The 144,179-nt window shown below is 43.5% G+C and overlaps 5 protein-coding genes across 7 annotated transcripts; 3 read left to right on the forward strand and 2 right to left on the reverse strand.

Annotated features, from left to right (window-relative positions):
* Positions 1-6,337: 6,337 nt before the first annotated feature.
* Positions 6,338-18,396, reverse strand: RBX1 (ring-box 1; the record flags this gene model as incomplete). Its single annotated transcript, XM_084255690.1, has 4 exons — positions 6,338-6,427; positions 9,366-9,436; positions 16,351-16,429; positions 18,319-18,396. 4 exons carry the CDS (start codon positions 18,394-18,396, stop codon positions 6,338-6,340), a joined length of 318 nt encoding a protein of 105 aa, XP_084111816.1.
* Positions 18,397-30,970: 12,574 nt separating this feature from the next.
* Positions 30,971-72,752, reverse strand: XPNPEP3 (X-prolyl aminopeptidase 3; the record flags this gene model as incomplete). The annotated part of the gene is made up of 10 exons (XM_084255075.1): positions 30,971-31,137; positions 32,542-32,662; positions 33,600-33,777; positions 36,289-36,374; positions 37,862-37,975; positions 39,063-39,125; positions 47,853-48,055; positions 50,444-50,851; positions 58,552-58,668; positions 72,689-72,752. The coding sequence occupies 10 exons, from the start codon at positions 72,750-72,752 to the stop codon at positions 30,971-30,973; spliced, it is 1,521 nt and encodes a 506-aa protein (XP_084111201.1).
* DNAJB7 (DnaJ heat shock protein family (Hsp40) member B7) lies at positions 66,796-67,725 on the forward strand (the record flags this gene model as incomplete). The annotated part of the gene is made up of 1 exon (XM_084255076.1): positions 66,796-67,725. The coding sequence occupies one exon, from the start codon at positions 66,796-66,798 to the stop codon at positions 67,723-67,725; it is 930 nt and encodes a 309-aa protein (XP_084111202.1).
* Positions 72,753-73,423: 671 nt separating the features above from the next.
* Positions 73,424-96,810, forward strand: ST13 (ST13 Hsp70 interacting protein; the record flags this gene model as incomplete). Of its 2 annotated transcripts, none has more annotated exons than XM_084255077.1 (12): positions 73,424-73,533; positions 78,771-78,828; positions 80,531-80,606; positions 82,217-82,287; positions 84,944-85,010; positions 86,224-86,308; positions 86,440-86,550; positions 89,175-89,277; positions 91,362-91,478; positions 92,641-92,689; positions 96,038-96,147; positions 96,682-96,810. In XM_084255077.1, the coding sequence occupies 12 exons, from the start codon at positions 73,424-73,426 to the stop codon at positions 96,808-96,810; spliced, it is 1,086 nt and encodes a 361-aa protein (XP_084111203.1). The 2 variants fall into 2 exon arrangements, with proteins under 2 accessions (XP_084111203.1, XP_084111204.1); XM_084255078.1 differs by having other exon boundaries at positions 80,561-80,606.
* Positions 96,811-102,583: 5,773 nt separating this feature from the next.
* SLC25A17 (solute carrier family 25 member 17) lies at positions 102,584-139,433 on the forward strand (the record flags this gene model as incomplete). 2 transcript variants are annotated; one of them, XM_084256405.1, is made up of 9 exons in its annotated part: positions 102,584-102,765; positions 121,126-121,186; positions 123,924-123,990; positions 125,988-126,139; positions 133,137-133,253; positions 134,937-135,082; positions 135,171-135,266; positions 137,028-137,110; positions 139,286-139,433. In XM_084256405.1, the coding sequence occupies exons 1-9, from the start codon at positions 102,712-102,714 to the stop codon at positions 139,431-139,433; spliced, it is 924 nt and encodes a 307-aa protein (XP_084112531.1). In that variant the 5' UTR covers positions 102,584-102,711. The 2 variants fall into 2 exon arrangements, with proteins under 2 accessions (XP_084112531.1, XP_084112532.1); XM_084256406.1 differs by lacking the exons at positions 123,924-123,990; positions 125,988-126,139.
* Between the last annotated feature and the right edge of the window lie 4,746 nt (positions 139,434-144,179).

A 144,179-nucleotide genomic window follows, 5' to 3' on the forward strand; every position in this document is an offset into this window, starting at 1 on the left:
TCCAGTGTCTTCTCTTGGAGCTGTACCTGACGTTGTTACCAGTTTTCAGTCGAATCCACTGGGACGAGTCTGCTTTTGTTGCTTGGCCAGGAATTGTTGATCCTTTAATGTCTTGTGAGAAGACCCAGGGCGGAGCGGAGTCAGTGCACACAGCTCCATAGCGGAGAAAAGGAGAGAAATTTACACAATTGTATTTTTAAGAAGTTATAAAATTCAGGGGCCTCCCTGGTGGCGCAACCAGTTAAGACGCAACCTGTTAGGATGTGGCCAGTGGGGCTATCCGCAGCGTCTGCAGCACGAGTTCCATCCCTGGCCGGCCAGGGAGTGACCCACATTGAGCAGCAGACCTCTCCTGATTGGCCCCTAGGAGAGGTCTGCCGCACCATGTGGGACTTTCGCCGGCCAGTTGGGATCGAACCGCGCTGCAGAGGCTGTGGACAGCTTTACAGCACTGCGCTCAACCGCCTGAGCCACCAGGTGAGGCCCTGGATAGATGGATCTTTAAAAAAAAAAAAAGAAGTTGTAAAATTTAGTGAGATTTTAATATCGTAGAATAACAAAAGTAATAGTGGTGGATGTAACCTCCTTCCATTGGTTCCCCAACAGCTTTGGGTGAATGGAGATGCCTCTGCAGACGCCTGAGACTACGGTTTAGAAAACTCTGGACAAATGAGTTTGTTCAAGCAGCAGAATCTTTAGACCTTAGAATTGGGCCTTCTGGATTGTTCTTTTATATTTTCTATTGTTAGGTCTCCTAAGTCTTTTTTTTTTTATATTTTTTTAAATATTTATTTTTATTTATTTATACAAGCACTGGGTACAGTCAGAAGCGCAGGAGGGCGAGAGAATTCACCAGAGCCAGAGCGGGGAGCAGAGCAGGCAGAAGGACCGAAGTACACTGCTGAGGGGAGCAGCGGGCGGCAGGAGAGGTCTGCGCGCCATGCGGGACCCTCCTCCGGTGGCCGGGGAGCAGCCAGGAATCGAACCGGTGCTGCAGAGGCCGCAGGCAGCTTCGCAACCCAGCGCTCAACTGCTGCGCCACCAGGGAGGCCCAGGGCTCCTAAGTCTTGTAGGTGAAGGTGGGTGAGTATTAAACCCATTCCAACCATCCAGGTGATGAGGAAGGCCTAGAACAGTAGAGGGTAGAAGGGTGGAGATTGTGGATTTAAGTAAAACTGAAGCAGAACAGGCTGGACATGATGACCCCATGGGTATCGGGGATGAGAGTGAAGGCAGAATTGAAGTTTCTAGCTTGGATGGCAATGTCCTTACGCAAGATAGAGGCTGTGAGTTATAGGCGGAGGAGCTAGCTTGGCAGAAAAAGAGAACGGTTTAAGTATCGAGGAATCTGGAAAAAGTGTAATTCCTCGGAAAGTATAGGATGATGGGTTCTATTTTTGTGTAAGGGGTAGTTACATATGTCAGAATGCGAAATAGAGACAGTTTGACTCACTTTAGGTAGCAAGTAGACTCAAGAGGACCTGAGCCCTGTCAGTGGCAAATGGGAATGGAGTGGGCACAGGTTCCGTGGGTCCAAGAGCACACGCAGAGTTTAGTGGCTAATTAGATGCAGAGGCCGGGACTGGAGTTCACCTGCCATCCCAGGCGTGAGCAGCAGTGCCTTAGCCAGGCCAGGCCATCTGGGAGGAGGGGTATGTTTCGGGGAAATCATGCTAGGTCAGCCATTTTTTGACACGCTGATCTGAAGTGTCGAGAGACACACAGCAGGGATAGACACTGGGCACATTTGGGTGCCATTTCCCTGAACAGGCTGGCTCTGCAGCTGCTAAATGACTAACAAAAGGCTCTCCAGCGGGAAGAAGCGCCCGTTGGTAGCATTTCCTGATTTGTGTGCTGCATACACACCCACGATGGCCAATTTCAAGCTACCAATGTGGTTACTAAATGTGGATTTGGGAGGTGTGCAATCAACCTTCAGGAGCCCACCTGAAGGTCCAGCCCATTACTGTGACTACAGATGAGGCTAAGGTCTCCCAGACATGGCAGAACCCTAAGAACCAAATCTTTAGGGGCAGATTGGAGAGGAGCTTGCAGAGCATAGGAAATTTGTCAGAAGGAAATCCAAAAGCAAATGGACACAGTGAGATCAAACCTATGTCTGGGCCCATGCCAAGGTTTCTAGAATTAGCTTCCTTCATTCACTCATTCCTCAGCCACCTCCCTGTCAGGCTACTTGAGGGCAGAGACTGTCTAACTCAGCTTTGTCACCAAGGCATAGAGACCAGTAGACAGTCAGCAGATAACTCCAGGAGTATCTCAGAGACATGTCCGCCAGTTTTGTGAGGCAACATTTTGACTCAATGTAAGAAAAATCTTCCCAGCAAGCAGACACCGCCATTTTACCTGACCTCTGCCAGTTGTTCCCATTGTTCTGAAAACTTGTAGCTACTTCCCAACCATAAGGTTCTCAGTCACTATCTTCTTGCTGCCTCTACCAGTTAGTCTAGATGTGGGCACCTGACCCAGTTGGGATTTTGGGAACCAGAATCAGCCGTGGGAGAGGAACAGCAAAGCAGGTGTCCGCATTCGGAGCTGGCCTGTCCTAAAGCTAGTTTTACCACTTACTTTCTTAGGTGCAGCTGTATTCCCAGCTCTCTTCTGTGACACTCCCCACCCACGCAGCCCTCCAATAAGGCTCCCTTTACCTGTAGCGGGAAGCTGGATTTCCATACTCCGCAGAACCCTCCCGACCTGTCTGTCATCCGTGCCAATCATGTGCTCCTCACCAGGGCGTTCATGCAGCTTAAATGGTCACTTGGAAAGGGTTCAGCGAGGGGGTTTCGACTAACAGAGGGAGCCCTCAAGTGACAGTGACAGTGGCGGTTGCCTCCACTGAACACTCCTGTCAGGATCACGTGGGCGCCAAGGAGGGGCCTGGCTTCGATTCTGGTTTGCTAAGACTCAAAGTTCTTAATTACTAAGACAAGGCTAGAGGTTCGCAAACCCTAGTCCTGTAAAGTCTCAGGACCCCTTTGTGATATTAACTGAGGACCGCAGAGGCTTTGTGTGGGTTACATCTACAGATCTACCATAATGGAAATCAAAATCCTAGAAGACTTAAAAAAGAACAAAACCCATCACGTTAACATAAATATTTTTATTAAAAGTAATGATCCTTCAAAACAAAAAAAATTAGATGAGTGGCATTGTTGCACATTTTGCAGCTCTCTTTTATGTCTGACTTAATGGGAGCCAGCTGGGCTCATGTCTGTGTCTCCGTGCAGCATGGTGCTTGGTTGAAGCCTGTAAAGGAAAGCCGGCCTCGCGCAGACATGCAGTTGAAAGGGAACTTCGGGCGCCTCCTGAAAGGGGCTCAGGTACTCCCAGAGTCCTCGGACCCACCCTGAGAACCACCGAGGCCCTGCTGCTCAGTAATGACTATGGGCCACAGAAGTGGGTTAGAACTGGTCACTCCTTCCAGGGCCAAAACATTTTAAAGAAATTAAAAAAAAAAAAAAAAAAAAGAAATTGCAAAGGCTGGTGGTAGTGAAGGAAGCTTGAATTCTCTTGTGAATTCAATTTTTCAACTCAAGTGCATACTTTATTCTTTTTGACAAAAGATTACATATTGAATGTTTTCAAGTTTACTTTTCTGAACTGAGAAAGCGACATGTCATACACAAAGTTAACATTTGTACAGTAGTTTTACAGTTTACAAAGTCTCTTTTTGTGCCCGCGTGATGCCATTTAGTCCTTGGAGGTCACTTTGTAACAGGGGAGGGCAGCTGGGAGCAGAGGGGCGACCTGCCCAAGACTGGTCCAGTCACCCGGCTGTGGACAGAGGGCAGCTCTGCTCTGGCGCTGGTGGAAAAATGGCTCTCTTTCAAAGGCGGGCTTCCCACCTCGGAAGAGGGGACCCCGCATTTATGTTCACATTTTTCACATACACAAGAGACAGCATCTGTTCTAGAATCCAACTGGACTTTATTTGACACAGAATACATATGGCTGCAGGAATAGCAAACTGAAGAGACAAAGCAGAAAAGACACGATTCTATCTAATTTATAATTAAGTAACAGGAGAGCAAGTCATCAAATGAATAGCAAAACAATTAAGCTTGATGGAAGAATTCTCTTTTCCTAGTGCCCATACCTAAAAGACAAAAGTAAATCATTTTCTTAATTCCGTAGTAATGTCCTGTTTGAGACTCTAAAACCTGCATAAACACATGAGCAACGAGGAGACTGTAGGGGCTGCTCTTGTGCTCCCAGGCACCTTCCCTCTCCCCATGTGTCCTAACACCATGCTGCTGCCCGCCCCCCTCCCACTCCACCTCAGCCCCTCCCCCGACTGGCCTTCAGGTGCCCAGGTAGACGATGGGCAGGATCAGGCGATGGGCAGGATCGGGGGAAGGGAGCAGTGAAAGGAAACTCGGGTCAGTGGCTCAGAATGCCTGAGCTCTCAGCCTCCTGCCCCCGCAGCAGCCTGCATTCACCTCCACGCCAGCCTCAGGCCAGCGTGGGGTAAGGCAAGTGTGGAAAACAGTAACTGAACAGCCCTCAATTTGAAAACCTATCACCCGTTCCAATCTCAGCCCTGACGGCATTCAGGACTACAGAAAGAGAAACGTGGAGGAACTAGGTAGGGTTTCGGATTTCCCCAGAAGTCAAAATGTGGCTCTCACGAGATTGTGAAAACAAACAGGACCAGGACATTCTTTCCACACATAAATGGATTTCTCGAACACAAATCTTTCATCATTCTCTTGCTTGATCCTGTGTCCTGCTCTTTTTGGGCAGTCAGCCTGGGATTAAAGTAATTTCTCGAATGTGCGGAAACCAGCCGCTACGCTGCACCACTGCCTGGGCCACCCTGAATGATGACCAGCTCCCTCAATCGACTCCCACAGGAATCCGCTTAAAAACTTTTGTCGGTAAAAGTAGTTTTACTGAACCCCTCACAGTGCAGAGCCCTGATCTATGTTGGGCTGAGGACAGCCCAGAAGTTCTCTACCAGATCAAAGGACACTGGAGTGTGGTCCTGACGTGTGTTTTCCTGACAAACTGGCAGTGACTGCTGCCTGGCAGAGCACCAGTAGGGTCCGGTCCGGTGGCTGCGTCTAAGCCCAGCGGAAGGGCCTGCCCACCTCCCACTCAGCCGGGGGTGTACGAGGGGCAACACAAGGCAGCTTCGGTCCAAGATGGAACCCTGAGGCTGCTCCAGGGTGGAGCCCACTACAGAGGCTCCTGAGCACCCAGGCTGTGTGTCTGCCTGACGTCTCTCATGCCCAGTGGAACACAGCCTGGTGGCATGAGGCAGACACTGAGAATTTGACAAATTTCTTAAAAAGGTAAATATATATTTGATAAAACTTCCAAAAATCTTTACCAAAATAAATAACCAAGTCTAAAAGCAAAATAACTGCCAATAGAGGATTTCTAAACTAAAGAACCCTAGTTTTTATTTTTCAAAAGCCTAAGAACATGTTAATAGCCAAAACTATTTAACTAGAAATTCCCCTTCCCATAAATTTTTTATTAAAACCATCAATAATTTAACAGTAAAAGGGCATTTCATGGGAAAAAATCATGAAACTATATGAAAAATAGCCCAGTCTCACTAAAAAAAGTAAAAATGCAATTGAATACTAATTTTTAAATATCAGCGTATATAAAATGAAAAAATTTAATAGAGCATTGGCAGGAAGAGAGAAGGGGCTGTCTACACTGCGTGGAAGGAGTGTCGAGTAGTAGAAATTCTTGGGAAGGAAAATCTGACATTATCAAAAATAAAAATGTTCACATTCCTTTATCCAGAAATGCCTCTTTTAGGAATTACTGCTACAGACACACCTGCTGAAGGTAGTTACCTCTGGGAATACAGGAGACGAATAAACCAAAAGCATTTTCTGTGGCAAACTCTTTCGACCACTTGAGTTTTAAAAAACTTACACGTCATGATTTCTTTACACGATAATGGAGCGGAGACATCCATAAACGCTGAATCAGAATTAACCAACACAAGACAGAGCAATGGGACATGAGAGGTGGACCTAACTGTAGCCCAAAGCAAAGGCACCTGACACCTATTAGCCCATGGAACCTTATCATGGACTCGATTCTAGAAATATTTAATAAATGTTTGAAGATTCTCAAATATCCCCTTTCCAAAGACTCCAGATATAGTATTTGGGAAACCGGAGGCTGCAGCTTCTGATGCTGGTCACCCCTCTGCCATGTGGGTGAGCCCCCACTTAAAGCATCAAGACCCAGTTCAGAAAGCAAGGCGCCTCTCCCACCCCTTTCACCCCCAGCGTGGAGTGAGCAAAGGACCGCGCCGGCCCAGCCCAAGTGAAATGCAGCACAGCGGAAACACCTACTTTTGGAATTCCCACTCTCTGTTGTCCAACGGACACACTTGTCGTGTTTTGAGCCAGCGAGAGATGCAGTGGAAGTGAAAAGCATGCTGCAAGAGAAGACACAGTTTATTAACAACAGCCATGTGGACCCGCTCCCCGACGCCAGCCCCGAGGGCTGCGGACTGGCTCAACAGGGGGCTCCTGGCGCGCAGAGGATCAATGGGAGACAAAGGACAATGCAAGGCAAAGTTCAACAACTGGTTACAGTGGGCGAGGGACGCGGGTTATTTCCAGCGACATGTTTGCTAGAAATGTCAATACTACCAGAGGGAGCGCGACCCGGGGAGCTTGGCCCGGTCCGGGCAGCGGCTCTCCCCTTCTGAAGGGAGGTAGAATGTGGTGTCCGGTCCTATGGAGCCTTAAGGGGTGAATTCAGCCTTCCTTGGACCTGGGCAAGGAGGCCCTGATCACGTGGAGATTTCCACTTCCTCCTCCTGGTCCCCAACTGTGCTCCACCCACCCACCGTGGAGACAGCCCCGGAACAGAGACTTCTCCTCAGCCCTGGCCCCTACAGGCCACTGCCCCTGCCCAGAGTTGAGTCAGCACCACCTTCCTCACACGCTCAACTCTGCTCAAAGGCCTTCATTTCCAGATCTGTTCACAAACGTACTGACAGCAAAGGTATGTGGACTCGGTAAGTCTTCAATGGGTGAGGGACTTTGTCTCAAAAAGGAATGAGATGAGGGCCTCCCCGGTGGCGCAGCAATTGAGTGCTGGGTTGCGAAGCTGCCCGCAGCCTCTGCAGCGCCGGTTCAATCCCCGGCTGCTCCCCGGCCACCGGAGGAGGGTCCCACATGGCACGCAGACCTCTCCTGCCCCCCGCTGCTCCCTCAGCAGTGTACTTCGGTCCTTCTGCCTGCTCTGCTCCCCGCTCTGGCTCTGGTGAATTCTCTCACCCTCCTGCGCTTCTGACTGTACCCAGTGCTTGTATAAATAAATAAATAAATCTTTAAGAAAAATAAAAATAAATAAATAAATAAATAAATAAATAAATAAATAAATATAGAGCTTCTTTAAAAAAAAAAAACAAAAAAAAAAAACTGACTCCGTGAGTAGAGTGGAGTCTACTCTGCACTATGGACACTCAACAGGGCAAGTTTTCTCCTAGTCACAGCTTTTGGCAGGGTCACTTCCCTGTTAACTCTCACTCAACTCACAGTCAAAGAGAAAAAGCAGTTTCCAAAGGGCAGGAAGCTGAGGCAATTTCCTCAATTAGCAGGCACCGAGGACACCTCTACCTCCCACTCCCGAGGGTACTCTGCAACAGCACAGGGTCCTTGTGCAGCCCAGCGACCTCTGAGGACAGAGGGAGGGGGCTGTAAGGAGGCTGCAGGACAGGGGACGACAGCCTGACCCGCTGTCCTCCGGGCAGAAACCTAAGGTACACTCACGGGCCCCTCAGCAGCACGACACACCGAGCGGTGCTGGACAGCTTACAGAAGGCACTAGCCGGGTGCCGGGCTGGTGGGAAGGTACTCCTCACCGCGTGACAGGCAGGAAACTGAAACCCCCGACGGGCGACTCACTTAATTCCTGGACCGTGTCTGTTGCAGACCCAGAACTGACCAGGGACCAGCCTGAAGGTCACCACCCGACACTGACTGGCCCTCTTTAACGACAGGCGCTCAAACCTTTAGCCAAACCTAGGGGCATGCTCACTTCCTTCATTTTCCACCACAGAGTAAACTGGTCCTTAGTTCATGTCTGAATGCCAGGGCGCCCGATATACTCCTTCACCACCATACACATGAAAGCTGTCCCTTGGCCGACATAAGTTACTGGGAAACTGCTCCGAGGGCCCTGACAGGACTAAGAAAGCTGCCACAGGCGTGGATGGGGACGAGGGGCACAAGCCTGTGGGGAGCCACCGGGACAGCCACCATCTCTTCAGCAACCATCACCACCCCACAGTTGTAATTCTTCAGTGACTTAACGAGCCTCTGTGCCCACTAAGTGCCGGAGGGAGGCAGCCTCTCTTCGTGCCATTTCACTTGGAGGACCCAGGCTCAGAGAGGTCAAGACCCTTGCCTGACGTCACTGAGAAGTGCAGAGACGGGGTGGTCTGACTGCAGAGCCTCTTAGGCGTGTGCCAGGCTGGAGCTGTGGGTCCTCGGTTCCCTGGCACAGGAGGCCTGAACGTTACAATTTTGTCTCATATGACTGGATGACATAACCATGAGGAGGAATTTTTAACACATGCTAGAAATAACATATTTGATGTTTACCATCCACCACAGCTTTTCACCCCTGGAAAGCTGCACATTCAGTCCAGCAAGGCTGCACAGCGCAGGACTGGCGTGAGCCATGTTAAAAAAAAAAAAAACCCAAATCCCAACTTAGTTCATTTACCACACACAAAACACACACCTGAAAACTAACTTCTTCGGGCCTCCCCAGTGGTGCAGCGGGTTGAGCGCAGTGCTGTGAAGCTGTCCGCAGCCTCTGCAGCGCGGGTTCGATTCCCGGCCAGCCAGGGAGAGTCCCACATGGCGTGGCAGACTCTCCTGTGACACCCACTGCTCCGTCTACCTGTTCTGCTCCCTGCTCTGACTCTGGTGACTCTCTCACCTCCCACTCCTCTGGTCTGTACCCCAGCTCTTGTAAAAATAAATAAATCTTTAAAAAAAAAACCAGCAAAAAACTAACTTCTTCAAGGCACCTAATCTTAAAAAAAAAATCTGTTATGCAGATAAGGCTTTCCACCAACAGAATAGTCAAAGACTGCGCCATCTGCTTGAAGGCAATCCCCATGCTGCTAACAAAAATGGGTCAATTTATAATTAAGACAAGCTAGTGCCCCTGCAATAATAATTTGTACCCCATACCAGGTGAGCAGTACAAAGATTTCAAATCTGTTTTTACTATTAGTATACCTTTTGGGAGAAAGGTGGGTTAGTCACTGTTTCTAGTTATTTTCAAAATTGGCAAAGCAGGAAAAGCGGCAATGTTTACAAGCCAAGCTGATATGAAAGATGTTTCCTTACATTACAGACGCCCCATGCCACGGTGCACTCTTCAGAAGTAGCCGACGCTTGGTTAGCTTGACATTCTATGCCTGTGGGAACAAGAGCAACAAGGTCACTGGGTCTTGTGCAGTAGAGGTGCCCACCCAAATAGATTCTCCCGTGGTTAGTCAGTCATAACTGTATTCTAATGAACGTGGAAAGGGGTGACGAACAGAGAAGGTGAGATGTGGCCTAAAATATGTCCCACCCCGATTTTCCTAGTCAACCAGTGGACGAGGCACTTCAGATTCTAAAGTGACCTGACTGGCCCAAGTGGCATGGATTCCTACTAATTTGATACCTTTAATAAACTCTAAACCCTTCCTCTTAACTGTAATGTCTTGAGAACTGGCATCTTATCCTTACTGCCACTGCATGTTCCTCTTAGACCCTCACAGCACCCAAGCATGCCCACTGGGAGGCCTGGCTGGGTAACCGGCCCCAAGCCCTAAAGGGGTCAGGAGGAAACTGGTCACCTGCGTGATATCCAAATAAACACAACTTCACAGAAGGGGAAGGGACTTAAAGAGAATAAAAATCTGACCGGGATCAAGAACTGATGAGTTAAGAGCTCTATGGGGGGCCTCCCCGGTGGCGCAGCGGTTGAGCACTGGGTTGCGAAGCTGCCCGCGGCCTCTGCAGCGCCGGTTCAATCCCCGGCTGCTCCCCGGCCACCGGAGGAGGGTCCCACATGGCGCGCAGACCTCTCCTGCCGCCCGCTGCTCCCCTCAGCAGTGCACCTCGGTCCTTCTGCCTGCTCTGCTCCCCGCTCTGGCTCTGGTGAAGTCTCTCACCCTCCCGCGCTTCTGACTGTACCCAGTGCTTGTATAAATAAAATAAATAAATCTTTAAAAAAAAAAAAAAAAGAGCTCTATGGGGATAAATATTCCAAGAACAAGAACTACTAATGTGTAATTTGCTTTCTCTGAAGGTGGTAACTAAATGGAGTCTCCTCACTGAAGAATAAAAAGCTTGAGGAGAAAATATTTAAATAAGGCAGGCAATTACTCCAAACTTTCATAGGTGGAATATGGTAAAATTGTAAGAACATAATGCTGAGATGTGAATGGTGTATTTGGTCTTAGGGGAAGAGAGATGCTGTAATTTTTTTTTGTCAAAAATACCAAAGAACAGAGTTTTCTGAAAACCACAGAACTTGCTTTTGTTACCCAGATTCACATTGCCAAGAGAATAACTGGGTGTTTCTTCTGATAAGAGCAGAGAATTGAGGCTCTACAAAATATATTCAAGAACTGACTGGGGGGGGGGCCTCCCCGGTGGTGCAGCAGGTTGAGCGCAGCGCTGTGAAGCTGTCCGCAGCCTCTGCAGTTCGGGCTCTATTTCCGGCCGGCCAAAGGGAAACCCACATGGCGCGGCAGACCTCTCCTGCCTTTCCCGCTGCTCCCTCAGCAGTGTCTTTGGTCTGTCTACCTGTTCTGCTCCCCACTCTGTCCCTGGTGAATTCTCTCACTCTCCCGCGCCTCTGACCTGTACCCCATTTCTCGTATAAATAAATAAATCTTTAAAAAAAAAATAAAAAAAAAAAAGAACTGGGGTTGTGACTATGCTGTCATATTCAAAGAGTTGGCAGAGAACAAAATCTGATGCCTTTCAAGTTAGATCCTCCATCTTAAATGAGGGCCATGGATTATGAAATTAACTAATTAAGAAGCACTAATATTATTTAAATAAATAACAAAATTATTTCAAGGTATATGATCATGTTTAGACTTTTCTAGGCCTACTGTCTTTAAGGGACTCGTCTTTCTATCCCAAACACAGTCGGCTCTCAGTTCTTGAATAATGAAACAAGTCACTTTTATAAATAGATAGGTCCCAAATATATATTTATTTGTCATCAGGAGATTCCTAAAAAGGAACATAGATAGGAGGGACAGGATCACCATCCGGAATGCTAGAAAAGCAGATATGACATGAGAAATCATTAAACATCAGTGAAAAATGACCTTAAATTTCAAATGATCCTGAGCTTTTGGTGCAGAGTGAGTGCCTGGTTTAGTTGTTAGTTTAAACAGGGGAAGGAACTGCCGTTCATTGTCAACCTGGAGCGGGCAAACAAGGCCGTCACATCCCTACAAAGGCATTTCACGTGATTTACAGGGCAGGGGATTTTTGAAACTCCACACCAGAGCACTGCCATCAAAGGGCTGCTAAGGGGCCTCCCTGGTGGTGCAAGGAGTTAAGTCTCAGAATATGAAGCTGCCTGAAGCCACTGCAGCACGAGTTCGATCCCCACATGGCGCAGCCGACCTCTCCTGTCTTACCCACTGCTCCCCTCAGCAGTGTATTTCAGTCAATCCGCCTGTTCTGCTCCCCACTCTGTCTCTGGTGAATCCTCTCACCACCCCCCACCTCTGGCCTGCACCCCAGTTCTTATATGCATAAATGAATAAATCTTTATTTAAAAAAACAACAACAAAGGGCTGTTAAGGAGGCACTGTCCTCATCTCAACACTGGGCAGATCACTCAAATCACTGGCTCAGGTCACTGATGAATCTGTGGCTCTTACGGGCAAAGGATGGGGTCTAAGCACTGCTAGATGCTCTCTCTTCTGTGACAAGATCGCTTGAGATAACAGAAAATAACACCTAGCAGATCGTGTATTTCAGCAAGTCTCTAAAACCACCAAGAAATGGGCAAAGTAAAACAAACACAAAGCCAGCATAGGGCGTGCAGTACCAAAGAGCACTCAGAAGAGGAAGTCTTCAGACCAAGAAACTTCGGTGGGGAGCACGGCTGCAGTACAGCCAGGGCACTCGCTCATTCAGAGCTGTGCATGCGATTATCCATTTAACTTTAAGCCAGGCTTTGTTAGAAAATGGCCACTGCTGGGCCTCCTGGTGGCACAAGGGGTTAAGACGCAACCTATGAACTATCTGCAACCTCTGCAGCGTGAGTTCAATCCCTGGCCAGAGAGATACCCACGTGGCACAGCAGACCTCTCCTGACTCACCCGTGCTCCCCTCAGCAGCGTATTTCAGTCAATCTTCCTGTTCTGTTCCCCACTCTGTCTCTGGTGGATCCTCTGACACATCCCCCCCCCCCCCATCTCTGGCCTGTACCCGTTCTTGTATGCATAAATAAATTAATCTTTAAAAAAAAAAAAAAAAAGCTCACTGCTAAGTCAAGATTTTTATGTTCATCTTTTAACAATAAGTTTCTACAAAAATCAGAATCCGTGTATTTTTGAAAGGAAGAAAACCCAGTTACGGCAATGAGACTTCTCTTTAGAGTCTGTAATAAGCAAAAGGGAAAAGACTTGATCTCAATCATTATTTATTCTGGTGCCTAGCACAATGCCCGGGATAGAAATAGTCACTGGATGAATAGAAGACATGACCTGAAAATACATTCATAATTTTTGTTATAGGAGATCAGTATTTTACTTCTTCATCTGTAATTTTAAAAATGTGATAAAATAAGTCTCTGACAGTGATTGCTCTAGCATCCAGCTCTCAGAGGGGGATCTAAGGCCATTGTCTGTCATGGTCCTTCCAAGAAAAGCATTCCCTGACTTAAATATAGAGGTTAACAATCAGCATTATATAAACACTTATTTACAGGGGCCTCCATGGTGGCCCAGGGGTTAAAGTCTCAGAACTATCAAGCTATCCCCAGCCAGTGGGGCCTAAAGCTGATCCCTGGCCAGGGAATTGACCCACATGGCGCAGCAGACCTCTCCTGTCTCCCCGCCGCTCCCCTCAGCAATGTATTTCAGTCGATCTACCTGTTCTGCTCCACATTCTGTGGTGAATCCTCTTATCCCCTGCACCTCTGGCCTGTACCCCAGTTCTTGTATGCACGAATACATAAAAATAAATCTTAAAAAAAAATTTTTTTACAGAAGGGAGCTCCAAGAAAATAAAATTTTCTCTGGGCACACCACTTTATGAAAATGCACAGCAAAGAAACTGGCAAACGTGTAATCAAAGACCCCACTGCCACACATTGAAAGCCCTGCATGTGTTTTGCTGTGATGGGCTCCTTCTATCTGTATTAATGTCATGGTAGCTGCTGATCTTCTTTGCAGTGTGGAAAGGGAAACACAGTCAAAACTCAAAGAAACCCAGGTCAATACAAACTACCAACACGTGCCATGACTGCTTTCCAGCCAAAATATTTGATAGCTCTCCAAGTTGTGGTGACCGCAGGTTATTACACTATTTTGTGTCTTTATTCACTCAGCAAATATTTAGTGAGAATCTATTATGTACTGGACACTATGCTAGTTGCTGGGACAACCGCAGTAAATAACATAGTGATGACAGAGAACCAATGAATGAAATGACGGCTACAGAGGGAAACTGCACGTGTCGTGGGAATATTTATCACAATTGTCTCAGCCTCTGTGTGTGTGTGTATTTAAGTATAGTCAAGAAAAAAATCTTTGAGCAAATTCAAGGTGAGAGCAGAACACAACTATGAATTTGATCTGCTCTGTACAATAAAGTTGCCACAGGCCACATGTAGATACTGAGCACCTGAATTTGTCTCGTCTGCTATCAGAGGTGCTGTGAGTGTAAAAGATGCTCTTAGAAGATGTACTACAACAAAAGAGACTAAAATATTTCACTTTAAAATAATGATCACGGGCCTCCCCGGTGGTGCAGCAGTTAAGCACTGGGTTGCAAAGCTGCCCGCGGCCTCTGCCGCGCCAGTTTGATCCCCGGCTGCTCCCCGGCCACCGGAGGAGGGTCCCACATGGCGCGCAGACCTCTCCTGCCGCCCGCTGCTCCCCTCAGCAGTGTACTTCAGTCCTTCTGCCTGCTCTGCTCCCCGCTCTGGCTCTGGTGAATTCTCTCACCCTCCCGCGATTCTGACTGTACCCAGTGCATGTATAAACAAATAAACAAACAAATAAAAATACGTGCCTCTTAAAAATAAATAAAAATAAAAAATAAAATAATGATCACATGTTGAAATGAAAATATTTTGGCTATAGCAGGAAAAATAAAATACAAATCATATTTCTTTTTAATTTATTGATGTGGGTACTAGAAAATTTTTAATTATGTATGTGCTTGAATTTGAAGCTCACATTTAGACTGGACAGTGCTGGGTTAGACAAGGGGGTTGGGGGAAGAGGTGAAGAATGTTCCAGGCAGAGTTAAGTGGATATGTAAAGGATCTGAAACGGGGGAAAGCTTGGACACTTCATGAATGGAAAGAAAACCAAAGACATCACTGGAATGACCCAGTGGCAAGGTGAAGCTGGAGTGGCAGGTGAGTAATTTAAAAACTGAGTTCCTATAATTTCAGTTCTAGAAAGCTGAACTTTCTTTACCCGTTTCTGATTTCAGTAACATGCCATTTTCAGTACATGGATGAAAAATCACCTTAATTGTTTTGGTCTGATCATGTTCTTGTCCCTATTACTATGAGGATACTCAGTGAGTCCATCAACAGCTTCAGTGCAATCCACTATGTGATGAAATGTATGGAGGACCTTTCTGGGGCATAGTGGTTAAGTCTCACCACTATCACCTCCACAACCTGAGTTTGATCCCATGGTGCAGCAGACCTCTCCTGTTTCACCCACTGCTCCCCTTAGCAGTGTATTTCAGTAGCTCCGCCTGTCTGCTCCCCACTCTGTTCTGGTGAATCCTCTTACCCCCCGCACCTCTAGCCTACACCCCAGTTCTTCTATGCATACATAAATCTTAAAAAAAAAAATAAGAAAGAAAGAAAGAGGCCTCCCTGGTGGCGCAAGGGGTTAAGCACCGCACTATGAAGTAATCCACAGCCTCTGCAGCATGAGTTCGATCCCCAGCCGGCCAAAGAGTAGCCCACATGGTGCAGCAGACCTCTCCTTACTCACCCACTGCTCCCCTCAGCAGTGTATTTCAGTAGATCTGACTGTTCTGTTCCCCACTCTGTCTCTGGTGAATCCTCTCACTCCCCCACATCTCTGGCCTATACCCCAGCTCTTGTATGCATAAATACATAAAATCTAAGAAAGCCTATACCCCAGCTCTTGTATGCATAAATACATAAAATAAAAGAAAGAAAGGGGAGGAAGGGGAGGAAGGGGAGGAAGGGGAGGAAGGGGAGGAAGGGGAGGAAGGGGAGGAAGGGGAGGAAGGGGAGGAAGGGGAGGAAGGAAGGAAGGAAGGAAGGAAGGAAGGAAGGAAGGAAGGAAGGAAGGAAGGAAGGAAGAAAGAAAGAAAGGGCCTCGCTGGTGGTGCAAGGGGTTAAGACGCAACCTATGAAGCTCACCATAGCCACTGTAGCACAAGTTTGATCTCTGGCCAGGGAGCTACCCACATGGCGCAGCAGACCTCTCCTGACTCGCTTGCTGCTCCCCTCAGCAGTGTACTTTGGTCAATCTGCCTGTTCTGCTCCCCACTATGTCTCTGGTGAATCCTCTCTCCCCCCACAACTCTGGCCCATACCCCAGTTCTCGTATGTATAACTAAAAATAAATCTTAAAAAAAAAAAAAGAGAGAAATGTGTGTGGAGGTTTAAACAAAATTTCTGTAGCGAATTAACTGCCGATTTAGATGATAAGTGATGTCTTCTTAGCTATGCTTATCACTAACATTGAAATTCTTACTTCTTTGGCTTTTCTTTATAAATCCTGCAGAACTAGCTCTGATAGACTATTTCAGCTCAAAGTTCATTTTCTTTCTTTCTGCCTTTGAGTGTGGATATAAGATGGGAAATAAAGCGAAATAATCAACAATGCCTCTGTGTCCACAACTGGTTCTAAATGCGGCTTTGCCATCTTTAGATTGAGTAGGGTTTATTCTGAGACGGGTATGTCTCCAGAACATCATAAAAAATAAATTATTCCACTTCAAACATACCAATGGACTGGATGCAGAGGACCCCACGTGCTCTGACTATACTTTCCATCTCCTCGTAGAGAAAAACTGTCGCATCAGTAAAGTCCCAATCTCTGTAACCATCTCAACTTCCTCCCATCCTCCTCCAATTACTTACAAAGATCCATAATGTGGTTCCTGCAGATGGCACAGTTATCAACCACAATATCCCAGGCCCACAGGGCTACCGCATTCCACTGCAAAGAAAAAAAGGGGGAACAATGCACTCTCCTTGTAACACACACACACTAGCAATTCACGCTGCAGCTGCAGTTATCATGTCTTTTTATCATCACCAAACAAAAGGGGTTTTGGATATTATAGTAATCTTTTTTTTATTATTCTTATTTATTATATCAGAGGGCAACAGTAGGCTATACATATGCTCTTGTGTTCTCCAAACTGTTGAGTACATGTACACAGAAATGAGTAATTTTTTAATCTTAGTTTTTCCCTACACTTTAAAATAATTTAATCAGCCATGTCGATGTAAGCAAATCAGGAATAATTTTTAAGTGCCTGGTTTAAGGTTTAATAAAAACAAACTTGAATTACTGTGTAGACTGCCCTGGCAGTTGCAGAAGAGCTCAAAATCTGCATAAATAAATATGTGCTCTACAAGGCGGTTTGGAAGCATGAGTGGGGAGGTGAAAGCTAGGAACAGAACGAACTATAACTGGATCGTAAAATGGGGTAATAGTGGGATAAGCTGGGTAACTACCTAGTATCGGTACACAGAACAAGGTCATCACTTAAATCTCACAAGATGACTTCTAAGAAACTCTAGAATTCACTAGAATTTTGTTTAGTTTCTACCATCAAGGAAACTGATATTCTCAACTTCTCCAAGTTCAGACTTTTACAGCTAAGATCATTCCAAGAGAAGTTTCTCTAAAAGCGGTAGCTAATTCAACCTTCTGCAATAATAAATATTCTCAAACTCTTTTCTCATTCCCAAATTTGGTGCCACTTCCCAAACCTTCATCTCGTTCAAACCTAATTCTCGGTATTGGGTAACTTCATCACTTTTCTCCCGACAGCTTCAACTTGAAGGAGAAAATTCCTATTTCTATTATTCTTCAATATGGCTGCTGGCTGTAACTGAGCATGCAGCGTTCACAATGAAACGCCAAAAAAGCCCTGGGAGGGGGGAATCTTCTGTCATTGCTTAGCCAGATGTTCCAAGAATAACCTCTTTCCTATTTTCAGAATCATCATTTTGAACGGATTTATTTTACCTTAGGTGAATCTTGACACTTTTCTCCCAAACTGTTGGTAAACCACTATCAGGCATTTCGTGCAAAAATAACACGTTCCACATTTTTGCTTTCCCACTTTTACCAGCTCATTCGCAACTAGAATTCAGTCCTCCCTAAACGACTCAAGATTCGGGTTCGCTTTTCCTTTGCTCAAATTCCACCACGCTCCCCACCCGCCTCGGAGAGGGATTCTCGACACTACAGGCTCGAGGGGGCTCCGTGACACACCAGCAGACCTCTCAGGAGGGCCAAGAGTTACACTCTTTACACACTCGGACTCCCCAGGGGCCAGAGAACCGGCTAATGGAGGCCTCGATTAGTCGAGGACTGGGCCGGGATACCTCAGAGCCAGGGGGACCCCAAGCTTCGGAAAGGGGCGGGGCAAGATCAGCAGCCCGGCTCCTCCGAAGCCTCCAATGCGGATCCTTGGGGTCCGGGCTTTCGCCGCACTGGCCCATCCTCCACCCACCGCATCGTTCCGACCCCCCTTCCTCCCCCCACCCTCCCCTTCCCCCCACTTCCCCCCACCCCTCCAGTGACAGCTCAGGCGCTTGGCTCCCGCAGCCAAGTCGCAGCCTCGCGCATCTCAACAAGCACCCCCTTGATTGGCCCCTCAGCCTCCCAGCGACACCCAAACGGCCACTGCGAGTGGGCCGTGGTCACGCCGATCAGCCCTAAGGCCCGCCCCCCGGCTTCCTTTCGTGGTACCCGGTCTCCGGAACGCCCCGAAATGAAGCCCTTTCCTCTGCGCCTCGGTGTTCCTCGGGCCTGTCAGCCAGATCCGAGCCTCTATAGCTTCCCTGAGGAAGGCGCTGGCGAAACCCAACCTTTTTCACTTCAAAGCGCTTCTTGCCCGCGCCGCTGTTGGTGCCGCTCGGGGTATCCACATCCATCGCTGCCGCCATTTTGGAAACACACGGTCCGTCTTCCGGCCACTGCGCCTGCGCACGAGCGCACGCCCCGCGCCCCGTCTCCCCGTGCCGGCGCCTCCTTCCGCACCCCCCCTCCCAGGCGCGCGAGGGGCGGGCGGGGGCGGAGCTCGCGGCCTCGCCCCTTAAAGGCGCTGGCGCAAGTTTCCCCCGCCGCCCTCCCCGCGTGTACGGGGGAGGAGGCGGCGGCGCGGCGGCTGGGCGGGCCCGGGCGGGGCCGAGCGCCCGACGTGAGCGGGCCGGGCGGGCGTGAGCGGGGGACTCGCCCCGTCGCCCCCCCGGGAAGCCCCCGGCCGCGCTCCCCCGGCTGGGGCGGTGGCTGCTTCCTCCGCCTCGGCCGCGACCTGCCGCCCCGGCCCCGCCCTGCCTTCCTGCGCCGCGCCGCGCCGCGCCCGGGCCCGCGTCTTCCTCCGCGGCCCGCCGGTCGGGGCCGGGCCGGGCCGGGCCGGGCCGAGCCGTCGGCGCCCGGCCCTGCCGTCACCTGCCCACCTGCAGCGGCGGCCTCGGCGCCGGGACGCGCCCGCCTCGCGCCCGCCCGGCTGCAGGCCCCGTTCTCCTCGGCCCCGGCCTCTCCCGCCCCGCGCGGGCCCGGCTGGGCCCCGCGCGTCTCTGGCCTGGCCGAGCCGGGCGTGGCCGGGTCACCCCTGAGTCTCGTGCTGGCTTGTTGGGAATCTCCCGTTTTCTCTCACTGGGGAGTAGCGAGGTGTGCGGACTCCATTGCTAAACCGGAAGAACCGATTTGTGTCCTGGTCTTAGTCACAAACAGGAACAACAAACCCGTGAGACAACAAATCCCTCACCACGGCGCTAGCCAGGCTGGGAAAGAGAAAAAGTGACCGAGGCCGTAGAACGTTCTAGGAACCCGAGCTAGAGCCTCTTCGCCCAAGTTTTGTTAAATGCGTGATGATGCCATGTTAACTTCTGTCACCTCATTTACTGTGTCCTTGAAGGTCGCTATGTTGTTGCTAGAAACCCACTATAAGTGAAGGTACTGAGGGCGAATTTATCTTTCAACAATTTCACAGGACATGAACTTGCTCCTGATGAACAGGAGAGACCCAGTAATGGAGTCAGACGAATCCCTAGCAGGAAGACAATACACAAGTTAGCACATACATCAGAAAACGTCAGGTTTGGAGAAGAGCTATGAAAAAGACAAAACAAGGTCATGAAGTTGAGGGGAGGTGGGAGATGAGGTGAGACTTTTGTGAGGAGTAACGTTTTAGTTACTTAAAGTGCTTAAAATAGGGCCTCCCTGGTGAGGCACGCAGGCAAGGGGTTAAGCCAGTGAGAGCCCCACATGGCACAGCAGACCTCTCCTGTTCCCACCTCCTGCTCTCCTCAGCAGTGTATTTCAGTTGATCTGTCTGTTCTGTTCCCCACTCTGTCTCTGGTGAATCCTCTCACTCCCGGCACCTCAGGCCTGTACCCCAGTTCCTGTATGTATAAATAAATAAATCTTTAAAAAGATAAAAACAAGAAGAGGGGACATAATCTGATTTACGCTTTTAAAGTTTTTAACTTTCTGAAGAAAGAACTGTAGAGATAGAAGATAGGAAGGAGTAACAATTTGCAAATTGTTTGCTTTCTATAAAGAAACGAAGGAAATGGATGGTCTTGGGGACAGTTCCTTTGAGCTGCGGGAACCTCCTGTACTGATCTCTCCTTTGGAGACTTGCTTTGTGGCTACTGGCCTTGACATCCTAGATGTTGGATTCTGCCCCCCGAACCTAAGAAAAACTTTTTGCAGGTTGCATATAGATTCTTAGACTTCCTCAATCTCACTCAGTTTACTGTGCAATAGGTTGTAATTCTGTTATAGGGCAGCCCTGATACAAAACGGAGTGCCTGACTGTGGGTCCTCAGCCGCGCGCTTAAAAGGACTTATCAATGCTCTACTGCAGGCACACGCGAAAGGTTAATAAAAGGTTTATTTACAAGGGAAGGGGAAATGAGGAAATGTACAGCTCAGGGAGAAAAGTGGGAGACAAAGTTTTAAATGCGTCCTACCGGATCCGCCGATCTGGAATCCCAAATGGCGCTCTGAGAGCTGGCTGCGAGCCAGGAGCCGTGAAGCCAGGAGGCGAGTGAGTGACAGAGCGAGCGACCCCAAGGCCCACGTGTTTGGTTTTTATACCCAACCCTGGCTGCTTAACTCCACCCTCAGGTCCCAGCCACCTTCCCTTTGGTGGTGACGGGATTCCTCTTTCCCAATGTCTTAATGACTTTGGTCTAAAGTGGGGGTGGGGTCCACAAAGCCTGTATGAAATTAACTCAAAACATCCTTTCCCCCTAACAATTCCACCTGCTTCTATTCCTTTCATCCATCCATCTGTCCATTCATCTATCGAACAAGTAGTTCAAAGATATCTACAGAACTTAATTTTGTGTCAACTACTGCAGGGTATTTTAAATGTTTTTTTTTTTAATATTTATTTATTTATGCATACAAGAACAGGGGTCTAGGCCAGATGTGTGGGGATTCACCAGAGACAGAGTGGGGAGCAGAGCAGGCGGGTCTCCTGAAATACACTGCTGAGGGCAACAGTAGGGAGACAGGAGAGGTCTGCTGCACCATGTGGGTCACCTTCCTGGCCAGGGATCGAACTCTGCAGTATCTTCAGACAGTTTCATAGTGCTGCAACTTAACCCCTTGTACTACCAGGGAGGCCCTGGTATTTTAAGTTTTTCCAGAAGCCCCCTTTCGTCATTGAATATAAGGTAGCAGAAGAGTCGAGTCAATTAATGATAATTCCAGTGAGCTTCAGGAAAGGGGAAGTACAGGGTGTTTGTTTTGAAGCAGAAAGCAAGCCAGTGGGTGGGGCAAAATCCTCTTAGAGAAAATAGTATGAGATTGAAGGATGGACCAAAGAGAAGTGGATGCAATGGTATGCTAGTAAATGTTTTTGAACAGTTTTTTTTTTTTTTTTTAAATAAAAGCCCTCATTTGTAGCTTTAACAGCCAGATTGCAAAAGTCCCTGAAAGTTTAACAATTGCTCTTGTGAGCTGATGCAAGCTGTCTCCAGCACTCACATAAAACTGAGGGATGTGGAAGAAGGTGGCTTTCCAGGTAGAGCCAACCTCCCGCAGAAGGGGCTAGAGAATGCATTCATTGAGTCTGGAATGACTGGGGTGGGTGTACAGCGAGAGTGATATAAAATAAGTCTGCATAGATGCATAAGAGTCACTTGCTAACATCTCTCCAACGCATATTTTGCAATGTCATCTTGCTGGCTTAAAATTAGTCAAAATAGTAGTATTTACATCATGGAAATGGGTCCACACTACAAATTTTTTTTTTAAAAGATTTATTTATTTATACAAGCACTGGGTATAGTCAGAAGCGCCAGAGGGTGAGAAAATTCACCAGAGTCAGAGCGGATTGCAGAGCAAGCGGACTGACAAAGTACACTGCTGAGGGGAGCAGCGGGCAGCAGGAGAGATCTGAGCACCATGTGGGACCCTCACCTGGTGGCCGGGGATCGAACCCGTGCTGCTGAGGCTGCGGGCAGCTTTGCAACCCAGCGCTCAACCGCTGCGCCACCGGGGAGGCCCCACACTACAAATCTTAAGCCCCCATTGTTAAACAGTTCTCTCTGATAGGGGCCAGGTCATGCAAGGCTGTTTAATGCAGCCACACAAAGGATTTTGGTCTTTATCCTTGGTGATGGAGTGCCATTGAAGGATTTTAAGTGGCGAGTCACATAGTTTAAAAAAATCTTAAATGCTAGACAATGTGAAATAGTCATACTTTTCCCTATTGCTTTCTCCAAATACAACTAAAAATCCCTGGACAGGATATGTTTAAGAAACAACAACAACAATAAAAAACAAAAAAACAAAACACAAGACTTTGAGAGAGAGAGAAAAGGCAGTAAACCAGTTAGGGCTCTCAGGACGTGAGGAAGGACATGCAGTGAATTCACAGATGGTTTTCTTTTTAACCTCCAGAGTGATGAGAGGCCAACCTTGCCTTATTCACAATTTTAGGAGGAAAATATCAGTATTTTATCATTAAGAACAATGTTAGCAAAAAAAAAAAAAAAAGAACAATGTTAGCAGCAGGATTTTTTTTAGATGTTCATTATCAAGTTTAGGAAATTCTCCTCTCTTCCTACTTTTCTGAGCATTTCAGATGGAAATCCTTTAACTATATGTCATATTATCAGGCTCTTATTCCAACCTTCTATTTAATTTTATTTTTTAAAAAGATTTATTTATTTATGCATACAAGAACCAGGCCAGAGGTGTGAGGGGTGAGAGGATTCACCAGAGACAGAGTGGGGAACAGAACAGGCAGACTGACGAAATACTCTGCTGAGGGGAGCAGCGGAGGAGACAGGAGAGGTCTGCTGTGCCATGTGGGTATCTCCCTGGCCAGGGATAGAACTCGTGCTGCAGTGGCTGCGGACAGTTTCATAGGTTGCATCTTAACCCCTTGCGCCATCAGGGAGGCCTCAAACCTTCTATTTTAATTGGCATTTTTGGATATCACTCTGGCAGGAAGGGTGGAAATAGAGGCCCAGGTTCCCCACTTAGTTGCTATGAAGACCAGAGGGTGGGGTAGGAGATTTAGCTTTGCAGATGGCCTCTACTGACATTGCAGTGGGAGACCTCCTTATTTCTAGGCTTCTTCCACATGGCGCAGCAGAACTCTCCTGTCTCGCCCGCTGCTTCCCTCAGCAGTGTGTTTCAGTCAATCCGCCTGTTCTGTTCCCCACTCTGTCTCTGGTGAATCCTCTAACCCTCCTGCACTTCTGGTCTGCACCCCAGCTCTTGTATGCATAAATAAATAAATCTTTTAAAAAAATAAAACATAAGAGAAACTTGGAGGATTTAAGGTCAGAGTTCTTAGACGTGACACCAAAACACCATCCATGGAAGAAATAGTAGATCAAAAAAGTTTTGCTCTGTGAAAGTCTCTTTTTTGATTTAATTTTTTGTGAAGAGCCTATGAAAGAGGGTGAGCAGGCAAGCAACAGAGTGGGAGAAACTATTCAAAAACCACATACACAACAAAGCACTAATATCTAGCATATAGAAAGAACACTTACAACTGAACAGTAAAAAAGTAAACATTCCAACTAGAAAATGGGCACCAGACACAGAGATATTTCATCCAAGGGGATCTACAGCTGGAAAAGCAGCACATGAAGACATGTTCCACATCCACAGCCATTAGGGAACTGCAAATGAAATTCATAATGACGAATCCCTGCCCAGCTATGAGAGTGGCTACAAGCAAAGAACAGGTGACACCACCCGCCCCCATCCCGGCCCATGCTGGTGGGAATGCAGAGAAACCGGATCGCTCAGACAGTGCAGGTGGGCGTGCAAAAAAAAATAAAATAAAATAAAAAGGGATCCAGCCACCCTGGAAAAGAGTTCAGCAGTTTCTTTAATTTCCGACTTTGCTCTTTCAACCTGAACTTTACATATTGAAACATCAGTCAAAACTTCCTAAGTCTCCAGCATTCACACACAATCAGAAAACACCTACAATTGATATTCAACCAGAACTGAATTACCATGAAAACATGGATGTCTTCCACTACTGAATACTGAAAAAAATGAAAATTATCTTTGCGGACGATTCATTCTGGTGATGTTAACATTATAGCAGGCTGATCCTGCTTGGCTCAATTTTCAAATACAGTGAAAAAGCAGGTCCTGGTTGATGGTTAGTATATAAAAGGGTCAAGGTCTCCTTGGATTACATTTCCTAAAATAAGAAAAGCTCATATAGATATTTACAACAATTTTTTTAAAAAGATTTATTTATTTATTATTTATACAAGCACTGGGTACAGTCAGAAGCGTGAGAGGGTGAGAGAATTCACCAGAGCCAGAGCGGGGAGCAGAGCAGGCAGAAGGACCGAAGTACACTGCTGAGGGGAGCAGCGGGCGGCAGGAGAGGTCTGCGCGCCATGTGGGACCCTCCTCCAGTGGCCGGGGAGCTGCTGGGGATCGAACCAGTGCTGCAGAGGCTGCGGGCAGCTTCGCAACCCAGCGCTCAACCGCTGTGCCACTGGGGAGGCCCTATTTACAACAATTTTTAAAAATATTTTTTATTTATGCATACAAGAGCTGGGGTACAGGCCAGAGATGCCGGGGTGAGATGCTGGGGGTGAGATGCGGGGACTCACCAGATACAGTGGGGAACAGAACAGACAGACTGAGTGAAATACACTGCTGAGGGGAGCAGCGGGCGAGACAGGAGAGGTCTGCTGTGCCATATGGGTTGCTTCCCGGCCGGCTGGGGATTGAACTCATGCTCAGAGGCTTTGGATTGCTTCATAGTGCGGTGCTTAACCCCTTGCGCCACCAGGGAGGCCCCTTTACAACAATTTTAGAGACAAAAAAAGTCCTATAAGTGGTTCCAACCATAAACCCAAAAGTCTGACAAGGGGCTCTGATCAGCTGTTCATAAATACTTCAGATGAGGTACAGTTATACTGAAATTTGAGTTCATTGGAAATCTTCAGAAAATGTCCTGTGAATCCTGAAATGGTGCCTGCAGAAATGAACGAGCGTCTATTAATGACATGCATGGCATGACTTGTTACCCCAGGGTAGCACCTGCTCCTTCCCGTTGCTCTGGGTTTACACGTTCCTGCCCATTCTCGACAGTTCTCTTTATGGTGATTTTTCTGCCATTGACTATTTTATTTTATTTATTTATTTATTTATTTATTTATTTATTTATGGATACGCTTTTAAGTCTCCTTTAATTTTTTTTTTTAAAGATTTATTCATTCATTCAAGCACTGGGTACAGTCAGAAGCGTAGGAGGGTGAGAGAATCCACCAGAGCCAGAGCGGGGAGCAGAGCAGGCAGAAGGACCGAAGTACACTGCTGAGGGGAGCAGCGGGCGGCAGGAGAGGTCTGCGCGCCATGTGGGACCCTCCTCTGGTGGCCGGGGAGCAGCCGGGGATCGAGCGAGCGCTGCAGAGGCTGCGGGCAGCTTCGCAACCCAGTGCTCAACCGCTGCGCCACCGGGGAGGCCCCCATTGACTATTTTAGTAGAAGTTGCTAGAGATCTGAAGGTGCCCATGCGGAGAGTTATTTTAGTGAACAAACGTTTATTTCTACGTTGGTGCCCACCCTGTGACAGGTCCGGGCGGAACAGAGGTGAGCCAGGGCACAGGTGGGCGCAGCCCCCATGCTGCTCATGTTCTGTAGGTAGAGGCAGAAATGGCAGAGAGTTTCAAACGGAGTTAAATGCAAAATAAAAGAATAAATGGAGATGCTGAGAGTAAAAACAACCCGGGGTCAGGGTAGGGGGTTGATGAGTCCTCTTAGGGATAAAAATGGTTGCTGCAAAGATTAAATGAAATGGCACACCTGGAATGCTCAGCCCACCCAAGAACGTAGTCGGTGCATGCTGGCCCGGAGGTCGTGGTTGTCTTCTGTGTAAGAGAGCTTCAGGTTTATATGCTGGTTTTGCATGTTTAAATAAAAAAAAAGGAGTCCTGGATGTTGTTGGGAGAGGGCTTTTAACTTTATAACCGTATTATTTGCACACTCATGAAAGATCACAAAATCCATTTGCTTTAGATACATCCTTGCCCTTTCCCTGCTCTGCTCTCTGTCCCTGGGCAGGGCCAGGGCAGACCCAGCGGTCAGCGTCAGCTGCTTTCGGTGTGACCATGGGAGACACGGGGGGCAGAGGAAAGGGAAGGTCAGGCTATTTCCCTCCCTCTTTGCTTCAGGTGGCAGACCTGGGAAACAGCAGGCAGGTCCCCGGGGCTGGGCTTCTGCACTCGACCTCTGCTCCTGGAGAGATTCCATTTCCTTCTTCTGTCTGGTGGACGCTTCCTGCTTTCCTAGTCTCCAGGACGCCGAGGGGACGCCTGCTCCCTCAGCTCCTGCGAAACCCGCTCCTGCGGTTCCTCATTCTGCTGTGAATATTTAGCTTGTTTTCCTGCCTGGACTGGGACTGGGACACGCATCCCGAAACTCAGAGGCTAAGCATGGTGCCAAGGGGCCCTCTGGGGACCGGGTCGGAGCCCTCCTTCCCGGCTCGGTAGTGACTCGCCCGAGAGCCGAGTACAGAAAAGCGCGATGACAAACGCAGGCTCTGGCCAGGTCCAGTGAAAGGGAAGAGCCCAGAGGCCGGTGGGTTTTGGGGGTTGACTGAGGAGCTGGTCTTGGGGGAAGAGAGGAGGGATGTCACTGAGTAGAGCCCCTGGGAGTGGAGAGCGAGGGGCTCACCGCAGACGTGAGGACAGGTGCCAGACAGGAGGAAGGGGCGCGGACCAGAGGGGCCAGGTGATGGAGGTCACGGTGAGTGACGTTTCCATTGAAGATGGAGGGAAGCGTATTTACCTAAGTTTGAGAAGGTGCAGGCAATGGTCGCTCGGAAAAGAGCGGATGTGATTTGGAGCAACAGGCTGAGGAATCAGCACGCTGGTGTGACACGCACCCCGATCTCGATGCTGGGAAACCTCTTTGTCAACCTGGCTGCACCAACAAGCTGTGATGGAAGGCAAGTCACTCCCTCTGTGTAGACTCATCTGGAAGGAGTGGGACTAAGTCACTGACAACCATTTTACCTCGAAGATTCTGACTCTCCGAGAGTGCCAGCTTCCGCCCACCAGCCCTGGTTCTGCCTAAAAGAGCAGCATGAAATAGAATGTTCTACATGACAGCCTTTCCAATACTGGGGCCCGCCATCACTCTCCTGCTCCCCGCCCCTCCCCAATGGCCTCCGCTTTCATGACACTGTTTTCTGGTCACTCTCTTCTGGGCATATCTTCTGAAACACAGGCACCCCCAAATGCTCAGGTAACTCAGACATAGTCTGACTAGTGCAGGGATCCTGAGATTACAGGATCCTGTTGTTTGGTGATACCGGTGTAGCATTTTTGTTAACTCATTTTAATCACCTGAATACTGTCAACTTCAGTCTGCCTTTCACCCTTCTTGTCCCCTTGCCCAAGTGCCATATCATTCTTTTGATAATCAAAATTGTTATTGTAGTAAATTACATGTAACATGAAATTTGTGGCTGCTTTAAAAAAAAAAAGATTTATGCATACAAGAACTGGGGTGCAGGTCAGGGGTGTGGGGTGTGGGGGTGAGAGGATTCACCAGAGACAGAGTGGGGAACAGAACAGGCAGACTGACTGAAATGCACTGCTGAGGGGAGCAGCGGGCGAGTCAGGAGAGGTCTGCTGCACCATATGGGTCACCTCCCTGGCCAGGTATCGAATTTGTGCTGCAGCGGCTGCTAATAGCTTCATAGGTTGCATCTTAACCCCTTGCGCCACCAGGGAGGCCCGTGTTTACCATTTTTAAACATAAGTGGGACCCCCGCCGGTTGGCTGGGATCAAACCCGCGCTGCAGAGTCTGCGGACAGCTTCCCAGCACTGCGCTCAACCGCCTGCGCCACCAGGGGAGGCCCTCATGTCAAATATTTACTGTGCCCAAATATATTCAATTTAAATCATCACTCAGTAAAATAAATGATTCTTATAAAAAATATATACATCTCATACACCTTTACATTATTTTGTAGTTTATTTTTAAAATGACAGTAACAAATGTTTTTCCCTCATTGGGGAATGACATGGATTTTCGGGGGTAGGTTCTTAAAAAGTAACAGCATTTTGTCCAAATTTGAACATAAATAATTGCACAAGTCATATAAAGCGTTAAGAAATGCTAACAAAGACTGCAGTTCTCAGATCTTTGAGAAGCACACCCAGGAGGCCTCAGTATCAGTGGGGACCCCTGCTCCCAATGACACTGACGCTCACCCCAAGCTGCTCAGTGACACGCAGGCGCAGGCCTGAGCTGTGGGGGCTGCGTGCTTATCGACAATGGACTTTGCTCTCACGTTAGGCTTTAATGCTGCCTTCGCCTTCTCACTACGGACTGTACTTGAAGTGTACCTGTGCAGACTTGAGACTCAGCGCTATCAGTTTACTCTCTGGGCTACAGATCCTACCTTAGGATACTAAAAAATAATAATAAAATAAAATAACCACACCATAAAATCTCTTCTGAGCAGGGGCCTCTATGCCCCACCATCCTGGGCGTGTTTCTAACACACAGCACACATGCCACTGAGTCACACTGTCCTCTACCACACACCAGCTTGGAGGGGGTACAGGCAGAAGGGTCTCACTCAAATTTAAACTCTGCATTGTTTGTGGCAGTTGTCACAATACTGTGTCACAAAGGACTGAGCTTCACTCGTGACTGGACGGGGCAGGCTCTCAGGCCTCCTATTTGGCATCTTTCTATTACAGAGAAAGCTGAAGAAACGTGTCACTCATGCATGTTTGGAAAAAAGGGAACAAAGCCCAGTCAGTCCTCCAGTCACTGTGGGACGTGCCTTCCCCACCTGGAGATCAGGGTCCCAGGAGGAGGAGTTTTTCCTCCAGGATTTCTATTCCTCTGATCACGGGGGAAAAATTCATGTAGTAACACATGAAAGTATGCTTCCTTCACGCAGATGCTGTCATCAACGGTTTGACTACACCTCTTTGATTGAGGGAGAAGAATTCCGGTGTAACATTGGAGGCTTTTTTAAAGTGAAGGTTGTCACAAGAGAGCCTGGACATCTATGAAGAAATTATGAGACTTAGACACAGAGGGGAAAGTGGGGCCTGTCTGTGCCTGCCAGAGAGCAAGAGTCCAGCACTGCGTGCAGTTATTCACTCAACAAACCCTCTACACCAGACTGCTCCTCACACATTGAGGAGCTGTTGAAGTCGTCTGTGATGCTTCTTATAGTGAATTCAAGTGCTTAGCTGCTGCTGTGATGAACGTGGAGCTCCAAGGACAGACAACATTCCATGCGTGGGTCAGGACTGCAGAACCCACAGCAGCCGCTCTGAGCGCGAGCAACGAGCGCGCACTTGGCTGGTGCCGGCCCCGGACCGTTGCTGGTGGACGGCGGGCCGCTGCTTTGAGGGTCACCGAGACTTGTGGCTAGAAAGCTGGAAAAATGACTCATAGGAAGAAAAGGAAATTCCTTATTCAGGACTGTAAGGGAACAAAGGAAACTACACTCACTCCAAGGAAAAGGGTTTTGGGGCCACAGTGGCCCAGAGAGGGAGAAGTCGGAGTTGGGGGTTTGCTTTCAGTCCCCTTCTTTTAGCGCAGGGCGAAGGAGAGCAAGGGAGGGCAGGCGGGCAGCGACAGTGACTCCAGCCCTGCGTGCCCGCAGCTGCCTAGGGGTCAGCAATGCCAGTGTGTGTGGGCGCCACGGGCCCTGCAGTTGACGACACTCTCCTTGCTCGGGATGGAGTCACTGCCTGTCTGCTTCACGTTCTGTATCTTGGTTTTTCCTGATAAGATGGGCAAGCCTTCGGCAGGTAACCCCCCGGCCCCTGCCCTGGTGAAATCACTTTCCTAAACCGCATGAATTCATGCTCTACAATCGGCGGGTTTGTACACCGAGGGCTGCTCTCCAGGCTTCAAGGTGGAGGCCCTACACTCCTCCCTGCTGCTCCTAAGTCCCGCCCGCAGCGGTCCCACAGCCCTTCACACCGCACACCCCGTCGCTGCGTAGGGGCAACCAAAGCGGTGTTGAGGGAAACACAACTCTCCACCACTGGCCTTTCCGTGCTACAATCAGAGAAAGGAAAGAATCATAGCTTGTGTCCCAGCACTTGGCGGGCTCCAGTTTGCGGATCAGCACTAGAGGAAATCAGGGAATGGCCACAGGTGTCTCTGAATACCGCGGCCATTCCTCTAACTCCCACTGGTAAGAGTGGCTCTGCCCCTGGCAGGGAGCAGCTGCAGGGTATCTAGGAGGGTCAGTGCTGCCGAAGCCGTCAGGCAAGCAAGGGTGTCTGCAAGAGGAACGCCTGTAGCTGAGGATGGAGGGATGGAGGTCTGGGCCTGCAGCGAACATATACATGTTTCTTCCTCTTCCATTTCCTTCCTTGTCAAGAATCTAAATCCCTCCCAGGCTCCAGTCAACCAAAAAGCAAGAAAGGCTCAAAACCGTTCTGTCTGACACTGCTGGAATCTGGGCCAGGTTGGATGTAGAGGGGCAGGGCCCCAGCGCCCAAGGGCGCACGCGCTGCAGCGGAAGCAGGGTCTGGTGCTTGAAGGCAGGCATTCGGGAAGACCAGTGTCGGGCCCCCCGTCACCAACAGGGGGAGTCAGTGTAGGCTCAAAGTGTAAGCACCCCGCGGACAGGGTAGGAGGTGGATCTAAGCGAAAGAGCAGAAAGGGAAAGACGCGGACAGGAGAAAATCTTCCGCCCCTTTACATGTGTCACGTGGAATGCATGGACATTTGTAACCAAGATCTTTCTTTACATTTAAAAAGTAAACTTGCCTGGATCATTAAGTCTACAGAATGAATGCTGCTAAAGTTGCTGTAACCCGAAGTTCAAAAATTCAATTCTCCAAATTTCTAGCTACTTAAAAAAAAGACCACACACACAAGCGCACACACTCCTGGAGCTGCACGCTCCCAAGTGCAGCCATGCAGAAACGCACACACACTCACACGCTCGGACACACATGTGCACAGGTGACAGCGGGCACCCCCTAGAACCCGGGGTGCGCGCACTGCAGCGGGGGTCAAGATGCCCGGCTGCATATCTGTTCGATGTCATTCATCTCTTTGGGGCAATCTGCAGAAAGGATGAGAGGTGAGTCCTCAGTCACCACGACATCGTCCTCAATGCGTACGCCCAGGCCACGAAACCTCTCTGGGGCTTCTCTGTCGTCCTCTGGGATGTAAATGCCTGAGAAGCAGAAAGAAGAATGTGGTGTTCACAAATGGCAGTGACTGGAGATGTGGAGGCGTGTGTTAACCGTTCTGCTGCACTTCATGTGTACATGTGGAATCCTGAAGAGCTACAGAGATGAAAGCATATCAGACGGTCGGGACATAGTAAACAGACATTGCTCTCCATCCCGAAACTGTTATTACAGCTAACGTACATATAAGACCACGCCCCACGCCATGGTGGCAGCGCCGACCCGGGTTTGGCGTGTCCGTGGCTCCAGCAGGCTGCTCAGGCTCTGGAACGCTAAGTGTGTCGGTGCAGGCCGGAAGGCAGCAAGTGCATAAACACGTTCTTTCCCTGCCCAAGAGCCCCCCGGAAAAGGGGAACTTTAATAGAATATAGACATAAGGTATTTTAAAATATACATTTAACATACTAGCCTGAACCAGAAGCTGGAGAAATACACCAAAAAATCCTCTCAAATAAGTAAAAAAATGTAACCGAATGTAACCGATGAACATATGTAAAGTTAAGTCAGAAGTTGGACTTTAACGAGCATTTGGAAAATTCTAAGAGCCCAAGGGACCCTTTCAAATCACGAAGTCAGATGATTGTCAACTTCCTCCACTCCACTCACAGATTCTGCTGTGATAAAAAGAAATGATCAGCCAAGGACAGTGAAAATGTAGTGAAAGTTCTAAGGAAGCCCCAGCACCGCCTCGACGGGACTGCACGGTGTGAGGCGAGAGCAGGCGTGCCCGGCCCGCAGTGGGAGAGATGTGTTCAGCTACGTGTAAGTTAGAGATGAAAACACAGAAATCCAACCTTCAGGTCTGTTTGCTTGAAAAAAACAGCATCTGTGTTTAAAAATCAACTCTGTAACATCCATCCTCACACCCTGCCGTGGCTGCCCCCACTTCTCTGCTGAGTTTCGCTCAGCACCCGCTTTACGGGGCCGGGAAGCTTTTGAATGTCGGCCTCCCCTGTGGAGGGACTAGGACACAGAAGCAGGGTAATGCAGGCAGCTCGTGCAGCTTGCCGAAGAGAGTCTGGATGCCTCTGCAGGGGGCGGGGGTGGGCGGGGGCCTCGAAAGCGTGGGCCCCCCCAGAACTCAGGGAGGGCTAGTACAAATGGGCCCTGGTAAAGGTGGGGTTAAAATGAGATTTATTTCTTAATATCCACTTATAGAAAGTAGTCCCCATCTGTTGTTTATTGGAGAAGTCAAATTAAACAAATTGTGTGAAGTTAAATAAGAAAGCTCAAGAAAAATTCTAAAATAAAAGTTCCCTTCTACACTAAGGAGATTTGTTTTCCTGTCTGTCCTAGTTTAATTACGTTGGTTCAGGTGTCGATGTCTCCCTTTCCTCCCGACACCCTATTAGGTGTGCTGACAGCAGAGGCTGCCAACACTCCCCTACCTGGCTCCACAGTGACGACCATGCCGGCCTGCAGCGGGAGGGAACGCGGCATGTCTGGGGTGTCGTGGACATCCATTCCGAGGTAATGGCCAACGTGATGCGGGCAGTACTTTCGAGCAGCCTGGAACAGCAAATGACCAGTGTTAGCAGAGCAAGAGCCCTTAAGAGGAGAGTCGGCACATGTGAAGCAGGGGATGAGTGCCCATCTCCCCATGGGTGGTGATGCTGCAGAGGCCTGATAAACCGCCCCCTCCTGTGCGTGGTGCTGCCAAGGGCATCCTGACTGACGTGCATTTTCACCCTCCTGTTCGATGCACTTACATTGGCTGACGGGAAACCCCAGTAATGACTTCAGCAAGTGAAAATCTCTGTTCTTGGGCAGGGAGGACGAGTATGTTAGAAGAGTTTTATTTTCAATGTCCACACTCTCAGGAAGCCGACTCTGGGGACCCCAAACATCTTACAGCAGCAACATCAGATTATAGCAATTACTAGGCACTTACTGGCTCGGATATTTCTGGTTATTAAATGTGTCTTACCCTGAGGAGGAATTTATAGCTTTGTTCCTAGAGATAAAAGAAACCCTGGCAGCGTGAACTTAATGGCCTGTCTGGCTGGACCACCTGGCACCCTGATTTAAAGCTGAGACTGACAGTTTAACTGAAGGCCATCATGTAAAGAAGGGGCCTCGTGAATACCTTGAAAGTCTCAACAGTGTCACTGAAAGAACGGACACCCCTCTCTCCCACCTCGACCTTTTCAAAATTACCACAAAAGGATCTCGAGTTAACTTCTCCTTTTAGTGTCCCTCCCCACCCTGTCTGCATCAGGCTGCCTTTAGGTTTCCCGCGGAGCCGGCTACGCGAGCAATGAGCCAGAATGTGCTGCCATCTTCTGGGGGAAGTCAGTACTGACGCTCTTTGTTTTAATTCAGTCGCTCTAAGTCCCTCCTACAGATGAAAAGTCACAAAGACCCCTGCTCAACGGAATCGGCTTTATATAGGCTGAGACTGCATGGCTAGGTGTCCTGGAGAACTGGGGTCAAGGAGGCGCTGTACCTTGAAGGCATTTTCTTTACTGTTCTTCAGGATCCCCAGCTCCTTGAGCTTCTGCCCCATCAGGGTCAGCATCATGCTGTAGATGTTCTCCAGGCTTGTCCCAGGGGAGCAGAGGGTCAGACAATCTCTCTGGATTTCTAGAACAGCTTCATAGAGTTCTGCCTGAGGTGCTGTGAACCTGGGTGGGGGAAAACCAAAGAACTTCAATCTGGAATAATCTGCTATCACAGGCAGTTTGCTTCTACGTTTAGTCGTGCAAACTCACAGGCGATGACGACGGGCACTGCTGCTATTGGATCAGAACCAGCATATCATCACTGCCCTGGCCCCCGTCACATCCCCTGGAGCCTCCGCAGAATGCACATCGACCCTTCGTGATGGGGCAGTAAGTCTCTCCTTCAAGGCTGTCAGGTAGACGTGAGGCCAGAAGATCCACCCAGCCAAGAATGCAACCAAGGGCCAGGCCAGGCTCACCCTTGAGCCTTTCATTGTTTTTTAATCATTAAAAAAACAAAAGTTAGGCAAGCCTAGGGCCCACTTCTAACAGGCAAAGCATATGTCATGGTCAAGTGGGTATTTTGGTTACTAGTATCACTCATTTCTAGGTACCCTTAGAATAGTAATTCCTTTATACCATGGGGGAAAGGAGAAAAATTAAGCAGGGTGGTAGAGGATTTCTATTTTCATATGTTGTTGATGGGAGATTCTGGACTCAGTGTTACAGCTGGAGGGATCCGAAAGTTCTATCAGCTTTTTTTGGTTGGTTGGCCAAAATATGGACCAAAGTAATAGCCTACACTAAATGAATGCAAATGCCAGAGTTGCCTTGTTATACTGGAGAAGGAATTCTGCCTATAACAAGACTATAACAATTTAGTTCATCAGAATGAATTAAATAGGGCCTCCCTGGTGGCGCAGGGGTTAAAGACAGCACTATCAAGCTATCACCAGCCACTGCAGCATAAGTTCGATCCCCAATTGGCCAGGGAGCTACCCACATGGCGCAGCAGACCTCCCCTGTCTTGCCTGCTGCTCCCCTCAGCAGTGTATTTCAGTAGATCTGCCTGTTCTGCTCCCCACTCTCTCTGGTGAATCCTCTCACCCCCTGCACCTCTGGTCTACACCCCAGTTCTTGTATGCATAGATAAATAAGTCTTTTTTTTTTTTAAATAATGAATTAAATAAAGCAAAAATAAACCTTGAGACTATTAAGACCACAGGAAAGGAGGTAGGTCAGTTGGGTAAAGGGGGTTAGTTGCATGGTAAAGGACAGAACTGGACTTTCGGTGGCAAACTTAATGTGGTAAATACAGATGTTGATGTATAATGATGTACATCTGACACATATAGCTATATAAAAATGTAATATTACACAATAAGAAAATTTTTTTAAAACCCCAAAACGGTAACATTGACTTTTACTTGCGTTTCCAACCTGCTGGCATGTTCTACAAAATTCAGATAGGTCAGAACCCCCAACAGCATCACCCAAGTCCTTAAAATCAATAACTTAATATACCCACATATCTACATACATAATACACCCTACTGGTCTGTCTCTGGAGAAGTCCACCTAATCCAGATCCGAATCACTTATGCTCTAGAACACTGCCATCTCCCTAGGAAGTTTCCTCATGTCTGTTTCTAACCAACAGTGGCTGTTCGGTTATTCGGTTATTGCCTGTTTTAGACACCACAGATACATGGACTCACACAACATGTCCTCTTCTGTGCCCAGCCTCCGTCAGTGAGCACGATGTCTATTAATTTCCTTGTCATCTGGTATAAGACCTACCAGGCTGACCTTGTAAGTTTCCTGACCCAGACCTGAAATTAGCCCTCATTTTTTAGTGAGCAACTGTATTTCAAGATCATCATTCGGGCACCAGTGATACTTGCTGCTACTAACCTGGTCACAGTTTCTAGTTGCTACAGCAGACATATAAGGGGAAGGGGAAAAAAACAGATAAAGAGAAAAAAACACCCTGACTTCACGTTGCTCTCAGTGGGAAGCAGCTGAAACTGCTGCTCAGTACATTCGATTTCTCGCTGCTGGTATTTCACTGAGCCTCCTCGAGTCTCCACCCAACACAGATTTTAGAATATTTTATATGCAGACTTTGGGGCTCACCTCCTTTGCAGCTCCCTCTCTTCCAGGACTCCCCCTGTCTTTCTCGTTGTTCTACTAGCACCCAACTCTGTCCTCTGACCCCATAAGCTAATAAAGCCGCTCCTCCTGCCGCCCAAGCTGTGTGACTGGGGCGTGCCCCAGGCAAAAAGCCCAAACCATTTACCTCTTACCAGCTAGCGTTTTCCTTTCTGAGACAGACCATCTAGCTCCCTTTTTGCCTTCACATACTTATTTTTATTATTTTGTCCAGATTTTATAATTATTACTGGTGGTGGTTCAATCTGACCAAACTATTCTACCATAATGTAACATTTATATCATCAGAAAATAAAAACTTTAAGTGTATTGAAACATGTGGGTGTGCTAAGTAGTTGCTTCTAGGTGCCGAATCCTGATAGGATTAACAAAAGTCTTAGTAAATAATGAGAAATTTTGCAAAGGCAATAACCTAAGCTAGAGGGGACCTGAAGATAACTTTAGTCACTTATGTCAAATATCTCCATATTCCCATTGATATTCCTATGTAGCAGCAGGAGATGTTACCTGTGGAAGGCTTACCTGCCGTTGACAGGCCAGGTGCGGGTGATGTCACTCACATAGCAAGAAAACTCACAGCCTCCATCAAGCAGCACCATTTCCCCATCCTGGAACAGAGGCCAAACGAGGTAGCCTGATTATAAGCTGCTTCTAATCTAAGCTGGTGCCTTTCATTAAGAAAAGGAAAAAGTGGGCCTCCCCTGGTGGCGCAGTGGTTGAGCGCTGGGTTGCGAGGCTGCCCGCAGCCTCTGCATGGCCAGTTCAATCCCTGGCCACTGGCAAGGGTCCCACAAAAAAGAAAAGGAAAAAGTTCTGGCTTAAAGGAGAGGCATCGTCTCTGCCTCCCTCTCAGAAGCAGCAGCATGTAAATCTCTGAGATCCACTCACTCTGGCTCAAGAAGAGCGGAACTGCATAGTGGCCAAGTGTGCTGGCTCGGAACCAGACTGCTTAGGTGTAAGTGTTAGTAGAGCACACATGCTACTATTGCCATTATTAATTAAAAAGAATCTTTCATTAGTTGGTATTCAGGGCCTCACTCAAACAATTCTCTTTAGCCACTGTAAAGTTTCACTTCTCCTTTTGCTCCTATTAACGTACATGTGGGGAAAGAAAAAAAAACCTTGGAATGAAAAAAAAAAAACTGTGGCTGTATCTTTATTGCTTGTCATAGTACACTGAAATCATCTGTGCTCTTGAAGTCATATTTACATAAGCACAGAACTTGGCACACAATATAACAATGATCACATGAATACATTCCAAGTACCTGCAACTTAAAGAATGGAAGTGGTTTGGGTTTCTGGCAAAATGATAGACTAAATTTCCTGCTAGTAAATAACTAAATCCTCTATAAAAACAGACTTTATACTTTATCCTGTGTAAAAATAGACATTATTACATAATGTGAGAGACATCTCAAAGATGGTTTCTCTCCTGAATAAAAACAGACCAGAACAGAAACTAGAGCTGGGGGTAGTGATAAGATGTTACACTACACCGGGCAGGATGCACTGCCCTGAGGTCCTGTAGCAAATGAACCAGAAAAATGAACCAGAGATTCCTACTTTAATTCAAAATGTTCATAAGGGAGAAAATGGCCCTAGGTCACTAGGACTCGACTGGCTAAAAACATGCAAATAACATTTGCAGGAAATTTCCCCCAAATCTGGGTCTGCGTGAGTTCCAAAAAGGAACATCCAGTAAATATGAACTACCAACTGCACACAAAGCGGGAGGTCACTGTGGGCATCAGCAGGAAGACAAACTCCAAATTTAGACCTTACAAGATTCAGAAAATGGATTTATCACATATAAAACGTGTAAAGGGCTCTTTAAATGTTTACATAAAAAAGTGGACGTGCAAAGATGAACGGACAATAAGAGACAATCCAAAAAACTACAAAGATTTGAAAAGAAAAAAATGGATCTAAAAAACCCTCTGATTCCACTGGTTCTCGCCACTCAGGGCCAAGAGAGGACACGTCTGGGAAAGCACTTCACGGATCAAGCTTCCTAAACAAACGCAGCTGTGCCCAGCCTTCTGCGGGGGCATCTTGGACCCAGAGGGCACTGCACTGGAGGGCATTTGTGTACCTTGATGAGCTGATTGTTCTTCACATAGTGCAAGGTGTTCGACCGATTACCTCCAGCGACCACAGGTGGGTAGGCCAAGATGTCGGCGCCACGCGCCCGGCACTCAAACTCAAACTGAAACACGACAGCAAAGTGTGAGTGGAGAGGGGCTGACCTAGGCCTACCTGCCAGCCCAGGCTCCATGCAAGTGCTGCTCCTCGGTCATAATCGGAAAACTGTTCATTGAAATCTAACCGAGTTTTATGTGGTGACTTAAGTCCATTTCTCTTCTCTCACCCCAGTCCTGTCTTTCAACCTTTTTCTTAGAGCTGCTCTCGCCTTCGGTGTGCTCTCCAAATTTCCTATGACTTTTAAAAAGATTTGTTTATTCATGCATAGAAGAACTGGGGTGTAGGCCAGAGGTGTGGGGGGCAGTGGTAAGAGGGTTCACCAGAGACAGAGTAGGGAGCAGAATAGGCAGATCCACTGAAATATACGGGGAGCAGCGAGTGGGACAGGAGAGGTCTGTGCACCATGTGGGTCAGCTCCCTGACAGGAGATCGAACTCATGCAGCAGTGCTGGCAGTAGCTTGATAGCACTGAGACAACCCCTGCACCACCAGGGAGGACCCTATGATTTTTCCTATGACTTTTAAGTTAAATCCAGAAGAGGACACAGAAGGCCTGGAAATGAGGCTGAGGAGAGACAGTCATGTACAGCTAGTTTGCTTCTCCTTATTTAGATAAAAGGAGTAGGGACCTTGCTTGCACTTTTAACAACAGCTCTAAATTACTAATTTCAACCTTGCAAAAAATTGCTGCAAACCTACATGCTCTGGAATAGTGGAGAAGGATGCCAGACAATGAATGGTAAATTCTACAGATTTCCCTATGTCCCAGGCAGAGCTGGGGGCTGGGCGTGTCTCACGCTGACTACTACCTGGGAGCCTCTTCCTTACATTTACTACAGCTGCGCGACTCTTCGCACCCGACACATGTGTAAGGCCTCTTTCATCGGGTCTACTTTGCCATTTTCTTCATTTAATTGTAACTCTGCTTATTCTAGACTCATCTAGCAAATTGCCAGTGACATTTAAGAACCAAATCCTCTCCACCAGTATGCTGGTCACTTCCAGGAAAGCCCGAAGGAGGCCATGTGCCAGTCTGTGAGCTTACTTTACAGCTGCCTCCCACAAACTCTTTGCACACATCTGAAGCTCACCTTAGCATAAAGAAAGCCTTCCTCCACAGGAGCTTTGCTGGCAAACATGGTCTCTACAAAAGCCTGCAAAGAGAAGGGGGGATGAGAGAACAGTCTCATTTGAACCACGTTACTTACTCAAACATTCGGCATAGTGGAACTCAAAAGAAAAGCACCCTTCTCCCCAATTTTGTCAACCTGAGGTTGTGACTTTGTGGGCATAACATGGATTTCTGAAGGGAATAAAACTACTTTCAGGACAGTGGAAGAGCCCCAACCTTCCTACTCAGAATATACACTGTATATTCCGGAAGGAGCTTCATAGAAACAATTTGTCACTAACATAACAAGGATGGATGGGCGTCTATAGTAGGATCTCCCAACTCAGCACTCCTGGCATTTGGGCTAGATAATTTTTTGTTGTGAGGGGCTAGCCCATTCAGTATAGGATGCCAGCACCTGCCCCCGCCATCTGTGATAATCAGATATTGCCAAATAGCCCCTGGGGGACAAGACTGCTCCCCAGTTGAGAGCTGTTGGCCAGTGTGAGTACTTTTTTTTTTTTTTGCTTTTATTTATTTGTTTGTTTGTTTTGTTTATACATGCATTGGGTACAGTCAGAAGCACGGGAGGGTGGGAGAATTCACCAGAGCTAGAGCGGGGAGCAGAGCAGGCAGAAGGACCGAAGTACACTGCTGAGGGGAGCAGCGGGCGGCAGGAGAGGTCTGCGCGCCATGTGGGACCCTCCTCCGGTGGCCGGGGAGCAGCCGGGGATCGAACCGGCGCTGCAGAGGCCGCGGGCAGCTTCGCAACCCAGCGCTCAACCGCTGCGCCACAGGGGAGGCCCCAGTGTGAGTACTTTTATTCTCTGTGATGCTGTGTGTGAACCCCGTGTGGGTGCACCCCATGTGTGTTCCACATTTATAAGCACATATGTTTCTAATTCACCACTGTACTGTTTCCGAAAGGATTTCGATTGGCTTATTTGGACATGTACCACCAGACAGCACACACTTAGCACAGAGTCAAAGAAAAGCATGGCGCAGGGGGTATGGAGCTCACAAAATAACCACCCACAGCATGGTGGCCGTCACCACACTACCACTACCACCTCAGTTTCCCAGGAGCTGACGTGAAGAGGGGAACCCAGCCAGCTAAGCAATTCCCAGGAACTGTGGGAGAAAAACGAACCAGCTGTGACTGCATGGTACTGCAGCTGGAAAGGGGTGTCTCCAGGTTGTCATATCCTGAGCAAATGCAACCTGCAAAGGACTGTTTTAATAACCTTTTTCAACACAAGGCAATGACATCATCACAGAGTGCAATCGCGTAACAGCAAGTAGAGTGGTGGGAGGTATCTGCATGGACTGCACCCTTTTTCCTTGATGATCCTCAAATGTTTCCTCCTGACAGGACTGTCCTGACCATCTTAACTCAATTAGCACCTGAACTGCTTCATTTCTCTTCCCAGCATTTAACTTCAGCAGTGATGTGTCTTGATGGTTTCTCTCTCCTCCACTAAAATGGAGACCGAGCACAGGGGCATCCGGAGAGTCTGTTTTGCTTACCCCCGTATCTTCAGAACCTAGAGCAGGCCAGACACTTACTAGTAAGTACTAAGTACTATCTGCCGAATGAATTAGCAATTAAAATGAGAGAAAACATATTTAGGGCCTCCCCGGTGGCGCAGCGGTTGAGCGCTGGGTTGTGAAACTGCGCGCGGCCTCTGCGGCGCCGGTTCGATCCCCGGCTGCTCCCCGGCCACCGGAGGAGGGTCCCACATGGCGCGCAGACCTCTCCTGCCGCCCGCTGCTCCCCTCAGCAGTGTACTTCGGTCCTTCTGCCTGCTCTGCTCCCCGCTCTGGCTCTGGTGAATTCTCTCACCCTCCCGCGCTTCTGACTGTACCCAGTGCATGTATAAACAAAACAAACAAACAAACAAACAAATAAATAAAATAAAAACATGCCTCTATAAAAAAAAAACCATATTTATATGTAGACACAAATGCTGGTAAGTACCCACTTAGCACTACATTTTCAAGTACTTAAGGAAACTTTAAAAAAAGGAAAAAAATGAAAAGTCTCTACTGAGGCTCATTCACTTTAAAGAAGGATTTGTCTTTTCATAAGCTTTTTTCAAGTCCTTAGGGAAGAGTGGACAACCTCTGGAACTGCGGCCATTTTACACGCCATGCAGACCAAATAGGACAGAAGTTCCCCCTGCTTCCTGGGTGGCCAAATGCCCACTCTTCTTGCTTTGCTTCTCTTTGTAGTGGCTGTGCCTCCCAGGGGTCCATTTCTTCACAGGAGTCCAGGGATCTCTGGTCCAATTCCATACCCCCACCCCTCCCATGTGCACAAGGTCCTTCTAGGGGCAGGTTTAATTCATGACTGCTGCTTCTTCTTGGGCGGTCTTGTCATGAGGTATATCCCGCACTTCCAATTAACACCTGACCGTCTCTGCACTAGGTGCTATTTAAATATGTGTATTTTAATTCTTGAAAAACATAAAATGTATTTTCTCTGCATTTCCCCTTGTGCATCTCATAGAAGATATCGTGAAAGGATGTATTCATGATGCATCTATGGAGAGAAACAGCATTTCAGGGATGATTTCAAGAATGTTTTGTGTGTGTGTGCATGGGGGTGATGTGAGAGCTGGGAGATGGTGCCATTTGGAAAGGAGGGGCAGGGACTCCAGGTGGAAGGATGGCACCAGACTGTGGTCGGTTGGGCTCAGCTTTAGAGCTTGATAGAGGTGGAGGTATGTATTGTTCACTTTCATTGGTTGAGTTTATGTAATGTGAATTCATCTCAACTAAAAAAAAAAAAAAAAAAAGAATGAATTAGGTGTTTCCCAAGCATTCCCTCTTCTAATGCCAACTGCACTAATAATGGCAGTTACACAGAGTCCAGTGGTTAGCCCACAACCCTACTTGCTGTTACTCTATTGGACTTTGTGGTGATGTCATTACCTTGTGTTGAGAAAGGTAATTGAAAACATTCCTTTGCAAATTGCTTTTTATTACCAAAAAAGGGTATGGTATAGCAACAGCTTTCAAGTAAGAATACCTTCACAGTGACAGGCCGTCTTTCTGTTTTGTTTTTGTTTTTTTTCCCTAAAGACCTATCCACCCATGCATACAAGAGCTGGGGCACAGGCCAGAGATGTGGGGGGCAAGAGGATCCACCAGAGACAGAGTGGGGAACAGAACAGGCAGATTGACCGAGATACACTGTTGAGGGAGCAGCGGGTAAGACAGGAAAGGTCTGCTGCGCCATGTGGGTTGCTCCCTGGCCGGCCAGGGATTGAACCCATGTTGTAGAGGTTGTGGATTGCTCCACAGTGCGGTGCTTCAACCCCTTGTGCCACCAGGGAGGCCCCATCTTTCTGTTTTTGAGTTGCAAGGGATCTTTGAATATTCTAGATCCTACAGCCTTGTCAGGGATAGGCTTGCAAATATTCTCTCTCATGTCTTTTCACTTTCTTGGTAATGTCTGTTTTTAATTTTAATTAAGTTCACTTTACCTATTTTCCTCCAGTTGCTTATTTTGGTGTCATATTTTAAGAATTCAGTGACAAACTCAAGGTCATGTAGCTTCTCCCCATGTTTATTCTAAGAATTTTATAAATTTAGCTCTCAAGATTAGGCTTTTGATTCACTGTGAGTTAATTTTTGATTTCAGTGTGAGGTTGGTCCAACATCATTCTTTTGCACGTGGACATCCTGTTGTCCCAGCGTGTCTGAATTATTCTAATTAAATCTACGATTAAGGCATTATTTTGAAAGAAAAAAATGACTCTGATAAAGGGAATGAAAATGAAACTATGGGTGGTGTGGCTGACTCCAAGTCAGCAAAATATGGAAATGACAGAACGTGAACTTCAGCTATTAGAAAAATGGATCAGAAGTGAATTGTAAGTTGATGGCAATTCTGCTAAAACCCAGCGGTATGTTTGCTGATTCAGTGCTATAGGGAGCATGCTCAGAGTCTCCTTCGGGTAAGTTTTACTCTCTTTGGCCAACAGGTGGAGCAGGAATCAAAGGAAAGTGGCTACTATAATTTTGATCAATCAGGTAAATCTGTGAGACACAACAAATAAGATAATTCAAGCAGGGTAAACTGATGACGGAGGAGCAAAACAAATTCAGGCAGGTGTTACTCAGAGAAGGATATGAACCACAGGCAACACGCTGGTGAGAGCTTGTTGAAAATGGCTCCTGAGAATTTTATTTTATTATTATTTTTTTAATAGAGGCATGTTTTATTTATTTGTTTGTTTGTTTGTTCTGTCTATACATGCACTGGGTACAGTCAGAAGCGCGGGAGGGTGAGAGAATTCACCAGAGCCAGAGCGGGGAGCAGAGCGGGGAGCAGAGCAGGCAGAAGGACCGAAGTACACTGCTGAGGGGAGCAGCGGGCGGCAGGAGAGGTCTGCGCGCCATGTGGGACCCTCCTCCAGTGGCCGGGGAGCAGCTGGGGATCGAACCGGCGCCACAGAGGCCGCGGGCAGCTTCGCAACCCAGCGCTCAACCGCTGCGCCACTGGGGAGGCCCCTGAGAATTTTAGATGATGGAAGAATTTCTGGCTTGAAACATCGTTAAGTGGAGGCGCAATCAAGTTCACAGGGAAACCTCAAGTTTCGTAGAGGGGTAAGGGAGGGGCCTACCATACATATCTGGAGGTGGCGACTGCCTCTGTCATATAAAGATCAGTGAACACTGAGGTCGCAGGACACTGTGGAAACAGGCAGGGCGACACTGGCCATATGAGGAAGGCAGCGAGCAGCTTCAGGAAGCCCGGAGTCATGGCCGCTGGGATAACAGGCGCCCCCCAGCAAGGGCTGCCTGTGTTTGCTGCTGGATCTCAGTAGACCGTCAAGAGTTTCAGATCTTTTTTTTTTTTTAATTTTTAAAAATATTTATTTATGCATGCAAGAACTGGGTGGGGGAGGTGAGAGGATTCACCCGAGAGAGTGGGAAGCAGAGCAGGCAAGTCGACTGAAATACACTGCAGAGGTGAGCAAGGGGCAAGGCAGGAGAGGTCTGCTTTCAACTTCTTTGTGTGATTTGAAAAAGGTAATATGGAGTTTATCACTTTATAAGAGAAATAAATAAGGGATATGCAGAAGAATAACATTGGACCCTTGTCTTTTTGCTGTTGTTAAGAGTTCTCACATACTCCAGCTAGAGGCCCCCAGCAGATATAGGATCTGCAGGCATTTCTTCTCCTCCCTCTCCCCACCCCCCCCCGCCCCCGCCAGGCTGCCTTTTCACTTTTTTGGTAATGTTCCTTGCTGCACAAATTGTTTCTAATTCTGAAAAAATTCAATTTATCTTGTTGATCCTAGTGCTTCTGGTGAAATAGCTGAGAATCTATTGTCAGATCTAATGTTGTGAAGACTTACTCCTATGTTTCTGTTAAGAAACACATATAAAAATCAACTCAAAGTGGATCAAGGACATAAACTTAAGAGGCAAAACTATAAAACTCTTAGAAGAAAATACAGGGGAGACGCTTCATGATCTTGGATTGGGCAATGATTTTCTGGGAGTCTGACACCAAAAGCCTAGGTACAAAAGAAAACAGACAACACTAGACAAAAGAAAAAAACAGGTGTTTTGGATCTCATCAAAATTATTATCTTGTTAAAGATCCATTCATCTATGCATACAGGAGCTGAGATACAGGCCAGAGTTGTGGGGGGGTGAGAGGATTCACCAGAGACAGAGTGGGGAACAGAACAGGCAGATTGACAGAAGTACATGCTGAGGGGAGCAGTGGGCGAGCCAGGAGCGGTCTGCAGCGCCATGTGGGTTTCTCCCTGGCCAGGGATCCAACTCGTGCTGCAGTGGCTGTGGGTTGCTTCATAGATTGTGTCTTCACCCCTTACACCACCAGGGAGGCCCCTCATCAAAATTAAAATCTTTTGCACCTCAAAGGACATTAGCAAGCAGTGAAAAGACAACAGAAAAAATATTTCCAAATGTTATACCTGATAAGTATCTGGTATTGGGAATTAAAAAAAAAAAAAAAAGAACAACTCTATAACTCAACAAGAAAAAGCAAACACCGGGCCTCCCCGATGGCGCAGTGGTTGAGCGCTGGGTTGCGAAGCTGCCCGCAGCCTCTGCAGCGCCGGTTCGATCCCCGGCCACCGGAGGAGGGTCCCACATGGCGCACAGACCTCTCCTGCTGCCCGCTGCTCCTCTCAGCAGTGTACTTCGGTCCTTCTGCCTGCTCTGCTCCCTGCTCTGGCTCTGGTGAATTCTCTCACCCTCTGGCGCTTCTGACTGTACCCAGTGCTTGTATAAATAAATAAATAAATCTTAAAAAAAAAAAAAAAAGAAAAAGCAAACACCCTAATTAAAAAATAGACAAAGGACCGAAATAGCTATCTCTGCAAAGATATACAAATGACCATTAAACACATGAGAATATACTTAATATCATTAGCCATTAGGGAGATGACTATCAAAGCCAAAATGAGATATCACTTCACTTCCATGAGAATGACTATTATACAAAAAAAGTGTTGGTGAAACAATGGAGAAACTGGAACACTCATACGTTGCTGGTAGAAATATAAAATGGCAAATCCACTATAAAAAATAGTTTGATACTTCCTCAAATAGTTATACACAGAGTTACCAAATATTCCAACAATTCTACTCCCTGGTACGTTTCAGGAAAGCAGAGACTCAAACAGATACATCAATGTTCACAGCAGCATTTATTCACAAAAGGCAAAAGGTAGAAACAACCAAAATTAATAGATAAGTAAAATACAGGCAATACAGTGGAATATTATTCAGCCATAAAAAGGAATGAATTTCTGATATATACAAAATGAATGAACATTGAAGACATGAGACTAAATGAAACAAGACAGACGCAAAAGGACAACTATTGTATGGCTTCATTTATATTAGGTACTTAGGATAGGCAAGTTCATGGTAGATTAGAGGTTCTAGGAGCCTGGAGAGGAGGTGATGGGGAGTAACTGTTTAATGGTTAGAGTTTGGGAAGATGAAAAAGTTCTGGAAATAGGTAATAGTGATGGTTGTACAATGTGAATGTACTTAATGATTATTGTTTATTTTAAAAGTTAAAATGGGGCCTCCCCGGTGGCGCAGCGGTTGAGCGCTGGGTTGCGAAACTGCGCGCGGCCTCTGCGGCGCCAGTTCGATCCCCGCCTGCTCCCCGGCCACCAGAGGAGGGTCCCACATGGCGCGCAGACCTCTCCTGCCGCCCGCTGCTCCCCTCAGCAGTGTACTTCGGTCCTTCTGCCTGCTCTGCTCCCCGCTCTGGCTCTGGTGAATTCTCTCACCCTCCCTTCCGCACTTCTGACTGTACCCAGTGCATGTATAAACAAAACAAACAAACAAACCAGCAAACAAATAAAATAAAGCATGCCTCTATAAAAAAAAAAAAAAAAATATTTAAAAAAAAAAATAAAATAAAAGTTAAAATGGTAAACTTTACATTATGTATATTTTATAATAAAAAGTAGCAAATGGAAAGAAAGTAAGAAAAAGGGCAAACAATTCAGGACCGAAAACATTTCAGTTTTTATAGGGCTAATTTAAAATGATATGAAAGGAGGAAATCTACCAAAAAAACAAGCAACAACAAATGTTGGCGAGGATGTGGTGAAAAAGGAACTCTCCTACATTGCTGGTGGGAGTGCAAACTGGTCCAACCACTATGGAAAGCTGTGCGGAGGTTCCTCAGTCTACTAAAATGGAGCTACCATATGACCCGGCAATTCCACTCCTAGAGATCTACCCAAAGGACACAAAAACAGTGATTCAAAAGAACACCTGTATACCTATATTTATTGCAGCACTATTTACAATAGGTAAAATCTGGAAACAACCCAAACGCCCAAAAATAGATGACTGGATCAAGAAGATGTGGCATATATACACAATGGAATATTATTCAGCAATCAAAAAAATAAACTCAAGCCATTCGCAGCAACGTGGCTGGAACTAGAAGGAATTGTGCTCAGTGAAATAAGCCAGAAAGGAAAAATATTGGATGGTTTCATTTATAGCAGGAACATAGGGGAACCAAGTAAGACATTAGTGTAAAAAAATAACAACAACACAAAACACAACAAAGCAAAAACAGACAATTATAAATCAGAGACATACTACAGGGAAAGAGGAGGGAGAGGACAGGGAGGGCGGGAGGAACACAAGGGACTGTGGTGATGGTGCACGGGTGCACTGGTGAAGGAAACTCTATGGGGACTACACCTGAGGGGGTGGGGGGAAGCAAATATGTTTAAAAATGACCAATGATGTAAAAAATAAAAAAAAAATTAAAAAAATAAAAGGAAAAAAAAGGAGGAAATCAACAGAATTCAAAACTTTAATAATTTAACAGCAAGGTGGAGACCCTACACTTGAGGCTATCGCTGTTGTTTTACTGCACCCTCTTTCTATAATAAATTACAGATTTGTAAGCACTGTCACTTTGGATCCTGTGAGGTTTTTTTTTTTAACAATCAATGTATGTTTTAACTACAACAATTAGTACAGTTATTATCAGGAAAGGAAATAGAGATACTTTACGTTGTTTCAAGGAGAAATAACTTAGATCCAGGGGGGTAAAAGACACAAGAGGGCAGATACACTTGCCTTGCAAGCTTCTGAGCAAGTCTCTAGACATGTTCACTAAACACCAACTAGAAGACACATGTTCACCTGTGAGGTTACTGCACTGCGAACACAACCGCAAGGTGCCCACTGAATCCTGCCGGCTTAGCTTTTTTAATGCGGGAAAAACTAGGAACCATACCTGTGACGTCAGCTTCCCAGCAATCTGCATTCGCTCAATTTCTGCAGGAGATTTGATCAGTCGGAGGCGCTGGATCAGCTGCTTGACAGCCCGGACCTTGTTCTTGCTCCGGGCTTTGATGTCGGTCAGATGCTGCATGTACTCAGAGTGAAGCTCGGCGTGAGACGTCTTCATCCAGTCATACCAAACCATGTTTGTCTCCGCTTAAAAGGAGAAGCCAAAAAGTAAATGAAAATAAAGCTAACTGCATCTGACTTGCACAAGAGCAAGAACTACACAATCTCAAGTGTGGGCTCTGAGGGGCTGAGCACGAACTCTCAGGACTGAGGTCACGGAAGGATTTGATCATAAATCATTGGGAAGGTCATTCCCTGAAAATGGAAAGAAATTCTGAGACCGACTCTACAGCTTTTCTTCCCTCAAATTTCAGTGGCAAAAAATAAAAGATACATGGAACTGAAGTTGTATTCAAGCTTTGGTTTTGTTAACTATTTATTAATTGGTAGAGAACACAGGAGCTGTTCTCCACGCAACAACTAAGCCAGCGGCACTGTTGGCTAATTCAACACAGAAGGACAGGAAGAAGCAACGAGATGTGACCCTATGGTTAAAAGTCTTCCTGCCCTTCCTCGGCAGAGAATCAGCCCCGCAAGAGGAAGTTCTCCTGTCGAGGAGCAGTTATGAGTGTGGAACACAAAGCAGTGAACACGGGCTAATCCACGTCTGCATGGAAATCTTTTCTTCTCCACCTGCAACAGTCTCGTTGCGGATCATCAGTTACTGTTAACTTGAGAGACCCAAGGAAACCGTCCATCTTGCCTTGAGATGAGAAGGTTCATCAACAAAACAATCTCTCTCTACTTCCCCGGGGTCTCCATCTGTTCCTTTCCTTTTTCCTGATGGTGCCCTGTAAGCAAGACTCCAACAATCTAAGTCTGAGGGGTGTATTTTTTATACAAAATATTTTGGGACAGAAGAAGGGGGGAATATCCTAATTTTCTTGATTTGATATTGTGTTAGTGATACAATCAATCTCTTAAATATTTTTGTTTTGAAATAAAACTGGATTTAAATGCATGTTATATGTGAAACTAATCTTATTTTGAACAGAAATTTAATTGCTGTAATTTCTAAAAAGTGAAACAGCCTCTACAACCTGATGTGATGGTGTGACATCATGGCCTAACATTTTTAGTTTTTAAAAATTTTTAATGAGTATGATTTCATAAATCTTTCCTTTTACTTGGTACTTTTATCTAGTAAACTATTAAATCGAGAATTGTGAATGAGAAGTGCTTTTGAGAAATAGATTTTATGTAAGATTTTCATAACTGGATTAATGAAATTTAGAATGTAGAAGATGACAATAAGCAATTCAAGAAATCAAAAAGCTACAAAAAAAAGATTCTGTGCTCCACATTGACGAAGACTTAGAAGATATGAGAAAGCTCCCTAGTTTAGCGGGGTAGTTACCTCTGTAAAATAGAAAATATTTGTATAAAGTAAAAGTGTTCACACATTAGAACCTATATGGTCGGGGGCTTCCTTGGTGGCTAAGGGTTAAGTCTCAGTGCTATCACCACTGCCGTCTGAGTTCTACTCGCGGCCAGGAAGCTGACCCACATAGGGCACATATACCTCAGTTCTTCTACACAAATATAAAGAAAAAAGAATCTACATGGTCAAGTGAGTATTTTCCTTCAGAGAAGTCTTTATAGTGAACAAATTCAATATATTCTATGATTGTTGGGAACCAGTTTGGAATTCCCTTTTAGAAACTAACTGCAAATGTGGTTTATAAACCATACAAGCAAATCAGAGTAAAACTTTACATTATTTTGTTCTAAAATCATCAATTTTCCAATTTGATCATCTATCTTATTCACCAAGTTTGACTCTCAGTGATTTCTGGATATGTTAAAAAAATAACATGCTTCCCAGAGAGCTAGAGATTTGCAGGAACCAAGGAAAATTTAAGGTATTGTGGGTTCTGAAAAGTTCCAGAAAAGGAATCCCAAAACACATGCGCAATCATCATTTTACAACAAGTGTAGAGAAAGTAACTATTTTGAGGGAAAAGAATTGAAACAGTGTGAATGAGTCCCTGGCGGGACCTCTCTAAGCAAGTGGGCTCTGATCAGTGGTAGTAGGGGGCTGAGCTACTACGTGCCCGGGAGCTACCATGTGCTGGTTATTCCATCAGACATCACCAGGTGACTGATGCGGACATTGGTGACGCCTGGTCATTCTTTGAGAACACAGCCTCCTTTTGAAGAGTTGGCAAATGCAATTAAGCAGTGGTCAAAGGTCAGTAATCTTGAACTGCCCCATTTTCCACTTTAAAAGGAAATTCGCATTCAGGGATTTCAAACTAGGGCAGTTAACAGTCTCTGTGAGTGCACAATCCAATGCAGACTTAGCAAGGGAATGAAAGATTAAAGTAGCCTAGTCTTCTAGAAAAGACATGTTCCTGTCATGGTGTTAAGGAAACAGGCCGTGACAAACATTTTTGGAAATTAATAACTGTCTAGATAGGCAAGGAAGGTCTTAATGCCAATCTGGCCAATGACTGGACTTCTCCCACTTGTTACCTTTCAGCTTTGGTACAAGATGCCGAAATTCTTCCAGCGTATACGCTTCATCGACTCCAGTCAAAGCTATGGCTCCATCAGTGCCGGATCGTGGGCCATCCCAGAGCTCTCGACTAGGGTCTCTCCGAGGCACGAAAAGCATGGCCTTGTGAGCTGGTAACTGCTTGCCGGGGAGGCTCTGAAGAACCAGAATGCTATCAGGCTCTTGGAACCCACACAGGTATAAGAAGTTGTTGTCTTGGTGGAAAGGATACGGGATGTCATTGCTCATGTAGTACGTAGGGTTGGACAGCAGAACCACTGTCTGGTCTATCCCACTTTGTCCTTGTGCTTCCTGGTGGATCAGAGACATTAATTTGTGTCTGCGAAGTGCATATTCCACCTGGGACAGTCCTGGTGTCACCTCCCCTGGAAATGACAAATAACAGATGCTTTGCATTTCTCTAGTGCTTACAGACTTGAGGTAGATATTAGATGGAGACATGCACATTCACCTCTCCCATTTATGCCAAACCCGCTCATTGCACATGGGGAATTAAGGAGATAAATGAGGTTTCCAATTTCTATTCCACTGTTAAAATTTGGAAGAAATGATAGTTAAGTATGGTTCTGCCTTAAAACTGGGGTCATGACCACTTAAAGATCTCCTCTAACCCTCTGGTTCACTCAATCAAATATTTACTGAACTTTCTTATGTGGAAGGCATGCGGTAGGCATATAATCAAAGCTAATCTGAAGTATCAGTGTATAAGGTAAGGAGAAGGGTTATATTATCTGTGTCTGATTTTCCCAAAAGAATGCAAACTCCAGACCTCCCCTGGTGGTACAGCAGTTGAGCACTGGGCTGCGAAGCTGCCTGCAGCCTCTGCAGCACCGGTTCGATCCCCGGCCGCTAGCGAGGGTCCCACATGGCCGCGCCCACTGCTCCCCTCAGCCTGTTCTGTTCCCCGCTCTGGCTCTGGTGAATTCTCTCACACTCTCCGCTTTTGACTGTACCCAGTGCTTGTATAAATAAATAAATAAATCTTAAAAAAAAAAAGCAAACTATGAGGACACAGCTGTGGATGTTTGTCAATGTTATATCCCCAGTGCCTAGAATAACACCTGGAAAGCTATGAGCATTTGATAAATATCTGATACATGATCTCTAGTTTTGAACATCATAGAGTTTATGGCCAAAGAGTTTTCCCCAATTTCAAGAGCCAGAATAAATTTCTCCTTCTGAATTCCCATGCCATAATAACATCTTTCTATTAACTTTTAACTCTTTGTTTTGTATGAACAGTGAGTTGAACATATATACATATAACCTCATTGCCGGTCAGGACCATCTTTCTATCCTCCAAAAACTCTGGGGGCTGCCATGAGAATCAAATCTAAATCATGTGGTTCTCGGGGACTGAAGACTCCCTAAGAATATTTTGTGAGCTATGGATTCATGCTGTTTACTAAATTGCATGCAGACACATACAAACTCTAGACATACCATTTCAAAAGTCTCAGATTCCCTTAAGCCAACCCCAAAAACTTGGATTAAGAACCTCTACAAAGTGTATGTGTTGCTTTTTTTTTTTTTTAAAGATTTATTTATGCAAACAAGAGCTGCGGTACAGGCCAGAGGAGTGTGTGTGTGTGTGTGGGGGGGGGGAGGCGGGAGGGAGGATTCACCAGAGACAGAGTGGGGAACAGAACAGGCAGACTGCTGCGCCATGTGGGTTGCTCCCTGGCCAGCTCGGGATTGAACTCGTACTGCAGAGGCTGCGGACAGCTTCAGATGTTGCGTCTTAACCCCTTGAGCCACCAGGGAGGCCCTATGTTAGTTCTTAATAGTAATACCTAGCAGAGTGCCTGATTGCTTGCCTAGTGACTGGGGGAGTGTTTCCCTTCTGAGCTGGAAATTAAGCCTATTTTCCACTTTAGGTCCCAAAGTGATAGAAGTACCAAAATAAAAGCTGTGCCTATCCACCAACCTACTGAGCAGTAATAATGGTAAAACAACAACTAATGCTTATTGAATGCTTACGTGTCTGGTACTATTCTAATTATTTACACAGATCAACTCATTTAATCTTTACAATGACTCTCTGATGTGGGTCACCATTCTTCTCCGTGGCAGCCAGTCTCCACAGGCAAGCCCAGGAAACTAGCTGTGAAATGCCCCTGTATGAAAAAGCTACAGATCAAGGTGGATACTATGATTCCATTGACACAAACTTGGGGCCTCCCTGGTGGGACAGGGGTTAACGTCTCAGCCATCTCCATCCACTGCAACCTGAGTTCGATCCCTGCTCCCAGGGAGCTGACCCATAGGGCATAGCAGACCTCTCCTGCCTCACCCGCTGCTCCCCTCAGCAGTGTATTTCAGTCAATCCACCTGTTCTGCTCCCCACTCTGTCTCTGGTGAATCCTCTCACCCTCCGCATTCTGGCCTACATCCCAGACTTGTATGCCGGGGATCGAACTTAGGTTGCAGTGGCTGCTGATAGCTTGATAGCGCTGAGATATTAATCCCTGCACCACCAGGGAGGCCTGTAAGACTAGATTTTAACACTCTCTACTAGGCGACTCCAATTTATCTGCCCAATCTTTTTTTTTTTAAACAGATTTATGGAGATATAACTTATATACCATACAATTTACCCACTTAAAGTGTACAAGTTGGTGCTTTTGATATAGTCACAGAATTACCCCACAATTTTAGGATACTCTGAGACAGCCTGGGTAAAAGAAACTGAGCCAGATGAGCTGGTTGAAAAGGTGCCCTAAATCATGGCCTGGTGCGCTCTCACTAAACAACTCTGCCACAACACTGACCACGAGCCACTGTGACGGACAAAAAACGTCAGATCCCAACTGATGATTAGCTCACAGTCCCCTGGAGGGACTAGGCCAAGAGCCTATGTGCACAGTTGGAACACAACCTGTCTGCCCATCCCCGGGCACTGCCTAACCCAGAACAAGCCATGACGCTGTGCTCCTCCTCCCGACCTTGTGCAATTAGCCTTTAAATATCCCCTCCTGCTCCTGCAGAGAGCCAGCATCTATTCTGCTTTCCCTAGCTGGCTCCCTCATGCATGAGACTCTCTAATAAAGCCCTACCTGGTTCATCCACACCTAGTGCGCTCTGTTGAATTCTCTCCCTAGAGGCAAAGGGCACTCTTTGGGCTCGAGGCCCTGTAGGAATTCCAATGCTCCAAGAAGAAACTCCATGCTCACCAGTGTCTCCATTACCTCCCAACCCTGCCCGCCCTTGGTGATCACTAATCTATTTTCTCTTCGTGGATCTATCTGTTGTAGAGCTTTCACATAAATTAAATCACACACGATGTGGTGTCTGGTGACTTGGCCAACTGCTTTTCTTATCATTCCCCCAACTATTCTGAAATGAATTTTTTCTTATGTCTGTTCACACCCTGTTCTTGCCTTTTACCCTCGCTCACGGCGTCTCCTTTCTGAAGTTTCTTCTCCCTCCATAGTTCCACTCCGAGATCACAGGCTCAATACTTGTTTGTTTTAACTCTTCTCACTGAAAAGGTCATGGGTGTTTTTTTTTGTCCCTTTGAATTGTTTGTCTTAAAGCAAAATATTTTATTTCCTTAGATACACACATCTTATAGCTATGTATAAAGGTATCCATAGCATATAGAACTTTCAATAGTTAAATATTTTCCCCCATTTTCTTTGTTGTTAGGCTCCTCACCCTGCTTTTTCCTACCCACATCAGCTCCTAGCCCATGTCTGTGATCTAGTATGTCTATCTAGTATGTCTATCTTAACCAGCATATAAGCAGACACTGATACCTGCATTTAAGATTTTTTGAATCACTAGTGTTTCACAAAAATGGAATATTGTACAACGTTTTCTGTATCTTGCTTTTCTGACATAATACCTCATGGAAACCCCTCCCACAAAGTTGTCTGGCACAGCCTCAATTTATTGTTAGTCTCCATAATATTTCTTGGGGTTATGTATCATAACTTATTTATTTTTTTAAAGATTTATTTATTTATTTATACAAGCACTGGGTATAGTCAGAAGCGGGAGGGTGAGAGAATTCACCAGCGCTAGAGCGGAGAGCAGAACAGTCAGACTAACGAAGTACACTGCTGAGGGGAGCAGTGGGCGCAACAGGAGAGGTCTGCATGCCATATGGAACCCTCGCCTGCAGCCTGGGATCGAACTGGCGCTGCAGAGGCTGTGGGCAGCTTCGCAGCCCAGCGCTCAACCAATGTGCCACCGGGGAGGCCCGTATCATAACTTATATTGACCCATTTCCATACTGGTGGGCATTCATATTGTTTTAGCTACTTGCTGCTATAGTCTACATCTTTGTACTTTATGCTAGAACTTTTATACCCAATGAATAGGTGTTTTTATTTCTGTGGGATAGTCCCAGCAGAGAAAGTGTTGGATCAAAAACCTTTTGAGTTTTCTTGGTACTTACGCTCAGTTGTTTATATTTTCATTGGAGTCATCTAGTTGTTTTACCTATGTGTAGTTTCTCTCTCCAGCAAGTTCTGTAGTTTGCAGTCAACCAATAAAACTATTAGTTGGCTTTTTTATTTAACTTTTTAGATTTATCCATAATAGGAAAATTGACATTTTTATTGATGGATTGGTAAAAAAAAAAATAAGAGGTAGAAAAGAGGGCCTTAGAGGTCAATTTGAATCAGGCAAAGCGACAAAGTAGGCCTGGAGAGCTTGGGTCACATTTCTCTCTGGACTGAGCTGGCTGAGAATCTTGGGCAGGAACAGTGAACTTTGCACTGGAGCTTAAGAACAGCTTAACTGTGTATTGCTCTGATAATTATTCACGCTAATCCTGCTGCTGTTACCCAACATTAGAAATGTCCCAGTTTACGCAAGCAGTAAATAAATGCTCTTTCATCAAAGCAGAAGCTGGTTGTTAGATTATCCAACCTTTCTTTGTCTCTTACTTTCACTGTTTCCTGGGTTTTGCTTGTGAGTACTTCACAGCTACCGTTCATGTAATAAAACTAAATCTAAGAAATATATTTTGTGATTTAAAAATTTTTTGGAAGAAGAAAATTTAGGTTTAATAACCTTAATTCAACCACATGTTTTCTCTCATGTTCAGAGTATATGTACATACATTAAGGGTAACTTCTGGGAAAAGATAAAATTTTTTATAAAGCAAAGCATTTTGGATTGGAAAACCATCTTTTACACACTTCAAAGCAATCATTTTTATGCTGAATGCAATTTCATACACATGACTATATGAGGAATATTTAAAACACCGGTGACATTTTCCCAGACCTAGTAATTACAACACTGTGGAGTGATCGCTAACAAAGTACTTCCAGGCTTGAAATCTCAAAGTGACAAAAGAACACTCCCACAGGCAAGAAACATTATCCAAAGAAAGACACCTTTCCTTTGAAGGAGGAGAAAAAAAGTCTGATAAAGCCATGAACTTTAACCCTACAGGTAAAACCTGGCAGTTGTTAAGGCCTTTGACCACAGAACTGGCTCTTATAGTCAATCTGGTGTAAATTTCTTCTGATAAAATTGTACCTGAATTGACAGGTTGTCAACTTGTCAAACTGTAAAGTAATAAGAAGCAAAGTCATTTTATCATGTGGAATCAATTAAGGATAGAGGGGTTAGTCTAAGGAGCTTATTTAACCAATCAAATGTCACAAGCTGGACTCTACAAATAGAAAATCTCACAATGAATCCTGAGACTCTGCAGTCAAGAACAAAAGATCTTCAAGGAGACTGAGGACTGATTTCTCAAGAAAACAAAAACCAGGTTCTCCATATTTGCATAGTCAAGCAGAAAACCCCGAGAAGAAAGTTTTATGAAGACTGAAAAATGGGTGGGAAGATACAGGTATTTGCTACAATCTAGGTATGTATTTTAATTATTTCCTGAAATGATCTAGAGTAGGATTTTAACTGCTGATTTTGAAGCAGCGTCCTTGAAAAGAATTCTATTTAATATCAAGCTGTTTTTATTATATTAAGGAAGTTCATAAAATAATACATTACTATATAATTGGGATGGGGAAGAGAGTACTAATAAATGTTTTCTTTATAGAGTAAAACACAGATTTCTCTGAAAAAATGACTAAGGAAGTGTGTGAGAGGATTCATTAGAGAGAGTGGGGAGCAGAACAGGCAGACTGAAATACACTGCTGAGGGGAGCAGCGGGCAAGACAGGAGAGGTCTGTTGTGCCATGTGGGTCAGCTCCCTGGCCAGGGATAGAACTTGTGCTGCAGTGGCTGCCAATGGTTTCAGTGTTTAATCCCTTTGCCACCAGGGAGGCCCAAAATTTCCATCTACTTTAATCCCTTTTTACTTACCCCAATGTCCAAAAACCAATGTTCAGTAGTAAAAATTAGAACAGGCATCCCTTTCCCCCATAGCTGATACGGACACATGCATATATATGAACATGTATGTGTGAATATACATTTACACTCATTTTTTTTAGTCTAATTAACACACACGTGAATAAATAGTGAAAGGTCTAGCAGAGATAGTCATCATCTTAACAAGATCACTACTAGTTTCAAGGCCTGGAAAATGCAGCTTACCACATAAAAACATCTCACCACAAGAAATCGATAATTTTCAAAGCTGGTAAAACTTAATATCAATTCTTCTTTTTTCCCCCCTTGTCAGATTGAAGCTAACAGGTGGGTTGATAATGGGGAAAAATACTTAAATTAATACTAACTGGATTGCTATTAAGCTTACCTGACCACTTTGAAAAACTCTTATTTCTTGTGTGTCTCAGTGGTGAGCTGCATTTCCTGTCTCAGCCTTCTTCTCAGCGGGAATTCCAGTCTGATGAGGAATCAGCAAAAGGAAGCCCTTACTGAGAGACACAAAGTAGCATTCACTGAGTGGAGACAGTGAAAGAGTAACGTGTTTCCAAAGGCAATTTAGATTATATATATGCTCGCATAGTAAATACTGATCTAATTTCCCATGGCAGAAGCAACAATTTCCACCAAAAATCTGACTTTTTGGTACATAGTATTTGATTTTACCCTATCCCTACCTGCCTCTTTGAGATGCTATCCATTTACACTATATCATCCCTTAGCTACCTTTCTAAACCAAACAAAATTCCTTAGACCTGAGTTTGAGGAGCAGTGACTTGATGACACATTTTCTAATGAGTGAGGTAGAAACCTTTATGAATTTTTTGGTATCACCTTTATCACTGTTATCACTTCTCGAAGATGTGATAATTAGATTTGGTAATATTGCATAATCTTTTTTTTTCTTTTTTTTTAAAAGATTTATTTATTTTTATACAAGCACTGGGGTACAGGTCAGAGGCGCGGGAGGGTGAGAGGATTCACCAGAGACAGAGCGGGGAGCAGAATAGGCAGACGGACCGAAATACACTGCTGAGGGGAGTAGCGAGCGAGACAGGAGAGGTCTGCTGCGCCATGTGGGTCTCTCCCTGGCCGGCCGGGAATCGAACTGTGCTGCAGAGGCTGCGGACAGCTTCACAGCGCTGTGCTCAATCACTGTGCCACCGGGGAGGCCCAATATTGCATAATCTATAGAGAAATAGGTTTGTTAAATTTTGAAATGAGCATTGAACACTTTTAAGAAAAACACATTTTCTAAAATGTCTTTAACACAGCAGCTCACAAGGAATCAAGGGTTACAATAAGACTCTAGAAACTATGTCTGAGAAAGTAATAGAACTTTTCTTTAAAAACGGCCTGAGGGCCTCCCCTGGTGGCGCAGGCCACTAGTCACAAGGGGCTGTTGTATATACTTATAATTTTGTGAGTACGTCTGAGGAACTGAATTTTCTATTTTATTTTAATTAAGCTCAAATCCCTACATGTGGCTTCTGATGCTGTATTGACAGAGCCAGCCTATGATGGTAACTACAACCAGCCCTACAGTTCAGAATCATCAGTGAGAAGGATGTGTTCCTCAGACGTACTCACAAAATTATAAGTATATACAACAGTCCCTTGTGACTAGTGGCTACAGTATTGGATAGCACAGTTCTAGAACATTTCCATTGCTGTGAAAAATTCTACTGGATAGCACTGTTCCAGACAAAGCACCTAAGGAGACAAGGTTACTATAATTAGAGAGCCTACCTGGTCTGAGGAGGTGTGGATGTGTAAAGGGGCTGGGTTGGCCTAGGTAGCGGTTTGGGATCCTCCTCTCTGGAACGGGTTGGAGGGAGTACCTTCGCAGGGCACAGGATGGGCATCCTGGAGGAAGAACAGAGGATGAAACGGGACAACGGCTCTGCCAAACTGTCACAGCATATATACATTTACCTATTGCCAGCACTTGGATGTTTTAGAAAAATGCAACTTAGTATTTCAATATCTCTGTGTTCCTTCTTCTCTGTGCCAGCCAGAACCTAGTTGGGCCCTAGAAACACAAATACGAGATCTTGTCTTCGAGTGACCTTAATCTAATAGAGTAGAACAGAGGTGTCTATAAACACAGTAAGATTAGGGGTCACCAGAAAGGCAACAAAAATTGGGGAGGATATGTCGCAGAGGTCTTGTAAAGCTATGTCCTAAAATTCAGGAAAAGAGAATTAATGCTTGGGCCTCCCCGGTGGCGCAGCGGTTGAGCGCTGGGTTGCGAAGCTGCCTGCGACCTCTGCGGCGCCGGTTCGATCCCTGGCTGTTCCCCGGCCACCGGAGGAGGGTCCCACATGGCGCGCGGACCTCTCCTGCCGCCCGCTGCTCCCCTCAGCAGTGTCCTTCGGTCCTTCTGCCTGCTCTGCTCCCCGCTCTGGCTCTGGTGAATTCTCTCACCCTCCCGCGCTTCTCACTGTACCCAGTGCTTGTATAAACAAAACAAACAAACAAATAAATAAATAAATACATGCCTCTATAAATAAAAAAAAAAAATTAAAAAAAAAAAGAGAATTAATGCTTTTACTGAGAATGTTAAGTATAAGGAAATATGCACACGCTAGCTCATTTAATCTTGGAAGGATAGAGCCCGAGAAAGCAATACATGAAAGCAGCACACAATAAACGTTAGCTTCCATTCTACAAAATTGAGCACAACAGAATACATGCTGGGAAAGACACAAGAACAAGATGAGCCCATTTGCTTTGGTCTTCAAGAAGGCGCAGTCTAGGGGAGGTGAGACAGACACGGAGTGTCACCACACTGCTAGAGAACCCAGCGCGGGCCTATATGCAGGTTTCTGAGTGCAGAACTCTGTTGCGTGCAGGGGCTGCAAAGACAGACAGGCACGGGGTGCTCCGGGAACAGAGAAGCACTGTAGGTGATGCCAACTCTGAAGTGGGCTTAGTTAAGTGGAAGAGACGTGGGGTGGGCCAGGCATCCTGACTGCACAAGGGGTTGCGCTGACACCCCATCATGGCCCAGGAGGAGAGTCAGGTTAGTGTCCCCGACCTAAATGAAAAGATTAGGAAGGTGAGGATCAGATCGTTGACGGCTTCGCATGCAGTTAAGAAATTAGGTTATCACTGTTATTTTACAAATAAGCAATCAGGCTCCGAAGTAATTTTTGCACAAGGCTCCATTGTGCTGGGGAAACTGGGATTCAAACTCAGGTTGATTTCACTACCAAATCTTTGCTCTTATCCCTGGACCCTGTTGGTGGATCTTTGCTGAAACCCAACAACAAAATCATTCCTATACAATTATCTTAGTGAACATGTAGTTGCTACAAGGATCATGTAGTTGCTAAGTATGGATCACGTTACAGATTTTTGGTAGGGGTTGTGAATATGAACGATGGGATATGTGTGAAGTTAGGAAGTGTAAACTCATGTTAAGTTTGCAGAGGATGGGCCTCCCTGGTAGTACAAGGGGTTAAGACACAACCTATGAAGCTATCGTACCTCTGCAGCACGAGTTCAATCCCTGGCCGGCCAGGGAGCAACCCACATGGTGTAGAAGACCTCTCCTGACTCATCCCCTGCTCCCCTCAGCAGTGCATTTCAGTCAGTCTGCCTGTTCTGTTCCCCACTCTGTCTCTGGTGAATCCTTTTACCACCCACCCCCACACCTCTGGCCTGTACCCCAGTTCTTGTATGCACCAATAAATAAATCTTTTTTAAAAAGTTTATAGATGATTATGGGGGAAAATTGTATCTTCTTGGATGATTAAAATGTCAGAAAATGGTTACAGACAGTATGAAAATAGTTAAGAATAATGAAAAGTGAGAGAAAAGGAACAAAACATTCAACAAGTATTCTCTAGCATTTGTCTTTACAGAATGTATAGAATTCACATTAGGGAGATAGTTATACACACTGAAATCTCAGCAAAGATGAGGCAAACAACTTCTAGAAATACAGTGCACGGGAGAACTTGCTAAATGACACCATAGGATGCAATCAACAATGCCCAGACTGGAGGACACTACAGGACACACAGCTGTTTCTTCCACACGTCACTTTCAAGGCAGTTAGGGGCGATAAGAGGTACAAGAGAACCCACAGTTAGGAAAATCTTAAAAGATGAACCAATTATAATATGCGGTCCTTAGATGAGGCCCAATTCAAGCAACAAATTGCTAAACAAATCCCACCCACATTATTTCTTATAATTGGAAACTTGGGCGGTGACTGTCTCTCTGATGGTATTATGGAAATGTTTATTTTTTTAAGGTGTGCTAGTCGTGACAGGTTATGTTGTGGTGATAGATAATTTTAAAGAGCCTTATTTTTTGCATATAAATGAAACTATTTGCAGATGACGTGATATGACCTGGGATGTCTCAAAGAATAAGGGGGTGGGTAGAGGCTGCCTGAGGTGGCTGGATGGAGCAAGACTGGCCATGAATTGGAAAACTGTTTTGTTTTCACCCAAGAAGCCATAACTTTATTAATGATAGTAGTACAAATTTCAAGCCAAGGTATAATCACTTTTGATACACCAAAAAAAAAAGGTCCTCTGCCCTTTTTCAGATGGTTACATTGTTAATTTCATAATGGCATGTACAGTCTCTTTACTGTTGTTCAGGGCTCCAATCGCCTTTGTCCTGGACACACTTGCTTGTGGCATGACCAATTCTATATCCTTAACTTCCACACCCATTTACCAACCATTTCCTCTGGTGCATCTTTCTCTTACATGGTTGGGAGTTTGGGTTTTCTGGATCGTCTGAGTCAGCTTCACCTTGACCCTTGAATCTTTCAGAAGCTGCTAAGCGTGCTTGCTGAGATAAACCCTGATCCATGCTTCTCCCAAAACTATGTAGGATCAGAAGTTGAGCTCTAGTAGACACTTGGTTTTGTGGCCACAGAGGGGATATTCTTAGGTTTCCAGATGCTGGTTACTCCTGTAACCTGTCAGTGACCTGTTATGATCTGGACCCAGCTCACCCTTCTGGCCCATTTTCAAAAAACATGATTGCTGCCATACTCAACCATTTGAAGGGCTCCAGTTAATCAGTCTGTATTATAATAGCATTTAACTTTAAAAATGCAGTTCTCTTGGCCTAGAATGATCTGCTTCTATGACATCCCAACTTCTTAAAAATCAGCTCAAACATCACTTAATCTAGGAAGCCAAAACACCCCTCCCCTCTGGCTTCTGATGCAAATACCACCTTTCAATGCTCCTGTGTTTAATTTTATTTTTAAAATTTTTATTTTTTTAAAATTAATGAGTTTTATTTTCTAATTCTATTTTTTTTAAAGATTTATTTATGCATACAAGAACTGGGGTACTGGCCAGAGGTGTGGGGGATGAGAGGATTCACCAGAGACAGAAGGGAGAACAGAACAGGCAGATTGACTTAAATACACTGCTGAGGTGAGCAGCGGGTGAGACAGGAGAGGTCTGCTGCGCCATGTGGGTAGCTCCCTGGCCGGCCAGGGATCAAACTCATGCTGCAGAGGTTGCAGATTGCTTCATAGGTGCGTCTTAACCCCTTGCGCCACCAGGGAGGCCCTAATTCTATTCTATTTTTTTAAAAAAAGATTTATTTATTTATACAAGAACTGAGGTACAGGCCAGATTCGTGGGAGGGTGAGCAGATTCACCAGAGACAGAAACAGGAGCAGAACAGGCAGATCTATCGAAGTTCACTGCTGAGGGGAGCAGCCGGCCAGACAGGAGAGGTCTGTCACACCATGTGGGACCCTCACTGGCCGGCTGGGATCAAACTGGTGCTGCAGAGGCTGCAGACAGCTTCACAGAGCTGCACTCAACCGCCTACACCACCAGGGGAGGCCCCCTAATTCTATTTTAAAACCTACTATCCTTTCATAGAATTGTTAGTATGCCAGTCTACTGTAAATGTTTGGAAGATTCATTTGCTATTTGACTATTTCCCCGGTGATTAGATTTGGGATAAATATTGAAAGCCAAAAAGCAATTGAGTCTGGTTTCTGATTAGATGCCGGGAATGAAGAAAAAAAGAAGAATAATTAAAATGAGTCCCAGGTTTTTGGCTTAAACAAGCAGGTAGATGATTATAGAAAAGGGGAAGACTAGGATACTTATTGGCTCTTTCAATCAAGAGGTCAAAAAGACACAGGGGAAGGCATGAACGAAGGTGCCATCAGGAGCTAGGTAATACCCCCAGAGGTGGTGTTGATAAAGCCGAGGTACTACAGTATCATAGTATGAAGAGAAACACAGCACAAAGGAAGGAAACAAGAACATGGTACTTAGAGGTTTTAAAGTTTTTAAAGAGTCCCATGCTCCAGGGTGTAAAGTGTTGCTAAATATGAACAGGGTAAAAGAATTTGGCAACACAGAAGTCACTGGAGACTTGACAAAAACAGCCTTAGGACAGTACAGAGGACAGAAGCCAAAATGGCTGAAGATGGTCAAAGGTGAAGCGTTCAGTGATGGGGTAAATCATCTCTGGGGACCTAATGCCCTGATGGTGATTCTAGTTAACGAGAGTAAATCTTTAAAGTTCTCATTACAAAAAAAAAGGTCTTAACTGTCAAGAGTTGGCTGTTAACTTATAGGTAATCATTTTGTACTATATTCAAATATCAAACTACTATGTTATACACCTTAAACATATACAATATTATATACCAATTATATTGTAATAAAACTTAAAAAAGGAAAAGACAGAAAGCAGGTTGGAGTATGCTACAAATAGGCGGGAGAAAATATAGACAATAAGAAAATAATTTTAAATTTATTTATTTATGCATATAAGAGCTGTGATGTAGGCCAGATGTGTGGGATGAAGGGACGGGGGTGCAGTGAGAGGATTCACCAGAGACAGAGTTGGGATCAGTACAAGCAGACTGAAATACACTGCTGAGGGGAGCAGCGGGTGAGACAGGAGAGGTCTGCTGCTCCATATGGGTCACCTCCCTGGCTGGGGATCGAACTCGTGCTGCAGTGGCTGCGGATAGCTTCATAGTACTGTGTCTTCACTCCTTGCGCCACCAGGGAGGCCCCAATTTGGTAAGTTTTACTGTGAAGGGCTCAGAGAAGGCAGTGTAGCAGCTTAAGGGGTCGGGGTCAAGGGATGGGAGTTATTATAGAAACAAATCCTTGTTATGCTTTTACACTTTAATGAAATTAGTTTATCAATGTATTATTTTCCCCAATCATAGGAATTTCTTTTTTTCTTTTAAGATTTATTTATTTATACATACAAGAGCTGGGGTACTGGCCAAATATGCAGGGGGGATGAGAGGATTCACCAGACACAAAACGGGGAGCAGAACAGGCAGACTGACTGAAATACACTGCTGTGGGGTGCAGCGGGTGAGACAGGAGAACTCTGCTATGCCATGTGGGTTTCTCTCTGGCTGGCTGGGGATCAAACTTGTGCTGAAGAGGCTGCGGAATGCTTCATAGTGTGGTGCTTAACCCCTTGCCCCACCAGGGAGGCCCCCATATGAATTTCTTGAGAGAAGAATTAATTTTCTAATGTCTCTTTGTATCATACGTTCTCAGTAAATGTTTGTGGAATGTCTACAGCCTGAACACTTCAGACCTGGTTCAAGAAATGTGATAGAGTGGAAAGCACAGAATTTGGAATCAAACAGACTCAAGTATAAATGTGAATTTTGGGGCCTCCCTGGTGGCACAAGAGGGTAAGATGCAACCTATGAAGCTGTTTGCAGCCTCTGCAACACCAAGTTCAATCCCCCGCAGGCCAGTGAGCAATCGCATGGCGCAACAGACCTCTCCTGCCTCGCCCGCTGCTCCCCTCAGCAGTGTATTTCAGTCAGTCGGCCTGTTCTGTTCCCCACTCTGTCTATGGTGAATCCTCTCACCCCTCCTCACCTCTGGCCTGTACCCCAGCTCTTGTATGCATAAATAAATAAATCTTTTTTAAAAATGTCAATTTTGTGGATCATAATGCTACCTCTAAGGATTTGTCTGGGCCAAGGCATCTGTGGTAAATGGAAGTTTCCATCTCAGGAGATGTCTGCAGCGACTGACCCACTCAAGAGCTTTATCACAAGGCATCCTAGACTCTCCTGTTTACAATCCTGCTCTCACCTTGGGACTCCCTATGTCCCTTTCAGGTTATATTTTCGCTTATTACATTTTTTTTTAAATGTTTTGCTTGTATATTGCCTATCTTCCATCCTCTAAAACACAAGGCTTTATTAGGAAAAAAAAATCAATTTTTTATTAACAAACAAGGTGGCCCTAGACAAATGATCTTTCAGAAATTCAGATTTCATTTACGCAAAAAATATTCACTTTGCTGGAATGCTGTGAGAATTAAGAGAAACTGCATGAGGGTCACTAATCGGTAGAGTCTGATTCAAAGAGGGTTCTTAAATGATGTTCAATGTTATCAAGATTATTCTGAATGGCAAGTGAATATAATCATGTGTACCACACACACAAACATATAAGCGCATGTATTAGAGAACTGAAATTAATTGAGTTTAATAGTGTCACAATACCTCTAGCCAACTGGTGTATCAAAATAAACACAAAGCAAAAATATTCAAAGCAGGCAAATGGTGTGGAAAGACTTGTCTAGAAATATAAAACTTTAATTGAAATTATAAATTTCAATTATAATGCAATGGAAACAATACCACAGAGGAAAAAACATATCATTTTAGGAATTCCTGGGACAATGAATTAGAAACAGAAAACATTTTTTTTTTTTTAACTCAGGTCTAGTCTATTAATAATTTAAATTATCCCAAAAGAGAATCAACTTTGGTCTAGCTTGCTTCTACTGGGTTTTCTGATTTTGCTTGCCCACAATGAATTCCCTGTTTCAGCCACTGGTCCACTAAACACATAAAATCAGATGGCTTTCCATATAGAAACACTAGCTTTATTAGTAATTATTTGAAACTGGCAGCAACCAAAATGTCCACCAACATGGCGAGCAGTTACTACTTTGGATGATCTCACAGCTGACTGTCACCTGGGTTTCAGCTCTGTAGCATCAACTCTGAGGTCTTCTAAAACTAAGCAAGGCAGCTCTCTGCCACCAGCACAGAGCTGGGAGGGCGGGGGGAGCACATATCATATTATCTCAAATTATTTGCCTTCTTATTTATTTGTACTCCATTATAACATGATAACCATGAAAATAGGTATTTTTTTTAATATTGTTATCATCTGTGGCTAAAACTGTGCATTGCACAAAGTAGGCAGTCAATAATTACACACTGAATATAAAAATGCAAATTTTCAAAATCTTCATCTATGTCTTTTAAGGTAGTAAATGTTAGGTGGACAGAGATATCATCATCTCAAATGACTCACTGCTACATGGGGAAAGCCTGTATATTAAGCTACTTCCTCCAGGAAGCCTTCCCTGACACAGCAAGTCTAAGTCAAGTGTCTCTCATGTTTGCTTAATACCCAGTGCTTTCCATCATAACCCTTAATGCTGTAGTTGTTTGTATCATCTACTGAATTATCTTTACAGGAATAAACAAATACATGAACTCCTTGAATACCTTTTTCACAGTTGATAAATTCATTTTTCCAAATGAAAACATGGAAAAACTGGGACGTTATTAAGGCTCTGTAACCTAGAGGTCATATCAGCAAGAGGCACGCTGTGGCCTTCAACTACAGGTCCCACTACATTGTCCAATGCTTCCAGGGGAATACTAGGCAAACAATTCAGAGGGTGCAGGTGGTCTGGTAGTACTCTGGACTAACTCCATTTGGAACTTCCACTGTCTACCTCAACCCCAGAATGACAACATAATGCAGCCCTCTATGACATATGCTTGTAACCTGCTTATCACACAGTCAGCATCTCACCCTTTCTGAGCAGTGGTCCACGGTGATAACATTGCCTTCAATGTAAAAATGTGCCCATGTGCAGCCACTACTTCTATCCATCACTGGCACAGCCTGAGCTGAGAGGAAACCACAGTTCTTATTACCCAGCATACTCCTTTACAACAATCAGTTAAACATGTTGGATTATTATGAAGTTTTAGGAGTGCAGAGATATGCTTCACCTGAAGACATTAAAAAGGCTTATCATAAAGTGGCACTTAAATGGCATCCTGATAAAAATCCAGAAAATAAAGAAGAAGCTGAGAAAAAATTCAAAGAAGTAGTAGAGGCATATGAGGTATTATCAAATGATGAAAAACGGGACATTTATGATAAATATGGCAAAGAAGGATTAAATGGTGGCGGTGAAAGTCATTCTGATGATTCTTTTGAGTATGGCTTCACATTTCGTAAGCGAGATGCTATCTTCAAAGAAATTTTTGGTGAAAGGGATCCATTTTCATTTCATTTCTTTGAAGACTCTCTTGAGGAACTTTTAAATAGCATAAGAAGCTCATATGGAAGCAGAAACAGCAGCACAAGATCCTTTTTCTCTACCTCCAGTGAATATCCAGTTTTTGAGAGATTTTCTTCATATGATATGGGATATACACCATATAGTTCCGCAGGCCATGAAGGCCTTCATTCATTCTGTTCCCCATCATTTAGTGGGATGGATGATTATGTATCTTTATCTGAAGTTACAACTTCAGGTAAAATTATTAATGGCAGAAATGCCAACATTGAAAATGATCAGGAGATAGAAGAAGTTGAAGATGATGGCGAGTTGAAGTCCTTCCTTATAAATGGCATGGTGGATGAAGAGGGCTTTGCAGAAGAATGCAGCTGGAGACGACAGTCATTCAACACTTACCCACCACACTGCTGTAGCCCCAAACATGTATCTCAATGCCCTTTTGCGGACAATGGTGTGCAAGGTATACCTTTGGTCACCAGCAACTGGAATCCCTTTATTTTCCCCGCAGGATTCAAAGAAGGTGGTAAGAGGAAAAAAAAAAAGCATAAAGAGGTACACAAGAAGTCGTCAAACAAAAGGAATCGTTAAATTGACTCTCTAGACACATTATATAACATTTGAACACGACTCTTGGTGTGTTTTGGTTAATCACAGGGTTTTATAGATAACATTTGTTTAATACTATACTAAGATTATGTTTTTAACATTTTTAGCAGGATTGTACATTTGCTGACTGGCTGTTTGGAATACGTATGTCAGAAAAAAATGAGTTCGTGGTGGCTATGATGAAAACAGACTTTTTAACTTTGTTTCTTCTGAGCTAAAAGTTTTTATATTATAGAATTTTTCTTTAGTAGAGTTTGTGATCTATATCATTCCTTTTATCTAACTAAAACTACTCTTAACAAATTTCTGAAATATGTATACTGGGAGATAAAAACGCATTAATATACACAGAATCAGATTATATAATTATTCATGAGATGACTTTTTTCCAAAAGAGGCATTTGCCATATAACTTGAAGACACAATATATTAAAAGTGTATTTTATATTAAAAACAGCCAAACTTATAGGTGCATACCCACACTCATAGCTGCATGCATTCACAGAAGTCAAAAGATAGAATCAACCCAAATATCTATAAACACATGAATAAACAAAATAGTTATACATAAAGGCACATGTATGTGTGTGTGTGTGTGTATATATATATATATATATATATATATATATAAATAATTTAGCCTTAAAAAGGAATTCCTGTTAATGCCACAGAATGGACGAACCTTGAGACATGCTGTGTGTAATAAGCCAGACATAAAATGAGCGATACTCTATGATTCTAGGTACACAATGTATCTAAAGTATTCAAAGAAACAGAAAGTAGTATCATGATTAACAGGGCCTGGGGGTAGAGGGGAAAAGGGAATTAAGGGGTATAGGTTCAGCCTTACAAGATGAAAAAGTTCTGGACAACTGTTTCACAATTGCTATTTAAAAATGATTAACACATAAACTTTATGTTATATGCATGTGGCACAATTAAAAAAAAAAAAGTCAGATTTAACCCTGGATTCCTCTCAGCAGCCTGGCTATATCATATGTGCTAGGCCATCAGTGAATCAGTCCAGATAGGAAAAGTCCTATTTTCTTTTTTTTAAAAAAATATTTATTTATTTATGCATACAAGAGCTGGGGCACAGGCCAGAGATGTGGGGGTGAGAGGATCCACCAGAGACAGAGTGGGGAACAGAACAGGCAGTCTGACTGAAATACACTGCTGAGGGGAGCAGCAGGTGAGATAGGAGAGGTCTGCCTCACCATGTGGGTATCTCCCTTGCCGGCTGTGGATCGAACTCTTGCTGCAGAGGCTGCGGATTGCTTCATAGTGCAGTGCTTAACCCCTTGTGCCACCAGGGAGGCCCCCTATTTTCTTTTTGAGTGAACATAGGAACTATAAAAAGATGTTACAAATACATCAGCTGTTAAGCAAGTGGTCTTAACTGTTTACCCACATATGCTTCTTTTAAATGAAATTGGTTTAATTTCTTTTCAACTTATTATTTTTATTATTTCATTCAACAATATTTATTGAGTAACTACTATCTGTCAGACACTGTTCCAGATACCTGGGTACAGTAATGAATAAACAGCAAAAATCATGGCTCTTATAGAGCTTACAAAGTGAGAGACAGACAGTAAACAAATAATAAAATACAATATTAGTCATAGGTGCTCAGGGGAAAAAAATCAGGCAGGGGAAGCGGAATAGAAATTTTGAAATATGAGTGCTGAAATTTTAGCAAATGTAGCTAGGAAAAGTGATGGCTACATCTGAGTAAAGACCCAAAGGAAGTAAGGGAGTCAGCCCTGTGCACAGTTGGTGAAAGAGAAGCCCAGGCAGGAGGGGCAGCAAGTGCAACAGCCCTAAGGCAGGTTGGGTAATAGGCATTTGATAAACATGGATCACTGTGATTGGTTGAGACCAAATAGATGAAGATAATAGGAGGTCAGACTGTGCAGACTGTGACATCACAGCATAAACTGCTATATGTAGGACAGGAAGTCCCTGGAGTTTTTTTTAGCAAGTGACATGACTGACATATTTAAGCAGGACCACTCTGGCTGATGTCATTGAAAACAGATTCAATGAATTGAATGAATTCATTTCATATCTAAGCAAGAGACTACAGTAGCTTGGTCCACGGTGGTAATGACTGATGGAATTCTTGAGTATTCTAAAAGTAGGACCAAACAATTTTCTGAAAGACGGGATGTTGGATTGGTTGGGGCCTGGGGGAGGAGTCAAAGGTAACAAGGAATATGAGCTGAGCAACAAGAGGAAGGGAGGTGCTCTTATCTGAGAATTGCAGGAATTAAATCTTGGATGTGCTACATTGGAGATGCTGGATTTACTAAATAAAAAAAAATTCCGATGGTATTATAATAAAGGCCAGAAAGCATGCCTTGCATCCTACATGTTTCCTGTCATTGAGTTTTTTCAGCAAAAAATCTACTAATCATATTCTTTCAGTCTTTTATCTCTTAAATGTCATTGCTATAAATTTTCAAGTGACTTAAAGATGGGAGCAAATAATCTAGCAGCATTAAAGCCTAATAACTTTTGGCAGAATAAAGCTCAATGATATTTAGCACCGTTTTTCTGGTTTGGAAAGCTGGAAAAAAAAAAAAAAACCAACACTATCTATTTTTAAAAGACCACTGTAGTAAAGCACAAACTTTTATTTTGTTATTTGATCCTTAGTAGGGATCCTTCATGGGAAGAAGGTGGGGAGGAAAGGTAATTTACTCTAAAGGAGGAACGGGGGACAATTAGAATTTAAAGTTTATTTTCAGAAAATAAAATCACAAAAGCATAAAATGTTTTGAATGCTACTTATATAAAAGGTGGTATTAGTAGTTTATCTGTCATATATGTAGGACGAGTCAAAGTTGAAAAACCCAATTTTCTGAAAACAAAAGCAAACACTGGAGTCTATGAAAATGTAAGAATGCTGTGACATACTCTCCATCCCACTGTCCCACACTTAACGGGTATTTACATTCAGATTTTATCTTACTCAAGTAACTATCATTACATTTTAAAGTAATAAAAGGTTCTCCATGAGCCAGCCACTTGCTTTTCTTCCCAACTTGGTTTTCTTATCATCCCTCCCTACAAACTTTAGGTTGTAGCCCAACTTTTCCCAACATGTGCTCCAAAGGATATCAGTACAAGACTCACTGCAGAAAAAGTGATCCATGGCCAAATACATTCTGCATATTACTGCCAAATATATTTTTCTCTCTCAGAGACTTGGAATTAGTCTATCATAACTATAAAGTGCAGCATTTCCCATACTTATCTGAACACAGAATCAACTTGGTGTAACATCTAGTATGTCCAGAACCCTGACCTAACTTACTGAATTTTTGAAGCTCTGAGATCACTCATTCATTCAAAAAGTCAGTATATATCTTATGTGAAAGAGGATGCTAAAGTTATCCCACAGGAGCAAACAAGCTTAATGAACATCTTTTTCAAAAAATCTTGGCATGTGTAATCCAGTATGTAGTCCTAAACCTTGATTGATGAGGTTTTATACAAAGTCTTAACAAATTCAAAAAGTCACAAGCAAAGGATGATTCCAGCTCAAAATGATAGCTGTGGCCTCAGTCACCAATATTGACTAAATGCACATTTATTCACCTCCTCCCATGGAGAGGGACAACTTTTGCAGTTTAACTATTGTAACTGAGGAGCAACTTCTGTGCACTGGACGGTTATTTTCTTTATTTCGACTTTTAGAGCAAGAAAATAACTCTTGCTATAATTACCACAACATTTCCAACAAATCCTAGTAAATCAACATCAGAAACATGGCAAAGCAGCTTTGTCAAAATGCCACATGCGTTGGTTCACATTGTTCATTGCGCCCAAACCCGAAATAGGATCCGGTAACAGATGCGCTCGCAGGGTAGATGATTCAACTTTTGCTTAGCAAGACCTCTGTTTATCAGATTAACTGCTTGCAACAAAGCACCCTTCCCCCAATGGTTTCACATATTCCTGGTCTCCATCAAGGACTTTCAGATATAAAAAGTCCTGGGAGTATTTTGAAACGTTACCTCTTCTGAGAGAAATTGCTCAGAGGATGTTCCTAAACATGTTTCTTGCTTATTCTGGAGATGTTAGGGGGAAATGATGTCCTGAGCTAATCCCATACAGGCTTTGTGGACTCCACTCCCAGTCCAGACTAAAGCCATCAAGACATTGGGAAAGACAAATCCCATCACCACCAAAGGGAGGGTGGCTGGGACCTGAGGGTGGAGTTAAGCAGCCAGGTTGGGTATAAAAACCAAACACGTGGGCCTTGGGGTGGCTAGCTGTCGCTCGCCTCCTGGCTTCAGGCCCCAGGCTTGCAGCCAGCTCTGAGTGCCATTTGGGATTCCAGATCGGGTGATTGGGTAGGACTCATTTAAAACTTTGTCTCCCGCTTTTCTCCCTGAGCTGTACATTTCCTCTTCCCTTGTAAATAAACCTTTTATTAACCTTTCGCGTGTGCCTGCGGTAGAGCATTGATAAGTCCTTTTAAGCGCGCGGGTGAGGCCCCACAGTCAGGCACCCCGTCTTGTTTCGGGGCTGCTCTATAACAGAGCCACCTCTCAAGTCAACGCTTTGAAGACATGAATTTAGGATTTCAGGTTAATCTAACAGAGAGAGGGGCTACACGAGGAGTGAGAGACTGTTAGCTAAACAGGTAAACTGACACCCTATCTACGAGTCCGAGTAACTGTGAAGACAGCCCCTCTGGGGAATGTCACACTTTTCTCTCTGCAGTCATTTCAGCTTCCCAGAATACCTCAACGGCAGAGCGCACCGGGCCCACCCCGTGCCAGGAGCAGCAGGTAGAGAAGAGCTCGGCGGGGCGCACGGGTTGGGGCGCCCCAGCAGCAGGAGGGTCCGCCGAACCTGGGATGCCCTGCGAGCGGCTCTCAGAAGCCTGAGAGAGCAGGCCCGCGGGCACACAGTGAGAGGCGAGTCTAACCTGAGAGGCCGCGGGCACTGGCTGCGGCGGGCACCAGCTTAGTGGCTGTGAGAAGCCACGGCATGACCACGGGGCTCCCGCGTCCGGAAGGGAAGGAACAAAACTTGTCCGAGAAGCGGCGCCGGCCAGACTGCGTCGCCAGGAAACGCAGCCAAAAGCCCCGCCCCTTCCGGCCGGCGCGCTCTCAGGCTTTCCTCCTCCACGGCGCACAGCGCTGACGTCACGGCCAGAGCGGCGAGCGCCGCGGGGCCTGCCGGTATGGCGGCGCCCTGGCCGCGCGCCGCGCTTGGTGCCCCGGCGCCATGAAGGCCCGACCCTGGCGGCTCCCTGCAGGGGCTGGTCGCTCGCGCTCCTTGAAAGCACCACGTGCGGTGCTTGCCCCCCCCCGAGAACTGGTTCAGAGTTAAAATAGTCTCAATGTATGGCTTAGAAAAGACAACATGAAAGCCGTAAAGCAGCCATTAAGAAATCACAAAAACATGGCGGCAGTATGTGGGTGTGGAAAGGCAGGCATCGGCGCGAACAGCCGCACTTCCAGAAGGTTCTACAGTGCGCAGGAGCGCAGGGAGAGGCGACGGCCTGAGGGAGCGAAGGACCCCGGGTCACGAGGCCGTTGGGTGGGCGGAGCCAGCGGCCGGGCAGCTTCGGGTCTGTTCGGCCTCGCGGCAGCCGCCCCCCGCGCTCGTCACGCCGCGCTCGCCCCGGGCCTGGAATCGGGCCGCCGCCGCCCCGGCCATGGACCCCCGCAAAGTCAGCGAGCTCCGGGCCTTTGTAAAAATGTGTAAGCAGGACCCCGGCGTCTTGCACACCGAGGAAATGCGCTTCCTGAGGGAGTGGGTGGAGAGGTGAGACCGGCCGGGCCTGCGGACCGTTGGGGGTGGGCCGGGCCGCGTGGGACCCCGCCGAACTGGCGCGGGCCGGGGAGTCGGGCCGCTTCTCGGGGCTCCCTCCCTGCCTGGCGCTGGGGCCGCCTGGGAAGGCCGCCGGGGGTCGGGGAAGGAGGAGGCGGAGCGGGGTTCCCTGCAGCCCGAGGTCGCCAGGGGTGTGTCGGGGCGAAATGTCCCTGCCGACCCTTGCGGCCGCCGGGGCCCCAGCGTGCGCGTGAGGACGAGGGTGGGAGCTGCAAGAATTGCGGAGTTGTTTTTCTTCAAATCTGGTGCCCTGCTTAGGTGGCAGTGACCGTGGAGCTGTTCTTTCACGCCCGGTGCCTTTAAATAGTGTTGTAATCATGTTAAGTAACATTTGATAAGTCGTAATAAAAATAACCTCATTTGATTCACTTAAACGTATCGAATCTAACCGCGCGGAGTGGATTTGGGAATCTCATATGGCTCCGTAGTGGCGGTGCCCGTCACTCCAAACACTTTTAAGAGAAAAGATTTTTCAGCGATTTGCGTAGGTTCCGCGATCGCGTCTGTAACTCTGGAGTACTGCGTGCACGGAATTAATTGAACAGGCATTGTGCCAGCTGCTAGGAAACTACCAGTGAGTACAGCCTGTTTAGGGTTACAGGTGAATACAAACATTTGTTTTGATATTTACCCATAGTAGAGATTAGTTCTACATAATGGAGAGAAATTGAAAGAAGAAAGGGAAGTCTTCCCCAAGACAATTTTTAAAAATCACTACTATTGGTGGGGAATTTAAGAGACTGGTGTGACATGTTAATTGCTCTTCTTGATGACAGTGGTCACAGTGCAAAGCATCGTGACTTAACATCGATCTCCGTAGTAATATATTTTTTAAAATATTTATTTACTTATACAAGAACCGGGGTACAGATCCCACGCTGCAGAAGCTTCCCAGTGTGGTGCTCAATCGCCTGCGCCACCAACGAGGCCCTGTAATAATATGTTTATAGGAGAAAATGAACTTAGAATTACCAGATATTTGAAAGAATGTTTTTTCCAACAAGCTTGTTCTTAGGGAGAAAGGTAAGTTAAAATCTGTCAAGGTTGTGTGTGGTGGCGTAATAGTTTTTTTTTCTCTGAAAGTTTCACAGTCTCTCCCACCAGTTTTCTAGTTTTTTACTAGAATTACATGTACAGTTACAGAGCACGTGATTTCTGTAGCAATTTCGTAACTATTAACAGTAGTAACTAGAATACCATTTTGTAAATCCTGTTTTTAAATAGAAAAGCACACAGCCTGCTGTTAGGTAAAGGTCAGGATTAGTTAGGAATGGATTGCCGAGTAGTATTCCGTAGTGTATATGCACTACATCTTCTTGATCCACTCATCTGTTCTGGGGCCTTTAGGTTGTTTCCATATCTTAGCTGTTGTGTTAGTAGTGCTGCTTTAAGCATACGAGTGCAGGTTTCCTTTTGAATTAGTGTTTTTGTGCTCTTTGGTTAGATACCTAGGAGTAGAATTGCTGGGTAAATACTTTAAATGAAGTGAACAGAATGGATTTCTACCCTCAGTGAATTTAGACTATAGCACCAGTACATAAATCAGTGACTGTAGCACCAAGCAGGTTGAATGTTAGCAAATTAGGAGAATTGTGAACTCTTAAGGCAGCCCATTTGAGAAAGATGCTGCAGTATTCCTGTGTAATAACATAAAAGCCTAAACTGGCAAAGTCAACTTTGCAGTTTTTGGCAGGGAGCTAACTTACTTTAAATATTGACAGCATTAAGTGAGATGACTATACCAATACATTGGTGTTAATCTTACAGTAGCTAAATGGCAATTGGAATGTGAGTGACCCTAAATATATCTTGTGAATAAAACTTATTACATTCCCCCCCATTTTATTTTTTTAAGATTTATTTATGCATACAAGAGCTGGGGTACAGGCCACAGATGTGGGGGGTAAGAGGACTCACCGGAGACAGAGTGGGGAACAGAACAGGCAGACTGACTGAAACACACTGCTGAGGGTAGCAGTGGGCTAGTCAGGAGAGGTCTGCCTCGCCATGTGGGTTTCTCCCTGGCCGGCTGGGTATCGAACTTGTGCTGCAGAGGCTTCGGATTGCTTCATAGTGCAACACTTAACCCCTGTGCCACCACAGAGGCGTGTGTCCCCGTCCCCCCCTCCATTTTAAACTGTTTTTGTTTCTGTTTCCCCCCATACTCCAAGCAATTTCCAGCTTGCAGAAAATCTGCAAGTGTAGTATGAAGATCTTTTTTCCTGAAATTATTTCTAGTAGTGTGCTCCAACACCATTAAGTGAATTTCCTGTGGACACATACAGTCTCTTTAGCATGACCATCAAACACAGGCAACTCTGATGTTTTAATACTATCTAATCCTCAGAGTTACATGTTCCATTTCATTGTCATATCTCGTAATCTCCTTTCCCAATTATTTAGTCTTTCACTGGCTTTTATAACTTGACAGTTTTGAGTATTACTGGCCAGTTTTGTAGAATTAACCTCAACTTGGGTTTGTCTGGTCTTTCCTTAAGATTAGATTTAGTTTAATACATTTTTTTTTTTAATACAAGCACTGGGTACAGTCAGAAGTGCGGGAGTGTGAGAGAATCCACCAGAGCCAGAGCTGGGAGCAGAACAGGCAGACTGACGAAATACACTGCTGAGCAGTGGGCACAGCAAGAGAGGTCTGTGCGCCATGTGGGACCCTCGCTGGTGGCCGGGGATCGAACCCACGCTGCAGAGGCTGCGGGCAGCTTCACAGCCCAGCACTCAACCGCTGCGCCACCAGGGGAGGCCCTAGTTTAATACATTCTTGGCAGGACTCTTGCTTTCTAAAGTTAACCTAAGTTAGAATGTTGGGACTGTGCTTGCTGTCATCCTGCATACATCCCTGGTGCAGCATTTTGAAACTTAGGAAAAATAGAACCTAAGAAACCCTGTGTCTTCATGGATATTTAACTGCAAATTGGTGTTTGATTTCTGTGTGCTTTTGATAAGTACTTTTTCTGTAGAAGAGAATTTTAAAGAATTTTGTCATGTCTGCTTATTCCTTCTCACTATTTTGCTCTGCTAAATTGCAAATTAAGATGTTTTAAATCATGTAACGAGGTATTGGCCTGTGGAAGCCATTTTTCCTTATTAAAGTTATTGAGTAAAGATTTTTTGTAACTATCACATTTTTCTTGGTTTGGATGATGCTTATAAAAAAATTCCAAATTTTGTTCGTATCACAATTGTTATTTTACTTTTGCTTCATTGTCCTAATCAAAAATAACATTGAAAGTGAAAAACCGGGTGAAAATTTTTGCAACATGTAAAATTAACAGAGTTCATAGGCAGAATATAGGAAGAACACCTGCAAACAAATTTGATAGATTGAGAGAAGGCTGGAATAGAGCTGAATTTTACTAAGAGAGAGAGAAAGACACTAACTGTTCAAATGGCTAATAAGTATATGAAAAGGGACTTAATTATTGTGAAATAACACTGCACACCTATCAAAATCATTAAAAATTTAAAAGCTAAGTATTGACCCAGAGTGCACAACAACTGGAAGTATAAATTAGTAAGAACTTTGAAAACCAATATCCATTTAAATCTAATACTCAAAAATAAATAAGTAAATAAATAAATTCAACGTACAACTCTACTTCCAGAAATCCCACCCATCTGAAATGAATGTAAATATACATGTGCTAATTCTAGCTACAAAGAATCAACATTTAAAGTGTTTTGGACAGGTCCCTTTCTGTTTTCCAAGTTAATATATCTTTGCTTTAAGTAACAGTTAAAAGGCCTTTTTATTTATTATTATTATTTTATTTATGCATTCAAGAACTGAGGTGTAGTCCAGAGATGGGCGGGGGTGGGAGGACGGTGAGAGGATTCACCAGAGACAGAGTGGGGAGCAGAACAGGTAGATCCACTGAAATAAACTGCTGAGGGGCGTAGTGGGGAGACTACAGAGGTGTGCTGCGCCATGTGGGTCAGCTCCCTCACTTGGTATCAAACTCATGTTATAGTGGCTGGTGATAGCTTGCTAGCGCTGAGACTTTACCTCTATGCCATCAGGGAGGCCCAAAGGCCTTTTTTTTAATAGCTATTTTTTTAATTTTTTTTAATTTTTCTTTGAAGATTTATCTATTTATCTATACAAGCACTGGGTACAGTCAGAAGCGCGGAAGGGTGAGAGAATTCACCAGAGCCAGAGCGGGGAGCAGAGCAGGCAGAAGGACCGAAGTACACTGCTGAGGGGAGCAGCGGGCGGCAGGAGAGATCTGCGCGCCATGTGGGACCCTCCTCTGGTAGCCGGGGATCGAACCGGTGCCACAGAGGCTGCGGGCTGCTTCGCAACCCAGCGCTCAACCGCTGCGCCATCGGGGAGGCCCCCAGAGGTCTTTTTTTAATAGGAAAATTTAAGTCCAACTTTAGTGACCTCCAGCTTTCACTATTGTATTGTGTGTGTCTTCAGTCCATTGTATCAGTACCTTTTAGTTACTGGAATGTTACGTATAGCCCGTATTTTTCACAGTCTGCCCCTCATGGAGCATATAGCTTAATTCTTTGTAGTCTTACCCTACCCCTTCTTGTTTTGAAGTTACTTGTATACAATTTATGGTTTATGATGGGATATTTGGAAAAGAAGGGCTTTCAAAGCTACGAGGAAGTACTCTGGGATCATGTTTTGAGGGTCTAAGGGGAGCATCTACGAAGTAAGGGTCATGTGAGTACAAGCAAGATCTCAGGTCCCAGTCAGGAAAGTTTTGAATTGTATTATAATTTCTTAAACTGCCTGTTTGATTTAATTGAGCTATTCTTACTAAATGTCAAGCTTCTGATTTTGGATTTGATTATACCTACTGAATTCTAAACTACTTGTACAAATGATTTTCTTATTGCACTTTCCCTGCCTCTTACTCTTTGCCTCTGGGAATAGGCACAGAGAAACTATACAACTATGTTTATTAGGCTTATTGAGGCAAGGAAAGGGTTAAATTTTCATTAATCAGTATGCTCCAAAATAAATAAAATTTTAAGCTAGAAACTTTTTTAATCATACTGAAATATTCAAATTGAGTTTATTCTTAAAAGTTTGAAAAGGTAATCTTCTATATGTGTACCTTTTCCCCAGCATAAATAAATGTGACTTGACTTAGTGAATTTTAGTTTCCTAAACAAATATCTTTTTTTTCCTCATCTTCAAGCATGGGGGGTAAAATACCACCTGCTACTCATAAAACTAAATCAGAAGAAAATATCAAGGTAAGTTGTGAATTTCTTTCATATGTTTAGTGATAAAGTATGACAAGCTTTCTTAGGGGTGTTGTTTTTAACTACTGCTGTCAGATTACTTTAATTTCCCCAAGCTCACTTGGGAATAGATCTTCATAAAATTTGTTCAGGCAGCAAATATCTGGGATCTGATTTAAAACCGAGGATTTGGGGTTGAGTGTTTGCTGTTATAGAATAAATGCTGTTTGTGTGTCTCATTCATGATCTGTGTGTGGTAAGCACTGTGGTTGTGTGCATTTGTGCTCATCACCTTGCACACTCTTTTATGCCTTGCAGGTAACCCATTAATGTTTGCAAAGTAAATAAATAGCCCAAATCAGTAATTCTCAGAGTTTTTCTGCCCTGTCACCCGAGGTTTATTTCTAAATGTGATTCATGGTGTGGCTTTAGCGTATTTGCCAAAAGGGCATGTAAGACTGGGGAGAGGTTAGCAATAGCTGAACTTTAGAGATCGTGGGGTAGCGGGTACTCTTAAATGTTCCTTTTGGAACTTATATCTGTCGCATTTTCTGTCTTCGTGTCTTGTCTAAGAGATGTTTCCTTTGGTTTTCTATTAGTCATAAATCAATAAGAAAATTTGCTATCTAATCTATTATAAACCCCTAAATGAGGTTTATCCATTTGGATATAAAATTAGATGCTATGTCTTTGAACAAGTAAAATAAGAGATTAAAAACCTGAAAGTCATTTTTCAGATGAGTCTTTTGTCAGAGTGAGTTTGTTTCAGGACTCTGGATAGGCTCCTTTGCCACTTGAAGACAAAATTACATTTAACCATAACTCTACTAAATTTTTCTTGGTAACTAGAACGTTTTAACATAGAATAACTGTTCTTACACCAGCATGCTAAAACATCTAGACCTTGCACCTGTAGAGACTCACACTCATGGTTTGTAAAAGGTGGGGATTTGATTCCAATTTTTAGGAAACAGCAAATTAAATAACTGTTTGCCTAATTTCTGATCTAGTAATACAGTTGAACTAATAGATCTAAATGAGCTGATGGCAGTGTTGTCTCCAGGCTAAACAGCATTGGTAAATGGTGCAGTGCAGCATTGTCTTATATACAAAGATTAGCCAGCCTGGGTTATAAAAGAAACCACGCTAGGCTACTTACAGAATGGAAAGGAAATTTGCTTTTCATTATGTACATTTATAAACTCTCTGAATTTTCATCATTTGTATATTTCCATCATTCCTATTTGCAATTCTAACACTTAAAACCCCTTGAAAATGTAAAAAGTTTTAGTAAATTTGTTTGGCAATAAAACATAATCTGACCAGACCCTAGGCTTTTTAGTCTTTATTTATTATGAATGCTCAAACTGCATTTTGCAGAAAGAGTAATTATTTGATTATGGAGAGTTGTGGACTGCAATGCTTATTGATGATGTCACATAACATGGTATATATATTGTGTCAGCTTTCTAAAATCTAAAAACTTTTAAATTCTAAAACTCATCTTAAAGGTTTGGATGACGGACTGGACCTATACTTAGCTAAAAAAGAGAAATAAATACAAAGAGCTAAACCTAGTTTAACAAAAATAAGAAAGGGAATATTAGCTGAAATATAATGTAATGAACAGTTTATACATAAATTTGTATAAATTAGTATATATATTGGGTGTGTTATTTAATAATGAGAGCATTGTTTGCCTTCCTTTTGCTAGGAAGAAAAAACAGATAGTAACAAGGCGGAGGAAAACATAAAGACAGAGGAGCCATCAAGTGAGGAAAGTGATCTAGGTGAGGAGATGGTAGTTAATTTTTATTTACGATATGGTTTGGTGTTGACTTTTACTAAATTGACTAAATCAGTGCTATGCAATAAAAATATGATGTGTGTTGCATAAAAAAGCTTAACATTTCCTAGTAGCCACATTAAAAAGTTAAAAACAAACAGGTGAAATTAATTCAAATATTCTATTTAAGCTAATATATCTGGAACAATATTTCAACATGTAATCTCTGGAAATTATTGTTTTCTCTTTTTTTTCATGGTAAGTCTTCAAAATTCAGAGTGTATTTTACACTTACAGCACATTTCACTGCAGGGGTTAAATTTTTGTTGGGAATAGTTGGTCTACATTTAGACTTGATGAAATTTGTAGTTGAAAGCAGTGGGTCAAGTAGTCAGTTTGCTCTACACATACTTAAACGTATGTTTTCCATAACTGAATCAAGTACCAAAAAATTAGTTTCTTTTGGGACTTGCATCCATGTTGATAAAACTCATTTTAGAGTTTATACCTATGCCATGCATTTGATTTTGAATTTTTTAGGGTGAAAATTGACAATTTGTACATAAATTTGAAGTTCTTTGAGATTAGAACTGTATACACTCCAATTAAGTGTGTAATTTCTTAATTAACAGAACCTTATTTAAAAGCTAAAAGGTACTTGCAATTTAGCAAATTTTGAATCAGTAGTTATCTTAATTTTAGAAAGGACTTGATGCTAAAAGGGCTTCATTGAACATCTTTAACTTTTTGAAAATGTTTGTCTTATAATTTTCTGACAATTTCCATAACAAAAATAATTTTTTAAAGCCAACTGTCCATTTAAAAGCATTTTCTTTTGGAGGCATGACTCAAACTTTTATAATTAGACAAAGTTACAGATTCAGTACCTGTTAAAAATTTGAATTTTCTTGATGGATATGAATTCTGATTTTAGGTAGCTAATTTTAGATTAATTTCATTGACTTTGACTGGTAAGAAAAAATTTCTTATCAGTTTCATTATTTGCTAAAAATATTCTAATACTCTCTATTGTTCATAAAAACATTTTATAGATAAGTTATTTTGATTTTGTGGATGTTAGCAAATTAGTTCTCCATCATGAAATTTGTGCAATGCACCTCTCTCCAGTCATTCTCTTCATTACCATTTTATAGCACTTTGGGACTTGATTCTATATCTTTATTTTAAAATTAAAATTTACCCATGCTATTCTTTTTAATTGAAAAGCATCACTATTACTTGTGCTGTCTGCATAAAATATTTTTTGTTTATATGTAAAACAATATATTTGAACTGAATTATTTTGTTGACTAGAACCATGTACTCGCCAACATTCCCACACTTAAACAGTGTGATGATAAATATACATGATGTGACAGTTAGATTGAAATGTAAATTTACTAAGAGAATAAAGTTTTATTTTGTGGGTAATGTTTTACAATGTAAGTTTACATAGAATTAGCATGAAATGAAATATTTAAATTAAAATAAAGTATTCAGTTTGCCAACTAAACTAACCATTCATAGTTCATTAATTTTTAATAGCCTCTGGTGGCTTTTGGCTACTATATTGGAAAGCATAGGTCTTTCCATCATTTTTCTTAACTTTGGCAGAAATTGACAATGAAGGTGTGATTGAACCAGACACTGATGCCCCTCAAGAAATGGGAGATGAAAATGCAGAGGTAAGTTCAATGGCTTGTTTTCTGCCTTTTTTTTTTTTTTAGGTTTATTTATTTATGCATACAAGAACTGGGGTACAGGCCCAGAGGTGCAGGTGCTCGGAGTGAGAGGATTCACCAGAGACACAGTGGGGAGGAGAACAGCCTGATTGACTGAATTACACAGCTGAGGGGAGCAGCAGGGAGACAGGTCTGCTGCACCATGTGGGTAGCTCCCTGGCCAGGGATGGAACGGGTGCTGCAGTGGCTGTGGTCAACCTTGCGCCACCAGGGACGCCCTTCTGCCTTTTTTCTAAAGGCTTTTTAAGGCACTATCCATTGTAACTCTGCTGAATTATATATACTTTATATGATCAGCTGTTCCATTGATGTGTGAATTTGAATGCTTTATATTTTTCATTTTGATACCTATGCTTTGATTCTTTTTAATGTCCATTTTGTTATTTAAGTCTCTTGCTCTTTACTCATCTTCTGAACTTGCCATTGTTCTCTTAAACACATTAAATTCTTTGCTGTCGTTTTTGGTCTTCCTGTTCTGTTATTTTTTTCTCATTTGAGGTAGGTACTTTGTTTATGGATGTTGATATTTTGACCACGACATCTTTGAAACTATATCTGTAGAAAGTTTTTGAGGCATGGGTCAATGTATTCCTCCAGAGAGGGATGTTTGCTTCCTCCATCAAGGCTCTGAGTTGGTGCTGCCAATTCAAGGCCCACTTTTAAATTCTCAGCCTGATTTCTTTTTGTTGATTAACAGGGTAAATAATGTGGGTTTCAGTGGAAAGGCTGGCTAGTGTTTGGACATTTCAGTGTTTTTTTTTTTCTTTTGTTTGTTTTTTGTCAATTGGACTGTCCCTTTCTTTGGGATGTTTGTTTTTGGTTTACCATTATGCCTACAGATACAGACATTTGGGGTTTCACATTTATTTTGGAGCTTGTCTGATTAGACAGCCTGCATTCTTTTCACCTAGCTCTAGATGTGACTTCATGTGTCCGGCACTATTTTCAAAAACAGAATTGCAAAGTCACCAGGTTTGACAGCTGCCACAGAATGAGAACAAAAAGCACTGGGCAGCGCTGCTGGATTTCAGGGCTTCCCTGAATCATGTTCTTGGAGGATTTCTCCATTCTTGAGTTCCACGTTGGCTTTTGAAAGGTGGTTTTAAAACTTGAACCATATTACCGTAAAGCAGTGGTCTCTTTTTCCCCTTAATTACCCTGGTTTTATAAGTTTTTAAAACTTTACCCAAAGCATGTAAGAATTTATATTGTAATTGCTTTGAATTTATTGAGTAATTTGGGGGCAGTTGGAAATTTTCAAAATAATTTTCCCACGAGCATGCTATATATTTTTTGTCTGTTAGTAGAATTTTGCTTTCCTCCCATGAAAGTCGTGTGCCATCTTAGGATGGCATATTGTTGTATTACATTTTATAATTGATTTTTGCAGATGTGGAGTAATTCTGAGCTTCTTTATGTTGCTTTTTTATCTGAGACTATTGTCTTAGTAGATCCAATAACTTCAGATCACTTCAGTAATATCAGTAGTATTTTACACAGTAGTGTTGAGAGGGTTTTTTTTTTTTTTTAAAGATTTATGTATTAATTTATACAAGCATTGGGTACAGTCAGAAGCGTGGGAGGGTGAGAGAATTCACCAGAGCCAGAGCGGGGAGCAGAGCAGGCAGAAGGACCGAAGTACACTGCTGAGGGGAGCAGCAGGTGGCAGGAGAGGTCTGCGCGCCATGTGGGACCCTTGCCAGTGGCCGGGGATCAAACTGGCGCTGCAGAGGCTGCAGGGAGCTTCTCAGCCCAGCGCTCAACCACTGCGCCGCCAGGGGAGGCCCGAGAGGGTTTTCTTTTTCCCTTTTGTTAAAGGAACTGCTTCTTTACATTTTAGGTAGAATGTTTGCTATGAGTTTTTATTTATTTATTTTAAGAAAGATTTATTTATTTATGCAAGCATTGGGTACAGTCAGAAGTGCGGGAGGGTGAGAGAATTCACCAGAGCCAGAGCGGGGTACAGAACAGGCAGACTGATGAAATACACTGCTGAGGGGAGCAGCGGGCGCAGCAGGAGAGGTCTTCGCACCATGTGGGACCCTCGCCGGCATCCGGGGATCGAACCAGCGCTGTAGAGGCTGCGGACAGCTTCATAGCCCAGCGCTCAACTGCTGTGCCACCAGGGGAGGCCCTGACTTTTTATTTATTAATAATCATTGTACTGCCAGCATCTTGTGTAGTGTTTTCTTTTTTTTTTTCCCTGCTCAATAAGATGCTTGTTGGAACAGAGAAACATTTCTCCCCAGAGAAACCTAAAAGCTTTAGTTGTTTCTTTTTTAGGAGACTGGATTTTAGTGTTTGTGGATTACTGAAAGGAATTGGGAAGCCAAGGGCAGAACAGTCTGCTTACATTGGAATGGAGGGAAGCAGAGGCCACGCCTAGGGCAGAGAGTGGAGATGAAATTTACTGTTTGGTATGGAAGACCAAGACTCATCCTGTAAATTTCTTACTAATCAGTTACCATATACCTGCTCCTTAGAGGCTGAAGAAGAATGAATGAAAATGATTGTGTCTACCCCATTGCTAAGAAAGTCCACGTTGCTTGCATTCTTGTCTTTGCATTCTCTGCTAACTTGACCTTCTGTTTCCCCATAGATAACAGAGGAGATGATGGATCAGGCAAATGAGAAGAAAGTGGCTGCCATTGATGCCCTAAATGATGGTGAGTGATTTTCCCCCCTTTGCTGGCTTTCTGCAGTTGTCTGAATACTCTTCTCTACTGCAGTAACTGCTGAATAGTGGGAAAGTGGGAGGGAACTTAAAATTTATCAAGTATATCATACTGGAGAACAAAGTCATCCTATTCACCTATTCCCTCCTTGTTGATAGAGGCTGAAATCAAGGCAAGGGTAGATGTAACTCCGTAGCTGTTTTCCTGATTAAAAATCCTGGTGTTTCCCCACTGAGAAGAGGATTTAAAAAGTGAAAGGCTTTCGGAAAAAATGTATTAAAACAGTGGCCCTTAACTTTTCACAAGTGATGTGCATAGGCTGGTAACATTTCATGCAGATCCCTGTGTCATACTTGTGAGGGAGTGTGACGAGCCATTGCTCATTGTCGCACAGTGCTGTGGACTTCATCAGTGGACAAAGAAAATGACTTCTTTTTATTTTTGAATGAGTTGAGTATTACTGTTCCAGGTTCGCAAATACATTCACTACTGTTTTTGTAATTCCACTGCCTTCTTACATTCTTACCATATGTTTATACTTGCACAGTTGCTTAATAGTTTGCTGACTGAAGTGTCTGTTTCCTTTTGGCTTTCTGTTCACTGTCCCTAGGTTAGCCCCCTTATAATTATACACTTTGCTTGTTACCTGTGATTAGCTTTTGCATACATTTCAGCTCTTCGCAGCATTGTGCCTGCTGGAGTCAGATCCTGTATTTGCCCTCTCATCCTTATTCTCTTCTCTCTGAAGGTTTACAGCCAGACCTTTGTAAAGCTTTTCTGCACTGCTCAGCATTTAATTCCTACCCTTCTCCTCCCGACCATTCCTTTTCCATGCTCATCTTTTCTTAGTTTCCCTACCACCCAAGATTTCTCTTTATCTGACATTTATTTTCTGCCTTCTAGATGCATGACAGTTTTGTTTGTTTTGTCTTAATGCCAGTTATTTCACTAAGACTTCGTACTAATCCCATTTTGCAGATTAATAGCATCAGGTCTTAGAGGGGTTTTGACTTGTCCCATAATCTTATGGAGCCATTCCCTCAACTTATTTATTATCTTGTATATTATTTTAGAAATTAGGGTGTTTTTTGTTTTTTTTTAACTAGACTAAAACAAGAATGTAAAAGACTAATTGAATAAGAATCAACAGTTTTAATATTTTTTATCCTCAGAATATTTCTCAGTAATTCTCGTTTCACTTCAGGTGAGTTACAGAAAGCCATTGACTTGTTCACAATCGCCATCAAGCTGAATCCTCGCTTGGCCATTCTGTATGCTAAGAGAGCCAGGTGAGAACACTAAACAAAAAGCATCCCCTGATGAATAATTTCTGCTCATTTGCTTAAATATGGTTGTTTCTGTGGCAGTCCTAAAAGTGTTAGTATTTGAAATGAATGCTTTTTATTATCCCACTTTTTAGTGTCTTCGTCAAATTACAGAAGCCAAATGCTGCCATCAGGGACTGTGACAGAGCTATTGAAATAAATCCTGATTCAGCTCAACCTTACAAATGGCGAGGAAAAGCACACAGGTAGTTAAGGGAATTTATTTTCAGAACTCTTAAGTTAAATCTGATGATTTAATGTTTCCTTAAGAAACCAAAGTTGCTTTATGGTTTATTTGAAAATAATATGTACTCAGTATGATGACTCGAGAAAATACCATAAGGAACAGACTGATAAGAAAATAAAAATTGGGCCTCCCTGATGGCACAGCGGTTGAGCGCTGGGTTGCAAAGCTGCCCGTGGCCTGTGCGGTGCCGGTTCGATCCCCGGTGTTCCCCGACCACCGGAGGAGGGTCCCACATGGCACGCAGACCTCTCCTGCCGCCCGCTGCTCCCCTCAGCAGTGTACTTCGGTCCTTCTGCCTGCTCTGCTCCCCGCTCTGGCTCTGGTGCATTCTCTCACCCTCCCGCGCTTCTGATTGTACCCAGTGCTTGTATAAATAAATAAATTAAATCTTAAAAAAAAAAAGAAAAGAAAAATTATTTTCACTTCCATGCAGAGAAAATCAACATTAATAATTTTTGACCACATATAGTCAAATATAAGGTAAGGATTTTTCTCAAAGTTGCCTCTTAAGAAGTGAGAGTAGTCTTTTATCTCTGTCCTTATAAATTTTATTTTCAGATTTTTTTTTTGTAAACTTAACATTAAACAATCAGTGTAATATAGAAGGAGGAATACACTAACCCCTTTCTTCTGCCGTCACTGCTTGGTCACCTGAAAAATCAGAAAAGGGGGACAGTAAAAAACTGAATTTAACGCAGATTAGTTAGCATTCCTGGAAGCAAATTTCACATCATATAAATATTCGTGGCTTAGAGATGAAGTGTGGATTGAGAGATGTTATACTTGAAGTGTGGGTGCAGATGAAGATGGGTAATGCTTGGGACAGCTGTATTAGGAGACTCTAAAAAAGCAATGCACTATGAAGCAGTTCGCAGCCTCTGTAGCACAAGTTTGATCCCTGGCCGGCCAGAGAAAAACCCACATGGTGAAGCAGACCTCTCCTGTCTCGCCTGCTGCTCCCCTCAGCAGTCTATTTCAGTCAGTCTGCCTTTTCTGTTCCCCACTCTCTCGGGTGAATCCTCTTACCCCCCGCATCTCTGGCCTGTACCCCAGCTCTTGTATGCATAAATAAATAAATCTTTAAAAAAAAATAGTTCAGTTGTTTTGAAAACAACATATTGAAGATAGGTGACATGTTAGAATAAAATGTTTTAGTGCTTTGTTGGTATGGGAGAACCCACGCGCTGCTGCTGCCCTCTGGAGGCCCTGTTGGTCATTGGGTATTGCTTGCCTTCTATACAAGGTGGCAGGGTCTTACCTTGTATTTCTTTCTTTTCTTTTTTTTTTTTTTAGAGGCATGCTTTATTTATTTTATTTGTTTGTTTGTTTTGTTTATACATGCACTGGGTACAGTCAGAAGATCGGGAGGGTGAGAGAATTCACCAGAGCCAGAGCGGGGAGCAGAGCAGGCAGAAGGACTGAAGTACACTGCTGAGGGGAGCAGCGGGCAGCAGGAGAGGTCTGCGTGCCATGTGGGACCCTCCTCCGGTGGCCGGGGAGCAGCCGGGGATCGAACCGGCGCTGCAGAGGCTGAGTGCAGCTTCGTAACCCAGCGCTCAACCGCTGCGCCACCGGGGAGGCCCTTACCTTGTATTTCGATTGCTCCAAACCACTTCTCCAAGAAAGCATGATTAATTCTAGTGGTGAATGTATTTCTCAAAACTAAGGTTTGACTGCTAGGTGTGTTCATTACTTCTTAGATATTACTACTGTTATTTCAGTGAACCGAGTTAGAAAAAACATTTTTAAAATAGTGATTTTAAGGGGAAAAGTTATGAAATTTTGAGTTTTCAGTGATATTTTCTATCACTGGGGTCAAAAATTCTCCTAGGGTCAAAAATCTTTATCCCTAGTAATGTATTTGCTAGTAACATATTTGTTACTCTATGACATATATGAAATTGTTATAGAATCATATGCTTGAAATAATACACTTTCAAATTATACAGGTTTTCTTTTTAATTCTTGCTATTTTTAGAATGTATCATGCTTAGGATACACTATTAAAATACTATCTTAAAGATTACTGGGATTTTTTTCTGTATGGTTTATGTTACTATTGTAATAAAGAATTAGCTTATTTTAGTCTCAAAATTTTCTTTGAGTATATAAACCATTTGCATGTTTAGAATTAATACTGAGTTAGCAGAGAAATCTCTTTCCCTGTTCTCCCTTTCTGTCCCCTCCAATGTTTGGTTTCTGATTTATCCTTTTCCTTGTTTAATAAAATGTGTACACGTATTATTTTCTTTTCTGTCTTATATAGAAAGTAGCTTGCTGACTATATATCATGCTAAGTAAGCATGTTTGTGATGAGTTAATGACTACATGACTTTGTAAAATTTCATCAAGTTCTGAATTAAAGCAAATTTTACTTGTCAAAGATTTTTTTTATAGCAGCGTCATTGTTACTGTAGAGCAAATTTAAACACAAAAACATAGTGATTGAAATAGTTCATGAAAATGTGTAAGTTAATATTTAACTGTAACATAAAATTACTTTTTTAGTATAAGGGAGAAAGACAGCATGCCACCTGAGTGGATGTGTAAAAGGCTCCTAAAATGGGTTTAAATCTGTTTCAGACTCCTGGGTCATTGGGAAGAAGCGGCCCATGATCTTGCCCTTGCATGTAAGCTGGATTATGATGACGATGCTAGTGCAATGCTGAAAGAAGTTCAACCCAGGGTATGTTACTGTAGGGGAGGAGAAAGCCATTCCTGTGATATGCTGTTGCTCTAGTACGTATTAGCTCCTCGCAGCCATCTACCTGTAAAACAGAAGCAAAGAAACAGATATTTTGAATATAATCTATAATCTCTGAAGTTTGTGGGCAACTCAGGAAATCTCATTAGGTTTCTATGAATTCATTTTTCATGTGGTATTATAGCAAGTTCTGTTACTTTGTTTTCAAACCTACAGTAGAAGTATAATGATAAAGTTAGAAATGGAAGAGGAGACTCAAGTTCCTAGCAAGAAAAGAAATAAAAATCTCTAAAATCTGAGATTTTATGTAGTTTGAGTAGACTGAATGTGGTCTGCTATGTATCGTAGATATATGCAGCCAATGTAAAAAGCATGAGAACCCTGGCAGTTAACAAGTTTGAACATTTTTAAAATGATAATATGGGTGGGCCTCCCCGGTGGCGCAGCGGTTGAGCGCTGGGTTGCGAAGCTGCCCGCGGCCTCTGCGGCGCCGGTTCGATCCCCGGCTGCTCCCCGGCCACCAGAGGAGGGTCCCACATGGCGCACAGACCTCTCCTGCTGCCCGCTGCTCCCCTCAGCGGTGTACTTCGGTCCTTCTGCCTGCTCTGCTCCCCGCTCTGGCTCTGGTGAGTTCTCTCGCCCTCCCGCGCTTCTGACTGTACCCAGTGCTTGTATAAACAAACAAACAAACAAATATATAAATAAAACATGCCTCTATAAAAAAAATTAAAAAAAAAATGATAATATGGGGACTTCCCTGATGGGATAAAGTCTCAGCACCATCAGGCTGTCGCCAACCATCGCCACATGAGTTTGATCCCTGGCCAGGGAGCTGACCCAAGTGGCATAGCAGACCTCTCCTGTCTCACCCACTGCTCTCCTCAGCAGTGTGTTTCAGTAGATCTGCCTGTTTTACTACCACTCTGTCTCTGGTGAATCCTCTCACCCTCCTGCACTTGTGGCCCACACCCCAGTTATTGTATGCATAAGTAAATAAACATAAATCTTTCAAAAAATAATAAAACGATAATACGAATCCAAAAGCTATAATGTTGTTTGAAGAAAATTTCTAACTAAAATTGTTAAAATAATTTGTGGGGAGTTAACGCTACCAGGAGTTTATTCCCAAAGGTTTTGTTAGTGGAAATTTTACTGAATTTATTTATTGTCAGAGGTTACTGTGTGAGATATTCTAAAACATGAAGTTCTTAAAAATAATGGTAAATAAGCTAATGTAATGGTTGAATATAAATCTCTTACATTTACTATATTCTCTGAATAAATATAAAGTTCCAGATATTTGGCACAGACTGTTGTAGTGCTGGGTACATATATTTTCTCTCTTAATCTTTATAAGAATTACATCATATAAGAACTACATACTTTTCCTCCTCTACCCCCTCACTTTATGGATGAGAAAACTAAGTGTAGTTAGTCTGACAGATACCTTTATGTGTTGTCCCATGGCAGGTGGCAGGCAGTAATTATCATGCAATTTGAAATGTTTGTCATTCTTGTGCTTGTTGTTTGAAATATATAACACTTCTCTACCATCAAATCCCAATCTCTTTCCTAAATTACAGTGGTCTTGTTAAATCCTGAGTTATGTCAGGTCTTTTTCTGTACAGTAAATCTGTCATTAAAACTGTTCAATTATAGGACCTCCCTGGTGGCGCAGCGGTTGAGCACTGGGTTGCGAAGCTGCCCGCAACCTCTGCGGCGCTGGTTCGATCCCCGGCTGCTCCCTGGCCACCAGAGGAGGGTCCCACATGGCGCGCAGACCTCTCCTGCCGCCCGCTGCTCCCCTCAGCAGTGTACTTCGGTCCTTCTGCCTGCTCTGCTCCCCACTCTGGCTCTGGTGAATTCTCTCACCCTCCCGCGCTTCTGACTGCACTCAGTGTTTGTATAAATAAATAAATAAATAAATAAATAAGAATAAATCTTTAAAAAAAAAAAAACTTAAAATATCTCTCTCAAAAAGGAAAAGTATCTCTTTAGGAAAATGTTGCTTTGTGTTGACCAACTGTTAGAGAAGACTTACTTTTCTGTGGCTCTTTTTCTCCAAGGCCCAGAAAATTGCAGAACATCGGAGAAAGTATGAGCGAAAGCGTGAAGAACGAGAGATCAAAGAAAGAATAGAAAGGGTTAAGAAGGCTCGAGAAGAACATGAGAGAGCCCAGAGGGTAAAATTTCTGTAGCTAAACCTTTGAAAGAAATTATTAGATCACAATTTTTAACATTATCATTCTAATTCCTGGCTTGTTTCATGCTGGCTGTGGTTCTACAGGATAATGAAGGGAGTTTTCCTTCCCTTCATTATCTCTTAATTTGTGGGGATTTTAAGTCTTTATAATCTTAGGTGAATTTTCATTTTGCCAATTTACATTCTTTTTGTGTATTTTAAATTGGGAATTTTTCCAGGTCAGGGTATTAAAACTTGGCAGTATTGTTTTTTTGAAGTACTTTCCCTGATTTGTTAAATTTTATGATTTTTTCTGGTCCCAGTAGTGGATTCATAGCCTTATATAGCAAGATTGACTCTAATTTTATTTTATTCTTAGCTACAGAGTCAAAAAATTGAGAAGACAAAAAGTTATCCATAATTCATCTATAATATTGTTGCCACTGTTATGATTTCTCCTGATTTTTTTCTACATAAACTTTTTGCATTGATGCTATTAGTTTTTACCTACTTATTTCCAATATTTTTGAATGAAAGGACATAAAACTATATTATAATTACATCCTAATTTCTTGTCATTTAGTATTTTTAAGCATCCTCTTGACTTTGAGGATTCTAGTTTATAATCTTCACATAATTTTTACACTTATATATCTCCTTTTGATTTTATAAGTGGTTTAAGGGAAATTTGTATGCATTTAAGAAAATAGCAAAATCATTAAATCTCCAGTTGTGTTTGTTGGACTTACGTAGTGAGGTATGAAAAAGATGAACCTAGGAAGAAAAGTCTTGGCAGTCTTAGTACTCTAACCATGTGCTTTCATATTAGTGTTTTAAAGAGTTAAGAATGTACAATTTTCATAAGCAGGGTCAGACATAACAGAAGTGTAGTTTCTTTCCAGGTGTGTTTCTTCCAACTTCTAAGTAGAAGTAAAACACTACTTGAAATCATTGCCAAATGTAATAATCATTCAGAATCCATTTGCAGTATTTTGGTGGTATGTGTCCTTTAGTCCAGTATTAACATTTGAAATTTGACTGTTTTATAAGTCTTTTAACTAGCTTATTTTATAATTTCGTCATGATTTTGTATGGGGAGGGTTGGGGTGGACAGCAGACTCCCCCTACCCCATTACATAATTTATTTCCTTTTTGTATTAAAGGAGGAAGAAGCCAGACGACAGTCAGGAGCTCAGTATGGCTCTTATCCAGGTATTTTTAAAGAAAAGTTAAAACTGTTAGTGGTGTAAATAATTGGAGGATGTTCTAAATTGGAGGATGTTCTGAATTGGGGGCTGAGATAATGTATTTTTTTTTCTTTTTCTTTTTTTTTTTTAATAATAAATTTTATTTTTATATTCCCCATACAATTGCAACCCCCCCCTTTCTGACCCCAATCCCTCCCCTCCCGCCCCCCACCCCCCATAAAGTGTCTCTGGTTCATAGTTTTTTGTTGATTTTGATTTTCACTTTGAGATAATGTATTTTATATTTAGTAGCTTTGGCTTATGGTACACTTTAGAATATTAGCCTCTAGTAAGCTGTATTTTCCTTAAAATTTTAATGTCACTGTGGCGCGCAGACCTCTCCTGCTGCCTACTGCTCCCCTCAGCAGTGTATTTCATCAGTCTGTCTGTTTTGTTCCCTGCTCTGGCTCTGATGAATTCTCTCACCCTCCCGCACTTCTGACTGTACCCAGTGCTTGTATAAATAAATAAATAAATAAATCTTTGAAAAAAAAATTTTAATGTCACTGGAAATAGAGTATATTTTCCTCTCAATTTGAGCAACATAATTTTTAACAATAGCTAATGTTGAGGCCTGGTCATTGTACTTCATTTTAAAACTCTAAAAAAAAAAAAAACTATAAAGAATTGCGAGTATTATAAAATTTGTAAGTATTGGGCCTCAATGGTGGCTCAAGCTGTTAAGTGTCAGCACTATGAAGCTGTCTGCAGCTACTGCAGCCCGAGTGTGATCCCCAGCCAGGGAGCTACCCACATGGCGCAGCAGACCTCTCCTGACTCGCCCGCTGCTCCCCTCAGCAGTGTATTTCGGTGGAGCTACCTGTTCTGCTCGCCACTCTGTCTTTGGTGAATCCTCTCAACCCCCCAACCCTCACCTCTGGCCTGTACCCCAGCTCTTGTATGCATAGATAAATAAATCTTTCAAAAAATTTTTAAGTATAGTAAGTATTTCTAAATTGCTATAATAGAATTTGGTCCTACTGTATATTGGTATTCATGATTAAACTTGGTAAAACACTATGGAATTATTAACAACAAAAATTGTTTTGGGTCCAATGTAAAACAATATACACGCTTTCTTGTAAATGTTAAATGATCAGAAATTACTAGTGATGCAAAACCTTGAATCACACTAGAGACTTCTGCAATATAGGTAGAAGAGCAATTTAAAAGACACTCAGAATAATTTTTTAAAAAGATTTATTTTTATTTATGTATATAAGAACTGGGGTGTAGACCAGAGGTGTGGGGCTGAGGGTGATAGGATTCAGCAGACACAGTGGGGAGCAGGACAGGTGGATCTACTGAAATACACTGCTGAAGGGAGCAGCAGGCGAGACCTGAGAGGTCTGCCGCACCATGTGGGTCAGCTCCCTCGCCAGGGATTGAATTCATGCTGCAATGGCTGGCAATAGCTTGATAGTTTGCTGGCGCTGAGATTTTTATCCTCTGTGCCACCAGGGAGGCCCCACTCAGAACAATTTTTGAATATTAATAAGACATTGTGAAATTTGTATAAAAGTCAAGAAGAAATTTTTTTTTTAACTTGGTAATTCTGATAGGAAATCAGCTCCCTTCACCTATTTAATAGTAACTAGTTTTCACTTAAGGAAAATTTATAGAGACAGCTGCATATCACTTAAACTAATATGGCACTGGTTAGAATTGTTTCATGGCCAGAGACTAGAAAAGGTAGCTCAGTTCTGATAGGACATGTGCGGGGTGGCTTGAAAAACAAATCAAAAAACATACATTGGAGATGAGTTGCTATAGGAAATAAAAGTAAGAACATTTTTAGTGCATTATCTTACTTCTGTTTAAAATATAATCTATGTCATGTGCCTTTGTTTGGGAAGATGACCACAAATGTAGGCAAGTACTAGAGATAATTTTTTTTTGTTATGTGGATTTTATTATCTAGCCTTGATAAGCAGACTGGCTAGCTATTACTGCCCCAGGCCAGTTACTCTTCTATGGGGAAAAAGAGTTTTTCAAGTCACTTAAGAGCAGCAAGAGAATTTAGAAGTTGTCTTCTGCCCCCCTTAGATCTTCTTATATGATTGTTAGTTATTTATGGGCATGTTTGTGTTGAGGCAAGTGAAAATGCTTTGTTGCACAGTGAGTCTTCACATTATTACAACACCATTTCTGCCCTAGGCTAATTGATATAAGTGAGGGTTAAATTTTATGGTATATTTCTGATCACAAAAAAAAAAACCTATAAAGAGCCTAAACATTTCTAATACGAAGCAGTCATTGGCGTTCATTCTACTTACTCCAGTCAGGGTCAAGGTGGTGGGAACCTGTCATAGCAGCTCAGGACCAAAGCAGGAACCAGCCCTGGATAGCACACCCTTCCTTGGTGGGATCATGCACACATTCACACTTGTTCAGACCAGGCCAATTTATAGATACACCAGTCACACTAATTTGTATGTGTTTGGGATGTGGGGGGAGAACGGGAGAAGCCAGAGAAGACTCACGTATAAAAGAGGAGAATGTTCAGGTCACACAGACAGGGGCCTCTGCCTGGAGTCAATTTTTTTTTCCCTCATTAATTGTTATAACCAAAGGATGTTGAATGTGTTTATTTAATGAACCTTGATCTGCAGAAAATGTTAATCTGACCTGTATTTACCTTCAGGATGTCCCTATATTACCATAATTGTATTTTAAGACTATCTCTAAAGGACACTGAGGTTTATGGTAGTGAAAACTGAGTAGAAAGTAATTGGGGTTTGTAATCTAAAAATGTACTAGGAGACTGAAATCCTTTTTTCTAGGGTGGTGTTCTCAGTGTGAAGAAACACCCAGAATGTTTGTTAAAAATACAGATTTTCAGTTTGACTTTCAAAAATCGTAACAAGCCCTTTATGTCGTTTTCGAGGATATTCTAGAGGTATATCGTTTAAAAAAAACCTCATGAACTATTAAATCGAAACAGACAATATTAAAGAAAAGAAAGTAAGATATGATTTATTGGACTTTTAAATTTTGTGATTCCAGGAGATTTTTTATCTTTCTGCTTTAAGGGTTAGATTACTTTGCTTGAAAGTTTTTTACTAGGAAAAATGAATTAAGAAGGTTGCAACTTCTGTTTTACAGCCATTATTTTTTCAAGAGAGAATTTAAAATTAAAAGTTGAGTCTTTACTTCCATTTAGAATGTTCAGACTGTTTTGTATTCAGTGGGACCCTTGTTCTTTGTGCACACGGGTTTGAGTGTTTGTTATATTAATCAGAGGAAATAGTATATTATCAGACAACTTGGGAATATGATTGGGTCTGTACAGTTCTTGCATTTATTTTTGCAGGTGGTTTTCCTGGGGGAATGCCTGGAATGGGCGGGGGCATGCCTGGAATGGCAGGAATGCCTGGACTCAATGAAATTCTTAGTGATCCAGAGGTTCTTGCAGCAATGCAGGTAAGATGTGGGAGAACAAAGCTGGACTTGATGTCACTAAGGCATCTTTCAGAATTTTGTTTAGAGGCAAAGGTTACTTTGTTAGTCACATTTTATTGGTCTGAATTACCAAATAGCTAATTATTCAGTTGTGATTTTCATTTTCTTTTTTCTTTCAGGATAGTAGTTTCGATTTTTAAAAATTAGTTTATGGGAAAACAGTATGTAATTAGTGGTTCTATCCCGTTGTCTTTTTCTTTATATTGATATTAAAATTCTATATACTTTTTCCCATTATCTAGTTCAAGTACATAACTGACTTTGACTTTGAAGTACACATTAATACTTATAATTGAGGGGCTTGTCCACGCCCCAGTTAACTTGGCAAAGACAAAATAAAGAGATAGAAGTTAGGTCTGCATGAAAGAGGTAGGCTTTAGGATAATAAATTTGATGACCTAATAGAAAACCTAGTTTTAAAATAATTTTTAAAAACAATAAATAAGTAAAAGAATTTTTTTTTTTTTTTTAAAAACAAGCACCTTTTTTTTGCAGGATCCAGAAGTTATGGTGGCCTTCCAGGATGTGGCCCAGAATCCAGCAAATATGTCAAAATACCAGAGTAACCCGAAGGTTATGAATCTCATCAGTAAATTGTCAGCCAAATTTGGAGGTCAAGCGTAATGCCCTGACAGATGAAACCCTTGCTGAAGGAAAAGCAACTTAGATCACCTAATGGATGTCGCAATAATACAAACCAGTGTACCTCTGACCTTCTCCTGAAGAAAGCTGGGGTGCTTTGAAGATAATCCCTACCCCTGCACCCCAAATGCAGCTGAAACATTTTACAATGGTTTGCCATTAGGTATTCATTCAGATAATGTTTTCCTACTAGGAATTACAAACTTTAAATACTTTTTAAACCTTAAAAATATTTAAAACAAATTAAAAGGGTGTGTTAATCCCTACATTTTTCTTTACTAATCATTTTGGGGTTTTTTTTTTTTAATTACTTGGGCAAGGACAATAATTCAGTATGAAAGATTCATTGTGTAGTTTGAGGGATATATTAAGTGGAGGTTAATATAAAATTTAAATAGATTATTTAGTTAGATATATGGTTACTGAGGCATTTTGATTTGTCTTTTTAAATGCTTTATTTTAAAAGAAATTTTGACAAAACTATTGGGACCATCAGTATTTTAGTGGGACTAGGTGGGGACTGGAAGTTCTTGGCTGGGCAGCAGGACTCTCACCACATGTCAAGTGATACTTACCCACGTGCAGATACATTGACATCTTACACTGTGCTGAAGGGATTATTTTTTATAATGCTGCAGTCAAGTTGGATTACTTAGCTGTTGTCAGATCTATGAAATAAATGTTTCATATCATTTCCACATGGGGAAAATAAGGAACTACTTTTCTTTTTCTATTTCTGTTTTTATTACCTTTCCTGGTTGGAAAATGCCCTTCTCTTTGTCTGCTTTCTATTTGTTTTCATATTTTCCCCTCTTACTGTTCTTGGGCTAAAGATAGTCCATTTCCACTAGCATCATCACTGTTGTCATCACTCAGTGTAATTGTGCAAGCATATTTAATGCTGAGTTTAATGTGTAATACATATAGTGACTATGAAGGTCAATACCCCATAACAGCTTTAGTTTCTTATTTGGTGAGAGATTTCACATTTAATTGTCTTAGATTTCCACTTAGGTATAATTTTATCACATCAAAAGATACTGGAAGGAAGAATTCCCTTTATTTTTTTATTTGGGAAATAGCTATTGCAGTTTATCTTGTAGTAGTCATCTTTGTATGTTGGGGCATGTGAGGTTTGAGTAAAGGGATGTACACAGTGGGGAGCCTAGCCTCTTGACCCAGTGTGAGTTGCTGATAGCATCCCGGTGGTTTTTCATTGTGGAGTTGCTGGCATGATGAGAGATTGTTTTCCTCTTCAGCTCTTAAATACTACCCACAATTCTTGTCTCCTTCCATCCCCTCCAAGGATAAAGAAAATAGGTCTTCTTACACATTCAAGCCTTCCATTAAATAAGCTTAAGTTCAGGCATTGTGCCAAGAATTCTCTACGTTTCTCCTGTCTTTCTATTTAAATTGCTTGTGTTTGAAAACAATTTCAAAGGATGAGACCCTCTGTATTTTGCGTATTTGAAGAATCAGTGGCAGGAGCAGTAAAGAAATTCCATGGAATACATTTCTGAAATAGCACATTCCTGAAATCATAATTTAATTGACTCACCAGATTCTTACCCTTTGCTGTACACAAGCATATAGAAGTGCATCTGTTATGTAAGTGAGCAAAACTTGTATGCTAATGAGGCATGCTTTTTCTAAACCCTTTAAAAATACTCAGCATATAAACTTGCCTTTGAGCTTGCCCATGTTCTTTTTGTTAATTTGTTTTCTTTTCTCAAAATTTCCAATGTGTACTGTGACTAACTCCAGAAGATCAGTTACTTCTGGGTTCCTTATTTCATTTACTTAATTATATATCATAAAATTGCAAATATTAACTATATATGGGTAAAAGTAAAATTGGTCTTCTGAAAATGTGTCCAGATCTATAAATACAAAGTATATTCTTCATTTTCATACAAATTCAGTGACGCCCTCAATATCATTTCTAAACTAAATATGTTCTGTTCTTGTGCTAATGATGCTATAAAGAAGGACGAGTAAAGGTTTTTTTTCCTGCTTAAAAATAAATAGTTATTGGATATTTCTAGCTATGTTAAAAATAAAGTATGGTTTCAAACTGGATGTTGGCTCCCTCCTACCACAACCCCCTTTTTCAGCTTGCGTTCTAGTTCTTTCGTGTCTCTAGCACTAAAGTCATTACTGGGCATAAAAAGACTTCAGATTCTAAAGCACTGTTAACAAGGACCCCTAAAAAGTACATTAGCCTGAGTAACACAGAACTTCTCTTTTAGGTAGCAGTATAGAAGTCATCATGTTTGCCATATTCATAAGGTAAAGCTTACAATTCTAGGTCCAGGGGCCTTCCCTGGTGGCGCAGCGGTTGAGCGCTGGGCTGTGAGGCTGCCCGCAGCCTCTGCAGCGCCAGTTCGTTCCCCGGCCACCAGCGAGGGTCCCACGAAAGAAAAAAAAAAAAAAAAATTCTAGGTCCAAAAAGTGTTTGTGCTGGTGCTATCTTCTAGCCTGAGGAAATGGGAGAGGATGCCAGGGATGCTGAAATACTGAGGCTAATACATGGGATTAACATTTTATTGCCTCTGCTCATACCATTGGTCAGCATTTTCCTTTTTTTTTTCTTGAGATCATACGTAACTGCAAGGAAAACTAGAAAGTAATAGGACAAAGCTGTGTGGTCACATTCCCAACAACAAAATTACAGAAGAAAAGGAGAGAAGGGGGCCTCCCCGGTGGCGCAGCGGTTGAGCGCTGGGTTGCGAAGCTGCCCACGGCCTCTGCGCGCCGGTTCGATACCTGGCTGCTCCCCGGCCACTGGAGGAGGGTCCCACATGGCGCGCAGACCTCTTCTGCCGCCCGCTGCTCCCCTCAGCAGTGTACTTCGGTCCTTCTGCCTGCTCTGCTCCCCGCTCTGGCTCTGGTGAATTCTCTCACCCTCCTGTGCTTCTAACTGTGCCCAGTGCTTGTATGTATAAATAAATAAATAAATCTTTAAAAAAAAAAAAAAAAAGAAAAGAAAAGGAGAGAAGGCCTGGGGTATCAGCTAGCAGTTGCTTACATTAGCAAGAACTGACCTAACAGGTAAAGGGGAAACAACTTCTACTTTAGATATATGCTAAGATCTAAAATGAATGCACCTAAGTAGATACATAAGGTAAGTAGTACTTACTTTATCCTTTAACTTAGTTTGCAAGTGTTGACTCAGTTCTGGTTAAGTACGTTATCCTCCTGTTGTATAGATGAGGAAACTGAGGCACTTGTGAATTGCCAAGGGTAATACAGCTGACAATTTGTGCAGCTGGGATTCTTACCAGGCTTGTAGTTTCAAAGGTAGGTCTTCCTATGCTTGGCTGCCCCTTTCAGTGTACCAGGATGCTTTATGCAGAATTATCCAGTACTTCAAGAAATTGAAAACTGTATTTAAAGAGGATTGACTGGAAAAGGAATATCACACATCACTAGGTGTGCTAATGTGCACAGCCAACAAGGTTTTCTCCTTATAGTAAGGGATGAAGCATTAATTGAAGTGCATAGTGTATTTGTGATAGACCCAAAGTAGGGGAGAGGGAAAAACTAGTTTACAAAATTATGGTGCAGCAGTAAGTCCAGTATCCACCAATATTTACAACCACTGTAGTGTACTTAATAACTGAGTGCATGTTGTTTGGGGAGGAAAAGGCTCAATAGTTAAGAAATATAATTAACATAAACTCATGCAATTTGCAGCAACATGGATGGAACTGGAAGGTATTATGCTCAGTGAAATAAGCCAGAAAGAAAAAGAAAAAAAAAAAATACCAGATGGTCTCACTCATAGCAGGAATTTAGAAAACCTAAATAAGGGACCAGGACTAATAAAGTAAAAATCAACAAGCAACTATAAACCAGAGATACAATGGGGGGCGGGTGGGGAGGAGGGAGTAGGATGAAAACAAGGGGGGTGGGAATTGTATGGGGACTATAACCATGATGAAAACATACATTGTGCAAAAATGAAAAATGATGTAAAAAATACATTAAAAAATTAACAGCTGTTCAAAAGGCAAATGTAAGTATGGCATGTCGAGTTGGCAAATGTTTGAAATAATTGGTATTCAGACCTTTTGTAAAGTGCCAGAGAGAATATAAATCTATGATTCTATAAGATTTTGAAATTTTTAGGTACAATCCTAACTAAAATTACAGATTCTAAGTATTAGGCAGTCATAGCAGTAAGGAGGTGAGCAGAACCAGTATAAACTCGTTTGGTGCTCTCAAAATCTAGGTTTCTGGTTTATAATTAGGATGTCCTTAAGTAGTTCACTCACCCAGAAGACCAGGACATTTCTGGGTTGCAGTGTAAGTACCCTGAACCATAAGTAAGACAGTATAGAATTAACATTCATCTGGCTCAGTACCTTTCACCCATTTTGTACTGATTAAGCAAATTTTTTATTGTTTATATATGGCAGAATTTTAATGCTGTTTAGTGTGGGACTTGATGTTTACATATTAAGGGAGATAATGAAAGGAAGTAAAAACTTGATTTTTAAAAATTGGGAATATCTTGAACGTTATTAGTTATATTTAAAGTGATGTACCTATGTAATTGCCATATTTTCCACTGCATATTCTGATTATGTGATAACTTTGTAGTGTTTTCCATAGAATAGAAAATTTCATCTCCAGGGTATTTTTTGACAGCTGGAATGCAAAAGTATTCACATCGATGGACACAGTATGTTCTAGGCTTGTGCCCCACGAATAGAATTTGTGGTAAGTTCTGTGTTCTATTGCCACCTTAAAGGGAAAGTATGTGTTTGTAAATGTGCATGCCACATTTGTTTCCTAGGCGAAAGTCCCCGATTTGATGAGGAATCGGTGAGAACAAGTCTGCTAAAATTTTACAACGGGCCAGCTTCTCAGTTGTAGTGCCACAATCTTGTCTTCTTCTACTGTTGGACCTGTCTTGATGCCATGTCCTTCGGACGTGGGACGTGGTGGGAGTATTTCCACAAGTCATTCAACAGGGCGTGCAGTAGTAAACCATTCGTAAGAGTGGATACCACTAAACCCAAAGTGTATCCACCTCTCCTTTCACTTAGCTTGTCAGTGTTGCCCCAGCCTAAAAGAAGGGGAATTTCAGTGGAAAAAGATCTTAACTAGTGGCGATTAAAATACCTCTAAGTTTTGTGAAAACCTGAGGTGAACGTGGTCAGCTGCCTCGCCTCCGGAGCGTGATGATGTGCATGGAGCGCTCAGGAATTAGCCAGGGGACTGTCAGGGCAAGCTTGACGGTGCTGAAACCCAGACGGGTGACAACGTGCCCCAGTGAAGAAGTGAAGCTCGAAAACGTGTCCCTGTCGTCTAGATGAGCGGCTGAAGACGGTTTCTAAGTGATCTGGTTATTCACTCTGCAACATGGGGTTGCTTCTCCGTGTTCTGTAAAGGACGCCTGCATTAACTTCCACGCCTCGCAGACGTGGGCTTCAGTATTAGCACTTCAGGCAGGAGGAAACCAGCGCCCTCCCCGGGGCCAGCCCCCCAGTCACCGCGTCTCCGCACTGTGGGCGCCCGGAGCCCAGCTGCAGGCCGGGGGCGAGCCCGCCCGTTCCCGCGGCCCGCGCGCGGCGGCGCAGAGCCGGCTGGGGGAGGAGCCAGGGCGGAGCCCGCCCCCGGGCTCGGCGCCGGCGCGTCTCGCGGCGGGAGGGAGGAGCCCACGGAGCCGCCCGAGCCGCGGCGGGGCGGGCGGAGGAGCACGACGGCCGGGCTCCCCGAGGCCGGGAGCGGCGCCCCCCGGGCCCGCCCCCCGCGCCCGCGCCCGCCCCCGCGCCCGCCCCCCGCGCCGGAAGCGGCCCCGCGCCCGGAAGTGGCCCGGGGGGCGGGGCGGGGCGGCGCGTCCGGGAGTCCGCGGGGAGAGCGCCGGCCGCGCCGATGTCGGCCGTGCTGTCCTACGAGAGCCTGGTCCACGCCGTGGCCGGGGCCGTGGTGAGGAGGGCTGAGCCCCGGCCCCGGGGGGCTCCCGCGAGCGGCCCCGGGACGGGGCGGGGCTCGGGGCGGGACGGGCGCGGGGCGTCGCGGGGGGCCCGCGGAGGGTCGACGCGCGCCGGCCCCGCTCGGGCCTCGGGGCGCCGGGGTGGGGTCCCCGCGTCCCCCCCCGCCCCGCCGGCGAGGAGGCGGCCGCCCCTCCGCCCCCCGCGAGGTGCGGCCGGGCTCCCGGCGGGGAGGCCGCCTGGCTGAGGCGGGCGCCGCGGCCGCGGGGGCTCCGGCCGGGGCTCCGCCCGAGCGCGGGCGTTTTCCTCTTTACCAGATGCCCGTCCGGCTCTTGGGCTTCTCCACGGCCCCGTCCCGTTTTCCTGAAACTCTCCACGCTCGGCTCGGGCGGCTCCTGTGCCGCGTCTCCTCCGCCGGCCGCCCGCGGGCCCCCGGGGCTGGCTCCGGCGGCGGTTGAAGTCGCTGTGACTCCAGGGGACTCGCCCTGAGCCCCCCGCTCTTGGCCCCTCAAGATTCCACCGAGGGCCGTCGTGCCGGGAGCCGCGCGGGGGTTGAGCTCAGCCGCCGTCGTTGGTCGGTAGATAGGCGGCCCCTAAATCCCGCTTTCCGAGTCTGTGAGGGGAGGTGGACGCCGACCTCGCGGGGTTATTGTGAGACGCGGTGACCCCGACCTTCCCGGAGGTGCCTGCCTGACCCAGCGGGCTTGGCTCTCTCAAAGCAGAAGGGCCTTTCCTCCCTGTGGAGAGGCGGCTGGAAACTTGCCTGACGCGCCCGCGGGTGTGCTTGAGGCCCGTGTGTCCGGGGGCGGGGGGGGGGCGGGGGGGGCAAAGAGCCAAATAGGTTCTGGGGGGCCAACTTGCATGAGACTGACTCTCAGTGGGAAAGAGCGAGTTGCTGAGGTTTTGAGCCAGCAACAAGTTGCAGGTTAACATTTTCAGCCTAGTCACTCCGCTCTATTGAGAGTGGGCTAACGGGGAGCCAGGGTGGAAGCAAGGAAGGGGGGTTTACACCATTTCAGTCAAGAGGTGTCAGTGGCTCCAACCAGGCTGGTGGCAAGGGAGGTGGCGAGACGTATTTGGAATGTATTTGTAAGTCACAAACACCAGGGTTTGATAGCAGGCTGATAACGGTGTAACCCCGTTACACCGGGGGTTGGTTGACTCCAAGAGTTTTGGGCGTGAGCAATTGGAAGGTTGATGTTCCCATTTACTGAGGTGGTGAAAACTATGAAGGAAAAGGTTTTGGGGAAAAGATGAAGAGTTTGGTTTTGGTTTGGAATGCATTCATGTTTAAATACTGAAGAGCAGTTATGAGACTGGAGAGTTCACCAAGGAAGTGAGTGTGGACTGAGAAAAGTCTCAGTGACTGAGCTTCGAGCACATCACATTAAGAGGTTGAGGAAATGAGATACGCCAGCTGAGGAGTCCGCAAGGGCCAGTAGGGTAAGAAGAAACTAAGAAAATGTGGTGTTCTGGAAATCACATGGAGAAGGGTCTAGACCTGCTGGGTCAGAGGCTGCAGAGGATTGACTTTTAAACTTTGCAACATGTTTATCCGCATGGGTAACTCCAGTGGCTAGTTGAGACGTGGAATGTGAGGTGAATAGTTTGAGTGCATCTAAAAGACAATGGGAAGAAGAAAAGAGTTTGTTCTCCTTTCTTTCTCACAATAAATGCCACACACCACACCGCTATTGAGTATTTTCTGTGAGCCGTGCCCTGTTCTGTGAGTTAAAAATCTAGTGGAGAAAAAGGTCTTTTTCTTCATGAAGTTTGTATTCCAGTGAGGGAGTCAGACTATGAGTAAACAAAAAAATAATAATTTTAAGTAGTGTTAAGTGCTGAAAAAGAAGTACAGTCAGGGTAAGCAAAGTTTTTCTATAAGGCAGCATGTGGTAAATATAACCTACTCCGTGTATGTCTGTCACAGCCACTCAGCGCTGCCCTGGTGTGACAGCAGCCATTGACAGTTCCTTAATGGGTGGAACTGTGTTCAAACAAATCCTGCTTACAAAACTTGTGGGTGAATTGGACTTGACCTCAGGCCATTGTATTCTGAACTCTGCTGTAGAGTATGACTGGGGCTTGAGGTCATAACTGTTTAAACTAGGAAGACATTTCTATATTTTTCTCTCAGCACCTATTTTTCTATTGTTAAAATTTTGCTTGAAATTATACATTCTGAATTTGCTGTGAGTTTCCCGCCCCCCCCCCCCTTAAGCCTTGTTAGATTACCTGATATATTTTTGTAAGAATTTTTTTCTCCTGTTGCTTTCCCTCAGGGCAAACTGTCTGTAGTACATATCTGAATGAGAAGTTGCATTGGTTTTGTTGTTTTGAAGGATCATGCTAAAGAGCAGTTCTCACACATTTTGTAAAGTCCCTGTGTTAAGATTAAACTGTAGATATGGGCCCTAACTGTCTTCTGGTTGCACCAAAGGGGAAAAAAGTCTGAGCAGAAAATATCACTAGAGTTAATGAGAAAAAAATGGCATTACTTTTAATGCTACAGTATTGTGGCAATTACTTGTTTTTAATTATATGTTGTGAGCATGATTTTCAACCAAAGCTTCGGAGATTCAGTTTAGCATAGTGATTAAGAGCCCTTGAGAGCAGACTTGAGCCAGAGAAGGGCGATGACTACTGTCTGTGTCCCCTCACTAGCTGTGTGTGACCGTGGTATGTGCCAAGGGTTCATGTGCCTGCTTCTCCCCAAAGGTTTGTTGGATCATTGTTTAAGATGTTGACTTACAACCTTTTTGAGTTGATTTTTCATGTTTGCTTATTCACTTCCTTCAAGTTCTGTGTTCTCACATTAAGTGTGGTGTTATCCACACATGCACATTTTAAAGATTAAAATAAATTAGTGATTTTGAGAGTTTTATGGTACCCCTCGGGATAATCTCAAGTATTTCAGAATCAGAATTGTGCTTTCTCGTAAGAATGCTATACCTCCAGTTGATGACTATAAGTCACACTAATTATATAAGATAAAATTAATGCCACATATGTAACTCAAAATTTCAAGTATAATTAGATTTAAAAGTTTATATTCCTGATTCTCACTAGATTAGCTATGAAAGGGAGATTTTATTTGTATAAATGTACATTTTCAATTAAAAGGGATTTTATTAGTCTAGAACTTCAAAAGTGCTATTGTTGGAATTGCCTGGAGGAGTTTAGACACTGAAGCTGTCTTTGGAATTTTAAGGCTAATAATTAGTAACTTTCAGGGGACTTCCCCCCCCCCATTGTTTACTTAGAGTTTGTGTGTGTGTGTGTGTGTAATTAATTGCATACTTTATGTTTTAGAAGAATATATTGAATAGTGACTAAACATTTTCAAATCATACAGAAATAGGAAAAAGTTCTTCTCATTTCTCCTGCCACACCTCACCCCCACTTTTCTCTTCTGTGACTCAGCCCCACCAGGCACACCTGTCCTCAGAGCTGTCTAGGAAAGCTTATTCAGCAGCTCTCCTTCCCACCTGTGACTGTGCAGGTGCCTCTCTTTTTCTTTCTCCTTTTCCTAATAAACCTGTCCTTTTAAAATGTTTTTAAAAAAAGAGCTTGTTCAGGACATTTTTCTCCATCTGGTATTAGAAAAAAATTATGCACCACTGTGTGGACTCTAATGCGTACACTTAACACCACACTTTGCTATATGGACACCTGCCTCTTAGCAGTAGAAACCAAGAGGAAGAATGTGTTCATTCACTGTTCACAGCCTTTTGAATATAAAGGTCAGTGAAAGACCCCTGTCCTCCTCCTTCATATACAGTGAAGATATGGACAAGGCCCCTGGTGCCACCAGGGGAGAAGTGAGCTGTACCTGTGAAGGTGATGGGAAGCTCCCGAGGGTGACATGTTTAGACCAGGTCTTGAAGGAAGAATAGGAGTCTGGTAGGAAAAGTGATACCGGCGGGCAGCAGGTTAGACAGAACAAAAAGCATATTCAAAGTCTCTAACGAGGGGGCCTCCCTGATGGCGCAAGGGTTTAAGCATCAGCATTATGAAGCAATCCGCAGCTACTGCAGCACAGTTCAATCCCCAGCCAGGGAGGTGACCCACATGGTGCAGCAGCCTTCTCCTGTCTCATCCACTGCTCCCCTCAGCAGTGTATTTCAGTCAGTCCGCCTGTTCTGCTCCCCACTCTGTCTCTGGTGAATCCGCTCACCCCTCCCCCACCCCCACACTTTTGGTCTGTACTCCAGTTCTTGTATGCATAAATAAATAAATTAAAAAAAAAAAAGCCTCTAATGTGTGGTTAGCATTTGGGTAACTTTGGGTTAGTTCCAAGATAGCTGGGTTAAAAGACGGAAGGTGAATGGGTAGAGGATATGAAATTAGAGATTTCATACTATGCAAAGAAGATTGGGTTAAATTTTTCAGAAGATAGAGTTAAAATTATCAGCAAGTATTTGTCAAAATGGGCTTATATCTTTCTGTTCTTTCTGTGTTTATATACAAAGAAACATTTACAAATAGGTGTTTGCGTTTATGTAATTGATAGCAGAGTTTCATACCCTGGGTTTTTTGGTTTAAGAACATAAAGCATTTCCCCATGTGTGTTACTTAGGATTCTCTGGTTACAAGCTGGAAAAACAGACTTTGGGTGATTTAACAAAAAGGAAGTTTATTGGTAGGGTTTTGGGGAGCTCCTAGGATCTCTGGGGCAGCCAAAGACTTGGATTAGGAAGTAACCAGTCTATTCCAAAAAGATTTCCAAAGCAGTCACTGGAAAGTGTCTGTTGGACACCACCACAGGGATCAGGGGAGTCTCTGTTTCTTCTGCCCCTAGAGTGTTCCGCTCAAGATTCATTCTCAGGAGAGTGCCTGTTCACCAGGCTCAAGGTCTTGCACTACCCCTTGACGGAAGGAAGGGTCTGGCAGAAGCAGCCTTCAAGGCTTTTCAGCTGTTGTAGTGGAGGGTGGGCTTCAGGATTTAACATCCCACCAAGATTGTGCACAGTGGGAGAAGTAAAGAAAATCATTGCACTCTTAGAAAAGGGAAATGAATGATGCTGTGTGGCTCAAAAAGACTTAAATCAGGGGCCTCCCCGGTGGCACAGCGTGTTGAGCGCAGCTCTGTGAAGCTGTCAGCAACCTCCGCGTCGCCAGTTCAATTCCCAGCCAGCCAGGGAGATTCCCACATGGCACAGCAGAACTCTCTTGTCTTGCCTGCTGCTCCCCTCAGCAGTGTATTTCAGTCTTTCTGCCTGTTCTGCTCCCCACCTGTCTCTGGTGGATTCTCTCACCCTTCCACGCCTCTGGCCTGTACCCCATTGCTTGTATAAATAAATAAATCTTAAAAAAGTTTTTAAAAGACTTAAATCATTGGCTTTTTTTTTTAATATTCCATCATATTATTGAGAGGGGTTCAGCTAGGAGATGCCCAGGAGGTGTGGGGAATATTCTGTTGTGTTGGTATTTTACATTTAGTGCAATGTAACCGTTACAGCTCTAGTATAATGAAACTGTGGGGTGGCTTAGTTAAGTGACTTCCCTAATGTCACTCATTGATTTTTTAGATTAAAAACCTGCATTCCTAGATTCACTTCAGTTGAGGCTGATTCTAATTTATTAAAATGTCAATAATCTCATAGGGTGTTTCAAATATTAATAATATAAGTAAAGCAGCTTTTATATGATCTGAGTCATAATAGGGGTTCGATAAGTGGAAACTGTTAATCATTTGTCCACTGTTATGTTTCATTTCCTGTTCATCCTAACTTGTTTGCATTTGTTAATTTAATAATGACACACAGACTTCCCCTACTTCTCAGACCCTTCTCACATCTAGGCAAATCCCAGCACTACCACTTACCACCTGTGTGACTTTGGACATGTCTTTCAACTTTCTTTTGCCTTTGTTTCCCTAAAGACTGTAAGCTTGATAGTAGAACTCGCGTCGATGGGTTATTTCCAAGGCTCCTGGACAAGTATCTTTATTTTCATTTTGAGATAGTGAAAATAGGGCTGCTGAGTAACTTGCTCAGGGTTACCAGCGAGCAGGCCGCAGGCCTGAGGCCAGAACCCAGGTCTCTCCTCTTGCTGCTCTTCCTCCTCTCTACTCTGCCTCGCTGCCTTCTTCCTCTCCCTTTCTCCTACCTTGTTAATTCAAGCTAGGCTCAGTACATCTTTAGATGATGAGAAAACAAGTGATGTTGAATATTAAGTATAAATAGGTGTGCCCAACCTGGACCTGGAGGCATTTGGACACTAATTGTTTTATCAGGAGTACTTGTTTTTTTTTTTATTTTTTTTTAAGATTTATTCATGAATACAGGAATGGGGCACAGGCCAGAGGTGCGGGAGGGTGAGGGGATTCACCAGAGACAGAGCGGGAAACAGAACAGGCAGACTGACTGAAACACACTGCTGAGGGGAGCAGAAAGCGAGACAGGAGAGGTCTTCTGTGCTATGTGGGTAGCTCCCCGACCAGCTGGGAACGAACCCATGCCGCGGAGGCTATGGACAGCCCCACAGCACTGCACTCAACCACTGGTGCCACCAGGGAGGCCCTATCAGGAGTACTTTAAACCCCCATTTTAACAACCAAATGTTTTCTGTTGAAAGGGTTTTCTTTTGCACACTTGGCTCGGCCAGACCCAGAGTTTGACGCTAGTTGCTCAGATTCTCATGGGATTGACTTAGGTTGGTAAACATCGCAGGGCGTAATATTGCTGTGGTTTAGAAAGCTTAAAAAGTGGTATTTAGAAATAGACGTTATAGTTTTGTCTTTACTTTTTTTTTTTTTAATTTTTAATATTTATTTAATTATACAAGTACTGGGTATAGTCAGAAGCGCGGGAGGGTGAGAGAATTCACCAGAGCCAGAGCGGGGAGCAGAGCAGGCAGAAGGACCAAAGCACACTGCTGAGGGGAGCAGCGGGCGGCAGGAGAGGTCTGCGCGCCATGTGGGACCCTCCTCCGGTGGCCGGGGAGCAGCCGGGGATCGAACCGGCGCTGCAGAGGCTGCGGGCAGCTTCGCAACCCAGGGCTCAACCTCTGCGCCACCGGGGAGGCCCAGTTTTGTCTTTACTTTCTGTCCCTGGCTTGCTGTTTTAGTTCATTTAGTCTTCTAATAAATTATGATTGGATTATTATAAAGCTTATAGTCTTTAGGACTTCACTGCCTCACAACCCAATATCCAGACAGAATTGGGACTTCTTAATAAACTTTTTTGGAGCAGATTTATTAAAGTTTCACAGTAAAATTGAGAGGAAGGTACAGAGGAGTAGCCATACACCTCTGCATATATTATCAACACCCCCCCCCACCCATTTGTTACAGTTATCATCACCCAAAGTTCATAGCTTACATTAGGATTCACAGTTGGTTTTGTATATTCCTTGGGTTTGGGCAAAGCATGACATGTATCCATTACAGTAACATGCAGAGTGTTTTCTGTGTCCCAATAATGCTGTGTGCCCCGCCTGTTCACCCCCTCCCCCACTCCCATTTTTATTATACTTTTTAGCTGACTTGGTCATTTCCATTATGTTCTCTTAATCTTAAAAATTCTTATGAGTCTTATTATTTTTAAAGATTTATTTATTTATGCATGCAAGAGCTGGGGTACAGGCCAGAGATGCAGGGGGTAAGAGGATTCACCAGAGACAGAGTGGGGAACAGAACAGGCAGACTGACCAAAGTACACTGGTGAGGGGAGCAGCGGGTGAGACAGGAGAGGTCTGCTGCGCCATGTGGGTAGCTCCCTGGCCTCCCAGGGATCGAACTTGTGCTGCAGAGGCTGCGGATTGCTTCATAGTCCAGTGCTTAACCCCTTGTGCCACCAGGGAGGCCCTCTTATGAGTCTTTTGTGTGCTTGTTTATAATTATTTTTCAAACGTTGTTTATGTCTGAGCTGGAAAAATTGTATGGCCATACATACAGTAGTCTGTAATTTAATGAAGAAAAAAAATACAGCTGAAAAAAAGTTTTGGGGTAAAACAACTATCAGCTTCCTCTGGGGTCACATATGATTTCTTTCTGAACCTGAGTTTTCTGACCTTTAAAATGGGGACAGTAAAACCCCCCTTTTTGGGTTCTCCAGAGAAGTAAATGTGGTAAAATTTGTGTAGCACCTAGCACACTGTCTGGAACAGTGTAGTGAGGTCATAATTATTCATTTCTTTTCAGGTATATTCTTGAAAATACAGTATTTGTACAGAGTTTTGGAAAATCAATGGTATTTAAATTTTTTCTCATTTGGCCAACTCAACTCATTCCCTTCACTGTATCAGATAATCTTACCTTTTATTCTCGTGTAAATTAGAGGCTATTTGGGATGAGCTCTCTTACTTTCCCATTTTTTTCTAATTACAGACTCAACTGCTGCTGTACCTTAATTGCCTCGATTCTGCTGGTCTCAGGAAAAACAGATGCATCCTCTCTGCTACCTTTGATCCTGATCCCCTCCCCTTTACCCCACCCCCAGTTATATTTTAGACCTTGCTCTATTAATTTTCACCTCTTCCCTATAACTTTAGCCTTTCTCCGGTGTTCATATCCCTTCAGCCCTCAAACATGCTTGGACCTGTCCTATCATACAAGCATTTGGATTTGGTCTGGACAGTCTTAGAGTCGCTGCCTTCCTGGCTGCTGTTTTTTCTCCTTCCCTTTTATGTTAAGTTTATTTAAAGACTAGTCTGTACTTTCTGCCTCTCCTCATCCTACTTTGACCACTGGAACTGCCCTTCCAGAGACCATCACTGACTTCCCAATGGCTTGATCTACAAACTTTTTTCATCTTTATACTGTTCGACTATATAGTAGTATTTTATAACCTTCTGCCTTCTTGAAGCTCTTTTTGAGAGAGCAGTTATTTTTTTACTAAATAGTAATTGGTTGTTGGAAGGCACTTTAATAATTATTACTAACTGGGTATTGAGTCCAAGTACTAAAAAAATGCCATAAAAAGGCACAGTTGAGTCCCAGTTGTATTCCTGCTGTGATGCTAGGTATTTTCCATAGTTTCACTTCTTACAACAACTCCGCAGTTCTGAGGCACAGGGATTTGAACTTACACAATATGTGCTGTAGCTGGACCAGAACCTCTTTGTGTTTCAGTTCAAAGTCCATGCTCTTTCTAGTAGACACTCAAGTGTGTCTACTAGACTTCAAGACTTTTGTTTAGCTTCACACAATGTTGTGAAAGGGTGTGAGAATTAGGTTTATTGTTATATGGAGGGAATGATGTTAGATTAGGTGACTTAACATTTTTTAATATGAAAGCCACAGTGACTTTCAACCTTTGGATCACATTAGCTCAAGTTCTACCACTAAAAATACATTTTAATTTTTCTTTTTAAAGTAATCCTTTTCAGTAATGCCATGTACTCCATCAGGAGATGCAATGTCTGGTTTCAGTGGTATGACTATGACTCAGCCATTTCTGGACAGTTCTGTGGAAATTGACTTTGGAACTGGCATTGCTTTTATTTGACAAGTTTTCATTCTTCAAAGGTTAAAATTGTGCTTTGGAAATGGCCAAATTTGGTGACTTTGTGGATAGGTCAACCTAAACCTCATTATTTGTACTTGAAAATCCTGACACTTTGCTTCTCTGTTTATTTTTGTTCCTGTCTGTATTCCCATAAGATTGCACATGATTGGGGGACCAAGTCTTGACGAAGGTTTACCCTACTGTTTCATTCTGACTTTGTCATGTTGAGTATGTCAGCTCAACTCCAAGTGTGTTTGTGTTGGCCAAATTAAAAAGGAGGCTTTTTGTAAGTATTCATTGGTCTTTTATAGGAAAGACATAGCTCAGTAAATGAATAAGCCATCTGTGTTCTGCATATATAACCTGAAACATAGATCGCTGATACATTATGAAGGGTTCAGGTGCTCCTGTGGGATTGTTCACAAGAGAGAGCAAAAAATGCCCAGAAATGTAGGCTGAGAAATGACTTTTCTTGCCCTTTTTGTCTCCGTGACCTGACTACTAGATTGCAGTCTGGTATTGACAACTACCTAAAGATTTTTTTTTTTGGCACTAGCCAGTCATTAATTAACTAATTGATAGGTTACTGCCTTTGATAGGTGTCTATACTCTTAATAAGGAAATCACTCATTAACAACTGAATACAGTACAGTGACAGAATTTTGTACACAGGAATCGTGATACCTTTAGAACCCAGAGGAAAAAGTAATTGATTCATCATCATCTCATGTTCACTGTGTCCACAATTGAACTAGTAATTTCTTTTTTTTTTTTTTTTAAGATTTATTTATTATTTATTTATACAAGCACTGGGTAAAGTCAGAAGCGCGGGAGGGTGAGAGAATTCACCAGAGCCAGAGCAGGGAGCAGAGCAGGCAGAAGGACCGAAGTACACTGCTGAGGGGAGCAGCGGCAGCAGGAGAGGTCTGCGCGCCATGTGGGACCCTCCTCCGGTGGCCGGGGAGCAGCCAGGGATCGAACCGGTGCTGCAGAGGCTGCGGGCAGGTTCGCAACCCAGCGCTCAACCGCTGCGCCACTGGGGAGGCCCTGAACTAGTAATTTCTTAAGAAGTACTCCCTCTGACTTTACTGTCTCTGGCAGTGGTATCTTCACTTTTGTGACTCTTTCTTCTCTCTTGAAATCCATAGCCAATAAATCAGCAATTCAGCAGTTCTGTCCATGGTCCATTTTTAGTGCTTGTGGCAGATAACCCTATTCATTTCTTTAATTACCACTCAAACTAGTCCAAGCCTCTGTTTCAAATAAGATGTACTTTCCTAGTATTTGTGTTCTGGTTTTAAGGCTAAAAGCTCTTGGATGGCCCTCTTAAAGCTCTTTTTTCTCAGGACCTCTTCATATTAAAAATTATTGTAAGCCCCAAAGGGCCTATGTGGTTATAACTATTATTTATTGTATTAGGAATTAAAACTGAGGGCCTCCCCCGTGGCACAGTGGGTTGAGCGCAGCTCTGTGAAGCTGTGAAGCTCTGCAGCGCTGGGGTTCAATTCCCAGCCGGCCAGGGAACTACCCACATGGCGCAGCAGACCTCTCCTCTTTCCCCCGCTGCTCCCCTCAGTAGTGTCTTTGGTCCGTCCGCCTATTCTGCTCCCCACGCTGTCTCTGGTGAGTCCTCTCACCCTCCCGCGCCTCTGGCCTCTACCCCTGTTCAGTATAAATAAATAAATCTTAAAAAAAAAAAAGAAATTAAAACTGATAAATCATCAAGGTGTTTATTCATGAAAAATATTGAACCCATTACATGTTAATGTATGTAACTTCTTAAAAATACATTTTTCCTGAATAGTAAGAAGAGTGGCATTGTTTCATATTTTTGCAAACTTCTCTAATGTTTGTCTTAAGTGAAAGATAGCTGGATCTTGTTGCCTGGCTCTGCATCTGTTCTCTGGAAAACTTTACACTGAGAAAATGAGAATGAAAAAGTCAAATAGCATTGTAGCACTCTAATCAAAATAGCTTTGATCCTGCAGGCCCCTAGAAAGGATTTGGGAACTTTCAGTGGTCCCAGACCATCCTTTGAAAATTCCCAGAATATATTATTCTCCTTTGTCCTGTGGTCTTTTAAACTTATTTTGTTTTTTTCCCACTGCAGAACTAAAACACATACTTATTTTAAAAATAGGTAGAGATATATAATGAGGGAAATGGAAGCCATTTAAAATTTTTTCCTCCCCCGGTCCTCCCCGGTGGCGCAGCGGTTGAGGTGGCGCAGCGGTTGAGCGCTGGGTTGCGAGGCTGCCCGCGGCCTCTGCCGCGCCTGTTTGCTCCCGGCTGCTCCCCGGCCACCGGAGGAGGGTCCCACATGGCGCGCAGACCTCTCCTGCCCGCTGCTCCCCTCAGCAGTGTGTACTTCGGTCCTTCTGCCTGCTCTGCTCCCCGCTCTGGCTCTGGTGAATTCTCTCACCCTCCCGCGCTTCTGACTTTACCCAGTGCATGTATAAACAAAACAATCAAACAAGCAGACAAATAAATAAATGGAAATGCCTCTATTAAAAAAAAAAAGTCTATGTCTAAAATTTTTTCCTCCCCCCATATAGTCGCTGTTTAGAATTTCTTGGTTGACTTTCCCCAGATTGTGTTTGTGTTGTACGCTTTTATACGTAGAAGAAAAGAGTCAAGATAAAAGTCATGTATTTCTAAAAGTCAAGAACTGAGGTAGCACAACAAACTATAGAACTGGTAGTTGAGGAAATCTCGGTCCTTCTCTGCCCAGTCATTTGGGCTTGGGCAGACCTCTGAACTGCCCTGGTCCAGGCACACCGGCTCTCAAGTAGAGATTCTACTGCTCAATGAGTTCTAAAGACTTTTTCAGTGCGAAATGCCATGGCTTTATAGGAATTCATTTTTCCCAGCACCAAATGGTTAAATGCCGTGGGGGAGGGTAGAATAGTATAACTAAAAATGTTTGGTTTTGGTGAGAAACAAGATTGTTTCTCTGGAAATAGATTCTTTTAAATTGTAATTATTTTCAGCATGAGAACTCCCACTGAGATGGTTAGACTTCTGTGGGACTCAAAATAATGGATTTATTTTAGTCTCTGGTACAGCAGTATTATACACTGTGCTTATCTTCAGTGTTTTGTGCTTTGTAATTTTATGTAAGTGAACAGACAGTCCTAGTGGAGGAAAATCAAAGTATTCATGAAAAGAGGGATTTAATTAAAATTCTGAAAAATCATCCAATTATATAAGTTGGCATAAGGCTTGCATGTATAATATTTTCCTTCAGGTAACAGTTACTTATAAAAACAATCATCTGTGTTTCCTTGGCAAGGAGACAACTGTAGCAAGTACCCAGTGTACAGAATAACTATGTTCTAAATTTACCTGTAGCATTTGGAATGCATTTTCTCATGGATATTAAATTTATTTGTAGGTGCACAGTAATTCATTCACCTATCAGGTCAGGGCTGATGCTATGCCAGGCTCTATTTTGGGTTTCCAGACTAGTCCACAAAAAGTAGTTGACACATAAAATAGGTTCTATATAAATACTTATTCTTAATTAGTTTTTTAGTTCTATAGTAGTAATTTTTAAAAAACTTTTAATTAAAACAGTGGTTGAAAATATGGACTTTGGAGCCAGGCTGCCTGTGTTCAAATATTGATTATGCCACTGGCTGAGTATATGCCTTTAGAAAAGTTGCAACACTTCTTAGTATCCTTATCTGTAAAATGGAGGCAATAACAGTACGTATTTCATTGGGTTGTTGTGAGGACTTAGTCTTCTTTTTTTAATTAAGGTGTAAATCGGGGCCTCCCCGGTGGCGCAGCGGTTGAGCGCTGGGTTGCGAAGCTGCCCGCGGCCTCTGCAGCGCCGGTTCTATCCCCGGCTGCTCCCCGGCCACCAGAGGAGGGTCCCACGTGGCGCGCAGACCTCTCCTGCCGCCCGCTGCTCCCCTCAGCAGTGTACTTCAGTCCTTCTGCCTGCTCTGCTCCCCGCTGTGGTTCTGGTGAATTCTCTCACCCTCCCGAGCTTCTGACTGTACCCAGTGCTTGTATAAACAAACAAACAAACAAATAAAAAACATGCCTCTGTAAAAAAATAATATAATTAAGGTGTAAATCATAGAACATAAAATTAGCCATTTTGAAGTGTACAATTCAGTTAGTCTGCTCACAATGCATTGTAACCACTACCCCTCTCTCATTCCAAGCATTTTGATGGATAAGCACGATGTAGCTCGCACACAGTGGAATGTCACTTAGCCGGTAAAGGGAATGAAATTCTGATGTGTGCTGCAAAGAGGACAAACCTTGAAACATTATGCCAGGTTAAAGAAGTCAGGTTGCATGATTATTTTTATATGAAATATCCAGAATAGATACATACAGAGAGCAGATTTGTGGTTGTGGAAGTCTCAGAGAAGGTGGGATGCTTCAGGGGTGATGAAAATTCTTTGGAACTTTTTTTTTTAAGATTTATTTATTTATGCACACAAGAACTGGGGTACAGGCCAGAAGTGTGGGGGGGCGAGAGGATTCATCAGAGACAGAGTGGGGAACGGAGCAGGTGGAATGACCAAAATACACTGCTAAGGGAAGCAGTGGGTGAGCCAGGAGAGGTCTGCTGCGCCATGTGGGTTTCTCCCTGGCCGGGGATCGAACTCATGCTGCAGTGGCTGCGGACAGCTTCATAGGTTGCTTCTTAACCCCTTGCGCCACCTGGGAGGCCTGGAACTTGATAAAGGATAGCTCATCTGGCCTCCCTGGTGGCTCAGGGGGTTAAGCACCGCACTGTAAAGCAATCTGCAGCTACTGCAGTACAAGTTCGATCCCTGGCCAGCCAGGGAGAAAACACATGGCGAAGTAGACCTCTCCTTTCTCACCTGCTGCTCCCCTCAGCAGTGTATTTCAGTCAGTCTGCCTGTTCTGTTCCCCACTCTGGTGAATCCTCTCACCCCTCACATCTCTGGCCTGTGCCCCAGCTCTTATATGCATAAAGAAATCTTTATTTATTTATAAATAAATAAATAAACAAACAAATAAATAAAATGGCTCATCATGTTACATGAATTCACTTCAAATTAAATACAATAACAGTTGGGCCTCCCCTGGTGGTGCAGCGGTTGAGCGCTGGGTTGCGAGGCTGCCCGCAGCCTCTGCAGCGCCAGTTCGATCCCGGGCCACCGGCGAGGGTCCCACAAAAAAAAAAACAAAAAAACAACAATAACAGTAAAGCCCCTTGATCCCTTAGATTGGCAAAAATCCTCAGGCAGCCAAAACTGAAGAGCCTGCAGGATTCTACTCTTCTTTTTTGGCCCCAGTGGATTTCCCTTACTTTCCTGTGAGTTCAGCCAAGCACTGAAAGGGTGTTATACTTTCAAAAAATATTTTACATTTCTTTTAACATTCCTAGTAGTGTATGCTTAAAAATAACCACCACTGATGGAAAGGAAAACTTTATTTTTAGAATCAAAATTTAATAACCCAGAAGAGAGCTATCCAGCAGGGAAAGGGTCCTCATCAGCTGCTTTCTCTGCAATCCAGCACACACACGTATGATGCCTTGTGGGGTCTGCAGGGTTTATCTTCAGTGAGAAAAAGCAGTCACATTAAGATAAGCACATTAGAGGAACAAGGCATCCGTGTACATGGGCATGTGATCCTGACAGATATCTGTGTGCAAGGAAGGCAACAACTTTTTTTTTTTTAAGATTTTTTTATTTATTTATACAAGAACCGGGGTACAGGCCAGATGCGCGGGAGGGTGAGAGGATTCACCAGAGACAGAGCAGGGAACAGAACAGGCAGACTGATGAAATACACTGCTGAGGGGAGCAGCGGGCGAGACAGGAGAGGTCTGCCCCGCCATGTGGGATCCTCGCGGGCCGGCCAGGATCGAACCGGCGCTGTAGAGACTGCAGATAGCTTCACAGCGTGGCGCTCAACCACCTGTGCCACCAGGGGAGGCCCGAAGTCAAAAACTTTTAAGAGACAAAAATCTTTATCTGTGACTTCCATGGTGACTCCAGGGTGTGCTCTAGGCTTTCAGCGGGCAGGACTTCTGCCCACTGGCTGTGCTTTGACACAGCTAGTCTCTTAGACATGCTGACCTAGTTTTCCTTTTTGCCCAAATTTTGGTGATTTTCTTCCACTCTGGGTATGTTTAGCTTATCATCTAGGCTGCCATCCTGCTGGAACTGGAAGTCCCCATATCACTCTTAAATTTTTAACTGAACTTAGGTTTTCTAACAAAGCCTAGAATAAATCTGTTTGTGTGTTTACATAGGGTGAAACTTTGAAACTGGTAAGCTTTTCCTCCAGTCAACTCCCCCCACCTGGTGCCTGTTTGCTGCTGCTGGCTTTCAGGATTATGGCAGAAAGATGGCCTGTGCTTCAGGGAAGGTGTCACAGTGACTGGCTTTCGGGGCTCAGAGTTCCCTGTTCTGACTGAGTTCCTGTTGGCCTTAGGCAAGTCCAGGTTCCCATATTCACAGTTACTGCTAGGACTGGCACTGGCCACAGTTGTCATGGTAACCATCTTGTCAACCAGAAAGTCCTAGAGCTCCCTTTTGATTCCCAATGTTTGTCCCCACCATTGGTAGTAACCCTGTTCTACAAATCCCCACAGGTTTATTAATGCCTTCAAACAACATAGATTTACGGTCTGTGGGTCTGTAGGTCAGGAGTGCAATGCAGTCTAGAGTATCAGCAGGGCTGAGCTCTCTTACCCCCTCCTCTACTTTTGAGGACCCTTGTGATTACATCAGGCCCACTCAGATTTCAAGTAGCCTGCCATGTGATGTTACATGTTCACAGATGTGTGGACATCTGGGGCCGGTAGGGTGCGTTGTTCTGCCTATCACACCTGTCTTCTGTGAATTTGGTCTGTGGTTTCTTCTTTCTAAACAGCCTTACTCTGTTGTCCTATTAGTTTCTGGTCAACCAGTAACATTTTGTTTTTCTACACAACACCTTTATTTGTGAAAGTGTCATTATTCATGATTGGAATGAGGAAGAGGTGTTTTTCAATTTACTATCTTGACTCAGTGTTTCAGTACTAATGAATTTTGAGATGTATTATTTAATTTTATTGATTTGAATTTTTGTATGCCAGCACTTGATGAGGTAGTAGACCATTGAGCTCTTCAGAATGTTCTCTTTAAATTGGTATATGATGTACTTCACTCTAAGATTTCAGAGTAGGGGCCTCCCCGGTGGCGCAGCGGTTGAGCGCTGGGTTGCGAAGCTGCCCGCAGCCTCTGCAGCGCAGGTTCGATCCCTGGCTGCTCCCTGGCCACCAGAGGAGGGTCCCACATGGCGCGCAGACCTCTCCTGCCACCCGCTGCTCCCCTCAACAGTGTACTTCGGTCCTTCTGCCTGCTGTGCTCCCCGCTCTGGCTCTGGTGAATTCTCTCACCCTCCCGCGCTTCTGACTGTACCCAGTGCTTGTATGCATGTATGTATAAATCAATCAATCAATAAAAATAAATAAATTTAAAAAAAAAAAGATTTCAGAGTAGATAGGGCAGGGCCTTCTTAGTTAGGAACTTTCAGATGTCTCTCAGAAGAAGGCAGGGATAAGGTATGGAGGTGGCCCAGTTGTTTCAAAAAAGATTCCAGGGAGATGCCCAGTCTGCAGCCCTGCATGGGCACGCAGTACCATGCCATGGGAAATGAATGCCACGGCCTTAATAACCGTAATGAACTTTCTCCAGCCTTTCAGCCCCCCATTTTTCTTGGAAATTGTCAGGTGAGCAAAGATGCTGGAGGCGTAGACTTGTGAACTGTAAACCTATATAGATCCTGTGTTTCTTGAGACAGTAATTTTCTGGTCATTATTAGAAACCATTTATGTTGGAGTCATCAGAAAAGCATAAAAACTAGTGTGGATTTAATAAACATTTAATTGAGAATCTGATATGCAGAGATAGAACAGTCTTACTATCTGGTGGAAGACTTAGAGGCACTATAGAGTAAGTGCTGTAGGAACAACCCATTGCAACCTGACAGGTGGGGGATAATGACATTTAATATGAATTTTGCAAAAAACTAATAGTACAATACTGTGTTCTTCCTTGTCAAGTAGGCTGACATATTTAAACATGGCGATTTTTGTCCTTATCTTTACAGTTGATCTAGTTTTTGGTTATTACCATGATTAAACTATTACATGTAGCCATTATGAGATCAATAGCCTAAAACTGATCTTATGCCTGAAAATATACAATAGTGGACCTGTTTCCAGGTTGACACTCATGAACCCAACTAGAGATCTCATGCATTTGATTTCATCCCTAAACATGCTTGTGGTTTTTATCTGTCATAAGTTTTATGAATGGAAAGACTGGTTGTTGGCTTCCTTAATTCCCCTGAGATTTTTTTGTCATTATGTTACCTTGTATGAATTATTTATAGAATTTTTAGCAGAGTGTCTGTGTTTTATTTAAAATACAAGCAAACAAAACCATTTTAAAGAACAAATGATTCTTAACACCTTTTTTCTTTTTTTACTTTATGATGACTATATTAATTAAGCACAGAAAATAGAAGATAGAAAATAGTTACTAAATATTTTGGTTTCTGGGGATATCAGAGTAAGCATGGGAGTCGCAATTGATCAATGGAAAAAAAAAAAAAAAAAAAAAAAAAAAACCACCTACCCACTATCTTTGATGTGTGTCTTAGTTTACAAACCCCTAAATTCATCATTTTCAGAGAGCTGTATTTTCTCTTCCAATATCAGAGATCAAGATTTCTTCTAAAAAATGAAATGCTTTTGTAGAAAGGTTTGAATGATCATAATAGGTTAAGATAGATATATTTCTTCACTGAAAATATGATTTGCTCCATTGTTAAGTAATGAAATGTCACTCATTAAAAGTTACAGCTCATTGTTTATGATACTGTACTGGCTAAAGACTTTTTTTCAAACTTTTCAGGGAAGTGTGACAGCAATGACGGTGTTTTTCCCCTTGGATACAGCTCGACTTCGACTGCAAGGTGAGTATCTTTTGTACTCATCATGTTCCTGTCCACTTGGTGTCAGGATGCAAACGTATTTATCTACTAAGTTCTAAATTAACTTATGGATGCTATGTTTCGTTAGCGACCCACTGCTCTTTAGATACTGGTATCATCTCCGTTTTCTTATTAACAGGAAGGCATTCATGAATGTCACAGCCTCAGTCACTTCCTAATCTGAGAGAAGCTGAGTGGGCCTGCATTAATTTTTTGAAATCTTACAATTCTTTCTAATAAACCGCATGACTTTTTAAAGGCACCATGTGTGTTTTTGTTAGTGGTACATTTAAAAAAAAGAAGAAGAAGAAACACGGTGGCACCAGTTACCCACCATCACCGCTCATCTAGGCATGTAGTCCCTGCTTGCCTCTGGCTTTTTAAGACTGTGCAGCTCTCTTTTAACTCCTGCATGTTTTCCTCTCAGTGTTTTTCAACTTGAAATTACAAGCTTATGCCAGAACTTACATGAAATGTAAGTTTGTAATTGTAATGTAATGTAAGTTTGTAATGTAAGTTTGAAATGTAAGATTAACTTAGAACAAGCAAATTCTTGTATTAGAAACCTTTGTGACTACTATTTTTAATTATTTTTAAAACTTTTGGATAGGTCATAATTTCATGTGGTTTAAAAACTAAGCTAGGGCCTCCCCGGTGGCGCAGCGGTTGAGCGCTGGGTTGCGAAGCTGCCCGCAGCCTCTGCAGCGCCAGTTCGATTCCCGGCTGCTCCCCGGCCACCAGAGGAGGGTCCCACATGGCGCGCAGACCTCTCCTGCCGCCCGCTGCTCCCCTCAGCAGTGTACCTCGGTCCTTCTGCCTGCTCTGCTCCCCGCTCTGGCTCTGGTGAATTCTCTCACCCTCCTGCGCTTCTGACTGTACCCAGTGCTTGTATAAATAAATAAATAAATCTTTAAAAAAAAATAATAAAAAAATAAAAACTAAGCTACATGAGAAGGTGTCTAGTATCGTGGAGAGCTTGCTCTGGCTGCCCTTTCCTCTCCCTGGCAGATATTGTCTTTATTAGTCTCTCAGATAGCCTTGCAGAGTTTCTTTATAGGCTAACAAGCAAATAAGGGTACATATTCTTTTCTCTCTTTCTCTCTCTCTCTCTCTCTTTCTTTCTTTCTCTCTCTTTCTCGCTCTCTCTTTCTTTTTAAGATTTATTTATTTATGCATACAAGAGCTGGGGCACAGGCCAGAGATCCGGGGGGTAAGAGGATTCACCAGAGACAGAGTGGGGAACAGAACAGGCAGACTGACTGAAATACACTGCTGAGGGGAGCAGCGGGCGAGGCAGGAGAGGTCTGTTGCGCCATTTGGGTTGCTCCCTGGCCAGCCGGGGATTGAACTTGTGCTGCAGAGGCTGCGGACCGCTTCATAGTGTGGTGTCCAACCCCTCGCGCCTCCAGGGAGGCCCAATTTTCTCCCTTTCTTATACAATAAAAACATATTTTACACACTGTTTTGTACCTTATATTTTTTACTTAAGTTTAGTTTGGGTGCCTTCTTAATCAATACATTGGAGTTTCTTCATCCTTTCTTCTGGCTGTAGTTCATTCCATGGTATGACTGCATCATGACTGATTACCTGTCCCCTATTGTAGAGTTTTGGGTTGTTCCTCTTATAGAACAAATTTATTCATATGCCATTTAATTTCTGCAAGTTCGTGAGATTGCTGTGTCAGACGGTAAATGCATTTGTAATTGTGGTAGTTATTGCAAGGTTGCCTTCTGCAGCTTTCCTAATATGCCATCCCACAAGCCAAAGCAGTGCCACTTTTTTTTTTTTTAAAGATTTATTGATTTATTTATTTATTTATTTATTTATTTATTTATTTATTTATGCAAGCACTGGGCACAGTCAGAAGCGTGGGAGGGTGAGAGAATTCACCAGAGCCAGAGCAGGGAGCAGAGCAGGCAGAAGGACCGAAGTATACTGCTGAGGGGAGCAGCAGGCGGCAGGAGAGGTCTGCGCGCCATGTGGGACCCTCCTCCGGAGGCCGGGGAGCAGCCGGGGATCGAACCAGCGCTGCAGAGGCTGTGGGCAGCTTCGCAACCCAGTGCTCAACCGCTGCGCCACTGGGGAGGCCCAGCAGTGCCACTTTTAAGTCTTAGGAAATTGGTTCTTTTTTTAATGTTTTCAAAATATTCTTCCAATGTAGGTAGGAAATGTGATCAAGGTAAATTTTGTTGACAGGGTTGACAGACTTGTCATCCTTTTTGAGACCTTTTATTTATTAAATTATTATTATTAAAACCTTTAGGTTTTAATATTTACTCTGCTGTTCATTATATGCAGCCTTCATAGTTTTTGTGTCTGCAGCCTCTTCTCTAAAAAGGAGATGGAAATGTATCTCTTCTCTCCTTTATAAGATGTTAAGGTAAAAATGAGAATATATATTTCACTTGAAAAAAAATGAGCCTTATGAAATATAAGAAATAACTTTCTCTTGTCACATCTTTTACTTTGGAAATTAACTGTTGAATGAAAATGCTTTTTGGTTCATGAGTGGCAGACAAAATGCATGGAATCTACACTTGGGAATTTAGCACATAATCACATGGGGCATCACTGAGCTCTGAGGTGGACTAGGGAGCTCAAAGTATAGGGTAGGAGGTTGCTCAGGGGAGGTAAACGGCATTTCAGTGAAACTTGCTGGTGCTGAAGATAATTATTCTCAAAGGATGTAGTTTAAATGTTTGCTCTTTGATCTTGTAGTTGATGAGAAAAGAAAGTCCAAAACGACCCACATGGTGCTCCTGGAGATCATTAAAGAAGAAGGCCTGTGAGTACTACCCGCTCATCTTCATGAGTCAGAGCCGCCTGCAGGAGGCTCGGGGCCTCTGTGCACTCACTATCTAGCTGTCCTCATAGCTGTAGCGTGTCTTGAGTGTGTAATTGTCTGAGTTGTAAGTACATAATTGTTTTCATGTCCTTAAAGTTCTGTAGTTGGCTATTGTGATGCTTCATTGTGTAGTCTTCCATGAAACCAGAGCTTTATTTTATGTGTGGTAAGCCACAGGAGGTCATCGTTCACTTCATTCACACACATTATGTGCTGCTTTTTTTCCTTTTTTTTTTTTAAGATTTATTTATTTATTTATCTAAGCACTGGGTACAGTCAGAAGTGCAGGAGGGTGAGAGAATTCACCAGAGCCAGAGCGGGGAGCAGAACAGGCAGAAGGACCGAAGTACACTGCTGAGGGGAGCAGCGGGCGGCAGGAGAGGTCTGCGCGCCACGTGGGACCCTCCTCCGGTGGCCGGGGAGCAGCTGGGGATCGAACCGGCGCCACAGAGGCCGCGGGCAGCTTCGCAACCCAGCGCTCAACCGCTGTGCCACCAGGGGAGGCCCTTTTTTCACTTTTTATTTGGAACTTACTTCAAATATACAAAATGTTGCAGAACTAAAAATACTACAAAGAATACTAGTATTTACCGTTTGTGCGCCTGCTTTCCTCCTTTCCCCTTCTCTCTTTTTCACACACCCACCCTACCCAGAGTTTTTTTCAGAACAGTTTGAGAATAAGATACAATAGGTCAAAGCCCCTATGATACTGATGCTTTAAAAGAATATAGTCCTCTTCTACCTTTTTGGAAAATAGAATGTTTCTGATTTTTTTAAAAAAGATTTATTTATGCATACAAGAACTGGGGTACAGGCTGGAGGTGTGGGAAGGTGAGAGGATTCACCAGAGACAGAGTGGGGAGCAGAGCAGGCAGATTGACTGAAAATCACTGCTGAGGGGAGCAGCGGGAGAGCCAGGGGAGGTCTGCCTTGCCATGTGGGTTGCTCCCTGGCCAGCCGGGGATTGCACTCATGCTGCAGAGGCCTACAGATAACTTCATAGTGCTGTGCTTAACCCTTTGTGCCACCAGAGAGGCCCCTAGAATTTTTCTGATTTTAAGTCTGCTTCAATTTGAGTGTAATTTTACACAGTCCATGGGAGGTACTTTATTTAGTTATCAGTAAAGATTCAAAAGTTCTTATTTTTTTCAGTGGCTTATAATGACTGCTATATTTTGTTATTTTGGTGCTCAGATTGTCCAGGTGTGACTAGTGGGAACCCCTGCAGGTCTAGTTCCTGTGCCATTATAACATGTCCCCATAATGTTTTTGTACTTATTTTCTGTATTTATTTCCTTTTAAATGTTCTTGCCCTATAATAAAATGTGAGTGATGCTCTATTAACTAACAGCCATGGAGAAATTATTTCTGATTTTACATAAGGACATTACTAAAGGCAATCGGGGGGGGGGGAATCAGCAAATTGGGGCCTCTGTGGTGGCACAAAGGGTTAAGCACTGCACTATGAAGCTGTCCGCAGCCTCTGCACCACCCCAAGTTCGATCCCCGGCCGGTCAGGGAGCAACCCACATGGCGCGGCAGACCTCTCCTGTCTCCCCACTGCTCCCCTCAGCAGTGTGTTTTGGTCAGTCTGCCTGTTCAGTTCCCCACTCTGTCTCTGGTGAATCTTCTCACCCCCTGCTTCTCTGGCCTGTACCCCAGCTCTTGTATGCATAAATAAACAAATCTTTAAAAGAAAATCAGCAAATTCGTTGTTGAATGTATATTGTTTCTCTGGTATAGTTAATGCTAAGAAGGATTTCTTGGTTTGAGCGTCTTTCAGAATGTAAGGGGTTTGTACACTTTGGAGTGCATTGTAATGTGGAGTGAACTTTGAGAATACGTGAATGATTCAGCCTTTCCTAGAACTTTCTCTGTCCATTTTTATTGGCTTTTGTCCATCATCTTTATTTTGCTTATTGTGTTTTTCCCCCTAGCCTGGCACCATATCGAGGATGGTTTCCAGTTATCTCCAGTCTCTGCTGCTCCAATTTTGTCTATTTCTACACTTTTAATAGCCTCAAAGCCGTCTGGGTCAAAGGCCAACGTTCTACTACTGGAAAAGATCTGGTAGTTGGATTTGTTGCAGGTAACAATTTTCTTGATTGAAAATACTTCTATGTTTTAGCATCTTAAGGCTCACATATCCTCTAGGTTATTTTAGCATAATGTAATGCTACAAAGCATGTAGTTCACACTGACTTTGCTTGTGTGTTATAAGACATATAACATAAAATTTACTACCTCAACTATCTTTAAGTTGCACTTCAAGAATGTAAGTTCACATTGTTGTGGAACAGAGCTCCAGAATATTTTCAACTTGCAAGTCTCAGACTCTACCCATTAATAGCAGTGCCCTTTCCACCTCCCCCTGCCCTTGACAACAGCCGCTCTACTTTCTGTTTCATGAATTTGACTCGTTTATATGCCTCCTATAAGTGGAATCATACAGTGTCTATCTTTTAGTGACTGGCTTATTTCACTCATTGTAATGTCTTCGAGGTTTATCCATGTTGTAACATGTGAAAGGAATTTTCTCCTTTCTAAGGCTGAATATTCTGGTGTGTCTGTCTGTCTGTCTCTCTCTCTCTCTGTAGTACATTTTGTTTATCCTTTAATTTACCAGTGGACATTTAGGTTGTTTCCACCACTTGGTTATTATGAACAGTGGCTGCTAAGTACATCTCTTTAGAGTCCTGTGTTCAGTTCTTTTGGATATATACCCAGAAGTGAGATTGCTAGATCATAACATAGTTTTTTAATTTATTTTGTGAAGAACCACCATACTGTTTTCTGCCATTTTACCATCCTACCAACAGTGCATGAGGTTCCAATTTTTCTGTGTCATCACCTGTACTTTTGTTTTTTTCAATAGTAGCCATTCTAATCTGTGTAGGATGATATTTCACCATGGTTTTTGTTTTTTGGTTTTTGGTTTTGTTTTTTTTTTTTTTTAAAGATTTATTTATTTATTTATACAAGCACTGGGTACAGGCAGAAGCGCGGGAGAGTGAGAGAACTCACCAGAGCCAGAGTGGGGAGCAGAGCAGGCAGAAGGACCAAAGTACACTGCTGAGGGGAGCAGCGGGCGGCCAGAGAGGTCTGCGCGCCATGTAGGACCCTCCTCCGGTGGCCGGGGAGCAGCTGGGGATCGAACCGGCGCTGCAGAAGCTGTGGGCAGCTTCGCAACCCAGCGCTCAACCGCTGTGCCACCGGGGAGGCCCTATTTCACCATGGTTTTGATTTGTGTTGCTCTGGTGATGAGTGACGTTGGACATCTTTCCACGTGCTTGTTGGACATTTGTTTGTCATCTGTGAGAATGTTCAAATCCTTTGCCCATGTTTTAATTGTGCTACGTGATTTTTTTTTGTTGAGTTGTAGATAGTCTTTGTATAATCTAGATATAAGCCCCTTATCCAGATACAGTGACTTGCTTTTTACTCTCTTGGTCATGTCCTTTGATACTTTAAAATTAGTCTTGTCTATTTTTGTTTCTTTGAGATACTTTGGTATTGTGTTCGAGAAGTCATTGCTAACTTTTTATTTTTTGGTCTTACGTTTAGAACTTTAATCCATATAGAGTTCATTTTTATATGTGATGTGAAGTAAGAGTCCATCTCCACAATTTCACATGTATCCAGTTGTTTGAGACTGTGCTTTGCCCACTCAGTGCTCTTGGCACCCTGTGGAAGATGAGTTATCATATACAGGGCGTTTTATTTCTGGGCTGACTTGGCTTATCTTTATCTTTTTAATACAGAGAAAATCAATTATTCCTATGGAGTAACCTGTACCTAGGACTCATGGAACCTAAGATCTCTTTTTTTAAAAACACACTACATTACCTCCCCTGTTTACGTTTATGATTTTTTTTGGACTGAGGCTCACATGATATATTTAACATGAACAAGACTGGCTACATAATATATAGGACTCAGTGTAAAATGAAAATACAGGAGTCCTTGTTTATAATTAAAAGTATTCCAGATCATATCACTAAAGCATTAAACCAAGCCTAAGACAAGTTGTATGTGAATGAAACCAGCACTGAGTATGAAAGGATTTAGTCTCTGTGTGGTATCCAGAATATAGACACTTGTCTCCACTGTTGCTTGATGTCCTTCTTCCTCCTTTGCTCCTTTCAAACTATATTGAGCACAACTGCCAATGTGATCATGTTAAAACTTACATGAGATCACGTTAGTGCTCTGTTTAGAGCCCTCCATTTGCTTCCCCGTCTCACTCAGTAAAAGCCAAAGCCCTTGCTTTCTCCTATAAAGCCCTCTGTGACCTGGCTCTCTGTTCTTTTCTTCACTTATACCTCCGCGCCCGTGTCCACACTGGGCCTCTCCTTCCTGAGCATTCTTGGCATACTTCTGCCTCAGGGCCAGTGTACCTGCTATTGCCTCTGCTTGCTAACTGTATGAGTCACCCCCTCGCCTCCTTCAGATCTTTCCCTAAATGGCCATACTGTCTAAAATAGAGTTCCTCTCTATCCCCAATACCCTGTCCCCCTTCTCTGTCTATCCCCCTTCTCTGCTTAAATTTTCTCCTTAACCCTATCCTTTAACTTGCTACATATTTTACTCACTTATCTTGTCTTAAACTATTAGAATGAAGACTTCATGAGGACAGGGATTTTCAATTCTTATTTTCTACTTTATTTCCAGCATCTAGAATAGGACTTAGCACATACCAGATACACAGAGTGTATTAGGTGAGCACTCATAGCTGAATGACTTGTGGGAGAGGGACTGGCCCTGTGCACATCTCAGCCTAAAATACATAAAGCATTTCAGAAATGCTGGTTCATACCTCATCCAAAAAGCTACCACTAATCTCATATATGTTTCCAGTTAACACTAAGAAGGTAGATTTAATATCAGTAAAAATAAAATTTCTAACAGCTCTTGAAACAAATAAGACATTGGGAAGGAGAGTGAATTCCCATCTTTTCAGACTTTCAAAAACATAATCAGTGGTTCTCAATTGAGACTGATTTGACCCACAGAAATATGGCAATGTGGGCCTCCCCTGGTGGCGCAGGGGTTGAGTGCTGGGCTGCGAAGCTGCCCACAGCCTCTGCAGTGCTGGTTCAATCCCCGGCTACAAGCGAGGGTCCCACATGGCACACAGACCTCTCCTGCCGCGCCTGCTGCTCCCCTCAGCTGTGTATTTCGTCAATCTGGCTGTTCTGTTTCCCGCTCTGGCTCTGGTGAATTCTCTCACCCTCCTGCGCTTCTCACTGTACCCAGTGCTTGTATAAATAAATAAATAAATCTTTAAAAAAAGAAGAAAGAAAAAAAAAGAAATATGGCACTGTTTGGAAATATTGCCAATGTTTGGAGTTTTGATTGTCACAATTGGGGCAGGGTTGGGAGGGCATGGGGTATATGGATTTGGGGGGGCGGTGGTACAGGCATCTAGTGGGTAGAGGCCAGGGATACTACTATACATCCTACACAATAGAACCCTACTACCCCAACAAGGAATTCTCAAGCCCAGTTGAAAGGCCCTTGGCAAATTAATCATAGGTTGTCTGTTTGTAAGTCTTCTTTTCTTCTGGGGTAGGAAATTCTTTGGAAATTACTTTCGTGAATTTTAAACTTCTGATAATATGTTTTAAATCTTAATACCTACACATTCATATAATAATTAGAACAGTCTTTTCCTGCTGTGAGCTCTGTCATTGTATTATAATCATTGTAGAAATGAATGTTATAATCTCCAAGGATAACTAAGAACCATTATTATTTTTCAAATTCTGGTTGAAACTTAGAAATTTATTATTCCTTATTTTCACAGGGGAAAAAAAAAAAGACCATATAGTTTAATACCCTGGGGAAGAATTTGGGAAAAGAACTTTACAGATAACTTGAATGACAAAGATATTTGCCACTTTTATGAACTTGGGATTTTTGCCAATAACTCCTTTTGAATGCCACTGGTGTTATTGTTAAAATTCAAAATGATTTTCCTGCCCTCTGGCCTTAACTCTGGTCAGGCAGGTTTGTTTCCCTTGTGTATCAAGTTTCATTCCCTCATAGAGAGGAGGGGTGATTAGATTAGTGAGCTTGATTGCCATTTTCTATCATCAGTGGTCACTGCAAATATTTCCAAGTGCATACCCAATTGGATACTTCATCTTTGTTTTCTCTCCTAACAAAGAAGATTCACTGAGGTAAAATTGTTTCAGAGATTTCAGAAGTAAATAACTGTTACAACTATTACTTCCATCAGTCAGTAATTTTAGTGAGTGTCCTCAGTATAACTTACTGTTCCTTCTCTCAATTATGCTTCTATCTTCTTGTAAGTGATTCTTTGTAGAGGAAAATAAAGACAGAAAACAATCATTTGAAGTGGAAGAGAAAAAAAAAATCTCCAGTCCTTAAATAGGTGAACATTGGTGTTCATGTTTTAGAGCTGAAGTAATAGCCACAGTTGGAACTGGGCAGAAGGATTTTCTCCATAGGCTCATAAAAAAGACTCATAGGAAAGAACAGTGTATCTTATCCTTCAGCTGTATCTATCAGGCACTTATACACTTGTTTTTCCTCTGTGGAATATTGGCCTTTGCTTGATTGTGTAGGTTGCAAGTTTCAGTGAAGTTTTGTAGCCTTAAGTATTTTGAATGTCTTTTCCCACAACGTATAAAATGATAGTGGTTTAAAAATATGTCTCCATCTACTTTAGAAGATAAAGTACTTGAACTTCTTAGATAAAAAGCTTTGAAATAGGGCCTCCCCTGGTGGTGCAGCGGTTGAACGCTGGGCCAGCTCGATCCCCAGCCACAGGAGAGGGTCCCACATGGTGCGACAGACCTCTCCTGCCACGTACGCTGCTCCCCTCAGCAGTGTTTCGTCAGTCTGCCTGTTCTGTTCCCCACTCTGGCTCTGGTGAATTCTCTCACCCTCCCGCGCTTCTGACTATACCCAGTGCTTGTATAAATAAATAAATAAAACTTTAAAAAAAAAAAAGCTTTGAAATGCAAAATGTTTTACAGGAACTGTATATTCTTTTCTGTAAGTGCTGTAGTGCATTTTTGTACTAGAGATTGTTCTTAGAATCCTTAGTCATTCAGTTCATGTTAATACTGGGGGCATGAAAGCAGAATTTTAAATAATAGTTAAATTCTAATCTTGGCTACATTGCCTCTGAAGTGTTTTATGTGTGGCTACCTCTTGAACATGAAGGGAATTTTGATTTCTAGTGATTTTTTTTTAATGGACAGCCTATTTTATTTGTTTAGAAAGGTATGTACACCTTGCCTGTCAGTATCCAGGAAGCTTGTCATCTTTGGTCCTGAACTCCCCTGTTTCTTCTTCATGTTAGACAGTTCAGTAGCACTCTCCGGTCTGGTTTTTCTGGCTGTTGAGTTTTCTGTCTGGGGATGTGTGTTATGATGAGTAGGAGTGCTCTCCAAGGCCTGGCAAAAGAGCATGCATTGATACTCTTTTCTCTTGGTCTCTTTGGTACTGGTGCTTTTTAAAAATGAGACCAGCAAGGATATCTATGTAAGATTTTTTCAGGTTCTGATCTCGTGTCAATATGAATATGTTAAATTGTAACCCAAAATGACTCCTTGGTGTTACATGAATCTATGAAAATGTAATAAATACAACTTGCACGATAATTTGAGAATATTATTTTGAGAAATGTGTTTTCACATAATGCTCCCTAAAGAGAGGTAGCAAGGGCCTCCCCGGTGGCGCAGCGGTTGAGTGCTGGGTTGCGAAGCTGCCCACAGCCTCTGCAGCACCGGTTTGATCCCCAGTTGCTCCCCGGCCACCGGAGGAGGGTCCCGCATGGTGCGCAGACCTCTCCTGCCGCCCGCTGCTCCCCTCAGCAGTGTACTTTGGTCCTTCTGCCTGCTCTGCTCCCCACTCTGGCTCTGGTGAATTCTCTCACCCTCCCGCGCTTCTGACTGTACCCAGTGCTTATATAAATAAATAAATAAATCTTTAAAAAAAGAGAGAGAGGTAGCAAGATCTCTTCCTCTCACAACTGTGTGAAACAAATGGAAAAGCAGACTCGATCACTTGACTGTCTCACCAAGTTTGTGCTTGGTCACTCTGTTTTCGGTGGTCTATTTTGAGGTCTCATATCAAAACTTTCTTTCTCCTTTTGTGTCTAAACGACTTTTATTCAAAGATTTCCCTTCCCTGGGGTTGTGCCTTTTGGGTCTTCAGCATGGCCAGAGCCAGGTAGCTCTGAAGCTGTTTGCGGAGTTGGTTCATGGGTTCATTTGTTAAATTTTTACAAGCAAATATAAAGTAAGTGTTACAATGTGTCAGGCATTTTGTTACAACTCTCTGGTATATTTTGTTTTTGTGTTTTTAATCATTTCAGGACTGATGAGGAATATTTTAATATCTCAAGATGGTATTAAATTGAGATCATGTGTTTTCAAAAAAGAAGCCCTTCACTCATTGCATTGTTCCACTCTGAGGCAACCTGGGGGGGCCGAGAGCCCCAACCTTAAGCTTGTAAGGATCATGATGCTTGTGAAGCTGCTTCAGGTGTTCTGTGCTTGCTGCCTGCCTGTCCTGACTCCCTAGGTGATGAGGAGCTCTTCCCGAGTCCCTAGTACCCACTGAAGCACTTCCAGATATCACCACTGTCTTCCTCCTGTCACTAGCACGATACGCATTTAAAACCACGTGAGCTGTTATGTGATCCGTGTAAACTGCCTTTTTGGATCTTATCATGGACTTAAGCATGTGATCAAATAAGAAACTTCACCTCACTTAAAGCCCTATTTTAAAATGATGTTTAAAACTTGTATATCAAAATTATTACTTTGGATGCCTATCAGTTGACAAATAGATTGTCTTCTGTTATACAAGAGGAAATTCATTACTCTTTTCTGTAGAGCCGCACTGCTGTAAGCAGTTTTACCATCAGCAAGGCTTCTGAATTGCTTGTCATTGTGGTGGCTTGTGTCGCACAGAGATTTCTTATGTGGGGCTCCTGGTAGGTCAATGGCAGAGGTGTAAATGAAACACCTGTGTGTGGTCCAACATAAGGCAACAAAGCTTAAAAGGTTACATTTTGCTATCCCTTTGCCTCTCTTTTTTTTTTGAAGGGGTGGTGAATGTGTTGCTAACAACTCCGCTCTGGGTGGTAAACACCAGACTGAAGCTGCAGGGGGCAAAATTTAGGAATGAAGACATTGTACCAACCAACTACAAAGGTATCATTGGTAAGTGTCTCTTGGCTGAGTTCCTGTTTAAAACTTCCCCTTCTCCCCTCCTCCCGCCTCTCGTTACAAATAAATACAAATAAAGCTGAATAACAGGTAACCACAAATCTCAATGTCCAGCAGTAAGCATGTTTAGTACATGTGTCTGTGGATTGATGGGGCTTTTTTTTTAAAGATTTATTTATTTATGCATACAAGAACTGGAGTACAGGCCAGAGGTGGGGTGGGGGGTGAGAGGATGCACCAGAGACAGAGTGGGGAGCAGAACAGGCAGATTGACCAAAGTACACTGCTGAGGGGAGCAGCTGGAGAGTCAGGAGAGGTCTACTGTGCCATGTGTGTCACCTGCCTGGTCGGGAATTGAACTCGTGCTGCAGTGACTGCAGATAGCTTCATAGTGCTGCGTTTTAGCCCCTGCACCACCAGGGAGGCCCATTGATGGGAATTTGACTCAGCGCAGCTGTGGTCACTGTGCTGGGGCAGAGACTCCACAAGTCTCATCCTTTTCCTGGGACCAGGCTGAGCATATTCTTGGTGTGAAGGCAGAAACAAATAAGACACACATGCCCAGTGATGCAAACCTACTCAAGCCCCTTTGGCATCTTGTCTCCTAACATTCATCTGCCTAAGGCACAGCCAATGACCAATCCCAAAGATGATAGAGAAAGTAGGGTAAACTGTGTGGGAGGGGTGAATATTTCTAAGGGATCATCTTTACTTTTTTTTCTAGTGTTACCTCTGGGTAAAGATACTAGATGAATGTCTGATACCCTCAAGCTTCTGCTTTTTAATAGTATCACATTGCAGGTTCTCCTTTCATGTATTTCCATCTTTGCAATGAGAACAGTGGTTTTCTTATAGGCAGCCCTATAAAATGGACTCTAGGGAAACCCTCTTACCTTTTGTTGTACTGGACTGATTTGTGAAACATTGAGACTATCAGTTCACACTTTTCCATAATAACAGAGTTTCCAGGGGTGATTATTACTTACAAAAACTTGACATTTTAGCCCCAGATTGCCAAGAAAAGTTGCCAGTGATTGAAATTGGTCTCTTCTGCTCGCTTAGGCAGCACCATGTGCTAAAATTGGAAGGAGACAGAAGATTAGCTTGGTCACTGCACAGTAATGATAATGCCAGGTGGTGAAGCGTTCCATGTTTGTAAAAATGAAATTGGTCTCTTGATAACTCGGTGACTCTATTGTCACCTTTCTATCAAAAAATAATTAACTGAGGGCCTCCCTGGTGGCGCAAGGGGTTAAGCCTTGCACTGTGAAGCAATCTACAGCCTCTGTAGCACAAGTTCGATCCCCGGCCGGCCGGCCGGCCGGCCAGAGAGAAACCCACATGGCGAGCAGACCTCTCCTCTCTTGCCCGCTGCTCCCCTCAGCAATGTATTTCAGTCAGTCTGCCAGTTCTGTTCCCCACTCTGTTTCTGGTGAATCCTCTCACCCCCTGCATCTCTGGCCTGTACCCCAGCTCTTGTATGCATAAATAAATAAATCTTTTAAAAAATATATTAAAAAAATAATTAACTGATGAACTACCTCCTAAAATTTGATTTGTGAGAAGGAAAGCATGATAGAATCATTATGGTTTGTATTTTGCATACACATGAAGAGAATTCACACTGTCTTCTATGGTTCGGAAATTGTCATCAAATGTCCTTGATATCTTGCTCAGATGCTTTCCACCAGATCATTCGAGATGAAGGAATCTTGGCTTTATGGAATGGCACATTTCCCTCCTTGCTATTGGTCTTCAATCCAGCTATTCAATTCATGTTCTATGAAGGTTTAAAACGACAGATTTTAAAGAAACGAATGAAGGTAATCCCTGATTTTAAAAGCAGCAAATAATAATCTCTGATAGCTCGTTGTTTGGATTGATGTGGTTTGTTTTTCCTTTGGTTTCCAGCTTTCTTCTTTGGATGTGTTCATCATTGGTGCAATAGCCAAAGCAATCGCCACCACGGCCACCTACCCCATGCAGACCGTGCAGTCAATTCTGAGAGTGAGTGCTGGGGTTCTCCCTGCATTTAGTCCTGCAAAATACTAAAACATGCGGTTTCTCTGTTTAAAGCAATGTTCATTAAGCAAGAAAGTGTTCACTTGGCATGTTGGAGCGTTCCCTCTCCGTTTTTCCACTTGTTTGCTAATTTGCTAACTAGGTTGGCGATCACTTGGTTTCCTATTTGGTTTGCAGTTTCTTCCATGGTGTCTCAGAAAACCCATGTGTGGATTAGGGCTCTTTAAGGAATATGATTCCTTTAGTTCATTCAGGAGAGATTAAGGATTTTACTTTTCTGAAGTACTTTCAGATTCCTATTTGTTGGGTTTTTTAAATTCATTTGGTTATTTATTCATTGACATAATAATTAAGCCTCACTCTGTGAGTTGGGTACACTTGGTGAATAAAACAGTTATAGTCTCTGTCCTCATGGAGGTAACAGAGGAGAGAATGAACAGGCAAATAAGCAAAATAAATAGGTAATTATGGGCCTCCCTGGTGGCGCAAGGGGTTAAGCACCGCACTATGAAGCAATCCTCTCACCCCCCACATCTCTGGCCTGTACCCCAACTCTTGTATAAATAAATAAATAAATAAATAGGTAATTACACATCAAGAGCTATAGAGTGATTGGCATTCTGTGACTCCGTGGAGAGGGGAGAGGTATTTTGGGGATGGGCTCCTGTGAGGAGGTGCAGGTAAATCAAGACTTAGAGGATGATAAGGACCCAGCTGTATGAAGAGTGGAGGAAAGGTTGTTCCATGTGGGGGAGCATGATGTGCCGAGAGCTTGGTGAGTCCTCTGACCTAAAAGGTGGCTGGGCTAAGATTGGCTCAGGAAGAGACTGGAAAAGTAGCAGGGAAGCCATACATAGGTGAGGACCAGATTTTCTTCTCACCACAGTGGGAAGCCACTGAAGGGCTTTAAACTGAGGAGGAATGTGATAAGATTTACAATTTCAGAAGATTGCTGTGACTGTTGTGTGGCCAGGTTTGTTCAGAAGGTTAGGAGCAAACTTGGGAGGGCGCTGTCAGGTAAGATGCCTTTTCATTAATACAGGTGAAAGGTGCTGGCAGCCTCCACCTATTTTCACATATTTCATTGCATTATCTCATTGAAAAAGAGAATTAATGGGACCCGTGTACTGATTGTGTAACCAGAAAATTCCAGGGTCAGGCTGTCTATCGCTGCCAGAAGCCAGTTGAACAGGAACTGAATCTCTAGCCCATACTTTGTTGTCAGAAAGCCAGAATGGGATATTTTACCCCAAAACCCCTTCTAACATCTCATCGCAAGCTTACCTTTTTCCAGTGTGTGAAACTGAGTGTTAATCACAAGCAGCCCTCCCACCACAACAACCTGTTGTACTTGGTGGCTGGTCTTCGTTATTCCCAGAGTTGTTGTCTCCTGGGTCATCTTGACCCAGGTATATCCTTTCTTCCTGGGCTTGGGATAACATCCTGTTTTTCTGGTGGCATCAGTGTCTGACACCTCTTTAGGCATCACTGGGGCCAGACTCAGTTCAAAACAAGAGTTTTAGTTCAAAGAAAACATAGTAGTAACCACACGGTGTTTGCATGTAGCCTGTGCTGTGTGTCCGTGTGGATTCCTATACTAGGTGTGGTGCCTTCCCTTTGTCCCAGCCCGTCAGAGGGACACTTTTGTTACCACATGTTGTAAGACACTGTCCCAGCATGGTCTCCTCTACCAGTGGGACTTAAGATAAAGCAGCAATAAACAGTCATCTTTTTCTTCTTTCCCAGTTTGGACGTCACAGACTAAACCCAGAAAACAGAACACTGGGGAGTCTTCGGAATGTTCTTTATCTTCTTCACCAACGAGTAAGGTGAGCTTTGTAGATGTGCCATGTTTTGTCCTTTCAACACCCATCTCTGCTAGGATGTGATTGGATTTACTTATCTCCACTGCTGCCTCGGTGGTGGCAGCCCTCCTGTGCAAAGCTGTGCTCAGACACTACTTATTTTAGGGGCTTAGTGTAAAATGACAGTATTTTGGGAAATTATGCTACTGTACTGGACAGTGCAGTATGCCACGTCAGACTTCTCCAAACTTCTGGTTAGGAATCACCTGAAAAACTTGTTGTAATACAGATTCTTGCCTGCCCTCTTGGGTGGAACCTGGCTGTCTTCATTTCTCAGCACACCCTCAGACTCTGCTGTGAGTGGGTGTATGGAGAGCCTGACTGCTCCTGGGCATCTCTCCTGTGCTGCACCCACATGCCACTTCACTCCCAACACTGCTGGTCACCACATGTGGGGTTCCCCCCACACCAAGCGATACTGTGTGACACCAGCTGTTTGTCTACAATTTAACTCACTGCTTGGAGATGGCATCAGATTACACAGGTTGAGGACTCAGTCGCCTAAAAGGGACCCCAACTTTAGATGTCTCCCAATTATAAGTACTAGGTCTGCATGTTACCCATTTGTGACTTGGCTGCAGGTCAGAGGTTACAGTGACCTCCTTCCCCTTGGATTTGATTGTTTGCTAAAACAGCTCACAGAATTCAGGGAAATAGTTAACATGTACCAGGATAGGATCAAGGACACAGATGAACAGATGAAGAGATTGATAGGATGAGGCCTGGGAGGGTCCCCGGGGCAAGAGCTTCTGTCCCTGTGGAATTGGAGTATGTGGATGTGTTCACCAACCTGAAAGCTCTCGGAACCCCATACTTGGAGGAGTTTTTGGAGACTTCATCACGTAGGCATGATCCGTCATTACTCCATGTCCAGCCCCTCTTCTCTCTCTGGAGAGTAGGAGGTGGCAACTAAAATTTTCAGCCAAGTTTCTAATCATAGTTTGGTCTTTGCAAACTGTGGGCTTTCCAGCTCCTATCTGGTTGCCCACTGAGCGTCACCTAATTAGAATAAAGGACTGTTATCACCCTGGAAATTCCAAGCATTTTAGGAACTATGTCAAGAGCTAGGATCAAAGGCCAAATATTAGAATAAGAGCTGCTCCTGGTGCTCATCATTTAGGAAATAATAAGGGTTTTAGGAGTTCTGTGCCCGGGTCTGGGGACAGAGACCAGAAAATCGCATGTGTATGTCTATTACTTCACAGCAGACCTTGCCTTGGTAAACACCAAGGTGGATTTTCTTGGGGAAACTTAATTCAAGTTAGTGAACTAGAAATTCATTGGTCAAGTCTTTTCATTCCTATTTATCAAATAAGAATAAGTTCACACATAACAGCAAATATATAAAATGTAGAATAGCTTCAGAACAGAACACTTGATGAGCTTCAGTGTCTGCATTCTGGAGTCGCTGACAACCTGACATGTGAGATTGGTTCGCTCTCAACTTTCGGGTTCGGAGGGATCACTGACGCTGAACTCCTGGCTCTAGCTGAAGCGTTCTTCTCTGAGGAGAGCAGTGCTCTAATAGGCTGGTCCTCAGGCTGATGGCATCCCCCTCGTTGCTGGGAACTTGTTAGAAATGCAGATCCTTGAGTCCTGTCCCAGACTCGCTGAATTGGAAACTTTGTGTGTGAACCCAGCAATCTGGTTTTACCAAGCCATTCAGGTGAGTCTGACATGCCCTAAATTTGAGAACCACAGGGTAGGGTTGGAAGATCCAATGTAGGGGAAGCCTGTGAATCAGGTAGTGTTTCCCTTCTGTCTAGTTCTGTTGAGGCTAAAATGATCTAAACCAATTGCCAGCTTCCCTACCACTAGAGACTGTTAAATTGAATTGGGAGAGCATTGAAGATCTAAAGGTTCTTTATTAGATGTCAGATTTTGGCATTAGGGATGTCAGCATTCCACTGATTAATGGTGGCTATAAAGTCAAAGTATTGGGGGTACATGAATACTAAAATTTCCTCAGTCCCCAAACACCTTTAAAGATAATAAGTACTTTGACAACAGAAGCCTGTTGATATCTAAACCTCCATTGATTGGTTGTTTTTCATTGATAGATCCTAAGGGTTAAACTTTTGCCAAATTGTTTGCTTATAAAGAAAACCTTTTATTTTTTTCAAACCTCTTTCCTCATAGGCGGTTTGGGATAATGGGACTCTACAAAGGCCTGGAAGCCAAACTGCTGCAGACAGTGCTCACGGCTGCTCTCATGTTCCTTGTTTATGAGAAACTGACGGCTGCCACCTTCACAGTCATGGGCCTGAAGAATGCACACAGGCACTGAGGCGTGCCCGAGGGGGCTTCCTCCTGCTTGAGGAGAAGTGGTTCTTTCACCCTTGCTCCTTCCATCTCGAACTTTACCCTCATTGGCTTGAAAAGGCTTCGAAGGATAAACACAGAAGACAGCCAGCTGGACCTGTCGCCAACTTCATTTTATGCTGGTTGGTTATATATTGTGGGGGAGGTTGGACTAAAGGTCATATGAAAAGAACACATTGAAAATCTAAAACTGCAAGTCTGCAGGGGAATGAGCTCTCGCTGTCATGTATAATCGCTCCAGTTAAAGTCCTCTTCAATTTACAGGCTGTTCTCTTTCCCTGAACCCACACCTGGGTTTTAGGACGAATTGAATACCATGTAATTCTGCTTAGACACTTTTGTATGTCTCAGTCTTGGCATTTTCCTCACTAAAGATATTGTGACTTTGCCATGGGTATGACTTTATTTTCATTGGGCTTTTTCTCTTAAGTAAAGGTGTCTTCTTTAGTATATGAACTATTTATTTTGTGGGGAAAATGAAAATTATTTATCTCAAATGATTTTCTTATAAACTATTGATGCACATCACTTATACATTAGTATTTGACATAATTTTAAAATACTTGTTTTGAATCAACCCTTTCATTTTAAAACTTGAGACTTTATGTTCATCCATCCAAGTTCCAATAAACTGTCAACACAAACACATTCTTAAAAGTTGCCCTTCATTAAGCTGTTACCTTGGGTTTACAGCCAGTTGGTAAAAATCCCAGGAAAGGGAGAAGACACAAATACCTTGTTTAGGCTCTAAGATATCATCTTGGTAGGGGCTGTGTGTTTTGAGAATAAATATCTGGTTGAGAATATTTCTACTTGGAAATATGCCTTATGTCCTGCTACTCAAAGTGTGGCACATTGATGTCACCTGGGAGCTTGTTGGACGTGCATCTTGACAAGACCCTGAGGTGACCCACACTCATGTTAAAGTTCGAGAAGACCTGGGCCTCCCCGGTGGTGCAGCGGTTGAGCTCTGGGCTGCGAAGCTGCCCACAGCCTCTGCAGGGCCGGTTCAATCCCCGGCCACTGGCGAGGGTCCCACATGGCACGCAGACCTCTCCTGCCGCACTCACAGCTCCCCTTAGCAGTGTACTTTGTCAGTCTGCCTGTTCTGTTCCCCGCTCTGGTTCTGGTGAATTCTCTCACCCTCCTGCGCTTCTCACTGTACCCAGTGCTTGTATAAATAAAATAAATAAATCTTTTTAAAAAAAAAAAAGTTCGAGAAGACCTTAGATGCCCTGACCCAATAGGAGATGCGATGGGCTTCAATTACAGAAATTAACCAGTCCAGAGATTTTCCTTAGAGAAAAGACAGAACAAAGCCTTCTGAAAACCTAGGATTCGTCTAGGTTCTAGACTTCCCCCTCAGCACATATTAAGGGGATAGGTCTTTCCTTGTGTAGGTAGGTGTGAATCCAGACACTCAAGCCACTCAAGAAGCAAAATTCTCTCAATATTAGAACAGCTCCTTGGCTTCCTATGATTCAGTTTTTGTCCCTATATCAAAATGACAGGTTTTTCATTTATAATACTGATTCAGTCAGTGTTGGGGGATGTAGTTAAATGTCAGCAGACTTCAGCATTTAGTTCAATTTTAAGAGTGGAAGTGTTTTTCTCTTATTTTCCCTTTGGTCCCTGTGGTATTTTCAAAATAAGTGATTATAAAACTAATAATCATTGAAAGGTTGTTGTGTTGTTCTTGGAAACAAGAATTTGGAAGAGCTAATAATGTGGGGACTAGCCTGAACGCTTGTCCCTATTTAAGCCAGAAAATTGGCCCTATTCCTACTTCTTATTTTCTTTAAAAATAAGAAGGTGGGGGCCTCCCTGGTGGCGCCGCGGTTGAACGCTGGGCTGCGAAGCTGCCAGCAGCCTCTGCAGCACCGGTTCGATCCCCAGCTGCTTCCCGGCCACCGGAGGGTCCCACATGGCGCGCAGACCTCTCCTGCCGCCCGCTGCTCCCCTCAGCAGTGTACTTCGGTCCTTCTGCCTGCTCTGCTCCCCGCTCTGGCTCTGGTGAATTCTCTCACCCTCCTGCACTTCTGACTGTACCCAGTGCTTGTATAAATAAATAAAAATAAATCTTTTAAAAAAAAAAAAAGGTGGGGGAGGGGATTTAGGTGGGAAGCATACAAAACATTTTGATTACTGTACAGAGGGTCATAATGGTGCCCTATGTACTTTTGTTACCATTTTTATTATGCTGTTTACTTGAGAACTTGAATTTTGAGCTCAGGGTATTTGTGGGTTGGTATGTTAGAATAACTTCCAGGTCAAATTATATAGCTATTTTAGGTATTTATGATGTGAAATGAAAATGTACTTGATGCTTCTTTATTTCTGACTTTATGAGAGAACAGTTTAATACTGAGGTTTTGTGTTCCCTATGGAAGCTTATAGAGTCATGCTTGAAACTAGGTAATGACTCATTCAGTTTTGTAATCCTTGATTAATAATAAGTTATTTGAGAAAACTAAAGTGCTAAAGTCTATGCTATGGAAATGGAAATTTTTTCTTTTTGATTCTTCCTGCAGTTTGTCTAGAAAGTGAGGATTAAGAGCCTTAGAGATTATAATCGTGTCTCTGCAATAGAAAATTTAATTTCTGTAAGTATTTAATCTATGTTTTGAAGTGGACACTAATATCCTATTCTTGTCTGTTTTACAATTAAGTTTGAAATGCAGGAAAAGGATTTACCATAAGAACATAAGCAATGGGAGTTAGAATCTTGGGTTTTATTCCCAGCCCTGCCACTGACTAGCACATTACGTCATCCCCTTGTGCTTCAGCTTTTTGATAAGTGGAGATAATAATACTCATTACCCACTTCAGAGGATGTTTGAGGGCTAATGATGTCAGTTAAATCCCTTTATGATTGTGGGAGAGGGACTGTCAGAGTGAAGCTTATGACAGTGCCTAGATTTATATAGCAATTTCCTTTAAAGCTTACATATTTTCTCAGTTTATAATTCCAGTATCTCCGTGAAATAGGGAAGGACAAACACTCTCTCCCCACTTAATTAACAAGGAAATTGAGACAGAACTATCAAATGACTTGCCTGGTTGGAACCAGGACTAGAATTAAGTTTCCTGAAGTCTAGTGTAATGATGAAGAGACTGTTCTGGAATTAGACCAAACTAGGTTTGTCTCTGGCCCTACTCTGTACCAGCTGTGAACACAGCAATTACTGGACTGTTATAAAACTCAGTATCCTAAATAAATAAGTAACAGCAACTCAGTTTCCTGTGAAATAAAGATCTTGATAAACTTGCGTAGCACGATTGTGTGGGTTAAATGACACCATCCATGTATATCAGTCGCTTAGCACGGTTCTTGCCACATGAGAAATTTTATCTTGGCCATGACTATTACTATAATATGATTACTGATCAAGTATATGACTGTTAATGTAACTGATTGTGACCCTGCCAGGTTTTGCCACTGCAGAAATGAAAGGGCCCTGGGTTAGTACTGACATTGGTGGGCAGAGCGGCTGAAAGCTGTGTTCAGGGAAACTTAATGGACAAAATAAAAACTTTTCTGTGGGTTGGCTAAACGAAAAAAAGAAAGAAAATTGCTATTCAAAGAGAGAGCATGGAAAGGAAATTAAGAGATGAATATGAAGATCAAGAGAGGGACAGACAAGGCACCAATGCCACGTATGGCCCTCAAGGCACCCTCACAGGATGTGACCAGTGCCCAGATGGGCAGAGAACTGGAATCCAGTCAGTGAGGTCCAGTCTGTAGTGACATGAAAAGAGAAGGAAAACTGGGCTCGCATCGGGTCATGAAAATGGATAATAAAAGCTCTCTGCATCGGTGCCTACTAAATGATTGGCGTACATCTTGATATCCTTGTAATAACTCGAAATACATAGTTCATTCCCGTTCACAGATGGGTTAGCTGAGGTTAAAGACGGAATCTAACTATGAGCACGCATTTAATGAATGGGGGTCAAGACTTAAAATGTAGGTCAACTATGCGTCCCACAGATGACCTTAAAAGTAAACCTTCCAAAGGCAGGCTTGGGGTGGGTCATTCCATGCTTCGTCTCCTTTTACAAGCTAGAGGGATTTAAGATTGAGGATGCATAATTCTTTGTATGAATAACTATCTGCACCTCCGTTGTCACTCCACAAGACTCAAAGGAAGTCTGTGGCCCCTGTTTCCAAGGATGGCTCTCTGAATCCATGCTGCCTGGCCCCAGTGCCTTTGTTCCTGCTTTCTGGTACATCAGGAATCTCTTCATATTGTTAGGGGTGATTTTCTGCCCAAATCAAGTATCAGCTGTTCGGATCCCTCTGGAAATTTGTTGTCCGCTACTCGTGCACCCCAGAGACCTTTGTACTCCTAACATTTTGGGCATGTGTCCATCATCACGTCTGCTACGTTTATTTAAACTATGAATTGCAGTGGTCTGTACCTCAGTCTTCCCCTAGAGAACAGGCTCTTTCAGTGCAGGACATTAGTCTTTCAGGTAGCAGCGCAGCTCGCAGTGGTCACCCACTTGTTACAGGAGTGTTTTTGGCTAAAGACAGTGCTGACCCCTGTGCAATCAAATTGATGTGATTGCTGTGAACTTACATGTTTTTTAAATTCCTGCACTCTGCTGATTTCTTGGTTATTGATTATCAGTTTTTCAGATTTTTTGGATTTATTAGTTCACTATTTTTGGAAGTGTACTGCTAGTTAATTGTCTTTTATTAACCTCT

The sequence above is a fragment of the Talpa europaea genome, assembly GCF_964194135.1.
Source record: "Talpa europaea genome assembly, chromosome: 15".
Classification (NCBI taxonomy): domain Eukaryota; kingdom Metazoa; phylum Chordata; class Mammalia; order Eulipotyphla; family Talpidae; genus Talpa; species Talpa europaea.